This window comes from Bidens hawaiensis, unplaced genomic scaffold, assembly GCF_021521415.1.
Source record: "Bidens hawaiensis isolate Kalapana, Puna unplaced genomic scaffold, B.hawaiensis_p1.1 tig00008946_1, whole genome shotgun sequence".
Lineage (NCBI taxonomy): Eukaryota > Viridiplantae > Streptophyta > Magnoliopsida > Asterales > Asteraceae > Bidens > Bidens hawaiensis.
The window spans coordinates 626543-770721 of NW_027491650.1; the positions used below are offsets into that span (position 1 = coordinate 626543).

The 144179-nt window shown below is 36.1% G+C and overlaps 6 protein-coding genes, 1 non-coding gene and 1 pseudogene across 7 annotated transcripts; 3 read left to right on the forward strand and 5 right to left on the reverse strand.

Moving 5' to 3' along the window:
* The first annotated feature begins 8333 nt into the window (after window positions 1-8333).
* On the forward strand, window positions 8334-12426 carry LOC143530477 (F-box/kelch-repeat protein At1g67480-like). Its single transcript, XM_077026005.1, has 5 exons — window positions 8334-8533; window positions 8584-8650; window positions 9161-9988; window positions 10895-11152; window positions 11941-12426. Exons 3-5 carry the CDS (start codon window positions 9492-9494, stop codon window positions 12311-12313), a joined length of 1128 nt encoding a protein of 375 aa, XP_076882120.1. The 5' UTR covers window positions 8334-8533; window positions 8584-8650; window positions 9161-9491; the 3' UTR covers window positions 12314-12426.
* A 2459-nt stretch (window positions 12427-14885) lies between these two features.
* LOC143530472 (nuclear pore complex protein NUP54-like) lies at window positions 14886-20307 on the forward strand. The gene is made up of 9 exons (XM_077026000.1): window positions 14886-15275; window positions 15891-15944; window positions 16849-16908; window positions 17034-17144; window positions 18222-18287; window positions 18379-18465; window positions 19230-19331; window positions 19409-19555; window positions 20167-20307. Exons 1-9 carry the CDS (start codon window positions 14943-14945, stop codon window positions 20275-20277), a joined length of 1071 nt encoding a protein of 356 aa, XP_076882115.1. The 5' UTR covers window positions 14886-14942; the 3' UTR covers window positions 20278-20307.
* A 7131-nt stretch (window positions 20308-27438) lies between these two features.
* On the reverse strand, window positions 27439-27921 carry LOC143530473 (putative calcium-binding protein CML23). Its single transcript, XM_077026001.1, has one exon. It carries the CDS (start codon window positions 27883-27885, stop codon window positions 27466-27468), a length of 420 nt encoding a protein of 139 aa, XP_076882116.1. The 5' UTR covers window positions 27886-27921; the 3' UTR covers window positions 27439-27465.
* A 2745-nt stretch (window positions 27922-30666) lies between these two features.
* LOC143530479 (receptor protein kinase-like protein ZAR1) lies at window positions 30667-33056 on the reverse strand. The gene is made up of 2 exons (XM_077026007.1): window positions 31520-33056; window positions 30667-31442 (listed from the first exon to the last, which is right to left on the reverse strand). The coding sequence occupies exons 1-2, from the start codon at window positions 33054-33056 to the stop codon at window positions 30814-30816; spliced, it is 2166 nt and encodes a 721-aa protein (XP_076882122.1). The 3' UTR covers window positions 30667-30813.
* Window positions 33057-46324: 13268 nt separating this feature from the next.
* LOC143530478 (proteasome subunit beta type-5-like) lies at window positions 46325-49841 on the reverse strand. The gene is made up of 7 exons (XM_077026006.1): window positions 49699-49841; window positions 49462-49591; window positions 48226-48332; window positions 47645-47779; window positions 47437-47540; window positions 46759-46859; window positions 46325-46611 (listed from the first exon to the last, which is right to left on the reverse strand). Exons 1-7 carry the CDS (start codon window positions 49813-49815, stop codon window positions 46490-46492), a joined length of 816 nt encoding a protein of 271 aa, XP_076882121.1. The 5' UTR covers window positions 49816-49841; the 3' UTR covers window positions 46325-46489.
* Window positions 49842-52168: 2327 nt separating this feature from the next.
* LOC143530451 (pentatricopeptide repeat-containing protein At4g21300-like) lies at window positions 52169-58745 on the reverse strand (annotated as a pseudogene).
* Window positions 58746-59638: 893 nt separating this feature from the next.
* TRNAL-UAA (transfer RNA leucine (anticodon UAA)) lies at window positions 59639-59721 on the reverse strand. Its single transcript has one exon. It is a non-coding gene; the product is annotated as a tRNA-Leu (tRNA).
* Window positions 59722-89072: 29351 nt separating this feature from the next.
* LOC143530480 (U-box domain-containing protein 45-like) lies at window positions 89073-94066 on the forward strand. The gene is made up of 5 exons (XM_077026008.1): window positions 89073-89174; window positions 89829-90014; window positions 90100-90207; window positions 91138-92297; window positions 93262-94066. The coding sequence occupies exons 1-5, from the start codon at window positions 89124-89126 to the stop codon at window positions 94040-94042; spliced, it is 2286 nt and encodes a 761-aa protein (XP_076882123.1). The 5' UTR covers window positions 89073-89123; the 3' UTR covers window positions 94043-94066.
* The last annotated feature ends 50113 nt before the right edge of the window (window positions 94067-144179 follow it).

Here is a 144179-nt window from a genome sequence, read left to right on the forward strand (position 1 = left end):
ATTTTACCATTTTAAAACCTTAAAGTTATCCTTTAGTACCATTCAATAATTAATATGGGAAAACCCATATGATGTGTACAATGAGATATTCGACGGTTTATGAAAATTTTTTGTATTTAATCTTTTTTCAAATTTATATATAATGTAATGTTTAATTTCATATATAAGAAATTGTTATACAATTCTAAATTATATAACGTATATAAACATCTTTTTTATTGTTATTATATTCTTTATTCAGCCCGTGTATTATAGGGGTCACTAAGCTAGTAATTAGTATAGACAACGTTGGGCTCGTTGATGGATGCCAAAGGTTCTAACCATGGTTAAGTGTCCATGTAATCACCATGTCACTATTCCTATCTCTATGGTATTTTAAAAAAGTTAATAACCAATTGGATATGTCACTATCTACACTAAATTAATATGGTCAAAGAATATTTAAAACTTGTTTACTGAAAATATATAAATCATACTTTTATGTATTACAAAAGTCCCATGTCTAGAGCACCTAAGGATTAAGACGTGTGATTAAAAAACTGAACCTCAATACCACATACTAGTATCAAATATATTAAAATTATTGGGCTTAGCTTTGGTTCTTGTTAGTTGTTAGCGAATTCTGATGGTAAATTTCATGAGACTACAAGAAATTTGCAAGAAAATAAACTAAGTTTTCGGTTCCCGCTAGATAGATTGGATCATAAACAAATTAATTCGTCCAATATGCTTGATAAACAAGTTGTGTTTTTGACTACGATGTAAATAATTAGGTCTATATAAAAATTTATAGTTTTAAGACTAGATGTGATACATTTAAAATGCACCAGAGACATTTTTTTGTTATGTATATATGGTTTATTGTACCACCTTTTATTATAACTGCGAGTTATGACTAGTTCTATAGATATTGGCTTATTGTTATATACACAATACATTGTGAGGCTTCCATTATTATATAATTTTATATAATATTGTCCGGGTCTTACGAATATTGCATTATTTCCTCTTATCCTTAGTCGCTACTACTCTGCTAGTGGCTACAAGATATTGATGGACACATTCTTTATATATAAAAATTATATATGTTTCATTTGTTTTCCAATTGCCACCTCCGTCCAACGACGATAGCCAAACCCTCATCGCATGTCTCTTTGTCGATACTATGACTTTAAATCTGATCTTTAAGTTTTAAGTTATGATTTTTTTTAGTTCTTTACCATCAACCTCCTTGTTTTTACTCCGATCTTGGTGCCCAAAATTTTCATGTTCCCACTGCATTATATTGTTATAAATACTATGTAACTAGTATTTTTTTAAACAAACACGATTTGTGGTAATTATCTTTATCGTAGTTAGGACCACCACCACTACTACTAATGTCATATTTGATAAATAATACACGATATCTTAAATAGCTTTTACATTTTGTAGCTCGAGCTTGTTTTTTTTTCGAAGAAAGCAATTAAAGGATTTCTAACATGTCCGAGCCTCAAACTCAATTCAAATTACTCATTATCATACAAAAACACACACACACATATATATATATATATATATATATTAATAATAATGATAATAATAATAATACACATATATTAACTAATTTTATTGGTATTTTTTTTCCTATCATCTCTTGACATGATGCCAAATGGCATAATTTTGGTCATGGGGTACTCAACATCCAACCTAAATCCTTTAAATAGAATTATAAAAGACCAACCCCTAGTTTTATCAATGGTTGGCCAAAATTATCATAGGCCACGAATAGGCTTCTCACCCCAAATCATGATGTCTTGATATTTTAACTTTATGCGCATGTTTTTCTTGAGCTAGCACTTTAAATATCTACCGTTGATTTTAGTATTCTTATGTCAAATAGGTATTTTAATTTATTTTATGTTCTATAGTTCTATATATTGTTCAATAACTATAATCTATGATATAAATAAATATAAATATACAAAGTGAGAATGAATTTAATATGTTATTTTAGGTAAATCTCAAACTAGCCATGAACGCAAAGCAAAAACCATGTTAGGGTCATAAAGATGTTTCACTCATGACATTCTCAAGAATCTTTAAAAAATTTTGGGCTAAAATTGAGAATAAATTTGGGCCTTAAATAAAAAGGTTTTTTTTAACAATTAAATTTTTAAATGGGTTTTGTGATTTGGGCTGTGCATTTTTTTTTTCATAAAAATGGGTTTAAACAAGTTAAGTGATGAGTTCAGACATTAATAATACTTATTCTTTTCAAAAAAATATATATATAAATTAAAAATGAATATACAGGCCCACCGAGGTGATCGGGCTAGAGACGGTCGCCCTTCCCGTCCCCTCAAAGCCAGCTAGGACTCCCCTTCAAACATCGTTAACACGCTTTGAATAATCTCCAGGCCCGGAGGCGTTTATTTGACAACTAAAATAAATTTATAAACTTGTTATGAGTAAAACATACTGATTAAAATGTTAAACTGATATATACACTTTCACATCATTACAACCAATAAATGAAAGAACGATATTGTAAGATTAATACATTTGTAGATATTCGTAATATATTTATTAAATGGCTACGAAATAAAGTTGAGAAAGTCTTGCAAATGAGGTTGAACCATGGAAACAACAAGTGGATGTTATTTCATCTTTTTGTTTATGATAAGAGATGCAACTTATTATTTTACGCTTTTATATTTTAACAATTTATTATTATTACTATTCATATAAAACTATCTGCATATCAAATAAGTAAAAAATATAAAGAGTTCATTTTACTTTTAAAGCTAAAACAACGTGAATATGTAATATTATATATAGTTTTAAAAGTTGGAATTATTTATGAAATACATAATTTTATAATTTTAGATTGGTTAAATGATTCATGTTCAGGTCATACGATTACGATTTTAAATGTTTACGAGTTAGAGTTCATATTTTAGACATAAAACTATATTTATATATGTGCCATGTTTGGGGTTGAACAACTCAGTCCAATCTAATAATCCACCAACCCGACTTGATTGACACCGTTAGGCATAAGTAAAAGCCAAAATCCCCGATTTGATTAACACCGTTAGGCATAAGTAAAGCCATAAAAACGGATGAAAGCTAGTGGGAAAATATTGATACTTGATTCCCTAAACTACAATATGTTGGTTTTTGAAACAAACTTTGCGAACTTGACTGGTTAAACATCCGAGACAACCTTTTTCTAAATGACAACTAACATACTCCTAAATATTGTTAAAAAATCAATTATAGTTACCCTTGTTGTCACACCCCGACCAAAGGCGGAGGAACATGCCGAGGTGTAACGATTGTCCATAAGCACATGACACTAATTAAAGTGATAGTATTTAATAAACTCATTTCATTTCACAACATCGAAAATGTCACATAACAATTATCCATAAAATAACAATAAACAAGATATCACAAAATATGGCAAATTTGATACTGTTTATTTTTACTAATATCCTAAGGTCTTTGATGTCGTTTTCTTCACAATCATAAATTAACCAAGATGCAAACCTGCAACATTTCATAAAATAAAGTTTGTCAACACAAAGGTTGGTGAGCAATTCATAAGTTTAATCATATTAGTATATAATAAAGATAGCCACAAAACTTGCATACGAAACGATAAATAAAAGTGGTAATTTGGATAAATAGATATCGCTAAACACATTAGCGACACCTAGCTATAAGGGGATGTCAAATAGTCTAGGATTTTATAGTTATCGTTAATTGCATTACGTTAATGACACCTTGCTATAAGGGGATGCCAAATAGTCTAGGATTTTATAGTTCCACCAACCAAAAGCGATAAACACATAGGCATATAAGCATAGAACACCAAATCGAGCAATTATTTAGGTAAAGTATACAACTACGTTTGTGGTTTAAGATTCAAATATAAAGCATTTTGTTGAATAAGTATGAAATGTCACCCCCAAAATAAAAGATGGAAAATGGGGTATGAAGTACTCACCTTCAAGTAGTAAACTTGAAAGATGATAATTTGGAGATTTGTCCGAACGACGAGTTTAACGCACAATGCCTAAAAAGAATTCTTGAATTTAGAAAGGTTGTCTTGAAGGTCTTTAAACAAAATAAATGTTGAGAAATGTAAATAATTAAAGTTCAAGGTTTAAAATGTAACTATTTAAGAATTTATAATAATAACCCTTTAAAAATGTAAGTTTGCTCGAAACCGGGTTAAAGTATCTAACCTTAATATTTACTCAGCCTATGTTAAGTAATAAGGTGGGTAAAATGCAAGAATGCAAATCCCTTTGGAATAAAGATACTAAAACGGTTTTTTTTATCGAGTGTTCGGGTTGTCGGTTCGGGTCTTGACAATTGGTCAAACCCAAAGTCAATTTTCCAAAATATTGAATGTTATGAGATAACTCAATAAAATTTAATAAGACTTAACCAAGTATGTAGTTCCATTGTTTTAGAACTAACAACGCACGTTAAGCGAGTGTTCGGTTTTGTCGGTCCAAACTTTGTTATGAGATCAAGTTGGATCCAACATTTCCAAGTACTTAAGAAAATATTTAAAAATTAATTTGTATTTAAAGAAATATACAAGTCTTGATGGCTAAAAAAAACACACTTGTGTGTCTTAAGCGAGTAAGAATCGGTTTGGTTTCCACATGTCCAAACACTAAAGAACTTGTATAATAATGTACAAATAAAAAAAAATACTTTAAGTTTTACAACCAAAAGTTAACAATAAAGTCTTTAAACAAAAGTTCAATTTTCGGTTCGGATCGTGTTTCGGGTTAAGACCGAGGTAAGATTCTATAAACCCATAACCATAGAATTTGTAAAAATGATTTTAGAAACTTAAATCTAACAATAAGTATGTTTAAACAATTATTTAACAAAACTAGTAACAAAGTTCGGTTTACGGTTTGGAGCTATTTACAGTTAAACCGAAGCATAGACTCTTAAAAACCCATAACCATGGAACTTGTAAATATGACCAACAAACTAAAATAAGCAAGATTAATATGTATGAACAAGTTATATAGATGTATATATATCAAAGACACGAAGTCCTCCATGAAGCCTTGCCTTATGAGGTCTGAAATCTCACCGACCGGAATCGGAGAAGTAACTACCAAAGGTAAACAGGGGTGTATATTATATATATGTTGCACAACCATAAACAAGTATTAATAAGGCTACGTAAACTAATTAAGATGAAAGACTAAAAACCTTCAAGAACACTTAAGAAGATAACCTTGAATCTTTGATGTTTGAGAGAGTTTTTTTTTTTTTTTTGGGAGTTGTAGCAAGGGAAAATGAAGAGGAAATGTGGTGTATATATAGGGTAATGTTGGTGGTCAAATATGGGTGTGAGACACAAGAGTTTTCATGCAAAATGGATCAAGACAAAAACACAAAACAACAAAAAAATAAATAAATAAATAAATAAAAATAAAAATAAAAATAGGATGTTTTCAAGACCCAACAAGTGTGAAATAATACTGTAACATAAATCCATTATTTTTATTATAACATAAGCTTCGTTTTACAAATCGGGTCGGTTTACATAATAAACAAATACAAAAAACGAATACAAACAAGACCCGAAATTGACGAATGTCACACTTGTGGTATTTGAACACGCAACCAAGGGTGTGCATGGTTGGTTTGGGTCGTGTTTAGCCCAAAACCATAATCATAACCATAATAGACCCACTATTGTCGGTTTTCAAAACATCATTTAATTGACCAATCGGTTTTTTGGTAGGTTTCGGTTATATCGGCTTGGTTTCATCATTTGATTTAGTTATGGGTTGGCTAATTTGGTTTTTTACACCCCTACGCTTAGGGTTGTTCTTCGGGTTTTGAGTTTTTCAGGTCGGGTTCTTCGGGTTTCAAAGTTTTAAATCTTGACCTGAACCCCAACCCCACAGGTTTTAAAGGTTCAGGTAATTCGGGTTTGGGTTTTTTTCGGGTTGGGTTAATCGGGTTTTGAGTATCATAGAAAACAAAACAAGAAAAAAAAATTAAAAACTACAATGCTAAAATTAAAACAACATATTCTTCTTTCCTCGTAATGCAAATAATTAAATAATAAACCAACATAACTGGATAAAACAATTCAAAAAAAGAGTAAAACTAACTCGAACCATAATCTCTTCAATCGGGTGTGATTTGGTTGTTCGATTATGGTTGTTATTAGTAAATAGTAATAAACGCAAAACATAAATTAACGATAAACAATCGATAAATCAGTTGGAATGACAACAGTCGATTATGGTCAGATTCTGATAACTCTAGTGGGTAAGATTTAGCCTATTATACATAAAAATAAATTTAATTTCAAAGCTAAAAGTTTATTCGGGTCGACCCGAAACTTATAAATCAAACCCGAGAACCAACCTGAATTACTTCGGTTCGGGTTTGGGTTTTTCGGGTCTGGTTTTCTCGAGTTGGGTTTGGGGTAAAGTGACATCCCTACCTACGCTTAACTCACCGATTCAACTATCCACCCTATTTTTAAAACCCGAATTATTTAGTTCTTTTTTATTTAAAAATAAGAAAAAACGTGTCCATTGATATGGATAATAATTGAGCACCACAAAGCTCCCACTTTTATTGGTCACACATACTGATTAAAAAATGCAGCAAAATATTCTGGTCACTGTCATTATTCTTACCCGATAATAATAATAACCTCATCCTGACTGACTCCGGTCTGATTCTGTCAAAACTCTTATCCTTTTAACCTTGATTTTAGCTCTTTAAATCAGTCCCTTATTATATCCATTTCCATTTCTTCTTACACTCCAAGCATCATCCAATTCACTATATTTTATACATATAAATCTCTTCATTTCAGGTAATTATTAATTATTTCATAACCTAACTTCTTACTGTTTGTTTAAATCAATCCGAAGGTTATTATTATTATTATTACGTCTTCAATTGAGGTAATTATAATTACGTGTTTCTGTTCATCATATGTTCAATTGAGGTTATTTACTGTTTATTATGCTGATTTATTTTATGTCATTGTAAGATTTGTTTGATGTTTTGATATTATTATTATTATTATTAGATTTAACCTAATTTACTTTGTATGCTTCTGGTTATTTACTGTTTGTACTGATTTGTTCATGTCATTGTAAGATCTGCTTGATGTATTATTATTATTATTATTATTATTATTATCATATCCATTTCACTATAAATCTCTTCAATTCATGTAATTAATTCATCATAGTTTCATGATTTGAGTATCTGACCTAATTTCTGTTGCATGCTTCGGTTATTTACTGCTTGTACTGATTTGTTCATGTCATTGTAAGATCTGTTTGATGAATTATTATTATTATTATTATTATTGTTATTATTATTATTATTGAAATGTTAATCAAGTAACTCGATCTGTGTGTATTGTGTTTCAATTTGTGTTGTTGATATCATAGTGTAAGATCTAAATCTAAACTGTGTGAATGTTTTTTTTTCTGTTATTTAATTTGAATTTGTTCATTGTTACTAGATCTGATCGGTTATTGGTCGATAATAATCCATACATACACTTTGGCCAATGATAATCCGAACTTTCACTTTTGTTGGCAACAGCAATCCCGCTGACATAATCATCAAAGATTTATACTTGATTTTTACTCGATTTCTCTCACGAAATGGAGAAACGTACTGGCGAAATCGAGGGTAAAATCTATGGTGAATAATTGATTATGCTATCGGGATTGCTGTTGACAACAAAAGTCAAGTTAGGAGGATTAGCATTGGTCAAAGCGTAAATAAGGATTATTAAAATCCAGTTTTCATTTTTTTATATTTTTGTAAAAGATGTTTTATTTTATTTTATTTTATTTTTTTAAGATCTGTATCAGTTTTGTTTCTGAATTTGATTTGAAGTCCGGTGAGGATAATCTGATCTAGTTCTGTTTATTGAATTTCCATTATCATTAATATCCCTAATTGTGTGGATTAGCTTCTGGTTTTGGTCTTCTGTATGCAGTAAACAATTATTTTGTAGAAATAAATCAACTTTTGTTGTCAAATGTGTCATTTTCTGAAGAATAAATCCTTGATAATGACCCAATTCTTAGTCAAACTCATTATCTTTTTCTTTAATGTTGATAAAATTTTCCAGTAGGCGATATATATGTTTGACATAAAACAAAGATCTTTAATGATGCTGGACTCTCATATTACCACTTTTCACCTTTTGTTTTCCCTTTTTGACTGCATTCATTATTGAGTGTTTGGTGTGGTAGGTGTGACTGTGGTGGTAGGTATGTATAGATCTACCCTTTAAGAATGCTTTATATATAAGTTTAGTGTTGTTAGTTACAGACTTGCAGAATGCGTAGCAAATAAGAAGTACGTGTCGATTTATGTTCTTTGTTAGGTGTTAATAAGTTGACTTTCTGACTAATTGCTAATATCATAAATTAATCGTGCCACCTGTTTATTATCAAGCACCGACACGAAGCAACACTGATTGTGCATATGATAACTGTTGAACCTGCAAATAGTACTTAGATTCGATTATGTTTAATTAACTATCATTTTCTTTCGTTGCAGGTGATTGTGCAAATATAGATCAAATGGAATATATAGGGGGTTAAACCAAACTCTATGGCCTTGGCTGGTAAGATCTGCTTCTATTTGTTTCATTCCATGTTTAAAATACACGCAAACAAGTCTTCTAATTGTGGTCAAACACAATAAGTATCGTTTTCAACTCTGATATGCATTTTCTCAAGAAACCATTGATAACAACCCTGTTAACAAGTTTAAACAACGGGTGCTTTTGAATATGTATCAAGATTAATATTGGTCTTGAGTTTGAGAAATAATGGTTTTACCTAATAGTTAATTATCTTGTAACGAAACGGGTCACGTCTATAGAATGTGTCAGAAGTCGCAAAAAGAATATTTTTAATATAATTTCTTATACATATCTGGCACATTAGTTATTATACAAAATAAAATATAGCTGGACAAAAAGTGTTTTGGGTCAACCCAACCCGTTTTGACTTGTCACCCAACCTGGTTGACCCGTTCATCTCTAGTTTTACCTTAATGTCAATGTGCATATCTTTCTTAAGTCTTAAAACTTTTTAAAATTCGATTCATGGTTACTATTTACTATATGCAGATTACTCACCGTGTACGGTTGGAAGCAATTCTGGAACTTTAGGATTTAAGGTTATTCAAGTAGAAAGAAAGACAGAAAATTACAACAGAAATAGGACACCTGGCATGGAATTTGAACCAGATTGGACAAGTTACAAAAAATATTCTGCTTGTAGAACTCAAGTGATTAGTACCGCAACTTCGTGGGCCCGTAAGATACCTATAAGTGAAGGGTATCATGAGTTTCTGTAGTCAACATCTTACAATTTCAATTCCTTTCTTATTATTCTTTTCTTCTAATCAAGAAGAACAATTTGATCAACCCTGAAAAGTTTAGCCTTTTGCACTTTAACATGCTTGAATCTGTTTGTGGAGATATTGGTGACACAAATCCAAATATGTGCATCTCCAAATCGGTCCGTAAGACTGAGGTCAATGAGGATGACCTTGACTGCCGCCCGGTCTTGCCCGGGCTGCCTGATGATATAGCAAAGTACTGTCTTGCCCTTGTCCCAAGGTCATATTTTCCGAAAATGGGAGGTGTGTCAAGGAGATGGAGGTCATTTATTAAAAGCAAGGAGTTTATTATTGTTAGAAAACTTGCTGGTTTAGTTGAAGAATGGCTTTATGTTTTGACTACTGATGCTGAAGGAGATGGGACCCACTGGGAGGTCTTGGATTGCCTTGGGAATAAGTTATTGGTCCTGCCTCAGATGCCAGGACCCATGAAAGCGGGCTTTGGGGTTGTGGTTCTTATCGGGAAGCTTATTGTCATGGCTGGTTATTCAATGAGTGATGGTGTTAGCTCGGTTTCTTCTGATGTGTATCAATATGATTCTTGCCTTAACAGGTTTGTTACTTCATTTATTATTTTCACAATTTTGACACGTTTACTTATGAATGAGTCCGTTTAGGTTGAGTTATTATCTCAAACGGACCAAATAAAATATTGGTAAAAGTCGTTAAAACTTCGTTTAGGCCCGTTTACTTATGAGTGGGTCGATTTAGGTTGTGTTTTTATCTCAAACGGGTTAAATCAAATATTGGTAAAAGTAAAAGTCACTTAAACTTTGTTTTGGCCCATTTATTCATGAATGGGTCGATTTAGGTTGTGTTTTTATCTAAAACGGGTTAAATCAAATATAGGTCAAAGTCAAACTTTTTTTTGACTGTTTACTTATAAATTGGCTGATTTGGGTTGTGATTTTATTCTAAATGGGTCAAATATAATATAGGTAAAGGTCGCTAGAACTCTGTTTTCAAGGCATATGATCTCCGTTATATTGTTTTAGTAACTCTAGTTATAACATTATTTTAAAAAAATGGGCAAAAAGTGTTTGCTGGTCAGCCCAACCGGCCGTACTAAAAGCGCAATAGTCAAATATCAGTTTCAATCTGATAGTAAGTTTAATCTGGAAACAAATATATTAATCCAAAAATAAAAAACACAATAGTCAAATATCAGTTTAATTTGGATACAACTAGTCTTCCAAGTGTAAAAAGACTAAAATGACCCATCTAACAGAAAATTTAATTGAAACAGCAATGAAACCACAAATCCAAATTAGAACTTTTGGACTAAAAGGGTTATTTTGGCCAAACCACAAGGATTAAATCTGTAGTTTGCTAAAAAATTATTGTTACAGCTTAAACTCGAAATAATCAAAAGTATCAAACAATCAGTTTCAAAACACAAATCTAAAACAGTTTTTGGTTTTATACGTTTAATGTAACCATTATAAGTCTGTGATTGCAGTTGGAGCAAGATTGCAAACATGAACATGCCTAGATATGATTTTGCATGCGCGGAAGTAAACGGTGTTATTTATGCAGTTGGAGGTTATGGGGTGGATGGAGATTCTCTCTCATGTGCTGAGGTGTACAACCCAGAAATTGGAATGTGGACCGTTATCGAGTCCCTTCGTCGCCCTCGGTGGGGTTGTTTTGCATGCGGGTTCGAGGGTAAATTATATGTCATGGGCGGTCGGTCAAGTTTCACTATTGGCAATTCAAGGTTTGTTCATCTCAACACACATTTATATTTCATAAGAAACAATCTTGACATAAACAGTTCTTCAACTATTAAATTTCTTAATAGGTTTCATAATAGCCCTTTAGATAAAATGACTGAAATGCCCCTTTATATAACAGAAAAGTTTAAGAGTGTTAAGTATCCTGGACTGAAATGGCAAGAAACTGAAACCATGGTGCAGAAAAATCCAAATAAAAATAAAAATTAATGGACTATATTGTTGTTTTGGCCAAACCACAGCCCATGGGGACGAAAACCGTAATTTACTTTAAATAATATTAATCCTTTTATAGAATATAGTGATTTTATCATTTAAAGGTTTCTAGACATTTTAGATTGGTTTAGAATGGTCGTTTTAGCTAGTGAAGTATTTATTAATTAATATATATTATAATCATTTTCATATATTTTAATTATATTTTTATATATAACATAATATATTTTTTTTATTTATTGTTGTCACAGTTTTATACATATTAATTATTGTATGATTAGATATGTAAAATGAAAATTCTATAATAATAATAGTAGGCTCGTTTAGGCTCGCGAGCCAGCTCGAGTTCCGTAAATGAAGCTCGGGAACGTTTAAACAAGTTTGTTTAGGCTGAGCACGTTTAAGCTCCGCTTGATTCGAGCTTTTAGCGAGACGATCTCGAGTAGCTAATGAGCAGCTTGGATGATTGACACCCCTATGCTTATTATTAAAAATTATATAAAGAACGACCAATGCAATATAGCAAGTAATTATTTTTTGAATATGGTACACCTAGGTTCGTTGACGTGTACAACCCCAAAGAGCACTCATGGTGCGAGATGAAAAACGGGTGTGTAATGGTAACCGCTCACGCCGTGGTAGGAAAAAAGCTATTTTGTATGGAATGGAAAAACCAACGAAAACTCGCCATTTTCAACCCGGAAGATAATTCATGGAAAATGGTCGCGGTCCCGGTTATTGGAAGCTCAAGTGTCGGGTTTCGGTTCGGTATAATCGAAGATAAACTGTTGCTTTTTTCACTTGAAGAAGAACAAGGAGGATTCAACACGCTTTTGTATGACCCGACTGCAACTCCCGGGTCCAAATGGCAAATGTCAAAGATTAAGCCATCTGGTTTGTGTTTGTGTTGTGTCACAATTAGGGCATGATTTATGATTTGACTGTTAGGTTTTTCTTTTTTGTTTTTGAAACTATTGATTTGAATGTGTTGTTTTGTTGTGTTTTGTAAGAATAAGGGATTTTGATCATGTTGTAGAACTTGTAAGGATTTTGATGCTAATGTGGTGGTTCCTAGATTTGTTTTAGCGGTCCTGTTTACGTTCATTTGGTGTATTAAATCCGTTCATCCAACGTTAATTTTAGACTATGTGTACTGGTTTAGTTGACAAGTGAAAATGTTACCGTCATGTAGGCATGAAAACTTTTAATAACCTTTTCATAGAACCCGTGTAATGGTTTTACTAATAATACAATTTTTTTTTATTTTAAAATGAGTTGTTGAGTTTGATTGGCTTTATTAAATTGTGACATATGACACGATTTAACTGGGTAGCTAGCGCCCAAAGGGGCCTTGGCTCTTGGCGCCGTTCTCGCTTTGGTTTCGCAATTAAAAAATGGTGAAGGGGCTTAGGGCATCACCACACCACACCTAGTCATAATATGTGGTTTACTAACCAGTCAAGCGAGTGAGCTTTTAGCGTCAATCGATCCATGTTTGATCGAAAAAAAAATTTATGTCCAATTTTAGTTTATTAAATAAATAGTTAAAATATTTATTACAATTAGGTGAGCTATATTATATAATGTTTTACTTAACTAAGACAAATTAAAAAGGTTACATACTCTAATTTGGTTGAAATCAAGGCTTTTAGTTATGATTCCTTTGTGTGTAAATCATTATTTGTACTCCAAAGTGGGTCACTTCTTGCATACTTGTTTTGCTTGTAACAACATATTATATGCCATTTTTTTAAAAAGTTTTAAGGAATAAGATACCCGGATTAGAATCAAGAGAGTTAGAAAGGGACTTGTGATGCTTAAAAACACGAATAAAAAAGAAACGTTTAGAATCTAACAATGCTTTTGTTTGGTAACTCTTAAGGATATAGAGCATCCACAATTGAAAACGCCATCACGTCACTCTTATCCGGAATTTGTCTTTCTCACAACAAAAATGGCTAAAAAATGTATCATCTCCACTTCACGTTATTCATATCTCCTCTACATGAGCCCCCAAAAAAAGGCGCATTATGTTGTTCAACAACTTTTGAGAAGTAGAGTCAAGAAGCGTGAGAATTTTCAACGATTAATTGAAAACATGACACATAAAAAATTGTAAATTTGATCTAGGGTCTCACTAGTTACTAATAAAATTGAAAACTTTCTATATCTAACAATAAAATATCTATAACTTACCATTTAAACGTTTTCTTATTTGTTCGGTATTGTATTGATTGTTTACTCGTTAAATTTTAATACAATCTTTTTAAAAGGTTCTAAGAATGTTTATTCGAGAAATTTAATTATTTGTAATTACAAGAGATAACTTTTAACAAACAGATTATTCATTTGTTTGTGTCCCAAACAAGTTAATTTTTTAATTGCGGTGAGCATAAAACGAGTCTTACCTGTCAAACCTGATCATAACTGCTTAAAATATAGGATTGGTTCCGGGTTTAACATATACCCAAAAAATGGGTCTGAGTATTCAATAACGGTTTATAAACTGCACAACCCAATTCCAATACTAATAAACAATTCTAGAACCCGAAAGACCTGCCTCAGACCCAAATCGAGTATTAACAATGGGGTCGGTTGTCGTCGGCCGTTTGGTCTACTGGCACCAGCTGGGGTGGATAAAAGTCTTTATGACCCTTGTGGTCAAGGTCAAATCCCACTTTCAGCACAAAATTTTGCTGTCATTAATAGGGATGCCAATGAGCTCTCATGCATAGACAATTCAGGGGATTTTACGAGTTTTTGGTTCCTCCTATAACGGGTTGGTGCCATAATCGAGCATCAAACTAACGTTGGACGGTTGAAATCCCGTAAGAGGTATGGACACACTTGGGGTATGAAGAAACGTGCCATTAAGCTCCAATTGCCATCGACATTTGAAAAAAACAAAAAACAATAAGGTTGGCTCTGAACATGATTTTAGCATGTAAGACCCGATGACCTCTACTTTTAACGAGATGTGCACAAAAAACCCGAACTCAAAACCGTACTTGGAACAAAAACCCAAAATCAGGTTTTTTTATACCCGGTTTTTACTACCCGAACTACCCATAGGTACGAATAGGGTATGCATTTCAGTACCAAAACCCGTAACCGGAATCTGACCCGATTTGTACCCGGTAATATCTGAAAACGGATCAGGTTCCATAAAACTACCCCACAAAAACACAACCCCTTACACTACCCAATTTATACCCGACAAATACCAAAAACAAAACCTGAAAATCGGGTTTTCAATATCCGAAAACAGGTATTAAAATATTCGGTTTTAGATTACACAGTTCTATACTTAACCCAAATCCAATACACAATGTATAGTTTTCAGAGACAATACTCAAACCCAAACCCGACACTAACATAACCAATACCCAATCGAACCCAATTTCTATTTAGTCAGCGCTTAACACCCACGCCATCAAACGCCACTAAACTCTACCCAAATCATCTAAAAAAAATTGGCGGCAACGCAACACACACTTATTATTTCTTCTAGGGTTTCAACCACCCACTCTCCGCCGTGCTCCGCCGTTCTCCGCCACAATGTTCGGAGCTCCGGCGTCCTCCTCACCGTCCATCTTCGGCACTCCATCCTCCACACCAGCCTTCGGCACACCGTCATCCACACCAGCTTTCGGCACTCCATCCTCAATACCAGCTTTCGGCACTCCATCCACACCAGCATTCGGCACACCGTCCACGTCATCATTCGCCACAGGCTTCGGTTCATCACTCTTCAATACTCCTTCCACAACGCCGTTTAACACTCAACAACAACAACAACAACAGCAAACGACGCCGTTTAATGCTCAATTAACCACTCAGATGGCGCCTGTTGCTCCGCTTCCGTTCTCTCTAGCTGATCGAGACATTCAGGTAGTCCAAAACCTAACCTTAGGCTTCCAGTTTTTTTTTTTTAATTATTACTGTAATTAGTATGACTTGAATTGAATTGTTTGTTGTGATTAAAATCCAAAAAAATTAATTCGTCAAATTAACATATAAAAAAACAAAATATTGAAAACAATGTTTATTTAGTTAAATCCAAGTGATGTCGGCCCCGGGGATTGAGGCGGTAGCTCAACACGAATTAGGTCGGTTTTGGGTTTCGATTAAGTTTGTTACGATACTGGAGCTAAAGAGTAAAAAAAAAATTGAGGTTAACCAATGGACAATTGGGGTGGGTGGTCGTTTGGTAAACTTGCGCGTTGGTAAAACCCGGCGAGTGTACGCGAATTCGGTTGGATTCCGTCAGCTTCGTTATGGTACTGGAACTAGAATAAAAAAATTGACGTTTGGTCGGTTTTCATTATGTTCGTGATGGTAATTGATCTAAATAAAACCAAACAAAACAAAAAACAAAATTTGCGGATGAGCACAGTGCCGCCAAGTGGTCAAATAGGACACTTGCGGCACCAAAGTTCTTATTGATATATAGTAATAATAATAATAGTAATTGTGAATTGATTTGTTTGTTGTGTGTATTATCAGGCTATACTTGATGCTTACAAGGATGAGATTGCAAACCCTAAGTATGCTTTCAAGGTTGGACTCATTTTTTATTTCATTTTATTTTTTTTTAACTTTTGTGTGATCATGTTTATTACATAAAACAGCACACATTATTGCTCTATCTTAGTTTTAGTGCTTTTCAGCTAGGGGTAAAACGAGCTGAGTAGAGCCTGGGTTTGTCTAGGTTCGAGATTGGCTCGTTTCGAGCTCTACTTTTAGAGCTCGAGGTCAGCTTGTGAGTCGTTTTTCAAGCTCGAGCTAGGCCCGGGCTCGACTTGCTTATTATTTATTTCTTATTTTACTTGTATTCACACTTATTTATCGACAACTGTAGCTCGGGCTTGGGATTGTTTATTAAACAAGCTTATTTTTAGTTTTGGTGTCTTGATATTATATATTTTCAAAAATTTAGTTTTAGTGTTTTTCAGCTAGGGGTAAAACGAGCTAAGCTGAGCCTGAGCTTGTCTAGGTTCGAGATTGGCTTGTTTCGAGCTCTATTTGAAGAGCACGAGGTCGGCTCGTGAGTGGGTTTTCAAGCTCGAGCTCGGCTTGGGCTTGACTCTTATTATTTATAAATTATTTTATTTATATTTATTCAACAAGTGAAGCTCGGGCTTGTTTTTTTTACAAACAAGCTTATTTTTAGGCTCGAGCTTGTTTAAACCCAGCTCAATTTGGGCTCAATTTGAGCTTTTAACGAGCCGATCTTGAGTAGTTCATGAGCGGGTTGGCTGGTTTGCGTCTTATCTTCAGCTTGTTGTTTAAGCATTAGGCACTAGGCAACTAGGCAGTAAATTTAATTTTTCTGATCTTGGAAGTGAAAGTAGAAAATTGTAATTTTTATAACATTTAATAGTAGAAATTATAATATATTGTTTTAAGGTCTGTTTTGGATTGTTTTTGAATATAAAAGCTTACAACATTTTTTATTCTGCAGCATTTGTTGTTCAGTGTGACTGAACCGCAATTTAGGGCAAAGCCTGCTGGTGTATCAGATGTAAGTTTATTGGTGTCATTCCTTGTTGGTTTCACATTTTGAATCTGGATTTTGAATATCTTTTGGTTTTTTTGTTCTATAATTTTCGGTTTTGCTAAGACTGGCAGATAGTTTATGTTTGGCAGATAATGTGGGCGGAGGCAATGGGTAAGCTAGAAGGTATGGAAGCTTCTAACCGTGAACGTCTTTGGCCCCAACTTGTTAAGGGTTTTAAAGATCTTTCTGAACGCCTTAAGGTATCTGATATTAATACGAGTATGCTGCTATTCTGAATGCGAGTAGCTACATATTTACTTATTATGTTTTGCTAGAACTGTTATGTTTGCTGTTAAATAGCATATCCATATTAATACGAGTATACTATTATTCTGGTAACTTGGAAGTTTGATAATGCTAGGTTGGACAGTAGATATTATCTTTCTTAAGAAGAATTGAGTGACCAAATTTTTAGGGATAGGAAGTATACTTTGTTACTCATTTATGAATATGCAAATTTAAGATGGCCTTAGCTTATTTGTACACACACACATATTACACAGTAAATAGTTGGTCTGTTTTTTTATTTGTATGGCTAATAGCAGTTAGCAGATGGCATGTTATGGCAATGACAGTACACAGTTACCTACAATATAATGGCTAATACGCGGCTAGCCCACTTGGTAGAGGCACACGCCTCTTAGAGGGGAGGTCGAGGTCCCATGTTCAAACCTGGGCAAGGGAGTAGTTTAGAGTTATTGGTGTAAATTAGAGTAGGAGTAACATTTTCCGTTCGAACAAAAACGACAGTATAATTATGAGTTATACAAATACAAATGGTAAATGCAAGTTATTTAGGATGAGGTAATTTATGTGAAGGTTAAATTGTATTGACAGTTGGGCTTTTAAAAGTATTTGCACGTAGATTGGGTCATGAAGCATTGCAGGAGACCTTATTTTAAAATGCTAGACATAAATCTATGACATATAAGTGAAATATCTGAAGTTTGTTAATTTCCATATACACATACACGCCCTTGAAACTTTAAAGCTGCTACTAGTGTTAGTTTAATATGTCATATGTGTATATTAAGTAAAGCATACTAATTTGTAGGCTTTATAATTGAACTAAACCTACTCAAATATTCAGGCTTTATAATGGACATCAATTCTAACTTATAGAATGCGGATATTTTATCTATTGGTTTCAAATTTTGTTGGTATTCATATTATTCGGCCCTCATGTGCAGCAGCGAGTTCTTCCAATTTTCAAACTGGTTACAGTTACACGCTTGTATCTTATTAAATTCTGATTTAGATATTGAATACTTATGCAGCTTCAAGATGAAGTCATAGTTTCAGATGCTGAGAGATTGCAAATGACTCAAACCAATGTGAAAGTGGTACAATCGGCTATTCTTTGTCTTTCACACACGGGTTTTTACTGTTTACTAAAAACACCCTTTAGCAGCACATTGACACTTCATTTTACAGCTTCAAAGGCATTTTCAAGCTGATACTTTTCCTAGGATAGAGAGATTGAGACAATCCGAAAAGGCTTTGCAAAGGCGCCTCTTAAGGGTAATTGTTTGCATGTTATTTTTATGGTGTAGAAGATGGACGGGCTGGTAATGGGTTAAAATTGGGTACTGGCTGAAACAGGGCACTTTTGGTACGAATTGAAACAAGCAACCCGAGAAACACTTTTTAACTCTAAATTTATAGAGGCCATTCTATAAGTTTGAAGTTTCATATATATTTCTCTAAACTTCATCTTGTTATGCTGAGACGATTCACAATAACATTTTGCCATTTTATAGTAAATAAAATAAATTAGTTACTAGTAACATTATATGTTGAGATGGTTCACAATAATAAATTTGTTTTCTTACTTGGACCATTACGAGTAGCTGATTTTGTTCTTTTTATAATGAAATGATGTGCTTGCTATGATATTATATAATTAGAAGGGTAAATGTGATATTATGGAATTTAGGACATATATAAAGTTTTGAACCTTTAAAAGGATATATATGACATTAACATTCTTTGATAAAATTTTATTTTGTTTGTTATAATTAGAAAACCGATATTATTACAATAATAATCAAATCTCACAAAAATTTGTTATAATTAGAAAACCTTGGTTCAACTTGATTTCTTTTTATTTATTTTCTTTGTATTTTTGTTTAATTGTTCATTTTTTTTATTTGCAAAAGTTGATGAGAATACAGGAAGCATTAGAGTTGTTATAATTAGAAAACCATGGTTCAACTTGATTTCTTTTTATTTATTTATTTATTTTTGTATTTTTATTTAATTGCACATTTTTTTATTTGCAAAAGTTGATGAGAATACTGGAAGCATTAGAGGCCAAAGGCTTTCGGTTGCCTTTGACCAAAGGAGAAGTTGAACTCGCTGAGAAGTTGGTTACAATAATCAGACAGGTTGGTATTCACTTTCATAGTTTCATCTGCATCCTTCTTAATGATGTTTGCTTAAATTTACTAAAATACCATTGCAGTTAAAAGGATCCGGAGCTGAACTTTCTAGAAGGGTACAGAATCTGCTGACTGTAGCTCGAGTTCAAACAAATGGTCATGGTGGTGCTTCTGTGTATATACCAGGATCAACTAAAATAGATGAACAGAGTCTTGCTGATATGCACGAGGTACTTGTTTGCTGCAACCATTTAATATATTAATTATAAATAATTAATACTTTGATGCCGATCATAAAAAATATGCCATTCGTTTTTGGTACATGGGAGTTGAGTAATGGTCAAAACATGCTCGGGCTAAAAATTTGAAATTGGCTAATCTTTCATATAGGTCAGGATGGTTAGGGTTGACCTGTCAAAACAGTTTTTTAGTACAATTAAAATGATAATTGATAATTAAGCGTTTGAATAACATTTTGGGCAATTTTGACCCCATTTTACTGATTTGACCCGTTGGAATAAATTATATATGACCCCTATTTTATCGATTTGATCCGTTATTCCATTTGAACATCTAATGACTTTTGTACACATTATCATATAGGCCACAAAAGTATGCATCTCGTGTCATTCATATAACGATTTTATCAAACATGCAAACGATGAACACATGCTTTTAAGTTTTGTTTGAAAAAGACACGGACCAACCGACCCATTTTGACACATTATCTATTTCTTATTTTGTTCTAATGGAAGACTACATTAGATATTCGAGAAATTTAATTAAAGGCTATGCTTAAATATAACTTTGAAATGAAATGATTTATAAAATGTTACTTTAGGTTTTACAAAAGCAAACAGAAGCTGTTGCTCGGCTGGGAAACGTGTTGAAACGCGACATAAGAGATATGGAGATCATAATGGCCGAGGACACTCAAATGGCAGATGTGTAAAATCATAATATGTTGTATTTTGATCTTTTCTGAAGCTTATTGTAGTTTTATTTTGCTGGTGAAATAAACTTTTTTTGAATTTTGTTTTATTTAAACATAATTGTTGCTAACATTTAAAAAATCTAAGTTTCTAAGACTATACATTACATGAGACTTGTGGTTATTTGTCTTAAAAAAGCATTTGAGCTACACAGATTCTTCTTTTTATAAGCCGATTACAGTATGAGAAATTTTTTAGGGTGTAACCGAGCTGAGCTACAGCTCGGCTTGTTAACTTACAAGAGGTTGACTTTGACTTGTTTTTGATTTTATGATCTTATTTGTTGTGAATGTTCTTTTCTTATTACCTATGCAGTTATTAACTTGCATTATGTACATGTGTTTACTTATTTTTTTATGTACATGAGTAATATAGTTGTTTTGATCTGAATGGTAAGTTTGATGGTAAATACCTTTCGATGGATGCTTAAGATAATTTAAGTTTGTTATTGGCGGTCTGCTTTGTTCAAGTACCTCTGGTCCGCACTAGTGTTTGGACCGATACACTGTTTTTCAATCTAAAGCTGTGTTGCACCCGGGTAGGTCGATACCCCTTCAAGCCCTCAATCTAACCGTGTTTTGGTTTGGGTTGGACCAGGAACGCACCAATCTGCTTGTGTTGCTCCCAAGTCCCAACACACCTTGCCCACGTGCTGGGCCGTATCTGAAAATGCGTGGGCCTTCAGGGCTCTGTGCAAATAAAGAAAAGAGGCCTCCAATGTAAAAGAGGCCTCTAACGTAAACTTTTATAAATAATCAAGAATAGGACGATAAATGTGATTGTTTAATTGGGTTTCATGTATAAATCTTCAAGCTATTGGGCTTTTGATAAATCGTTTAATGAATAAACATTTGGGCTTTTGATAAATCAGGTTTTGGTATTGAAATGCATACCATATCCGTACCCTACGGGCAGGCTCGAGTACGAGTTCAAGTATTACCATGTACAAATCGGGTGCGGCTGCCCACTACGCACATGGGTACGGCCATCCCTGCACGGGTATTTTGCATGGGTGCATACATTATGGCGAAAATGCTTGCATCAGAGTCGAGTGCGGAAAATTATGACCCGGTAAAAGAACTTCTGCATCCATCGCTGGTTACAGGCGCAAGTGGTCAGCCATGCGACCTTTGTAACAATATTAATGAAATATCGTTGAATTATATAATTACATAACCAACAATTTTATTTTGAACAGCTTAAACATTATTTACATGCGGGGATTGAACACGCAACCTTCAATTTGTTACTAAACCACTGTACAAGTGAATTTCATAAATTTCCTTTGATTAATGTCTTAAAACAAAAAAATTATTTAGCATTTTAGGTGATTAAAACCGCTCGTCAATGAGCTAGTGGTGGACTGATAAGAGAGAGACTTGGTGTTCCATATGACACAGGTTCGATTCCTGCCCCCCCCCCCCCCCCCCCCAACATTTAGTTTTAGATCACTGGGTGATGATAGGAGACTAGGCGAGTAGGTGGCTTTCACTAATTGGATCCTTGAACTGAACGAGTTTTATTTTAGTGCACTGCCGTGCCTTCGGGTGAGTGTCCACCGGCCTTGGCCTTAGGTGAGGTTTTTCCCGAATCAAAAGATGAGTGTATCCCTATATGATAAATTTAGTCAGTAGCCTATTTGAAAGATTCGTTGGTCGTTAAAAAAAAATCCGCACATTTAAACACCTTTTTTATACTTTTTATACATCTTGACAAGTGAAAAAGTTAGAAATAATATTTGTATAAAATAAAAATAATTAAATAGCATCGGTAGCGTTACGAAAGAAGTAAAAGCTTTTTGACGCATGCCCACGTCAAAAAGAAAACATCGTTTTCAAGGTGACTGCCCAACAAGAAAATCATATTTTTTTTAACTAATAAATTATCCCAAAATACCGAAAGTTGATAAATAATTTATATTTGCAGTATTTTTCTAAGTGTATTAATTAATATATTTTAATAAATTATAACCATATTTTAGGACCTAATATTCTCATAATTCAAATAGTACCTAACTTCAACTCTGGAAATATTGGGACTTTATTATTGTGTTAGTTTGATACTTATGTAAAATCATATTGTTAACTTATCAATTGTGATTTTAGTAATAATAATAATAGTAAGTTAACTTATTCAAGCTATGAGTGGGGGTATGAATGAGCCGGCCGAGCCCAAGTTTTTGTCAAAACTTGAGCACGTTTAGAGTTGTATTTCTATAGCTCGAACTCGGCTTGAGAGTTGTATGCCCGTTTATTAACTAGTAATTACTTAATTATTTAATTATATTTATAATTATTATATATATTTATAATTATAAATTGACATACAGTATAATTATACATTATTTAATTATTTTTATCATATCTTTATATATAAGAATAATAATTATATAAATACATTAAATAAAAATTTCGTTTAAGCCCGTGAGCCGGCTCAAGCTCGGCTTAATTCTAGTTTTCAACGACCCAATCTCGAGTAGCTTACGGGTGGCTCGGCTCGGCTCATCTACGCCCCTAATAATAAGTTAGGCATCTCGGCTCATATTATGAGCTCGAGTTTCGTTTGATGTCTAGACTCAGTCACTCAACTAATTGGTTACAGTATAAGTTTAAAATTTTAATATCTATATACATACAAGGCATATAAAAGAAATAAAATTGTAATAATAATAATTTTCCTAGTACACAAAAATAAAAGGTATACATAAATGTCGATATATTCCAATAAAGACAAGTGAGACACAACTATTAAAAGGGTATAATCCCACAGTTGAAAGCATATCACACTTCACACACCACAAATATAAAGACTTTCATATTAAGCATGGAGGGAGTAGAACATGGCCTAAGAACAAGAAGCTTTAGGAATGAAGATTACTCCAATAGAAGGGTGTTCTTGAGAAGTTATCCTCTATATTTCGATAACGAAGAAGATCATCAAGAAACACACGGTGATCATGGCACCGTTGGTCACGGACTAGAAGTTGCGATTTAGGGGTGTCTGGTTATTTTTCGGGTTTTTGACTGGAAAACAATTTACCTGATAACCGACCCATTAGTAGTTCGGGTTGGGTTGTTCGGTTTTTGGTTTTAGATGCAAAATAAAGAAAAATGTTTTTTTTTTCTTTTTCTTCTTTTTTTTTTAACAAAATTCATCATGTTACTAAAAAATGTCACCAAAATTCAAACATCATTTGATAATATGATACAATGAAGTTCAAAAGTTCAAAACTTAATATTCCAAATACGAAAGACCCGAAACCAGAATGACTCTATAAAAAAGTCAACAAATGTTCCGTTTTTTTTAGGGTTTTACGGGTGGAGTTGTTCAGGTTATTAGCTAGAAAAAAGTGACATGTTAACCAACCCATTTAAGGTTCGGGTTGGTCGGGTTTGGACAAATTCGGGTTGGGTTTCGGTTAAAAACGACCGCCCTAAATCAATTTTGTCCTTCAACTTTTTATGATTTCTTGACACGTTTAATAGTTTATTTGTCGATTTTAAACGTCTCATTATGACTATTGTGTGTAGATACATTTGAGTTTGGTCATGATGATGAAAAGAAAAAAGAGAAGAAGAAGATGAATATGAAGATGAAGAAAGAATCAATAAAGAAGATAATTGTGACAATAGTTGAATGGGGAGATGGAAGAGTTGTGGTTTTAAAGAGGTTTAAACATAAGGTTTCATTTTATGTTGTTGCTTGTTTTCAAACCTCCCAAAGCCTTAATTTCGGAGCGTTGATCTTGAATCCCTTTTACGTCTAAATCTGTTTTCTTAAAACATATTTATAATAGATGCATATACGCATCCTTCAATCACCTGTATATAAATATACGAGTGTTTGGATTTGTAGATATGTACATGTATGAATGAATACTTGTCTATAACCGGTCAACCCATTACACTTTTACTTCGGTGATATATATATAAAGAGGGCTTACCCGTAAAAAAATGGTTTATATCAAAATCAAGTAACTTTTTTTTTACTACAATGATGTTGCGATGTCGAACATATCATGTTTATGGGTCAAAAGGTTGGTGATTTGAACCGCCGTGAACAAAAATCGTGCTAGATGTAGGCGCAAGACCCAAACTCGACTCGAGTATTCACGTGTTGACACTAACACACCTGGAAATTACGTCAACATTTCTAATTTCTTAAACTACAAAAAAATGGTACAAAAAAATAGTCTATAAAATAGTTGAGCTTAAATTATAAAACTCCATATGTATTTTCCTTTTAACATTTAAATTAAAATATAAAATACTCGACTAACCTATGATTTAACAACCCTTTGAAAAAAAAATAATATTTAACGTGTCAACTTGTGATAAGTTGACCCAATGCCAAGTCATCCAGTTAAATTTGTTCGCGATTTAACCTGAACTTGTTCATATTTTAAATTCGTGTAAACTCATAAACTCGCATTCGTGTTGTTTCTTTTATACTAAACTCTTGATCACATTCGTTTGCATATTAAATTCGTGTGGTAGCCATTAATTCAACTAATTAATCAACGTCAAATATGCATCAATTTGCAACAATAATTTCAAGAAAGTTTGTTTGACAAAAGATTTAATGCATGCTTTCATACGAAAGGCTTACGGTTGATATCTAGTCACTCAAACACGAGGAATCAAATTCATTCAATATTTTCCTTTTTATGGACAACTTTTCACATTGTATTGAAAACTTTACTGTATGATATAGAATGGAGTATTATGTTATATTGTTTTTTATTAGTGGAATATCGTACTTTTTTTAGGTATCGCCTCATGATGAATCCGATAATCTCAATTGCTTAGATAAGCCATGTTTGTCCGAAGGCTTGTTTGGTCTCATTTGAGGAGCACGCTGTACATTATAGAGAGCTTTCGGGGTTTAAGTACATGCACGACTTGGTTATAGGCGTTCTATTTAAAATATTAGACGTGGTGGGATATTTGTTAAAAAAGAAGCACCTGCAAATTTATTGACCAGCCCGTCCGAAAGAAGATCAATATTCAGATCTGCTGGCATTTTGGTCTTGGGATACATGGATGGGAAGGAAACACGCATATGTGGACTTAACAGGGGTTTCCGCTCCTGTGGGCTTGAAAGGTAGTGGTTTCACTGCCCGTTAGGCTGCTCTAAAAGCCGTTTTATGCAAGGTGACTAAACACAACAAGACGTGTTTTGACAACTAACATATGTTTGTACCTTTTGCATTTGATACTTTTAATTTCTTCACGTCTGACATGATAGACTAGTGATAACAGACTATTAATCTCAAACAGTATACTATAGTTACATGATAGAGACAATAACACGTTAGAAAACAAAACACAAGTATAAGGTGAAATCAATTCTTTGATGTTTGCAAGATTTGATGGGCTTACTATATATTATTAAATAAAATTATTTGAAGTGTTTGATTATTGTGGTTAACTTAGAGGTCAAAAGACAATAATCAAAAGTTATAATTAGTTGTTTGAATAACGTTGTTGCTGACATCTTATCAAAGTAAAAATAAGGATTTTCTTTGATAAGATTAAGAACGAAATGACGAATATACCCTTGTGCCTTATACGTGCCATTGTAGTGTTCAATAGATTCCACAACATCAGCTAAATCCAATTATGTTCCTAGTATGAACTGCCATGTATTTATCAAAAGTCATGTGAGATATAAACATTAAGTTAAGCTTCAAGGTTATATAGTATGATCACTCCTTTAGAAATGCTTGAAATAAAAAAAATAATAATAATATTAAATAATATATTATGTTCTTCATTTGATTCCTACGTGTTTCAAAATATTTAGCTTTATTATTTGGCTCCAGAAAGTAATTATTGTCATTAAGATTTAGCGTATATAGTTGGTCCTCAGAGCATGCGTTGTATTACAATGAGTTTCAAAATAATTAGCTTTATTATTTGGCTCCAGAAAGTAATTAGTGTCATTATAATTAGCGTATATATTTGATCCTCAGAGCATGCGTTGTATTACTATGAGTTTCAAAACAATTAACTTTATTATTAGGCTCCAGAAAGTAATTACTGTCATTATGATTTAACGTATATATTTGATCCTCAGAGCATGCATTGTACTACCTCCATGCAGGGTCGGCCATGGCCTATGGTAGAGTGGTCGACGGCCATAAGCCCAACTACCCGTTAGGCCTGAATTTTTTTTTAACTTATATGTATTTTTATGAAAAACTATATGTATACTTAATGTTTAAACTCAATTACAAAACAACTAACTTGGTCTAGTGGTAAAGAGGCATGACTCCAAACTAAAAGGTTGTGTTTTCTAGTCTCATTTGAGACATTTTAAGCCTATTTTTATTCATTAGTTTTTTACACAATCCAAATCATAACCAAGGAAGCCACTTTAAAAATTAAACTTTTTAAACCTAACAAAATACTCTTTTTAATTAAGGCCCAAAATATTTTTCGCCTTCGGCTCAAATTTTTTTTTCAATTTTCGGAGCCGGCCCTGCTTCCGTGTGAACATATCACACTGATTCACATCACAACACATCATGTTCTGTGGCCTTGAGCGAGGCGTGAGCAAGAGAAGCATAACTCGTTGAGTGTGGCGGCGGGTGTGAAAAAGAGGAGTTGTTGGTTCTAACTCATGAATATAAATATGCTAGCTATGAGTTTTTATGGGTTGACATGAAGTCCACGTGCTTTAATTCAATATTTTAGTTAATTCACTTATTTTTTAAATAGTAATACTCAAGATTACAAATTAAGAAAAAAAGAAGGAAGAAACGTATATAATGTGGTTACGTTTAAACTTATAAAACTTAATGTACATTTAATGTTTTTCTTCTACACTAAACGCTTATTATAATAGACTTTGTATACTAAACGGGCCAATGTGCATACTTGTTAGCCCAACCCTAACACAACCCGTTTAGCTAGTCGTGCATGTAGTTTGGAACCCAGAGCCGACTCCCACTCATTTTAACTAAAGTAAAATCTACAAATTTTCTATTTTCGTCTCGTGTTTGATTATTTATGTGTTAGTATTTCAACTGGATGACTTATAATTTTAGTACAAAGAAACATCATTACTCAAACTAAACCAAAATGAATAACATAAAATCAATAATTAATTAAAAAAATAATATCACATTAATCTTTTTTGCATATTCAAAGCATCATAGCTTTGAATTCATCAAAGTTAAGCACACCATCCCCATTAAGATCAAACCTACTAATCATCCCAACACACTCATCCACACTTGTCGACTCACCGAGTCGACTCAGCATCCGATTCAAACTCGTTGGAGTGATACAATCACTCCCATCCATTTCATACATTCTAAAAGCTTTCCTCAAATCCTCTAACTTCTCATCTTCCTTCTCACTTTCCATCAAATTCAAGAACTCATCAAACCCTAACTCCCCGTTGCTATGCAACGATTCTATCACAATCTCCACCTCTTCGATTAATATTTCGTCGTGGCAAATCATTCCAACATGACGGTGTAACTCCAATGGAGAGATCATGCCATTTCCGTCCTCGTCAAAGTGGTCGAATACACGTTTGTAATCGCTTGAAATGTTCATGATTCAATAAGTCGATGATTAATATCAAAAGCTTGGAAAACCAAATAGTTCAAAGAAACCTAAAATGACGTTTATAATAATTAAAACTAAAAACTAAATAACCTTCAATGTAACTTTTATTTACTAATAAAAAATAAATAAAAACTCTTTATAATATTTTTTTAATATAAATTAAAATTAAAACTGAAAACTAAATAACTTTCGTGGTAACTCTTACCAAGGGTTACCAATAATAAAATAGATCGGAAAAAAAAAACTCTTTGATAATTAGTTAAAACTCGAAAAATTGAAAACTAAACAACCTTCAACCGTAGTAACAATAATAAGAGATTAAAAACACGAATAAATTAATAAGATGATATTGGAGAATATATATATATATATATATATAGTTATCGATCTACGCGTGGTTGCCACTAGTTTTGAATTAAATCCAAACGAAATGGAATGAAATTGCGTGTGAAATTATGAAGCAAATTCTCCACGGAATATATGGCGGATGACGAAACTGCTAGGAATCTGGTGACGTCACTTTCATTGCCAAATTTTGATCATGACATTTATGGCTATAATATATGGAAAAGTTATGTTTGGTCTTGATGAAAATTTGGGCCTTTCCCATTTTCCTTTAGCCCACAATTAGTCCTAACCTTATTATCTTAGATTGAGGTGAACAAATCGGGTTTTTCTAATACTCGGTTTCGGTTATGGAACATGGTTCGGGTATAACCGGGTATTAGAAAATCGGGTATTGGCCATAACCAGGTCGGGTTCAGGTCCGAGTATTGTGTCTGAAAATCATACTCTATGCACCGGGTTCGGGTCGGATATAGAACCGAGTATTTGAATACCGTATTTCAGAGTATTGAAAAAACCTTGTTTTCGGGTATAGATTGCACTTTTTGGGGTATTTTTCATGTATTTTTTTTTGGGTAATTTCGGGTATTTTTCATGTATTGAAAAACCCAGTTCCGGTTATGGAACTGGTTCGGGTTTTGGGTATTACCGAATACAAATCGGGCACGGTTCCGGGAATGTGTTTTGGTTGAAATGCATACCCTATCTCGGGTACGGATAGTAAAAACCCGAGTATAAAAGTCTCGGTTCGGGGTTTTTTTTCAGGTCCGGTTTCGGGTTCGGGTTTTTTGTGTACCTCAAATCCCAGATCCTAATTATCAATAACGAATTGATATAACTCATAAAAACGTAAACACACACGATAAAAATTGGATTGAACAACTCTCAGTCTATAACCAAAATAATATATAACTCGGCACAATCAGAGATGGACTTAGAACTTTTAGTTATATAATAAATAAAGCTCTAATGTTTATCTAACAATCTAAGTAGCTATGATAAGTTAAATACAACTCATTTAATTTATCACTGATAGATTTAGTTAATTAACTCAGTTTCTATAACTCGAAGATTACATCCAACAAATTCACCCAAATCCACAGGCAGTGGGGCCTTCATTTAAGTTTGTCTCGATATTGTTGGAGCTTATAACCGAGCTCCCCGTAGAAAGTACATCTAACCATATAGTAAGCATGTACACATGTGAAACGAAGCATCTCAAGCAATCCACTTCAACTTTTGTATGAAATCACACTCTTTCTCAAACGGGAACATGTCCGAAAGATTCTTGAAGGACGGTTCGTATGCAAGTGCGTATAGAGATAGTGGAAAAGGCGCATTCCCGTGCATTGGTCTAGTGGCAGAGTGTTTCGATCCTACAAGCAGTTGTTTAACATCGTAAACCAAGAGCCATTCATCGTTATTCAACCCACATGCAAGGGTCAAAGTTGGAACAAACCCATAAGGGAAGAACCGTGATCGTCCGCTTAATATCGTCGCAGACCAACCAATTGAGTGTAGCCACCCATGCCCGTTTTGGCCAAGAGCATGTTGGGTTTCAATGGTGATCAGCCAAAACTTTTATTATCAAAAACTGGTTTGACAATATGGCAAATAATAATTAATCAAATTAATTAATATACACAGCGGAGATAAACGATTGGCCAACACGAAAATTAAACCCGATATGATCTAGTTACATACAATACAAGCACAGTATAGATCTAATCTATATAATATACTGATGAGATAGACAAATATTAAGGTTAATAAATAACAATGATTTCTATCTTATAACCTTTTCAAACCCTAAGGGGCTCCAAGTCAATTTGAATCATATCTCTCATTTAAAAGCCCGATGCCCAAATTTGTTTATCTAATAAATAAACTTATGTGTAATTAGTTTCTCGTCAATGTTTGTCGTTACCGGTTAACCGAGTTAAACGGATTTAATGTCCGTTTCCCAAAGTGTAACTCTGGATGTTTATGATATAACATGCGTAACTTATATGCGTATATTCCACTATCAATGTATTAATTAACATGTCTAATGTACTGAAGTTTTTATTCATTGGTTTGGACGGTTTGGTTCTTGGTGTTATTAACTCAAATTTTTTTTTTATTTAATGTTAGAATGGCTTAATAAAATAAGATAAGTTTAGATTACATCGAAACAGAAGGCAAGCATGCAACAAGCTGCGTCGCTACCCCTTTTTGAATCGCAACAAACTCAAATTCATCGTCGATAGAGATGTTCATGGTTTAAATTTGACCTAAAAATCGTACAAACCATACGTAAATAATTTTTTCAATAACTTTAAAAAAGGAATAATGACCAAGATATATAATCCAAAATATTTGATATAGTATATTCTTCAAATCATAGAACCAACAGAAGAATGTTAACTAGACACAGTACTCCCACAAAATGTACTTTTCTTACCTTAGAAAATAAGAGAATTTGTGAACCACCATTGTGTGACTTTCCATCACCAAAAATATAACTTTCTGTTACATTACAACCAAAAATAATAATAATATGCCAACATTAACAAAAAAAATAAAATAAAATTATGATCTAATCTTTTCAAGACTCTCGGATACCATTTTCATTCGGGGTCGAATATCAGGGTCTCGCTCAGTACACGCGAAGGCTAAGTGAAACACCGATAGCACTTCCTTTTTTGCGTGCACTTCTTGAAGCAACATGGGGTCCACCATATCAGAAAGTGGGGTTTCCTCCTCAAACCCCTTTCGGACGCACTTCACTAGATCCGGGATTTCAATCGACGTTGAGGACGTCGGAGATGAAAATTCGGGTGACTTCCCTGTTAGCAATTCAAGCAAAACTACGCCAAAAGAGTAGACATCCCATTTTTGTGTATGTCGGTTGGATGACATTCGGGCTTCGGGTGCTTGGTAGTTGTTGACTTTTTCGGCTTGGGTGAAGTAGGGGAGCGCCCCGCCCATGAAACCGCCCGATGATGATGGGTTGTTTCCCGTGATGTTAATTAGACGGTTCAAACCAAAATCAGATATGTATGGTTGATGCTCGTTGTCAAGGAGAATGTTTGAGGGTTTGATGTCTCCATGCACAAATTTTCTCGGGCTACATTCGTGTAGATACGCTAAACCTCTCGCAGTCCCTTTCGCTATCTTTAGCCTCGTTGACCATGTAAGAATCGTGGATGTTTGACCTGTTATTAATAAGTTTAAGGTTAACAAGGTTTCTAAATCGGGAAAAAATAAATCTTAAATTAAAAGGGGAGAATTTCATATGTACCGCGTAGAGCCGAAACCAAATTGCCATTAGAAATGAAATCGCTAATAAGCAGTTTCTCATCAGGAGCCCAATAATAAGCTCTCAATTTCACCACATTCGGATGCTTCACCCTCCCGATCGCCTTAACCTCCGCCACAAACTCCTTATATCGTTGCTCACCACCCTCCCCCAACCGCCTCACCGCCACCGGAATCCCATTCCCGAGCACCACTTTATACACAATCCCCAACCCGCTCTTCCCCAACACATAAGCCGAAGCTCTCAACAACTCGTCCAACTCAAAACTAAACCCTTTATCAATCGCCACAAGCTGCCCACCTCCACCATCACCACCGCCAATAAAGCCGCCACCGCTAGCGGCATCCCCCTTCTCCGACTCCACCTCGGAATCCGTGTTCGGAAACCCACCGACACACGGAAACCCACACAACCTTGACTTTTTATTCCCTCCAAATCTTCCTTTTCCCGTACAACTACAACCATTCGAATCTTTTTTCCTCCAATATAAATAAACAATTAACAATCCTATCAACGCAACCCCAAAAGCATCCGCCACCGAAATTAAAATAATCAAACCCGGTTTCAACCCCTTCTTTGCCATGTCATCGTTGACCGGCCGCCCGACACTTTGACTTCCCGGAACACCTGCCGGAGCATTACTCCGGCACGATTTCTGCAACGGAAACCCGCAAAGCAACGGATTATTCAAAAACGCCGTCGGCCCTTGATTCGCAAACGAACCCGACTGCGGAATCTCGCCGGAAAAATTATTCCCCCGGAGGTCAAAACTTACGGTCAACGGCAACTCGCCCAAAGTCTCCGGCAACTTCCCGGTGAAATGATTAAACGACAAATTCAACGTCCCGGTCAACGACTTAAGTTGACCGATATCGTACGGCAACGACCCATTAAACCCATTATCCGATAAATCCAATTGAATCAAATTCGCCAACGCCGGGAACACACCTGCCGGAATCTCCCCAGAAAATTGATTTCGCGCCAAAATCAACCGTTGAAGCTGCCGGCAGTTAGCCATGAACTTCTTAACACCACCCACGATATTATTATTCGACAAATCGATGTTTTGAATACGAATTGGATTACAAATTGACGCCGGAAGTTCGCCGGAGAGATTGTTTCCGTACAGATACAAGCTATGGAGTGACGTGGCATTGAATATCGGGTCCGGAATAGACCCGTGGAAGTTATTATCGTGTAAATTGATTCGCCGGAGATACTTTAAGTTACCCAATTCCGACGGAATATACCCCCGGAGATTCCTTCCGGCGAGTGCGATTCCGACGACACGTGACTCACTTACTCCGGTGATGTTAGCGCACGTGACACCACTCCAATTACACGGAGTGACGTCGTTTTCGCTCCAGTCGGAAAACACCGTGTCGCCGCCGTCAACGGCGGACTTAATTGAGAGTAAAGAGAGGCCGTCGGAGGTGAGGCAGGAAACATGGTTAGTAATAATAATAATAATATGTAAAATGACGAAAGTGCCTTTAATGTGAAGTTTCAACATAATTAAGGGTGTTTGTGACATTGTGGCATTTTGGGTATTTGGGTATTTGAATGTATTATGAGATTTTGTGGGTGGTGGTATTTAAGAGAGAGATAATTTGAAGGAGATTGGTATGTGGGTCCCACTAGTATTGGTTTGCTTCCTAGAAGTAGAAGGAAAGCAAAGGAGGCTTTAAATGTGTTTGTTTGCAAGTTGTAAAAGTATAATTGTGGTTTAATGCTAATGAAGTGAATATATATTTTATGATTGATGTTGTTTTATAATTTATAAAATAGTATATGTAATTAATTTTTTACTTTTAATGTTTTTTTAAAGGTAAATTTCTTTGCTGGTAGTGAGAGTTTAACCCAAGACCATGGTGTCAAGAGACTTTGTCTCTACAATTGGGCCACCATCCCAATAACTACTTTTGATGTTGCATTTAGAATTTATACTCATTTATTTTTAATATTTTTCTAATAATGTGAGTTTTATTGTATTTGTTTGCATTTAATGTTGTTCTCAAAATGGGGTGTCAAGTAGTCTCATTAGTAATTCACCTTGTATATGCATTATGAAAAAAAAACTGCAAGTTTTCAAATAATCATACATTCATTAATTTGTTAAAAAAAAATCAACGAATGACTTTGGATTGCCATAGATTTTGCGTGAGGCCTCAAAACAATGAACTATGTGAATCTTATATGAAAGAATCTGTTCCCGGATGACGAAGGTCTGCACACTAGTCTTGCTAGGCCCGAGATTTTGATTAACCTGATTTATCTTTCACATGAAGCAATTTAGTATGAGTCGGTTGAATTTGTCATAATTCAATCCTTGAAATTAAAACTGTTTATTAATTTATATTTTGTGTTACTTGTCCAAAATAAAACATGCTAAAAACCCAAATTAGAACTTTATGAACTTAAGACTATTAAAATCATGAAATGTAACACACACACATATATATATATAAGTAGTTTAGTTTAGTTATTTGTTAATATATATATATATATATATTACGTTATTAGTTCTATAAGACATGTTAAAAACCCAATGAGAAAATCATGAATTTCATGAAATGTAAGAAAAAAAATCCATTTTTGTTGAAAGCTTTATGTTACTTGTATAGTTGTATATAGTTTTTCCTTTCCTATAATGTGTCAAGTAAGTTTTGTATAATACAAATATATTAATTTGGGGTGTGTTGTCACAAATAGTTGGTTGAGTGTTATCAATTCGTAATTTTGACTACACCTTGAGTGGTGGCTACATTGATTTAATTTGTTATGTTTCATGATGTCACATCCTATTTTTATGAGGTGTGACCTACAATTTTGAATTTATACATTTATTTACTTGAAACAAATATATTATTGATTGAATAAATAGTATTTGTTATATATTTCTATATCAAATATTTCAAATTCAAAAAGAAAAGAAGAGAAAAGAAAAACTCGAGTTATAGGTTTTAGATTATAATATTAATGTTAATTTGTACTAAAATAAAAAATGTCTAGAAATGTCACGTTTTATCATAATATACATCACTAAATAATGCATTAAAATTTAGAGAATAAAACGAACGCAGCCAAACAAAGACAACGGACAATTTCATTTCAAATATTTTTGTATAAGATAAATATATATTGATTTTATTATATTCTAGGGGAATAGGTCCATGTTTTATGTTGTCTAAAAAACAAGTGATTTAACCACTTGGTAATGCATACAGATAATAACTATAACAATTTATTCTTTTAACATTTAATTTTTAGAACGACGGCTTCTTTTTGTGTTTAGGTCAATACACTTCCTAAATTGAAGAGTATCGTTACCTCACTCTTTTAATATTTAATGAAAATAATAACTAAATTATTCTCGTTGTATTATTCTCGATAAGTATATAATAAGTTTAGCATTAAATTCTTTTCTAAACATAACTTTCGAATTCATCATTACATCAAATGAAAGTGATATAGTTTAGAATCTTACGAAGGGGTGTCTTTCATGATTCAAATTGATGTCACGTTACTATAAAAGAGCTAATTTTCTTACGAAAAATTTGGATAAATTTTCAATAAATTCTCAAAAAAAAAAACACATGATTTTTTCGACATATTTACTACAACTTAACAACAGGGAAATATGTGTAGGAAGCTTCCAACATAATTTCGACACGAAAGATGTTATAAGTCAGAAATTAAAAAAGAAAAAAAACATGATATAAATATTTAATAAAATTCCATCCTTAACGTTGTTTAAAAATCTCGTAGAGTAATTACGATTTATAAACTTGCTTACTTAACTTTTATTTTCTTTTTTAAACATATAAAAGATTTAAAAATATTTAATTTTTCTTTGTATAGCCGGTACATGATAAGTTTGACATTTTTTTGGCTTTGTTATGTGTTTTATTATAGTAAATTAATTTCCATTTTGAATCACATTAATTAATTATATTCCCTCGCTTGTTATTTTATATATAGATATTACTAGGTTAGCTACCGGTGTAGCACACGGGTTAGAATAAATAAATTTATTTAAATAATAACATAATGTGAAATACAAAAAATATGTTTAACAAATATAAAGATATATTATATGGTTTAATAAATTATACATTACACAATATAGAAATAAAAAGTTGTTAGAAAATTCATAAATCTCTAAATATTTTTTTGCAGACAATATTTGTAGTTTTATTTGTAACTTTACTTTCTATACCAAAACTTAATAGTTTCACATTGTTTCTGTTTTTAACTATAGATAATGCAACATATAACTAACCATGAACTAACATAAATTGTCTAAAAACAAACCAACCATCTATATTGATTGGCCTTGGCTTTTATTAATATTTATTGCGAAACAAAAATAAAGTGAATTTCACTATTTGAAATTAATTATTTTATCTAAAGGAGTAGGATTTTTTTTTAGAATAAAAGTGTAAGTTCCAATATTACTTCTGGATATGATTTCAGCTTCTATAACACAATTATCAAATTGTATTTTCATATGCAGTTTAGCTTCATTGCATAGACCAATTTTCTAGTTAATGTTTTAAGCAACATCACTTCATTATCGCCTTTTATGATTAATCTATGACTTGACAACCTTAGATTTTAAGGCATTTAAAACATCTGGAAACTAATACTTTCTTGTAACGCATCATTTTATGTCTGATAGATCCCATATGAAATAATAGTAATATTTTTTATCTCATGGAAACATGGATAACATACTTTTGTTAATTTCTTGAACGAACTTATTTTTTTATGCAAGGATAACTCATTCACTAACAAATATATACTTTTGAAATCTTCAATAATAAAAGGATACAAAGTCAATTTGTCATCTAATTAACATCATGCTAATGTCTAACATTTGTATTCCAAAACATGTAGTCTAGTATTTATATTTTTTTTGTAGATTTTTAAGATGATATAATATTAGGTTTTATAAGTAAATTTTCACATTGATTGTGAATAATGATTGTAAAAATTAAGGTTTTTTAAATATTAGGTTTTATAAGTAAATTTTCACATTGATTGTGAATATGATTGTAAAAATTAAGGTTTTTTTTTTAAAAAACCTTAATTTTTACAATCATTATTCACAATCAATGTGAAAATTTACTTATAAAACCTAATATTAATAACTAATACAATATATTTAGATAAACAAAATAACATATTTATGTTGGTATTTAATTTTTTAAGTCAGGAAAGAATTATTAAAAAGAGAAAACAAAAGATTAAAAAGAAAAAAAAATGAAATGTAAAACTATTAATAAGAAAGAATGCATTAAATATGAGAGAGGAGAGAAAATTTTGTAAGAAACACTTTGGTGATGTCATGTGGCATTTAGAAAGCTTTATTTATTATATATAATATAGATTCATACTTAATGAATAGTGTTCACTAACTTGAAATCATAAAAATATTATAATTATTTTTATATATACTTATTATATAGCTTATTATGTAGTTACTTTTATATATTTCTACACATGTTTTGGCTTGTATTAGTCTAAACAAACTCGCCGTATAAAGTTAATTCATCCATGTTTATCGAACAAACTTCAACTTACGCTCAAGCTCACACTCATGCTAGTTTACGTTTGTCTTAGTTTAAATTTTTAGCGAGACGATCCCAAAAATATCACAAACGGCTCCGCTTGTTTACACCCCTAGTTTTGTCTTACCTATATGAACATGTATTTTGAGCCATGTTTAGATACATGGTAAACATGGATATGTATTAAAATAAATATTAATTATGCTTTTGTAAAGCAATGGATTCCATAACTTTTTTTAGTAAAACATGCTGAAAATGGGTAGAGTAAAACACACATGAGGTCCAAATAACTAAATATAATTGTAGCAAAATTTAAAAAATGTAAGACTCTAGTAATAAATTAAACAAACCTATAAAATGTTATTTACAAAAACATCTTATTTATAGGCCTACTGAAAAGTTATTTTAAAAATAAACATACATTTTTGTTACTTTCTTTATGTTGTTTTCAACATTTAATGATTTTGGTTTGATGGATATGATAAGAATTTATATTGTATGACTTCAAGATAGGACGGACAGAGTGCTTGTGGGAGGGAGGCCGGAGGCGGTACCAGTGGGAACATCGTCCCACCTTCTATATAATAACCCAAACTTTTGTATTAGATAACAAACGAATAACCATAATTTTAATATAAATATTATTTTAAACTGTAAATGGTATAATTAATAATAATAATAATAACATCAACGGATGAGTGTTTTGAATAAAATATGAAATTTAAGAATTTGAGTTTGAGCAAGTTTACAACTTGTAACATTCCAGCGAAAACTTGAGCAACAAACAACTAACTTATTTAGGAATTTGATTGTGTTTATAACTTGTTTAATATATATAAACGATAAAGTTCCAATGATATCGATTCATCAAACTTTAAATCTTAATCTCTCTCTGTACAACACCACAACCCCGCCGGTTGCCGTCATCACCTCCGCCACCGTAGCAGTCGCCTTTGGTTGACGCCAACACCGCATTTCCTGCTCTTCCGAGTTTCGCCATCACCACTGCCACTACTTGGTTCGTCAGGAAACGCGACACCTTTGCCGGAAACTTTCTGACGGAAACCACCGCGACCGCTAACGATCGTTTTCGGAGACAACCGTCACAGCCTCGGACGCCTTAGTGGTTTCAAGAATCACCGGAACCTCCGCTCTTTGCTCCTCCGAGATAAGCCGCCACCGGAACCCTGATTAAGTATAGTTGCTGTTCACATATTGCGGTAATGACTTGATTTTCTGCTAGTTAAAATACAATCCATTATTATGCTTAAAAGTGTTTAGATATGGCCATTACCCTGATGAATTTGGTTCCTGTTACTTTAAAACATGGTTTCCTTTAAAAATATGGACATCCCTCAAGATTATAAAAGTGAGTATATGTTAGTTTTGTGATCGAAAGTGTCATAAACTTATTTTTCACCAAGTCATTGGAAAATTATTTTAATTTGCAAAAGAAAGGGATGGGTAGTTTTAGTTAGAGGTTAACTCAGTAACTAAAATCAAATTCTTGTTCATTAGTTGAATACATAATAAATCTAACGTTGGGTTCATATTACACATCAGTAGATAATTCATGTTATAATATGAATAAAAGAAAAGGAATTCAACCAAATCATATAATGAATCCCTGGAATCTAATATAAAATTATAATTAAAGTGTAGGTTCTAACATTACTTGAGGGTAACTCGACCCCGTCTGCTTTGCTTATAATCATATAAGGTACGGATTCTGGTTTCTGTCACTCATAGTATAAATTATATTCGGTTACTTCGTAGTACGGTTTCCTGTTTTTGCTATTTTTAGTATTAATTATAGTCCGTTAGTTTGTAGTACGGATTCTGTTTCTTGTTACTTCGTAGTACGGTTTCTGTTTTTGTTTCCTCTTAGTACTATTTATATTCCGTTACTTTGTAGTACGGATTCTGTTATTCTTCACTCATAGTATTGGTTCTAGTCCATTTTATATTCGATGTCCGTCACTTCGTAGTGCGGATTTTTGTTATCTGTCAGTTACAGATCTAGTTCGGTTTATTCGTATGAGATGTTTATATTAATTTTATAGCATGCAATAGGTTATATATATTTTGAATTCATTATTGCATGTTCCTGTTTGAATATTTTTAGTTATACGATTTTAGTTTTTGTACTCTGTTACCCGAGCAATTTCTGACTTGTCGTTGGGGCGTCAACGACATGGCACTTATCGTGACAGTGCGTAATTAAAGTTCACGGCGTCTCTAACTAGTACTTTTGAAGTATTAGGGCCACTTAGGGGCGTATAGATCGATCTTAGCTCCGACTCCTGACTCCTGACTCCTGACATGGCACTTATCGTGACAGTGCGTAATCAAAGTTCACGGCGTCTCTGAAAGTACTCATGTAGTACCTCGGCCACTTAGAGGCGTATAGATCGATCTTAGCTCTGACTCCTGACTCCTGACTTCTGTTTGAGATGGAACAATGTGTGCACGTCACCCACACCGTCTCTTTGGTGCATGGACTAGCTAGCTGTGTACCCCTCTGTTTAGGCTCTGGGTGCTTCCGTATTACACGACCTATTTATTTTAACATCATCGTCGTGTATTTTAGTAATTATATTTTGTTTCGCTATATTTCTGGTCCGTTTTGATATGTGTATACGCATTTGGTTAAATTTGAGTATATTCAGATTACGTCCCGATCGTGTATCGGATTATGTTTCGCATTTAATTATAGTTCAGTTAAATGTTACACGTTATATGTTACACGTCACACATTATATGTTACAAGTTATATGTTTCTGGCTCTGGGTGTTTTTGTTATAGTTCTGATATATTTCCGCATGCGTTTGACCATGTTCTGGCCAAGTGTCGGATCATACATCCGAATTTTATTAAGTATATGTTTAGGTATAAAGGGTTGGTTTCGAGTTTGAATTGAAGTTCGTATATTTATTCTCTTACGTCTGTCCTTACCTATACTATTGTTCTTTCCGTTACTGGGCAATTTTTGGCTCAGCCGTGTTTTCTTGTTTTGTTTTTCTTATTTTGTTTTCAGGTAATCCGGGATTCTGGGAATTTAGTGATGAGAGATAAAAAAAAATGAAGTTCAAGCTTCTAAAAGTTAATTCATTTTGTTTAATAATATGACGTAGGTTGCATTAATTTTTGTTGTATTTTGGATTGTGGCGTTGATTTGATATCTGTAATAGTAACACGTTAGCCTGTTCCGGGTTGGGGTGTTACATTCTATGTCACCGAAGAAGATAAAAACACCCCGAAGCGGGGTGGCTGTCCCATTAAATATGATGATCAAAGAATAGGCGGGGTGGAATTTCAGGGTGAAGGAAGAATTTTGAGACGGGAGGAATGAAACACCTTTCGTGAGACTCGGTGCCAAAAAGAGATGATCGATGGTAAACCCACTCCCACCACCCTCATGTCATAATTTATAAAAATGACACATTCAAAGCTCCATTTTTGTAAAAAGTGATGGTCATTTTCAAACAAATTAATTAGGTCATTTACCATAAAGATATAAACTTAATATTCTTATAAAACAACATTAAAAAAAGCATAACCCAACTCAAATTTACACATAATGTTTAAAATAATCGTATCACATGAAGTTTTAAAGACAAAACACATGGTGCTTAATGTTATATTAAATACCTTTTCAAATTATTTATTTGATAAAAATAAAATCACAAGTTCTTTTTACATACATTATGAAACAAAATTAATAAAGTACTCTTGAAATTATTAAAAGATTTACCATTTCTTTTCTTTATATATATTAAAACTTAAACGTACGTGGTTCAACAAAATTTATCTTGAACCGCACAAAATGTTGTAAAGTTCTTGAAAAGTTGAGATAAAACATAAATTTACAAAACAAGCTGGCGTTTGATTTGTAAAAAGTAAAAACCTTTTTGTACACAATGGTTATTATAAACGCAAATTTGAAAAACAAAAGTAGATCACGAGATTACACACTATTAATACTAGCAAACAAAGCTACAAAACATTAGTTGTGCAATAATTAGACAAACATAAAATAGGTGAGGTTTTAATTGTGTACCCCCAAAAAGCAAGTTGTGTACTATGCATGTCTTTCATATTGTTTTTATATGTTAGGCTTACTTGGGTTGGATATTTGTATCCCCATCACTTTCATTCAACTAACACCACCCATGGCCATACTCACTTCCATTATGAATGGATTTCCAAATAATATGAAAATCATATCTTATTTCCAAATAATTTTGTAGTGATGAATATTTAATAAAAGGAGTAGGAAGTTTTGTGAAACTCAGATGAAAATTTTTGGTGTGGTCATTGTTAGTAATTAACTTGATCTTCTTACAGCTTGCATGCTCGCTAATGCGATTTGGAGTGCGGTTAGTGCATGGTGTCAAATCCCAATCGATTTTTGTCTTTACCGTCTAGGATTTACAAAACATTCATGATCAGGTCAACTTTGCTTGATAACAAACAAAAAGAAAAAGAGTGCTTCAAGATGTGATTATGACGGTGTGCTGATGTATCTGGAAGACGATGAATGAATCTATTCTTTTCAGGAAAGTTCCTTCGGTAATTAAAGGATACGTACATTTGGATTAAAAATAAGTCCACTTTTAAATCCTTGAAGTATTTGAAACCGAATGTTTTTTTATGTTGTAATAGTTAACTCTTTGATAATAATAATAATAATAATAATAATAATAATAATAATAATAGCCAACAAATCTGAGTGGGGAAGTGAATGATAATTGTATCAATGATGAAAACATGCTTAGAAGCTAAACGTACTCAATGTCCTAATAATGACTTTATAATAATAATAATAATAATAATAATAATAATAATAATATAACACTATCATTATTACTATTATATCTCATCGTGCATGTGAGTATATCAATCTTTGTATTCAATTCTCACTAATGTTTAAAATTTTATTTTCGTATTTTTTTATTTTTGGATCTACAGATTCCAATTATTAGATATATTTATTTCCCCTCATTAATCTGGTTTGGGAGAAATCTAATCATATATATGTTTAATGGTGCATTCATGTAAAAAAATAACTAAATAATCAAAAGCTTTTGGATTCATCTTAGCCTCTTAGGTCAACTCCAATAATTTGCACAAACCTTATAAATCATTTTAATGTATAATTGGCTTGTTGAATTTACTAGTGTTTAATAGGTCATGTTTACAAGTTGATTAATCTAAACTTGAAAATTATGTAAGGCATATCAATCCGAACATGACATGAGTTTACATGGAGTGAAAAGAACATGATGTGTTTAATTTGAATTTGTTTTAGTCTGGATGACAAACTTAAAACATAGAAATAACGGACTTATATAAAATAATAAATTTTTAATAAAACAAGATGCTTGTCTATATTTTGTCTTTTACATTTTAAGTTAGAACAAAAACCAAATTTTAAAAAATATTATGGGTTAACCCACGGATCCGCTAGGTCAAGTAACTTGTTTAACTAAACGTGTTCACGAATTTGACGAAAGATTAACTAAATTGACAAGAACCAGTTTAGATTAAATCCGAAACCATGAAACAATAAGCTTGATAAACATATATCATAAGATGAACAATTATGGCCTCTAATTCAAGTATCAGATAAAGTTAAATTTTTAAACTTTCATGAATGGTAATTCACTTCAAGTATTTAATAATATTAAAAATATCTTGTTAAGTCTCTTTTAAGAATGTTCAATCCAAATAAGGTGATTAACAAGTAATTTTTTTAATTACATTTTAGACTTTTATAGTTAATAAATATATGAACTCGTTTACAGATTTTAAAATTATCCCAACTATTTTCATCATATAAAATACAAGAAAAAACTAGTGAATGTGGCAAACAATATGGATCACATGGATTGGTTAAGGATGATCAGTTAACCTTAAAACAAAGCCAGTAAAAGATTGTGTTTTTTTACTTTTTAAGCAACGGGTGTCCCAATCTCTGACATGTAGTTGTAAGACTTTTTATGCACCGGGCACCTCATTGACATAAGCAAATAACAACAAAAAGAAGAATAGAAAGTATATAATAAAGCTGCAGCTTTTATTATTATTATTATTATTATTATTATTATTATTATTATTATTATTATTTGCGTTCTTGTGATTATAACACGATACACGGACGCAAAATATGCTCTTAAATGCGAACATTTTGCACTTAAGTCCCTGCGGTTTAAAAGCGCGTCGGTTTGAGTCTCTCGTAAACTAACGATGTTAGCTTGAGGGGCAAGATTGGCTTTTCACCCCTAACTTGAAAGAATTTCCACTTTAGTCCTTGTGGTTTTATGGGCTTTAAGTTTGGCTCGGCTCATTTACTATTTATTAATAATTATTTTTTATATATTTGTTGAAATAAAATTTCATATTTAGCATAATATATTATTTATAATATATATTATTTAGTTATTATTTCAAAACATTATGTATATAAATTAATAATTATATATATATAATATATAAATTATATAGATGACCGGCTCGTTTAAGCTCGCGGGCTGGCTCAAGCTTGATAACTCAAAGTTGGGTTCGGGCTTGTTTATTAAACGAACTTATTTGAAGCATGGGTTGAATCAATTGAAGTGTTTATAAAAATAACATTGTAAGAATATTAAGAGAAAATAGTTAAGCCTGTTGTGAAAATATAATAAAAATGTTAAAGGCTATGTATATATATATATGGGTTATTTTTATTAACTGCAAAAAAAAATAATAAAAAATAAATTAGTCTTGGAGAAAATGAAAGATATGTCTTGACAATGAACGATTTGTTTGCATTTGTAAGATAATTTTTTTACGCTTTAGTCCATATTTATATTTATGTCTTGGGAGAAAATGAAAGATATGTCTTGACAATGACTTAAAAAGATATTTGAGTATAAACATCCTATCATTTTAGATTTTTTTGGTCCACTTTTATAATTTGAAGCTATAAGATGTCAACCCAGCGAAGGTATAAAAGAACTTAAGGTATGGAAAACTGCTCGTGAATGGTTTAACGGGAAATTCGTTTATATTTGTTTTGTTTAGTAAATGAACAAATATGAATAAGGAATTTCGTCCGATTAACAGAATAAACGAACACGAACAAAGGCCATGCTCTTTCAATTGTGTTCGTGAACGTTTGATAAGGTGTTCGTTTACATCCGTTTATGTTTGTTAAAACACGGACAAGAAATTATGTCCAGGTAGTGTTTCTTGAACCGTTCACTTGTTCGATAAAAGCTTAACAGATGAGACTCGAACTCACGACCTCTCATAAAAAAGTCGTATGGTTCCGCTAGACCAATTGATCTTTTGCAATATAATTGTTTTTTTTTTAACAGCCAAATTTATTATTTACAAACCATCCTATTGGGATTGAACCTCTGACCATCATTTTGAAAGTAAACCACCTTTACCATGATTGTTAATTACGAATTTAGCATAAAAGAAAAGAAATAAATAAAGAGAATTTGAATAATAATAACAATATGGAAGCTTTTCTTGCATGGTTATAAAATATGAAAATAACTTGTATTTTTTATTTTTATTTTTTTTGAACTGTATACAATATATCAATAATCAATGGTACAATTTTTTTTCACTTATGGTCCCCTTAAGATAAAAAAAGTTATAATAATATGTATTCTGTTTGACTATAAAAGTATAAAATCCAGAATTCACTGTCCTTTTGGTTTGTCCAATTCCCAAAGCGGATTTTGTGTACACATGGCTTTCTTTAAGGAAAATTATAAATGGTTGCCGTTAAAATTATTAAATTTAATCAAGATTTAATAATTTTAATTTCTTTCAAGGTTAAATTTCAAAGAGCTACCACCAGTCCACTATATAGTCCCTTCATAATCTGTCCCTAATATTTCTAATAGCAATAAATATTAATTTCATAATAGTGTTAAAGGGCTTGTAGCACAACATTATCAAGATTGTACTTTTTAAGCGGTAAAAAGTTACGGTTTAATATTAGACAAAATTATAGATTTAGAAGAAAAATTACATTGTGTGAATGAACCGTTCTCATAATATATACTACATAAAAATGCATATGCAAATGATGAAAATTAAAATACACGGTTCAATTTACGCGCTGAGTTTCAAGTTCAAAACCGGACCGAGCCATCAAACTACCAAACCACCAACCAAACCAAACCGAATCATTAGTCTTAACCGGCCAAACCAACAAACGTGTTTTAGTCGACAGTTTGATCGGTTTGGTCGCTTTTATCACCCTAGTTCCAAATCCCATTAAATTTAATGACACAACTTTAACCAACATCAGGTCCCAACCTGTCTCCATCAAAACAAGTAAATAAAAACTGTGAATTGTTATTTGTTAGCAACCAACAATCCAGCAACTTATGGGTTGTTCTAACATGTGAACAATCTCAAAATGTTAGATTGGTGATGGTCTGTAAGAAAAACGCTTTGGACCCGTCAAACTCGTTTATAACGCAACCCACCACAAAAAATAATCCAATATGGACCCGACCCAACCAACTCCGCCAGTTTGTAAGCTTGCTCAGAAACTGGTTTTGGACCCAACCCGAGTTGAAAAGCAAGCCAAAAAACTGGTTTTTTTCGTCCCAAACCAGCTTGAAACGATTTGATATGTTCATTCATTTATCAAATCAGGGGTTACCGGAGGCAACATCTCTATTACTACGGAGTAAAGGTAAGGCTGTTTATATCATACCCTCCTCAGACCCTACCATAGCTTTGCTTAGAGGTGCACAAAATACCCGGTTCCGGACCCGACCCGGTACAGGATTTCCCCAGAACCGGAACCGACGCGGACCCACCAAAACAGGAAATACTCGTCTAAACCCGACCCTACCCGAAACCCGGTCAAACACCCGACTATGCCCAGAACAGGTTCCTACCCAGGTCCAGTTCCTAAAAATTCCCGATTTGTGCACCTCTAGCTTTGCTATTGGTGACTATGCCCGGAACAGGTTCCTACCCAGGTCCGGTTCCTAAAAATACCCGATTTGTGCACCTCTAGCTTTGCTATTGGTGAGGTTTACCAAGTACGATGACGACACATTTTCCTCCTAAATCAATTTATAAACTGATTTTTTACTTTTTGTTGACCAACCCGGTTCGGTCTATATAAACCTACACAACTAATAAACCAATCTAACCATGCAACTATTTTACGACATTAGCCTAGTACTAATAAAAGCGTCCGAATTTTTCAGATGAAGGAACAACGAGAATGTCAAACTCTAGTAATAAACTAGAAGAAACAAGATAATGTAATTTGAAAACGTTAAATCATAACAGAAGTACATTACACTCGGAACGTTTTTAACAAGCTACAGACAGACACCCATGCGACTCAGGTTGAGTCAGTCATTTCCTGTTCAACAACGGCTGGTTCAACAGGGTAGTACGAATAGTGAAGCTCACCAACATCATCACCCGATAGCTTTGTCCATCCGTTCGGGCCCACATGATAAACTAAAATAAAAACACCAAAAGGTTATTATATCATAGATGTAATAACATTGTAATTTCAACCCTTGTACACTTATAAACGGGTAAGTTATATTTGATGCTTATTATATATCAAAAAAATTAACAAATTTGGGTGGAAAGGGGATGTACCGCTAGCAACACCGCCACTAGCTCCATCACGGAACGTTGCATGATAGATGGCTCTTCTAGCCAACTCAGCCGCTTCGTCAATTGTCAAATCATATTTGTACCTACCAAATTGAAATAATCAAGACAAGATGAAACCATACGTAAATAAATCACACTTCAACAATGTTATGATGGTATTTTATAAGCCTGTAACAAACCGAGCATCCGGTGAACTGTTCGCCGGGAAGTTCGTTTATATAATTAAACGAACGAACATGAACACATGTTTTGTTCGTTCACTTATGTTCGTGAGCGTTCTTTTATTTATATTCGTTTATGTTTGTTTGTGTTCATTTACATTTGTTCATATATGTTCATTTATGCTTATTGTTTATATATATGTTCATTTATGCTTATTGTTTATCTTTGTTCAGTTACGTTCATTTATGTTCGTGAACTGTTCGTTTAGAACTTAAAACAAACAAACATACACGAACACGCTCATTTAAAAAATACGAAAACAAACACAAAATATGTGTTCGATTAAGTGTTCATGTTCGTGTTCGTTTAAGTTAAATGAGCAAACACGAACATGCCCTTGTTCGTTCGGTTCGTTCAATACATTTTGAAGCTATTAACATTTCATATTAAAAGCAGATTTTTTAAAGCATGTGTAACTGTTCCAGGTATGGGGCTCACCCGTTATCTAGCACACCATAGGCGTATGGTGAACCGGACCCAACTGAAAACTTTGTTCCCTTCAAGCGGCCTCCTTCACTGTCTACATAATACAGACCTGGGCCCTACAAATGTAAAATATGTAAAACTTTAGAACGACCTTAAACATGCCAAACATGAAACTAAAGTATATAAAACAGCACTTGGATGTATGATTGTGTGTGTATACCTTTTCATCCCATCCTGCAATCATTGTCCCGACAGACAAGCCCATTCCACGGTAAGAATATAATATATTTGCAAGCATTTTTGAAGCACCGGTCACTGAAATCCTTCTCTTGTTTGCCAATTCATGCAAACGGCACTGAAATATAAATTAGTTTAGCCAGAGTGTAAAAAAGAGCAAAAACATAAATAAAAAGGTGGCCAATTTTGGCCCAAAGTCATTTTGAGTAACCAAATTCATAAAAATAAAAAATAAATAAACAAATAAGCCGTTTTTAACTTTCAGGAATTTCGATTTTACGGTAGTTTTCAACGTTGCCAGCCGGAAACAAGTTTCCAGGACACATCATCATTATGGCCAGAAAAAGGTCTATATGGTCAAAGTTACCAAAAAGGCATCTATGTCATCATTCTGTCCTTGTTACATCTACGGATTACCTTGAGTCCTTAAGTCAAGTTTTTTTTAAAGTAAAGGGTTTTTAGTTTTATAAAAAAAATTCAGAAGTTTGTGTTTTTTTCTCAGGGCAAAAGAAATCTGAAAACCAGCAACTATAGCGAAACTGATGTATGCAACACAAAAGGTACCTTAATGCCTAGATTTCTGTGCCAGAACTGGCAATCTGCAGCTCCTCCAGCCATTGTACCCAGCATATAAGGATTAATTTCAATGATTTTCTTCACAGATTGAGATGCTGTAATAATAATCAGAATGATGTATTAGACCCTTTAATGCTTTATAACTGTAATAATATTCAGATGTTCATCCTATTCACTTTTACAACTCTTGATAGACCACATGAAAAACAATAGCTGAAAGCGAAATACGAAAGACTTTTAATCCGAATAACTATTTGGCAAACTAATCATCATCATCATCGTACTCAGTAAATCCCACCAATAGCAAAGCTATGGTAGGGTCTAAGGAGGGTAAGATGTAGACAACCTTACCTCTACCCCGTAGGAATAGAGAGGCTGCTTCCGGTGAGACCCCCGGCTCGATAGTAGTTTTGCATCAAGCCTTGGACATAAGGCACATAGCACTCAACCACCAGGACACCGGTCGATTGATGCGTGTACCCTTGTCTTTTGGCTATCAACGCCACCACATGATGCCTGATTAACCTTCCGCCACTTTTAACGTTATTTTCACGATATTAGTAAAATAACGCCAAAATTAGTGCAATTTTGGCGAACTAACTATTTATAAAAACAGATAAAATAGAAAAAGAGGATGTTTATGGGACAACCCAACCTAAACTATGTCAACTTATACCAAAAACAGCCCATTTCAACCTGCATACTTTTTGAATATTACCCAGCCCACCTGACTATCCAATTTTCCCACCTCTAGCCATTAGCCAAGAGTATAGATAGTAGCAAAACAAATAGTTAAAGAGAGACTGGACATCAGTCTCAAGAGCCAAGACAATGTTTGTGTCTAGGTTACCACTACAGGCCTAGAAATATGGCATCTACACACACTGTATCAATATAGCTATCCTATGTATCTTAAAACTTGGGCACCAGAGGGTAGATATACACACAATGAGCTAAATATCATTTTTCTAGTGAGCATATTCAATCTATTTTAACACAATAAGCAAATGTTCAAACGCCTTTTGCAAAACAATAAGCTATGTTTTATGTGATAAGACGCAAAGGTTACTGAGTTACTCAAGCACATCAAACAAAAAGATATGTTAAATCAATTTATAATTAGTTATAGAAAGTTAAAGTTAAAAAATGAATGCATATGCTGCAATTGCACAGTATATGATAAAGGACAAAATAACTTTCTTGTTAAAAGAAATAAGTACATACAGATATAGCCTCCCATGCTAGCTCGGGAATCAGCAGCGACCATCACACCCTCCTTAAAGATAAAAGCCAAGGTTGTTGTCCCCTTTGCGGGCTTTACCATTTGGATCGAATTCTTCTGGAATCCATCAAACTGAAGCAAGGAATTTGAGATAGTTTTTAGCATAATGATGCATTCATCAATTTGTAAATAAAAAGACGGGACATTTGGTGTAGCATAATGAAGTACAAAAAACTCACATCAGATGTGACTGGAAGATCAAATGAAGGGGAATCTGAGAGCCCATCAGAGAATAACTCATTATTTCCCCCATAGAGTGGTGCACTTGATTCTAGTCCGCTAAAGTCAAGCTTCATGATTGCCACCTAGAAACAACAATTCATCAATAATTTGATTAATTTCTTAACTCTCAGTCCCTATTAAAGCTACATTTTTTTAAAATTGTACACAAAATAACTTCATCAACAATTAAAGTGAAAATCTTGATAATAGTTGCTCCAATTTAAAAGAACAAGAGCAGATACCCTCTTGAGACATGACTTACGCAATCAAACACGTATACAGTCCAAAATTCGATATGCACAAGAACTATAAAATGGTAGAAGAAAAGATAGATAACTAGATCAAGCATCATAGCATATGCTAAGTAAAGAGTTCATAATTGTTGAATGCTGGTGAAGAGGTAACAAGCCTATATGTGAGAACATTTGTAACCAATTTAACGATATTACTTAATAAAAAATAAAAAATAAAAAAATAAAACTGTATTTGCAAAAGATGGGAAAATGTTGATTTTACAGATATAGTTTGTTAATACCATTGCAACGACAATGGTCATACGTTGCTAAAAACACCACTACAATGGCTACCTACTCTCTGACAAATACACTATACATGTTGAAATATATATCCCTGAATGTTTATAATCTATGACCATTGTACCAGGCTTTATCAAAAACACATTCAGTCTCAAAACCCCAAATTTACCAAACGTTTTTTTGTCGTTTTCGCATCAAATTTTGTCAGAGAGACATGCAGACCTCTTTTGTAAAACAATCACGGAAAGCGCAGCGTATGAAAACAAAACTTAGATAATCTGTTAAATACTTAAACTAACTCAGTGATCACAACTATGAGTCACCTAATTGCACCTAAACTACTTGATTTCAACTTTTAAGGCCTCTAATTAATTTAAATCTATTAAAAATCAAAATTATTCTGCACCAAAACCTATAATACCGATTAAACCGTTTTTGAAATACCAGTTACTTACCGCAACCGGTTTCCGATCAAAAAATAATTATAATAATATACAAAATAATTAATAAATAATAAACAAGCCAAACTCGAGCTTGAAAAATTTTCTCACAAGCTTTAGAAGTAGCGCTTAAAACGAGCTGGTTTTCTGTAAGTTAAACGAGCACTCGAGCAGAGCTCGAGACTAGGTGAGCTCGGCTTGTTTACGCCCATACCTAAGTCCTAAACTGCTTGATTTTTAACTTTTAAGGCCTCTATTTAATTTAAATCTATTGCAAATCAAAATTATTCGGCACCAAAACCTATAATACCGGTTAAACCGGTTTTTGAAATACCAGTTACTTCCCGTAACCGGTTTTTGATCAAAAAACAATTATAATAATATAAAAATAATAAATAAGTAATAAACAAGCCAAACTCGAGCTTGAAAAGCTACTCACAAGCCTAGCTCAAGCTTTAGAAGTAGCGCTTGAAACGAGCCAACTTTCTTTTTTATGTTAAACGAGCAGAGCTCGAGACTAGGTGAGCTCGGCTTGTTTACGCGCCTACCTAAACTACTTGATTTTCACTTTTAAGGCCTCTATTTAAATCTGTAACAAATCTATATATATTCTACGCCAAAACCTATAATTCATGTATATAAATACAACGAAACCCTAAGTATTAATTAAGGCATGGATCAGATCAAACTCAAATTCAAAATAATGCATATAACTAAGCGATTAGAACTTAATAATAATATTAATCGATTGATTGATTGATTGGAGACGATACCTTTGAATCGAGAGAGTATAGAACAGATCGTTAATGCGTTGATTCAGAAGAGAGTATTAATATTTGAAGAGTGGTTTGGTTACTTGAACAACAATATAACATTAGATCCGATACTTGACCCGACCCGGTTGGTATGGATCCGGTAAGCCCGGGTCGGTTATCAGTTGGGCCAGTTGTATAACTTTGGGCTGGGCTATAATCGTTTAGGAAGTGATTTTTAATTGGGAAAATTACGAAAATAGGTATTATAAACTAGTTGTGACGATTAGTTTGTAGAAACCAATTAGAACTTGCCATGTGTTCTTAAACTAACCGTAACGAGCACATTTACTAATTATTTACTCGTCACGACTAAATAAGTTTCATGCCTCGTAATCAACGCCAACGAGTAATTCATAAGTCCTTTAGTCGCGACGAATAGATGATTAGTGAAAAAAGGACAAAACTGCCCCTTACGTGAAGGACACACTGATGGATTCAACGACCAGACTTAACGAGATTAGTGAATTCAGGTTTAATTGCAAGTGAAATGAAACCACAGGGACGAAAATCACAAATTTGAAACTATTTGACTAAAACCGCATATTTGGACAAACCACATGGACGAAAACCGCAGTTCACTCTTCATAACTACAACTGCATCATTGCATCCTTATAATTTCAAAACAATGTAAGCATCTATTTCATATGTAACCATACAAAACAATTTCGAATAATGTAGCATCTATAATATTCTTTCACCAATACAAAACGATCATGTCGGTAAAACCGCATAAGGTTATGGCGTTTCTCAACTGTCCTGTATCCTTCATCCCTAACCACCAAACCAAAACTCTTTAACAAACTATAAATCTCGCCAGACCTCGGGTTACACTTGTCAGCAGCTCAGAAAACATGGGTCTCATTATTCACCTCAATCCAACTATAACCAGGCACTTTTTCAACGCCTCTAACTTTCATCATATTTCTTGTCTTATTAACACCTTCCCATTTCCCAGCATCGGCTTGAACGTTAGAAAGCAAAACATAATACCCCGAATTCGTGGGGTCCATCTCAAAAAGATGACTACACGCTGTTTCCGCCAGCTCAACATTCCCGTAAACCCTGACTGCCCCTAACAACGTGCCCCAAACACCCGCGTCCGGATCAAAAGGCATTGACTTTATAATCTCACACACTTCGGTTAACCGTCATCAACCAACCCAGTATGATCACATGCGGATATTATTGCAAGAAACGTGACGTGGTCGGGTTGTGTGACACTTGAACCAAAACCAGGTACACTCTAATATGCAGTTATCGATTTAACAATTAAACGCTTATTACGTAACGATCGAACGATTAACAAACGGGTCTGGTTATGACCCAGATATCTTGGGGGGGCATCTATAAATGATATACGTTTAATATAAGCTAATATATTAGTAATATGGCCTTAGTTCGATAGCAAACAAGTTAAACGAAAACATGCTCGTTTAACAACCCGCTATAGATTTAAACGCAAAAGATAGTTACAAACCAAGCATTGTATCATCCGTTAAGCCGAAAAAGATTTACCAAAAACTTTATTTGAAATGTTTTAAGTGATCCGTGAAAATATTTTTGAGTTTTACAAACGTATAATATGTTTTTATAAATTTACACAAAACTAGCCGAAAAACATTCGTTTTAGCACTGTTTGACGCACCCGATATATTTTTCACGCCAAAACCGAACACGAAAAAAATTTGGACTTTTTTTATATTGGGCCTGTGGATCCAGGAACTTGGGCCCAAAATGGGCCAAATATTGAGTCCGGCCGTAAATGGGGTCTTTCCCCCCTTATTAAGTTATCTTTAATATTAAACAATGGTAAGATATTTTCTTTGGCATCCAAATCAGATTAAACTTCTGGAGAACGGCTCAATTTCATCAAACCCTCTAAAACCTAGGTAAAGCATTAATTTAATCATGTTTTCATCTTATTAAACAAGTTTAATACCATATAAACATAGTTGGATTACCAAAAATCATTCATAACCATGTAAAAACCTTAAAAATGGTCCAAAAATATGTTTTGATCATAAACATGGTTAGAAATCAGAATCATACTCTTTTTTGGCCATAAACACGGATTATAGGGTTTAAACGGCGTTTTTACGGTTCAAAAGTTCGGTTTAACACCCTAGCCGAAACCCTAAGTTAATAGGTTGTTATGTTGATGAAAGTTCCTTGGTTTGTGATATAGGACCTGTATCTAGCTTGCATAAAAGCACAAGAACCAAACTTGATTAGAAAGGCGAAAATGAACCAAAACCGCTAAGATAATACCGAAACACCGATTACGAGCTGTTTAGGATTCGATTGTGATGTGCATATTATTAGGTCATGAAAAATTACAGAGACATCAGGGACCATATCATTGAGTCCCTGTTCAAATTTGGTAATTTCTCAACCATCCGATAATATTTGGCGAATTTATTACCGAATTGGGATGTTTATTTGGGAAAAACAGTTAAAATGCTTGAAAAATTATGAAATTTTTTGGGAAACTCAGATTTGGTATATTTTGATCACACATGAAATTTTGGAGCATTTGGAAAAGCCTAAGTAGGCTTTATGCATTTGCGTTTGTATGAGTTTCTATAGTCATTTTTGGCCCGAAAATAATATTGAAAAAGGTTGTTACATTTTGGAATTGATACAGATGGTTTTGGGATATAATTTGAACATCCAAGAATTTTTGTTGAATTTTCGGAAATCATTTGGTATAAACGGATGATTTTCGGGCTAAATATAGCAGGTAAAATGAATTTTTATAAATTAATAAACCAATAAATAATTCCATAAATATTTTTATAAAAATATACATATTTTATTTGATAAGTTTCTATATTTTCAAAATTTAATGATTAACGGTTATTAATTATGCTAATTTGAAAATTAAACAAATTCAATTATGATAAAAACCGGCAAGTTCGTGATTAACGAACCTGCGGGAATATCAGAACACCAAGAGTGATCAAAAATCATATTTTTGGATTAATTATGTAAAAACGAACCTTTTTATGAGAAACCTGGACAATCTGGGTAGATTGTGCACGTTTCTCCTCAAATCAAACTGAATAAACGGAAACGGGCCCCGTAGTGAATCATGAACCCCAATGTGTGATCTTTCTTTATAAGTTAATTATTTTATCGACCAACACATTTACCCAAGCTTACTTTCCCATAACTGTTTTCTGAACGCATAAACAACAACTTGGCCCAGCTGTGAAAACGGGAAAACTAAGCCAAGTTCGGTTTTAAGTATTAGACATTGAACAACATCACAATCAAAGCCTACTGACACTTTCTGGATGTAACAGCTATATCCAGACTAGCTATACAGCCCGATTTAGTATTGAGATTATAATAATATTAAAATATTAATATTATTATAATATTAATTATAGGGGCTAAGTGATAGCAAGGGAAACGAACCCCAAGGTGACCTCGCACTGAGTGCCTACAAAACAGTGAGTTTCATGACCCCACTTTTAAACTGTTTTTACGAACTTTTGGGGTGAAAAACATGTTGATACATATATATATATATTCTGAACTGTTTGATGATGTGAATTATCTAAGTGCTAACACACGAAAGTCCTCACAAACACAGTGATTAACTTCGAGCCGGTGGCTTGTGAATAGTACTATTGGTTTGACAAACCCAAACGGAATCGGCCTGGTTGCCGTGTCACATAGCGCCGTTTGCACATGACCATACTTATACAAACAGGCTATGTAGTGTTAGACATATCTACCAGGGCATGTTGTGGGCTGAAGGGGAGCCACAGTGGTTGATTGGGCGTGGGAAATTGATGCACGCAGCACAGACAGTCAAGGCTTCACTGTAGCTTAGTATAATTACATCATAAACATACAAACAAACGTACTTGTGAAAGTACATACATACATACATACTTGCGTATTTAGAAACTATGATTGTTGTACGCATAACTGATTTCTTGAAACTTGTGAAACTCACCAACTGTTTGTAGCTGACCCTTTTTAACATGTTTTTCAGGTACTGGATTTGATTAGAAAGGCAATGTGCTACGTGCTTGACTTGCGATCAATGCCGGGTGAATTGATGCAAGTGTGCTAACAAGAAGTAAAGCCGCTTAACGGGCTGGATTTAGTTTGTATCACCTAGTTATAAACAAAGTTAGATCGATGTAAAATATTGTAAACTAGTTTGTATTGTTCTTTATAAACCATGTGGTTGATACCAGAGGTGTCTGTTACATTTCCGTTTTACGCTTCCGCAAATTGTTTAACGGGGTGTGACAGGTTGGAACCCGAATTCTTTCATTTGGTGGAATAATATAGGACATTCTTGAAGACGACCATGGTTTCCATACGCGGATATGATACTATTCCAAGATACTTCATTTTTAACCCGCATTGTGTTGAAAACACTTCTTGCACATTCCAAGTTTCCACATTTAGCATACATGTCTATTAACGCGCTCTCTGCATATAGGTTGGTTTTCAATGCGCCTCGTGTCATGAACACGTGTATTGCTTTTCCAAACCCGAGCAATGGTATATTTGCACACACGGAAAGCACTAACGATATACTTACCGAGTCGTACACGGCTCATTCGGATCCCATTTCATGAAAAAGCTAGTAATCATGGAGTTCCAGCAAACTGAATCTCTTTCAGGCATTTTCGAAAACACTCGGTGTGCAAGATCAAGCCTTCCACATTTCGCATACATGTCTATCACTGCGGTCCCCACGTGACACAGTCTTTCTAGCCCGTTTTTCAAAATTTGACCATGTAACTCTTTGCCTAATTTTATATCAGCCAAACCTGCACACACAGGTAACGAGCTTGAAAGTGTGACAGCATTCGGTTTCAATTTCTTGTCAAGCAAAAACCTAAAGATCTCTAAAGCGTTAAAGTTCATCCCGTTAAGGACATAACCGGATATCATAGTAGTGCATATGACGATGTCTACGTCAGTATCAAAAGTGAAAACATTTTGTGCCATTTTGACCTCCCGACACTTAAAGTACATATCAATAAGTGCATTCTTTAAAAACACATCCAAATGTACATTTTGTCTTAGAATGTAACAATGTATCTCTTTCCCTCGGTTTATAGAAGCAGACTCGGATAAAGACGGAAGGAAGCTTGCTAATGTGACAGTATCCGGTTTGGTTCCAAATAATATCATTTCACGAAGTAAATCTAAAGCTTCATTCATACGTCCATTTTGCACATGCCCGCCAATTATAACATTCCAAGTAACCGAATCTGGTTCTTGTACGCAGCTAAATAACTCCTTCGCATCAACCAACCATTTGCACTTCGCATACACTGCAATTAGCGTGTTGAGTACCTTCGAATCCGCCACCTGCCCACATTTGATAACAAGTCCGTGTATTTGAGCACCAAGTTCGATATTCGCGTCAGAGGCACACGCAGACAAAACACACGCGTAGGTCACCGAACCCAGTCGGGTCTTCAAACTTCTCATTTGGTTAAACAGTAATAAAACATGTTTCGAATCCCCGCAGTGATGAAGCTTGGTGCTCAAAATGTATACAAAATTTGCACAAACTAAGGAGGCCGTGCTCAAATTTCGGCCAAAAATGGCTAAATTTACATTACGTATAAAAAATTTCGGCAGAAATAGCTAAATTTTAAACTACGTATAAAAAAATTCGGCCAAAAGAGGCTAAATTTTACACTACGTATACAAAATTTCGACCGAAAACAGCTAAATTTACACTACGTATAAAAAATTTCGGATAAAAACGGATAATTTACACTATTACGTAAAAAACCTGGGGGGGGGGGGGCAGGGCCACCCCGGGCCCTAAGGAACCTTCGCCATTGAATCCCCGTGTCTTAAATAACCATTAAGAATAACATTCCACAGTACATCATCTCTTTGAGGCATTTTATCAAACACCCAGCGTGCATCATCTACGCAACTATTCTCGGCATAAAACTTGATCAACGAGCTACTGACATAAACATCCATCTCAAAGCCCATCATCCGTATCGTACGATGAACCGATTTACCCAACCCCGACTGCTCTTAACCGACCACACGCCTTGATCACATACGGAAACGTGTACTTATCCGGACAAGTTCCATATCCCAACATCTTAAAGTAAACCGAAACCGCAGAGTCAAAACATCCCATCATAGTGAACCCTCTAATCATCCAATTCCATGGGGATGCATACAACAAATCAAGCCTATGAAACATACTCCTGGCGTCATTAAACTTCCCACAAAGTATGTACATTCCAAGTAACTAGGCCGGTAAACGAACCGAACGTTCGGTGAACTATTCGTGAACCATTCGGCGGGAAGTTTGTTTATGTTCGTTTATTTAATAAACGAACGAACATGAACACATGTTTAGTTCGTTCATTTATGTTCATGAACGTTCATTTATGTTCGTTTATTTAAGTTCGTTTATGTCTGTTTATTTATGTTCATTTATGTATTAATAGAAAATAATTAAATATTATCTAGATAGGTAATCTGCTTAAATGTTTTATATTTGTTAATTTGTTTTCATTTAAGTATTTTCATTTAAGTTCGTTTATGTTTGTTTGTGTTCATTTACATTTGTTCATGTATGTTCGTTTACCTTTGTTCAGTTATGTTCGCTTAGATTATAAACAAACGAACACAAATGTCCCTTTTTAAATAAACAAGCATGAACATAAATATTTGTTCGATTAAATGTCCGTGTTCTTTTAAAGTTAAATGAACGTGTTCATTCGATTCGTTTATAGGCTTTCATTATTTACATTGATGAATACATCGGTTTCAATATCTAGGTTCTGCCCGATTTTATTTGTGTCCGTTTGTGTTCGTGAACCGTTCGTGAACACATTCATTTCCTTAATGAACGAACACGAACACAAAATCTCGTTCGGTAAGTGTTCGTGAATCGTTCGTGAACACATTATTTTCTTTACGAACGAACATAAACAAGGCCTTGTTCGTGTTCGTTCGGTTCGTTTACAGCCCTGCAAGTAACCTCGAACCCAATAGACCCGCGTGGTCGATTCCATTAATAATGAACTGACAATGTACTTGCTGCCCTTGTTTAACTACTTGGTGTGAACAAGATTGCAAGACTAATGCAAGTTTGGATATTAACTCCTCCTTGGTGAATCGGACCGACATGTTCGTGCTTAACGACGATGAGGTTTGCGAAAATCGCGGGTTGAATGAAATGTTCCTTGGGTACATTTTAACTCAATTCATCAGTATTAATCAGTTAATCTCCAAACACATTCAAAGCATCATTAGTGTTACACAATTGGTTTGCTGCAAGGTGTATAATATATACACAGGTGTGTGTATATATATATATATGTTTGCATATATATGAGTAATGAGTTTGCTAGATATTAACAGCCTTGGTTGGTATATGTTAGGAATTAAATAGTAGAGGGATTAAAGTGTAAAAGTCCAATAGTTTAGGGTTATAATTGTAATTTGCTAATGCGTTAAGATATAAAAGAAAATACTGATGCTATGGGTGTTCTTTGGGTTTCGGGTTTCAAAGTTTTAAGTCTTGACCCGAAACCCAACCCAAATCTCTCACGGGTTTTCGGGTTCGGGTTTTCCGGGTTAGGTTAATCGGGTTCCGGGTATCCTAGCAAAAAAAGTTTAAAAAACTACAATATTAAAGTTAAAAGTTAAAACAATGTATTCTTCTTCGCTCGTAACGTAAATAACCAAATAATAAATCAACATAGCATATAACATAGTAAAACAATTCAAAAGAAGCACCCATACGATAAAACAAACTTGGCCTTGATTTAGATTTTCGTGTTTCCGATGTCGCTTTTCAAATACAACTCAATAGTATTATATCAATTTACTTCAGGTATTCGGTTACTCGTATAAGCAAACGTACAACAATGATGTGAGACGACACAACCGGTCTTTTCGCTGTTTCGCAACATTGTCACAAAAAGAAATCATAATATTTTAAAAAGTACATGGGCCTGATACATAACTGCAAGTCTACAAGTATCACTTTAAAATATAGTAAAGTAACATGGGCCAAAAGTAGGTTAGTTAATAGTTAGCCAATAAGTTAAAAACCAAAAATAAAGAATAATAATAAAAACAATTGCTGGCTATGGGGTTCGAACCCATGCGCACTTATGTGCAGAAGATCTTAAGTCTTCCCCCTTAACCTCTCGGGCAAACCAGCTTTTTGGTTTGGTTTGAAACTTTTAAATACAAGAGTTTTGTTATAATTTGTGATTATTTATAAATATAGTGTTTATATAATAATAAAAATAATAATAATATATCATATATGAGCATGTTTGTTCAAGCATTGATATTATAGAACCGTGATATCCGCGACTCCGCGTCATATAAAAGATTAAGAGTGCACAAAAATAGAATCATAAATGAAAACTGAAATTAACTATGACGAACAAAACTGATGGTTATGGTTAAGTGAAAATGATTAACCGGCCGTTGTTTATGGCTAAAAACAATGTTCTCTGTTAATCAAATTTAACCGTAACCAAACCGAGCGTTGTATTTTTATGTTTTTTTTTTCATAATTCTATTTCCATCTTTTATGCAACTATTTCCATATTTGAGCATTTAAATTTATTGAGCAGTTGTATATAACATAGCTTGGAACCGATTACTTCGAAACCCCATAATTGAGCTTGGGCACCGTGACTTGACCATTTTGACTAGAACAAAGGGGGAAAAGGCATAAAAATATACATTAGACAATTAACCGAACTTAACCAAAACCAACGCATGATTGACAAAGTTAACCGACCATTCAGTTATGGTTATGATTAAGTTGATGATCATACCCTACCAACATTTATGATATAGTAATATATATGGTTGCAGAAAATTATATCATCAAAATAATAGATACATAATACATTATATATTTCTCAATATACTATTGGTTTTGCAATGAATGTATTTATACAAATTGTATTGTGTGGTGTATATTGGCTAAAATCCACCACCACCTTCAATTTTTTGTTGTGTATTTTGACCAAAAACCCTTTGAAAGTTGGAAATAAACCTCATGAAAATAATGTGGATGGTGTTCCAATCATACTTTTATGTGGGATCACATTAACTTGATGATCATACCCTACCAACATTTATGATATAGCTACTCTAAGTTCGTTTTCTCATAATATTAAATACATATACACACAACTAGAGTATAAATATTTGGTACTTTGTTGAATAACATATTATTGTAAGATTTGCTCATAAATTTGTGTTAGAATATATATGATATAGCTTTTATTTTCCTCTTTTTTATATGATAAAGCTTTTATTTTCTTCTTTTTTATATGATAAAGCTTTTATTACCTATCGCCATTTTATTCTTTACATAATTACTAGCGTGCTAATTAAAATTAAGAGAGAAAGGAAAATTAGTAAATTATAAGACACATAATAATAGTAATCATATTTATTATATAAAAATAAAAGGTGGTTGCTTATTTACTTTATATGAATGATAGGTTTGTTTATATTCATAATTCGCAAAAGTAATAAACTTCAGTATATAAAACTCATTTTCAAGCTCTTTTTTGAAAATAAGCTTCAGTTTAGGCTCAAAGCCATTTAAGCTTAACTTCTCTCGAGCATTAAACAAGCTGATCTTGGCTAATTTACGATCGGTTCTATCTGTATACACTACTAGGTATGCCTATAATCTTGGTTAAAATACAAAGAAAAATAAAAATAAAAATAATAATAATAACAAAATTGGTTGTAAAATAAAAGGTGGCGAGAGCCACACATTGATTTTTAAACTATCGACATTATTATTGGGGTAAAAGTGTAAAACTCATGGGTCGTTTTCACGTGTCATTCATGTTTTATAATAGGCAATGTAATTTTTACATGTTTATTAAAAATAAGTACGTATTTATTTAAGGGTTGTTATATTTAAACACCGTCCCCGTAGTGTCTTTATAGTTCTATACGATTCGTATAGGGCTATAAGAGTCTTATAGGCATCACATGACTGATAAATGTACGGAAGGAACATGATGATGCAGTCTATACAGGTCGTATAGCACCTATGCGAGTTGTATGGTTTCCAGGCTCGTATAGCCCCTATATGGCTCGTATAGATGGATTTTTTTTTTATTTTTTTTACTTAAAAAAAATTCAAAACATAAAAAATAACGAAAGGCATGGTTATATGATAAAAACTTTTAACTTAAAATTACATTTTGCTTTATACTAATTAAGCAACTTACAAGCAACAGAAGTGTTTCGGGGTACCGGTATTTCAAGAGACATGTATCAAGATAAAGTCGGTATCCCGAAACGCTCATGCTGTTCATAGGTTGTTTAATTAGTATGGAGCAAGATATAACTTTTGAATTATGTGTTTTTATTTTATAACCAACTCGGCTGTTATTTACTATATTTTGTATGGCTAAAGTAATTAAAAAACAGCCTATACGAGTCAAATAGGTGCTATACGAGTCATATAGCCCTATACGGCTCGTATAGGGGCTATATGATACAAGGAAACATCACCTGGCACACTCCGACACAAAATGGCAAAATTTTGCGCCTATACGACTCGTATAACCCCTATACGAGTCGTATAGGTTCTCTTTGTGTTTGAATAACCGACCTGGTGTGTGTATAACCCAAGCCTTATTTAAATTTACTTCTATGCATTATTAGTTGCCAAAAAAAGTTGTAAGCTCGCTTGGAGTCACTATTGTTACATGTGATCATTGTTTTGCTATTGCATATATTAATTGTCATTGCCATATCCGTAGACAAAATCACATAATATGAAATAAGGGTATTATATGTTTATTATAAATTTATAAATTTTATTCAACATATTCAAAATGTGATACATGGCCCTTAAAAGGCCAACAAGCTAGCATGGTGTCCTAAGGGACCTAATCATACAAAAATCTGATGTACGCCATCATTGGACGGCCCCAGCAACTGGTCCCATAGTCAAAATAAGAGAGGTAAATCATGTATCTCATAGCAGATCAGATGTTACCGGGGTTTGATTCCCAAGCCTCCACAAATACACAATGAATTATCACATCCTTATCGCCGAGGTACTATCGTATATTCTCACCTTCTAATCATACAAAAATATTAATTATACGTTATAATAAGTGCTTGTTATATGATCAAAGAAAGGTGTTAAACATACATTATTTGTATTATTTTGTATGTATTAATTTAAATGTAATACATAATGCGAGGGGTGTACAAGTATTATTGTATATCTCGTAGTTTTCTATTTACAATTGATTTTTTATCGAACACTCCTAGTGATCAAATCCAACTTATATAACACATGAGATATCAACAAATCTAGTAACATGACAAATAATTTAATGTATACAACTAACCTACTTTCATGAACATAAACCTCAAACCTAACACCATGTCTTCTCATAAACCCACCCTAAAAACCTTCCAAGTTTTATAAAAAAATAACATTCATCCCATCTTACAAAATAACTTAGAAAAACAATGGGTAAATCACTTTTAATTAATATAATTAAGATTTTCCGATCAATTGTAAACTCTCAACTCAATGTTTTACCGAAATTTCCAAGTTCATAAGCTTTCAACTCTAGTTTTATCGGGCTTTTAAAATCTTTTTTTACATTTCTAACCTTATGATTAAAAAAAAATTTAGTTGGTTAGTTCGTAACTTTGTGCCTTTCTCATAAAGTTAAAACTACATAATGTTTCATGGTTAAAACTACATTATGAAGACACACTAAGCTATTATAATTTAGCATAGGTTTCTCAACCATCATATGTAACACAGTTAGAAACTAATAACATAACTATTGATACAGCCACAAATAAAAAAATTGTCACGTTCATGGTTATTAAATTTTAACTATATATTTTTTTATTTATCGCCAAATGATTCATTTAATTTAAAGTTCAAAATCGAACCAGATTGGTTTTGATTTTGAATGATTAGCATGGTACTAATTTTACTTTTAAGTTTTAAATATCTTGGGTATTTTATTTTGAATTAAAAGTAAAAGTAGTAGGAATATAAGCTTTTGGGTAAGTGGGGCCAAAAACCTAATTATTTTGTACTAAAATTTGTAGGTGTGTTAAGATGGTAGGTGTTCAATAAGGCTGAGGGGTGTGGAGCGTGAGAAAGGGCGCAAGAGGACAGGCGATCGCGCCCCGGGGCGCGAGCACCACACCACCGAGGCGCGAGAGGGGCGCGAGAGGGGCGCGAGCGCAGAAAAAGAGGCAGGCGCCAGGTGGTTCGCGGGACATGTGTGGCGTTTGGGGCATGGGGAATGGTGAAAAGAGCCGTTGAAAGCTTAATATTAGCCGTTGGCTCTTAATTTAAAAAAAAAAAAAAAAATTCTACTCCTATATATTACCCATTTTATACAACACTTTAACACAACTTCAAAAAACACCAAACTTACCCATTTCTTTATACAACACTTCCTATATATTACCCATTTCTTTCAAACTTTTTTAAAAAAACCTTTACAAAATCCTATATAATACCCCTAAATCAACCCATTTTTACCATATCAAACACAACTTCACTCTCCAAACAACCCATCGTCCCATTTTTTTTTAAAAAAATAATGTCGTCGTACTCGTCTGATTCCGACTCCTCCGAAGAGGATGATTTGCTTCTTCATGTATGTAACACCCCGACCAAAGGCGGATTATACATCGGGGCGCCACATATTGTTTCATTACTCGTGACACTATTGGGTGTCAATATTTAATAAATACATTCATTCGCGCACGCGCAAAGTAAACACAAGATAACATAAATCAATATATTATAAGGCAAAATGTTAGAACAAATAACTTGTCTTGATACATTTTAATCTAGGTCCAAAATAAAGAAAACTTCCTATGTGTCCACAAGCTCCAAAACAGCTACTGCAAACCTGAACATGTGTTAAAATAAACGTCAAACACTTGCGTGTTGGTGAGAAATCAAGTTTAATACAATACATAGATAACAATAAATCTGCGCGCAACACGTGTATGTCTGGTGTTTAACAAGGGTGCAATCAGATTGTGATCAAGCCTAAATAGATCATAGCTCATAGTTCATAGTTCAATCCGTGCTCCCAATTGAGCACAAAAACGAGAAAACATCTGTGCAAGTGTAAACAAAGAAAATCGTAAACGATAGGTCTCCCGTGTTCATCTAATGGATCCATGAAAACTTCGGAATAGGCCGAACAAAGCGGTTAATGATACACACATACAAATAAACAGCCAAGTAAACGTCCTCAACACATGGGATACTGCGCGACTAAAGTTCATAAACAAGTTTAAGACTCTAAGTTTGTACGAACACATGAACATCCCAAAACATTAAAAGCAAAAAGGGATTAGGTACGAGATTACTCACATGATAAACGATGCGGTGTAAGATAAAGCAAGAACCAACTTTAAACAAGCACAAGTTAACCTATAAATAAGATTATTGTTTTAATGATTTGTTTTAAGTCTTGATATAAGTTAGCATAATTAATAAGTAAATTATTATATATAATATATATATTACCGGAAAAGCAGGACAGAACAGGGAGGAAGACGGAGGCAGAGAGGGAGGCGGCAGAGAGAGCAAGGAGAACAGGAGAGATTAAGTGTTTTGTGTGTGTAGTGTTAGGAAAAATAATACTATTATTTATAGGGAAACCCTAGGAGACACAATCCCTAGAAAAGGGGAAAAGATCTCAAAAAGCAAAAGATATCAAAAGATATGGCAGCAGGGAAAAAGAGAAAAAGCTGACAGGTTAACAGTAAAAAGGCATGGGCGGTTCAGAAAAAGGTACTGGTCAAGCATGGAAAAAGCAGATCTCAAAAGATAATGTCAGTCACTTTTTCTGCCAACCAATGGGGTTGGTGCGCATGCTGCGCCAAAAGTGGCTTTTCAGACATAAAGCAGATTAGGTCAACAGCACAAAAGATAAGACAACACAAAAGCAACGGCTAGATTAAACAGAAGAAAACTCAAAGGGTTTAGCGCGAGAAGGCTCGAGCGCGAAGGCAGACACAGAAGGTCAAGAGAGCGCGAGCGCGAAGGCAGACAGAACCAACCTTAACGCGTCGCGGAAAGAACTACATTTCTAAGCGCGCCGCGGGAAGAATCACATTTCTTAGCGCGCCGCGGGAGGAACTAAAATTCCTAGCGCGCCGCGGGAAGAACTATAATTCTTCGCGCGTCGAGGGATGAACTACGATTCTTAGCGCGCTGCGAGAAGAACTACAAATCCTTAGCGCGTCGCGGGAAGAACTACCGTTCTTAGCGCGCTGCGAGAAGAATTACAATTCTTAGCGCGCTGCGAGAAGAGTTCGTCTCGCGTATCGCTGAAACAGGTGGTCTTCACGCAGGATTCCTTGTAAGGGGTCTGGCGCGTGGAGCTGCGCAGACAACCTTAGGCGGGAAGGAACAAAGGACAAGCAAAGAGTTAGAAGAAAAAGAGGGAAACAAGGCGTAAGGGCGGGACGGCGACAAGAGGGAAAAGAAGGCGGAAAGAGAGAAGGAGAGGGACGGGACGGCGGAAAGAAAGAGAGAGAAAGAGGCGGGAAGGAAAATATATATTATTATTAAAAGTAAAATATAAGTATAAATAAATATTAAATCATAAAAGAAAGAGATCGGGTCAGAGAAACGGGTACCTGGGTCGGGTCGGATCGGGGCAGATGTCACAGTCTCCCCTACTTTAAGAAATTTCGTCCCGAAATTTATCTCGAAGTAGGTTGCGCAGAGAACAGGTGCGGGTACTTGATCTTCATTTGATCTTCCCTTTCCCATGTAAACTCGGCTCCGCGCTTGGACTCCCAGCGAACTTTCACGATAGGGATACGACTGCGCTTGGTTTGCTTAACCTCGCGATCCATAATCTCAACAGGCTTCTCAACGAAATGCATAGATTCATCAACTTGAACTTCATCAAGTGGAATGTGAAGGTTCTCGTCAGCTAAACACTTCTTGAGATTGGATACATGGAACGTTGGATGCACATTACTGAGCGCGGGCGGCAGGTCAAGTCTGTAGGCAACTTTTCCTACACGCGCGAGAATCTTGAATGGACCAACATAACGAGGAGCAAGCTTACCTTTCTTCCCAAAGCGGACAACACCCTTCCAGGGCGACACTTTGAAGAGAACAAGATCACCAACTTGAAATTCGAGAGGCTTCCGCCTACGATCTGCGTAACTCTTCTGTCGGCTTCTGGCAGTCAGCAGATGATCACGGATCTTGGCGATTTTATCGGTTGTCTCTTGAACAAGTTCGGGTCCTGTGATTTGAGCTTCTCCCACTTCGCTCCAACAAATCGGGGAGCGGCACTTACGACCGTAAAGTGCTTCAAATGGGGCCATACCAATACTGGAATGATAGCTGTTATTATAAGAGAACTCGGTCAAAGGCAGGTGCGAATCCCAATTACCTCCAAAATCAAGAACACAAGATCGGAGCATATCCTCAAGAGTTTGAATAGTTCGCTCAGACTGTCCGTCAGTCTGAGGATGATATGCCGTACTCATGTCCAAGCGAGTTCCTAGCGCAGATTGGAGAGATTTCCAAAAGCGAGATATAAAACGGCCATCGCGATCGGATATGATGCTCAAAGGAGTACCATGGCGGCAGACAATCTCCTTGACATAAAGCTGCGCGAGTTGCTCAACACGGTAGTTTTCACGAATGGGCAGGAAGTGAGCAGACTTAGTCAAACGATCCACTATTACCCAAATGCTATCATGTTTGCTTGCTGTCAAAGGTAACTTGGTAATAAAGTCCATCGCTACACATTCCCATTTCCACGTAGGAATTTCTGGTTGTTCGAGCAAACCAGATGGGCGTTGGTGTTCAGCTTTCACTTTAGAACAAGTCAGACATTTAGCTACGAACACAGCAATATCCTTTTTCATACCGGGCCACCAATAAGTAATGCGCAAATCCTTGTACATCTTATCAGCGCCAGGATGAATAGAATACCGAGATTTGTGCGCTTCACTCAGGATATCAGCGCGAAGATTCTCATCAAAGGGAATCCAGATGCGATTAAGATAGCAGAGAATTCCACTCAGATTAGGGACAAAGTGCGCTTCCGCGCCACACGCTAACTCGGCGCGAAGGTTACCATTACTGATGGATGCGCGCTGCGCGTCACGAATACGCGATTCAAGGTTGCTTTGAATCGGCGCAAAGTGAAGCTGGGTGCGCGGCAAGATACAGTTAAGTTGGCAGGGTTTTCGGCTGAGCGCATCGGCTACCACATTAGCCTTACCAGGATGATACCGGATCTCACAATCGTAATCGCTAATGAGTTCGTTCCATCGGCGTTGCCTCATGTTGAGTTCCTTTTGATCAAAGATATGCTGAAGGCTTTTATGGTCAGTGTAAAGGATACACTTAGTACCATAAAGGTAGTGTCTCCAGATCTTCAAGGCAAAAACAACTGCACCAAGTTCGAGGTCGTGAGTTGTATAATTCTTTTCGTGAACCTTAAGTTGCCTTGATGCGTAAGCGATAACCTTGCCTCGTTGCATAAGAACACAACCGAGACCTTGGTTGGAGGCATCGCAGTACACGACAAAATCATCATTACCCTCAGGTAGCGCAAGGACAGGAGCTTCACACAACAATCGCTTGAGCGATAGAAAGGCTTCTTCTTGCTTCGAGCCCCAAATATATGGTTTACCTTTGTGCGTTAGAGCTGTTAAAGGCAAAGCGATCTTCGAGAAGTTCGAAATGAAGCGCCGGTAATAACCAGCTAAGCCCAGAAAGGAACGGATCTCAGAAGGAGAGGATGGCGTAATCTAGTTCTTGATTGCTTCAATTTTGGATGGGTCGACATGAATACCCATCTTGTTCACAACATGGCCAAGAAACTGTACTTCATCAGACCAGAATTCACACTTGGAAAGCTTAGCATAGAGCTGCTCGGTTCGAAGCTTTTGCAACACCAACCGAAGATGTTGCTCATGCTCGGCCTTGGTCTTAGAATACACCAGAACGTCATCGATAAACACAATCACGAATTTATCCAAGAAAGGCCTACACACCCGATTCATTAGATCCATGAAAACGGCGGGTGCGTTGGTTAAACCGAAGGACATGACCAAGAATTCAAAATGGCCATAACGAGTTCGAAAAGCAGTCTTTGGAACATCTTCATCGCGGATGCGCAACTGGTGATAGCCAGAGCGGAGATCAATCTTAGAAAAACAAGAGGCACCTTGGAGTTGATCAAAGAGGTCGTCAATACGCGGTAAGGGATACCGGTTCTTAATGGTGAGTTTGTTCAACTCGCGGTAATCAATACACATGCGAAACGATCCATCTTTCTTTTTAACGAACAACACCGGAGCACCCCAGGGCGAAGAGCTAGGGCGAATGAATCCTTTAGCAGTCAACTCTTGAAGTTGGCTTGCCAATTCTTGCATCTCAGCGGGTGCAAGACGATAAGGAGATTTAGCTACGGGGGAAGCACCAGGGACAAGATCAATACGGAACTCGACTTCACGAGCGGGAGGGATACCAGGAAGATCATCAGGAAAAACTTCAGGAAAATCACGCACAACAGGGATATCGCGAAGCTTCTTTTCTTCAGCAGGTTTAACCACATGGGCTAAGAATGCAATACACTTCTTCCGCATGAGTCTTTGGGCTTCGGCGCAAGACATAAGTTTAAGACCGCGGGAGGGTTTCTCGCCGTAGATATGAAGATCACCATTTTCTCGAGGTATGCGAATCATCTTCTTGGCGCAAATAACTTCGGCGCGATTATGCGTAAGCCAGTCCATACCAATAATAACATCAAAGCTTCCAAGAGGCATGGGGATGAGGTCGATCAGAAAATCGTTTTCGTTAAGGTTAAGCGTACAATCCTTAATCACTGAGTTAATTAAAACAGTTTCACCGTTAGCCAATTCAACTGAAAAATCTTCTTTTAAGTTATCGCGCGGTCGCGCAAGCTTCTGCTCGAAGGCGCGAGAGATAAAACTTCGATCGGCGCCAGTATCAAAAAGTATAGAAGCATAAAATCCGTTAAGCAAAAATGTACCATTAACTACGTCATTATTCGCTTGCGCTTGGTGCGCGGTTATGTTAAAAGCTCGTCCACGCGTCACTTGGTTTGAAATCTGGTTCACCGGATTCGCTTGCGTAATCTGAACTTGTAGCCTTGGGCACGCGTTCCGGAAATGACTGGGATCACCGCAGTTATAGCACGACCTGGGTCGTGGGTTTTGGTAGGTTGGTTGTGGGTTCTGCGGGTAAACTGGTGGTGCTGGCGCAATTGGATTGGCGGGAGGGACTCTACAGTATTCGGCAGAGTGACCAACGCGGCCACATCGGTTGCATTGTCGACACGGGGTTTGGGTTGGGTGGTGAAGTCTACAGGTTGGGCAAAAGGGTTGATTTCCTGTGTAAGGTTTCTTAGGTGGCGGGGCAGGGAGTGCGGGATTGGTTAAGGCATAGTTATGGACTACAGGAGGTGTTGGGTAGGCTGTCAGTGGGTTAGGCGCGTAAACTGGAGGTTGGTAGATGGGTTGCTGGACAATGGGCGGGTTGGTAAGCGCATAGGCCTTGCGCCTGCGCTTGAGGTTGTTACGGTTTGAGGGTTCAGGTTTGGTTTCTGTTGGTTCAGGGGCAGTCTTGGTGAGTTTGGTCTTTTCTGTTCCCCGCAGGAACAGGGTTCCTGCTCTGACATGGTTGTCGCTGAGCACAGCGGCCAACTCGATGGCGTCAGAGAGGGTTACTGGGTTTCTGGCCCATACAGAATCTTGAATTTCCATGGGGAGACCCCCAAGGAATTTCTCTATGGCTCGGCGGGAAGGGGTAACAAGGTGAGGGACCAGCAAACTTAGTTCATGGAAACGCGTCGCGTACTCGCGCGCTTCGCCACTGTATTGCTTAAGATTCCAAAATTCTTCCTCCAAGCGCTTAACTTCGTTGGGAGGGCAGAATTCTCGCGTCAGAATTTCCTTAAATTCCTCCCAGAGCATGTTGGAAGCAGTTTCTGCGCCACTCGCATGAGCTACTCCATTCCACCATGTAAGCACTCTAGATTCTAGGACACTGGAAGCATATAGGGTTCGTCTGTCTGAGGGGCATTGGGTGTGGAGGAAAGTGTTTTCTATTTTCTCAAGCCACTGGAGCATCACGGTGGCTCCTTCAAGACCTGTGAACTTTGGAGGGTTACCCGCGTTAAAGGATTTAATGTTGTAACCAGAGGTGTTGGTATTGTTTTGGCTCAAAGCTTGGGCTATTGCGGCGGCTATTTCCTGGGAACGTTGCTGCGAGCGTCTGCGCGCGGCTTCTTTCTTCTTGAGATGGCGACGAGATAGCGGAGGCATTCTATAAAAATTTTAATTTTAGTTAATATCTTGGTTATAGCGCAAAGTATAACCTCGAAAAGCTTGGTTTCGCGGAGTTAGTTACTGTCAAAAGTTAAAGTAAAATAAATGACCCTAAATGCAGACTTAATAAAGGTAACAAATTCGAATCAAGAATCGACAATTCATGTATCACCATGACTTTCCGAATTCCCAATTTAAAATATACGGGCAAACGAGTATTGGAGATTGACGATTCATGTATCACCATGACTTTTCAATCTTCAATATAAAATATACAAGAAAATGAGTATTGGAGGTTGACAATTCATGTATCACCATGACTTTTCAAGTCTCCAACCTCAGAACATAATCGTAAATGGAAATTGAAAATCAACTATTCATGTATCACCATGACTTTTCGGATTTTCAAATCCAACAAACGAATATGTAAGAAAAATCAATAAAAATCAAAATTCAACAAAAATCTAAATATCGCGAAATAAAACATAAAATCATATACTGCGCAAGCGCGAGCATATTCATAAATAACGAGTAATTAACAATAAGCGTGCAAACATGAGATTTCTCTCATGCGCGAGAAGGGACTCTTAGGTATTCTAGGCCGTTACGTCTAACCACCTATCCTAAAGTCAACGAGCTCTGATACCAATCTGTAACACCCCGACCAAAGGCGGATTATACATCGGGGCGCCACATATTGTTTCATTACTCGTGACACTATTGGGTGTCAATATTTAATAAATACATTCATTCGCGCACGCGCAAAGTAAACACAAGATAACATAAATCAATATATTATAAGGCAAAATGTTAGAACAAATAACTTGTCTTGATACATTTTAATCTAGGTCCAAAATAAAGAAAACTTCCTATATGTCCACAAGCTCCAAAACAGCTACTGCAAACCTGAACATGTGTTAAAATAAACGTCAAACACTTGCGTGTTGGTGAGAAATCAAGTTTAATACAATACATAGATAACAATAAATCTGCGCGCAACACGTGTATGTCTGGTGTTTAACAAGGGTGCAATCAGATTGTGATAAAGCCTAAATAGATCATAGCTCATAGTTCAATCCGTGCTCCCAATTGAGCACAAAAACGAGAAAACATCTGTGCAAGTGTAAACAAAGAAAACCGTAAACGATAGGTCTCCCGTGTTCATCTAATGGATCCATGAAAACTTCGGAATAGGCCGAACAAAGCGGTTAATGATACACACATACAAATAAACAGCCAAGTAAACGTCCTCAACACATGGGATACTGCGCGACTAAAGTTCATAAACAAGTTTAAGACTCTAAGTTTGTACGAACACATGAACATCCCAAAACATTAAAAGCAAAAAGGGATTAGGTACGGGATTACTCACATGATAAACGATGCGGTGTAAGATAAAGCAAGAACCAACTTTAAACAAGCACAAGTTAACCTATAAATAAGATTATTGTTTTAATGATTTGTTTTAAGTCTTGATATAAGTTAGCATAATTAATAAGTAAATTATTATATATAATATATATATTACCGGAAAAGCAGGACAGAACAGGGAGGAAGACGGAGGCAGAGAGGGAGGCGGCAGAGAGAGCAAGGAGAACAGGAGAGATTAAGTGTTTTGTGTGTGTAGTGTTAGGAAAAATAATACTATTATTTATAGGGAAACCCTAGGAGACACAATCCCTAGAAAAGGGGAAAAGATCTCAAAAAGCAAAAGATATCAAAAGATATGGCAGCAGGGAAAAAGAGAAAAAGCTGACAGGTTAACAGTAAAAAGGCATGGGCGGTTCAGAAAAAGGTACTGGTCAAGCATGGAAAAAGCAGATCTCAAAAGATAATGTCAGTCACTTTTTCTGCCAACCAATGGGGTTGGTGCGCATGCTGCGCCAAAAGTGGCTTTTCAGACATAAAGCAGATTAGGTCAACAGCACAAAAGATAAGACAACACAAAAGCAACGGCTAGATTAAACAGAAGAAAACTCAAAGGGTTTAGCGCGAGAAGGCTCGAGCGCGAAGGCAGACACAGAAGGTCAAGAGAGCGCGAGCGCGAAGGCAGACATAACCAACCTTAACGCGTCGCGGAAAGAACTACATTTCTAAGCGCGCCGCGGGAAGAATCACATTTCTTAGCGCGCCGCGGGAAGAATCACATTTCTTAGCGCGCCGCGGGAGGAACTAAAATTCCTAGCGCGCCGCGGGAAGAACTATAATTCTTCGCGCGTCGAGGGATGAACTACGATTCTTAGCGCGCTGCGAGAAGAACTACAAATCCTTAGCGCGTCGCGGGAAGAACTACCGTTCTTAGCGCGCTGCGAGAAGAATTACAATTCTTAGCGCGCTGCGAGAAGAGTTCGTCTCGCGTATCGCTGAAACAGGTGGTCTTCACGCAGGTTTCCTTGTAAGGGGTCTGGCGCGTGGAGCTGCGCAGACAACCTTAGGCGGGAAGGAACAAAGGACAAGCAAAGAGTTAGAAGAAAAAGAGGGAAACAAGGCGTAAGGGCGGGACGGCGACAAGAGGGAAAAGAAGGCGGAAAGAGAGAAGGAGAGGGACGGGACGGCGGAAAGAAAGAGAGAGAAAGAGGAGGGAAGGAAAATATATATTATTATTAAAAGTAAAATATAAGTATAAATAAATATTAAATCATAAAAGAAAGAGATCGGGTCAGAGAAACGGGTACCTGGGTCGGGTCGGATCGGGGCAGATGTCACAATGTAGGGGGAGTTTTGACCGCAGCCGTGGTAAATCTCTTGCAAAATCAAGCCCATCAACCCCGACTCCCGAGGGTTAGAGCACCACCTCGTGATCGTGATCGATCGGGTGCTAACGATACTTTGATGAGGCATTATTTTAGCCCTCAACCGGTATACGCGGAGTCGGATTTTCGAACTCGTTTTCGAATGAGCAGGCAATTGTTCACGCGTATAGCGAGTGATTTAGAGGCACGGTATCCCTTTTTCCAACAAAGGGAGGATGCTAGGGGTCTTCCCGGTTTTACCCCTATTCAAAAATGCACGGCTGCTATCCGTCAACTAGCATACGGCATCTCGTCGGACGCTTTGGATGAGTATTTACAGATGTCGAAAAGGGTTGCACGTGAATCCCTTCATTTTTTCTGCCAAGGTAAAAAACATTAATTTTACTTTGTATTAAATATTTATTACATTTTTAATATATATTGTACGTAGGAGTCATATCGACTTACGCTCGGAGATATCTGCGTAAACCTACAACGTATGACATCCAACGCATATATGAGGTGCACGCAGAAAAACATGGTTTTCCTGGGATGCTAGGTAGCATCGATTGTACGCATGTTGGATGGGCTATGTGTCCAAAGGCCTGGCGAGGTCAGTTCCACCGTGGTGATCATGAAGGGCCGACCCTCATACTTGAGGCGGCGGTGTCACAGGATCTTTGGTTTTGGCATGCTTTTTTTGGTGTTGCTGAGTCAAATAACGACCTTAATGTTATCGATCAGTCACATTTGATCAACGACCTTATCGACGGGGTTGAACCACCTCAATCTTTTGTTGCAAATGAAGAACTCTTCAAGTACGGGTACTATCTGGTCGATGGTATTTACAACGAATGGGCTGTGTTAGTTCAAGCTTTTACAGAGCCTGTCGCCGACAAACGGAAGTATTTTACGAAGAAGCAAGAGTCTGCTAGAAAAGATATTGAAAGAGCTTTTGGAGCTATAAAAAAACAATATTATGTTCTGGCGAACCCGATACGTTATTGGACTCGGGAGAGGATAATGGAAGTCGTCTACACGTGTCTTATCCTACACAACATGACGTTAGAAGACGAGGGCAAAGCTATATGCCAAAACTACCAAGGTGACATTCCGCCACAACCGTCCACAATCAGTGATCAACAAAAACTTCATAACATAGCAAATATCAAGAGCCGTGAGATACACGGGGATCTTCGACATGAGTTGGTTGAACATTTGTGGGCGAGGCGACCAGAGGATCTTGTATTAGATTAGTTTTATTATTAAATATTATTGTTTGTTTAATTTTTAGTATGTTTTTTTTATTATATGAATTTTCAAAAATAATGTGTGTTTTTTTAAATAATTTTTGCGTTTTTTTAATAATACGTTTTTTTACTACATTTAAAAAATAATAAAAAAAAAAACCGCTCGCGCCCCCTCTCGCGCCCCTCCACACCATGTCCCGGGGCGCGAGCACCACTACCAACACCCATCTTATCAACTTTCTCTCTCTACCACACGTCACAATATTATTGGCTGGCGCCCCCACTCGCGCCCCCTCTCGCGCCCCCCACACCCCTCAGCCTAATATATTTTGTTCCATTTTCATTGGCATAATTAATGCAACAAAGGTTGACCATAAGAAAGCTATTTTTTTTCTTTTTATTTTAATTGACAAAAAGCTAACTTTACGTGGCTATAAACATTTGTACTAGAAGTATCAGATTTAAATCACTGATATTTTTTTTTCTTATTTGAAATTTTATTCTAAAATACTATTTTGTCTCTTTTATTTTTCTTAAATGCACTATTGTTTTTAGCTCAAGTGGTATCAGATGGAAATGAAAATTTGGGCTTGAAATCGTAAGGCTTCAGATTCAAATCCGATCTCAATTGCGTTTTATTACAGTGAGTCTTAAGACAACAGGTTTTTCCTGAGACATGAGATCATGAGCTAGAGCTTTATTCGTTGGTCGCTATTTGTTGTTGAGGGACCCATATAATCGGTCTTTATTCGTTGGTCATTCAAAATAAAAAGTATAAGATTGTATTATAGAGCATGTACTATGTCTTTTTAGGCGTGTTAAGCGAGTCATGTTTGCGGGTTGACTGATCCAACCTAATACGAAAACAAAAATTCTATATGAACTCGAAAACTATGTCAGGCACATGAACCCGAACATGACCTACATATTCGTGGATTTATCCGAGCATGATCATTTTGACCCGAAAGTTTTTATATATTAATACTTTATATTTACACTTTTCACAAAAAAATACACACTTATATAAAACAATTACATTTTAATGATAAAATATTTTGTTAGTCTCCTTTTTTTAATTTTAATTATTGGTATAAGATACCTAACCAATTTGATTTATTACATAAACAATGTAAAAAATATATATATAAACTAGTTAAATGCGTCAACCATCAAATCTTTAGCTAAACGTGTTCACGGGTTGATTTGAAACTGACCCCAATTTATTTATACCAAACATAAATCTGCAAATTTTGTGTTATGTTATTATAATTTATAAACATCAACTGATATGGTAAAACGACAAGTCAAAAGTAAACTCTTTGAGCACATTGCTTTATTTTTAACATGCTGCCAAAATATTATTATAACGTCTTCATTATGAAATTGCTTTCTGTTTATCAAGATCTAAAACAATAAAACATGTTTATGATGACAAAATATGTGAAATTTAACCATATAGAGTAACCTAATAGTTAGTCAAACGTTTAAAGGATATTACATGATTAATCCACTATTTGTCAACGAGTTTAGATGATAGATATCATCATATTGAGTAAAGTTGATTTTTGGTTTTGCAAATTAATAATATTAATATATGTTTCTTTTGGTATTTGATTTATCATTTGTATGAAACTAGCTTTTATCCATCGTATTACGGATTGTTTTACAGTATTCGTTTATAACATTTATATTTTTTTTGGATTTTAATTTTATTTATTGTAAAAAATATACTTAAGATTTGATTATGAGAGAGTTTCACAAATAAATGAGATGTTATAACCAGGTTTAAAAGATATCTGGGTTTGGGGAGACCCATGACCCGCTTATTTCTTATTATAAAATTGTTTCTTAATTATAAATAATATATTTTTTTAAAAAATCGGATATTAATTTTTAGTATATTCCTATTTTATAGGATTTTCATATCAAATATTTAGTGAGATTAATTTTTAATTTAATGATATGATATAACCCATATAAGGCTATCTGGGTTTGGTAAGACTCATACACGTGAATTCGGGTCAAATACATAAGAAACATCCATTTACAAATAAAGCGATTTGATGACTTGAAAGAATGTAAGAAGTAACCATAGAGATTTTAAAAGTTGCGTTTATTTAAGATACAAGTCTAAAGAAATTAAAACAACAAATGTGCTATGAAACAATTATGTTTAATTTGCTTGTTAGGTAAGAGATTGTGTATTCAAAGTCGGAAAACACGACTTATTTGAATAACCCGGTGACCTACCAATTGTAGAAGTTGGATTTTTGGCAAGCAATAAGCGCTTAAATAATACAATTCAAGTGTACCATCTTCTTTCTCATTTCGAGGAAAAGGTGCGGAAGGAAAAGGAAACAACGGAGGGATCCGAATCGGACCTAAATGGGAATGACATGAAAAGTCTTTTTCAAAACCTAGCATTAAGGGCGTTACGACGATATATGAGAGGAATGGAGAAAAACTCGTGATTGGTGTGGAGGGGAAGGTCTGTTTATAATATAGTTCAAGAAAGAGTCGTCTCATTTCCTTACTTCTTCGTTCTTTCTAATTCATTCACTTCAAGATTGGTTCTGAACGCCGCGTAACATCATCTTCAACCAACCTCCATCGTACCGGTGCGACCACTAAAGAATAACTTTTTTTTATAAGACATGCGTTATTATTTTTATCTTAAATACATGAAGAAACAGATGATACATGCACTAGTTCAATTCTTGCATGTGTGAGTTTGTTGGCTAAATGTATGATTGCTAATGTTGCTTGATTGAAAACTTTATACAAAATTATTGTAGCCAGGGGCGGACCTAACACAATGGCAGGGGTAGCACCCGCTACCCCTCAACTTTTCCGATGAAGTGGAAATTTTTGCATTCATTTTACGTTTTATATTACGTTACCCCTGAAATTATATTATGCTACCCCTCAAACATCGACGGAACCAAGGAAATAGTTTAGATGAAAAGAACTTTGAGAAATCGGAATTTTTTTATTGACAGAATGAAAATGGAGCACCGATGGATTTCTCACGCAATGAAGAAGACGGTTTATTGGTTTATTGCCCCCACTCAATATATTATACATATTTATTTTGTCTTTTTTCTGAAAATGCAAAGCATTAGTCACATAAATATTTAATAATAATAATATTATTATAGTTTTATAATTTTCTTTGTCCATTTATTTAATATAACATAAAAAAGATTATATGTCTTTTAATTGTTTCGATTAACTTTTTTTTATTTGATTTGTTTAATTTGATTATAATTTATTTACATTTTAATAAATTTTACACATGAGTTATGCTAATATATTTTTGTGTGGTTTCAATTTTATCGGATGTCAAACGAGTACTAAAAGCAAAAAAATCATTCTTGCATTATACTATATCGATTGTTAAAAAACTATTTAAATGCGAATGTAAAATCAAAATTCTATTGGACCCTCAATAAAAAAAACCTAAGTTCTGTTACTGCCCTCAAATGTTTTTAAAAGCCCAACACCACACTCTCAAAGTTTTATTAAGAAGCACAAGTTAGATAAAAAGCCACAACTAGTTGATAATTAAAAACCCGCTATTTAATTAAAACATAGTAACCCGATTTAGATAAAAAAAAAAGCCCAATATCATGAGGGTTTTGAAAACTAAACCAGGAAAAACAAAAGGACATAACACAACAACCAAATAAATCAACGCTCGACCAATGACCATCTGATCTGACAATTTACTTCTTGTTGGACCACCTTTTGCCACCGTGTCAATGTTGGTTTTGTCGGTTGCAAATGCAACCATTGGTCTATCGGTAATTAAGCTAACATTGGTTTACTAGTTGCAACGACAACCGTTGAAAGATGTTTCTCTAAATTGAAGCTTATCAAGAAGGATTTACGTAATCGAATAGGTGAAGAGTATTATGTTTTTTTTAATGTATTGTTAAAAAAATTGTGCTACCCCTAGAATTATTGGCTAGATCCGCCACTGAATTTGTAGCGTGTGTCGATTGGATTCATTCAATTAAAACATGATTTGTAGCATGTATTGTTGGAATCGAAACATGATACAAAGAAAACAAAGTCTATAACTACAACACAATAGACCTAGTTCTTATTTTATATAAGGTATCGAGATAAGTAGTTACTTTTTATGATTTTCAAGCCTTGTTTTTATATAAAAAAAATTTTTGTATTTGATAAGGCTAGTTGTTCTCATTTACCATAAAAATAGAAAAAAGATTCTGATATTATTATTAGGGTATGCTTGGTTGGAGGTAATGGAATGAAGAGAGAATGGAATGGGAGAAGGAATGGAATGAACAAATGAATGAAATAGATCATTATCATTCCTTTGTTTTGTTTGGTTAACCTATATGAATGAAATGAATTATTACCTTATTTTGTTTGGTATCCAAAAAAATTGTAGGAATGAAATAGAAATAATAAAAACACTCTTATCTTAAAATAATGTCTTTTTACCAAAATAAATATATATATATATACACAATGGCGACGGTGGTATCAGGCGACATAGCCAATGGTTGTGGTGGTGGCGGTGGCAATGGTCAAGTGATGGTAGCATTGATATTGATGGCGTCAACGGTGGTGGCGATCAAGTGGTGGTGGTCAGGCAGCGACAGTGGTCGTGGTGGCAATAATGGCTAGACGGAGACGGTAACAATGGTTGTGGTGGTTACAGCAATGATAGTGGTGGCAGCGCTGGCGAAGGTGGCGGTGGTAGCGGTGGTGCTGATGGTAAGGTGGTGGTGGTGACGGCGGCCGTGTTGGTGGTGGAGATGGTAGTGGTGGTGGTGGTTGTTATGTGGTGGTGTTGTTAAGAAAGTAGGGTGAAGGAGGAATGGAATGAAAAAAAGGGGGGGTGGGAAGTAATGGTTTTGATGGAATAGGATGTGACATTCGTTAATTTCGGGTCTTGTTTGTATTCGTTTTTGTATTTGTTTATTATGTAAACCTACCCAATTTGTAAACCGAAGCTTATGTTAATATCAAAATGATGGATTTATGTTACAATATTGTTTCACACTTGTTGGGTCTTGAAAACATCCTGTTTTTATTTTTATTTTTATTTATTTATTATATTTTTGTTTTTGTTGTTTTTGTGTTTTTGTCTTGATCCATTTTGCATGAAAACTCTTGTGTCTCACACCCGTATTTAACCACCAACATTACCCTATATATACACCACCTTTCCTCTTCATTTTCCCTCGCTACAACTCCAAAAATAAAATAAAAACTCTCTCAAACATCAAAGATTCAAGGTTATCTTCTTAAGTGTTCTTTAATGTTTTTAGTCTTTCATCTTAATTGGTTTATGTAGCCTTATTAATACTTGTTTATGGTGTGCAACATATATGTAATATACACCCCTTGTTTACCTTTGGTAGTTACTTCTTCAATTCCGGTCGGTGAGGTTTCGGACCTCATAAGGCAAGGCTTCATGGAGGACTTCGTGTCCTTGATATATATACATCTATATAACTTGTTCATACATATTAATCTTGCTTATTTTAGTTTGTTGGTCATGTTTACAAGTTCCATGGTTATGGGTTTTTAAGAGTCTATTTTTCGGTTTAACCGTAAATAGCTCTAATCCGTAAACCGAACTTTGTTACTAGTTTTGTTAAATAATTGTTTAAACATACTTATTGTTAGATCTAAGTTTCTAAAATCATTTTTACAAATTCTATGGTTATGGGTTTGTAGAATCTTACCTCGGTCTTAACCCAAAACACGATCCGAACCGAAAATCGAACTTTTGTTTAAAGACTTTATTGTTAACTTTTGGTATTTTTTATTTGTACATTATTATACAAGTTCTTTAGTGTTTGGACATGTGGAAACCATCTATGAACTTGTTGTGAGATGGAAACCGAACCAAACCGATTCTTACTCGCTTAAGACACACAAGTGTGTTTTTTTAGCCATCAAGACTTGTATATTTCTTTAAAAATTGTTACAAATTGATTTTTAAATATTTTCTTAAGTGCTTGGAAATGTTGGATCCAACTTGATCTCATAACAAAGTTTTGACCGACAAAACCGAACACTCGCTTAACGTGCGTTGTTAGTTCTAAAACAATGGAACTACATACTTGGTTAAGTCTTATTAAATTTTATTGAGTTATCTCATAACATTCAATATTTTGGAAAGTTGACTTTGGGTTTGACCAATTATCAAGACCCGAACCAACAACCCGAACACTCGATAAAAAAATTCGTTTTAGTATATTTATTCCAAAGGGATTTGCATTCTTGCATTTTACTCACATTATTACTTAACATAGGCTGAGTAAATATTAAGGTTAGATGCTTTAACCCGGTTTCGAGCAAACTTACATTTTTAAAGAGTTATTATTATAAATTATTAAATAGTTACATTTTAAACCTTGAACTTTAATTATTTACATTGCTCAACATTTATTTTGTTTAAAGACCTTCAAGACAACCTTTCTAAATTCAAGACTTCTTTTTAGACATTGTGCGTTAAACTCGTCGTTCTGACAAATCTCCAAATTATCATCTTTCAAGTTTACTACTTGAAGGTGAGTACTTCATACCCCATTTTCCATCTTTTATTTTGGGGGTGACATTTCATACTTATTCAACAAAATGATTTATTTTTGAATCTTAAACCACAGACGTAGTTGTATACTTTACCTAAATAATTGCTCGATTTGGTGTTCTATGCTTATATGCCTATGTGTTTATCGCTTTTGGTTGGTGGAACTATAAAATCCTATACTATTTGGCATCCTCTTATAGCAAGGTGTCGTTAACGTAATGTAATTAACGATAACTATAAAATCCTAAACTATTTGGCATCCCCTTATAGCTAGGTGTCGCTAATGTGTTTAGCGATATCTATTTATCCAAATTACCACTTTTATTTATCGTTTCGTATGCAAGTTTTGTGGCTATCTTTATTATATACTAATATGATTAAACTTATGAATTGTTCACCAACCTTTGTGTTGACAAACTTTATTTTATGAAATGTTGCAGGTTTGCATCTTGGTTGATTTATGATTGTGAAGAAAACGACATCAAAGACCTTAGGATATTAGTAAAAATGAACAATATCAAATTTGCCATATTTTGTGATATCTTGTTTATGGTTATTTTATGGATAATTGTTATGTGACATTTTCGATGTTGTGAAATGAAATGAGTTTATTAAATACTGTCACTTTAATTAGTGTCATGTGCTTATGGACAATCGTTACACCTCGGCATGTTCCGCCGCCTTTGGTCGGGGTGTGACATAGGATTCCATGTGTAATGGATGATTTCATTCCATTGAGCAACCAAACACCACTTTTTTCACTCCCACGTAATGAATCATTCCATTCCTCATGTTATTACTGCATAACAAACGCTACCTTATTGTATCATTTTTTTTTTGTTATAACCTCTTAGGCATTGTTAATGAGCTTTGGTTCGATTGATATTAAAGAGGAAGTGAAGATTTAGGCTGAAGAACATAAGGTCTCATGTTTAAATTCAATATCCATCGATTTTATTGCAGTAAGTCTTTGAGCTATGAATTTTTTTTAAAAACAGAAAACAGAAGATAATTTAACTTAAATTACCCAACGCAATCCGTGATCACGAACGTATGAATCCCCGATAGTCATTGGGCTCGTTGGTAGTTAAAGAAAAAATAATAAGCTCCAAGGCATTTATATTTTTTAATTGTTGACACACGTGGCTATTGGTGCATGTAACCAAACATGTGCTTGCCATGTGATTAGACCGTGATTGCGTTTGCTTCTAAACGCGTTTCAAAATTAGTTACATGATATTATTATTACATGACAATATAGTCTATAACTAGATATTATGTGATGTGTTTTATTAGAAATTTAGAATAGTCTACAACTAGATATTATGTAATGTGTTTTTATTAAAACCGATTTTAGAATAATAACATGTTATATTTAACAAAAAGAAAAACGAAATAAAACTAAAATAGATTCACGCTTTGAGCACTTCAATAAGGAACACGTTTTAAATAAGAAAATATAAGAGCACGATGAAATAAATGTACAGACTTACAAAGACAAGCACGTTAAAATTTACAAAAACTAATAGTTAGTTAGTCTGGTTATGAAATTAACCTACAAAATATATTATCAATCTATCTTAGAGCTAGAACACATACATTACATAACTCGTTTTAATTAGAATATTATAATGTTTGTCAGACTATGTTGTTTTAACTGGGCCCACGTTGGCTTTAGAGTTTGGCTTGAGCATTCTTCCGGGAAACCATATTGCCAGCTGCCACTTGATAGTCGTGGTGTTGCCACAGGAGCATAACTCTCTGGCGTAACACACGATGAGACGAAAACCCAGGTGGACTCGGGATTCGAACTGACAACATTGCACAAGGCCTAGCTTAGAGGTGTACAAGCTAACCGACTAACCGATTTCTAACCGGAAACCTAACCGATTAGTAATCGGTCCACTGCTAACTGGTTTATACCTGGTTCTAACCGCTGGTTAGTAACCGATTTATATTATTGATCTCAAAAACTAGTTATTTAGTTTTTCTCCGGTTATTTACTAGCTCGGTTATAACCGAAACCGGTTAAACATGGTAGGGGTTTCTCGTCTCAAAACCGGTTAGTGCCCAACTCGATTAACCGTCTAACCGATTATTTGACTGCTGACCAATAACCGATTTTGAAAATAACCGGTTTTCAACTAACTGATTAACCAGTTTGTGCGCCATTAGCCTAGCTCAAATCCTTCATTGTCATAATTAACTAAAAGTGACCACAGGTATGATTGGACGTGGGTTTCCTTTAGAAAACGCAAGACTCTTATCACTAGGTCACAAGTGATTGATCATACAATTATGTATTTCAGAGCATTCTCGTCCTTTTCCACTATCTCCATGTCTAAAATTATAATAAAACACACTACTGTTTCTCTCTCATTCTTAATTAAATAATATTTTTATACTTTTATCATTACATTGTCCATCTCATTCACTCATAATCACGTTCAAATTATATTAAAAAAATATATAGGGTGCTACATTAAACTTTTCAAATATACAGAAAAATCACCGTGTTTTATATCTCCTCTACTCATAGCACATTAAATTTGATAGACTGGATTGTGAATGCTCTGATGTCTTCTAATTAAATATTCGTTATTCTTGTATAAATAATAGTTGGGAAATAAGTTCTTAAAAAACAACCGGTGATTACGGATCTTGGAGGCTTCGGCAAGTGTATTCTTGGCTTTGAAATTTGGAAATAGAGTGACGACGACCATAACCACGTGTACTTCTCGTGTATGTTATTATTTATTTATTTAAATCATCCATGAAATTTGAACCACCCCATCATTCTAAAATAAATATAAAATAATACATTAAAATAAGTTGTAGAAATTATTAACTCCAAGAATATGCCATTTTAAATTCGGCCACAGTATCTGGATCTATAATAAACACTTTCACTAAATGCTACCACCAACTGAAGTATTTAAACCTTAACGGTTCGTTTGAAATGGGGTTCAAGTGTTCAATAACATAATCAATAAATTATTATAATAAATTATTATGAGCCCGGATGTTAAAGACTTTTACCTTTTAGGTCATCCGTTATGGTTTAATTAGCTAAACTAGTTATAAAAGTAATATGAATGATAAGTAGACATAAGCCATTAACAAACCAAGCGTTTTCGTGTGGAATAACTAGTAATTAAATGAAAGAAAAAAGAAAGAAAAAAGTTGATTGGTGCTTTGAGATGGACCCCACTTTTCAAAGAACGTTTAGGGCGCTAACATGTTAACGGAGGAGGACATTCACTTGGCCTGTGTGACATGCAAACACTAAAATTGTTGATGTGGCATAATCACGCCATGGGCGTTTGTGCATAACAAGCAGTCTTATTATTCTCTTTATGTAGTTTGTGAGTAGGAAGTAGATGGATGTGTGGCACTACAACACTTGTCCAATACCGGTAGTGTAGGAACATCTCTGATAGTTTGTTTCTTGTTTGTATCCTATGTGGCTCTTAGGTAGAAGAGACAGATAACCAATAAAAAGTTTGTAGAGATGAGAGATGTGGAAGTGTTTGTGGAGATATTCTAAGAGTGTCGAAAGATACTTAACTTACCACTAAAACCACCTTGATGTTATTCGGTCGTACCCTTACTCATTAAAAAAAAGTGAATCGTTAGTTGTGACACCATATATACTTTAGTTTCAGTATAGCTTCGTTTTCAACATAAATTTATCCGACTATTGAAAAAACTAGTTTTACATAAATACGCATTTAGATAAATTTTATAATGTACACAAACACGATTTTTTAAAGAAAAACATATTAGAAAAAAACAAACGAGTTAATGGCGTACATTTTTACTAGTACAAATGGTTGAACTTGATACTTTAAAAAAACAAAAGGAAGTTTTGTAGCATGAGACGGCATTATTTGATAAGGCTATGTATTATACGATCAGTATAACGTGAGATGTGAAAGGAACAAAGGTGACACATGGTGCTAAGGTGACAAATTTAACTTTCATACTTCACAATAAAATGTGTTAGCCCTTGAACCGATTAGGTTAACCTTAACACACCCATCTAGTTAAGCATGTCTGCTTAGTCGGTCTGAAACCAATCAGAATTCTTTTAAACTAGAAGCAAACCCAAAATCTATTTTAGATGTTAATGTCACAAAATCAAACCATTAAACATATCAAAACTATTTTTTTAGCGACAACTTTCTTTTTGTATTTAGGCCAACAAAATTTCCAATTTGGAGAGCACTATCGCTTTTCTATGGCTAGACTATATTGTTTTAATCGGGTCTACACTGGCTTCAGAATTTGCCTTGGGCGTTCCATCGGAAAACCATACCTCCTGCAGCCACTTGATAGTCGTTGTGCCGCCACAAGAGCAGAACTCTCTAGCGTAACACAAGGTGGGACAAAAAACCGGGTGGACGCGGAATTCGAATTGACAACCTTGCATAAGACCCAAATTAAACTCTTAGTCTTCGTTGTCATAATCTACAAAAAAGTGACACAAGTAATAATCAAACTAATTGAAACTCAACCTGCTACCACTAGACCACAAGTGGTGGATATATATCATATATATCAAAACTAATTGAAACTATATATATATGTGATATTTTAGGTAAACAAAAAAATATAAAAATCTAATTCCAAAATTTCAAAATGTAATTATACAATTGACTAGGGGCAATTGGGTCACTTTGAACCGTAGTTATGAAGACAGATCTGTTAACCGACAACCTTGGGAGGTCGGCAACTGTCGGCCTGTGAACGAGGAAAAATAAAGCGGGAAAATTCTCTTCACTTTTTATTTGTTTATTATTATTAATTTTTAATTAATTAATTACAGCACCCTGTTTTTAATAAAAAAATATTTTTGTATTTTGAGTTATTTAAAGAAAAACAATATGTTAAGTGTTAACCTTTTGAAAAGGTTTGATTCATACTATTATGTTGTTCAGTTTGGATGTTGTAAGACAAGGATCAATAATAGAGGTAATAAAATCTAATAAAGTAAGCAATACAAGTATTAGATCGAGTGAAAATGATATAAATAAATTCAAAAGATTAATGATAATGATTGAGATTGTGACACCTACTATTATTAAATACAATCTTATGCATACTAAGAAAATATATTACGAGTATAATTTATGTATATATCAAACAAATATACGTGTTGGAGGGATTAGAATCGATAATTCGACTTCTTATGATAAAATAGTAATAATCAATTCCATAAGGCCGGACTGAACAAGTTAATAATCGTCACAAGTTAAGTAGAATATCTTTTAGCAATGTACAAATAACCATTAACTTTAAAGTAAAAAAGAAAAGACTAGTATAATTTTAAAGTTGATTTGAGCTTTCATTAATTAAGTTTTGAGATGAAATGAGTTACGCTGACTGCTAACTATATTTTATAAATTTATTAAATGAAGCTTATATTTTAACTCATTATTATAAAAAAAACCATGTATACTTATATTTAAATACATTGCTCTAACCGTCTCAACTTAATATAATGCCCGTCGAATGTTTAAAACTATAAAATACTTTACATAACGTAACGCATCAAAGTCAACATTCAAACACAACATAATATAACAATTATTTATTATCATTATTATTATTATTATTTATTTATTTTATTATTAATATTATTATTTTTGTTTTTTAAGGGCCAACAAATTATCCAAATGTGCTACTGGCGAAATTCACATCGCGCGGATACACTCGTCTTTCCCTAAGGCCTATGTCGGAACCCATAAAACTCGTCCAGTTTAACAATCCAACTAGTAAAAGTCATCTATTATTATTATTATTAATTATTATTATTATTATTGAACGGCTTCAAATTGGCCACTGGCTGACGCTAGTCTTTCGATCTGGGAAAAATCTTCACCTAAGGCCCGTGCCGTGAACACTTCCCCGAAGGCAAGACAATACGATCAGATAAAATCCGTTCAGTTTAGGATCCGACTGGTGAAAGCCATCTATTCGCCTAAGACTAGGCGATTAAGTAGCTTTCACTAATCGAATCCTTAAACTGAACATATTTTATCTCACCGTACACGAGCCTTTGGGTAAAGATTTTTCAAAGTCAGCCAGTAGCCAATTTGAAACCGTTAAATAATACTAATACTAATACTAATAATAATAATAATAATATTTATTAATTCGATCTCAATTTCTTCATTTCAAAATATCCCCTTTAATTTAACCTCCTCACCTAAAGCCACCTTCTATCTTCTTCTTCACTCATTATCATCTACACCCTAATTCTATCTGTTCTTCAACTTCTGCATCAATCACTTATTATTAATATACAAATCGTGTAACCCAATTGCATCAATTGAACTGATACGACTGCACATTCGAATACCCAATTGATTTTAGCTTAATGCTCGTTTGATGAAGCTTGTATGCTCGTTCTGGTAAGATATTAGGCATTAAATTGTTGTTATTGAACTGTGTTTTGACCCAATTTGGTTATATTGAATGGTTTTATAATTTGTATTTGTTGGTTATTGAGATTTATGAGAATGTGTTCATGTGGGTTATTTACTTATTTGATGTGTTTGTGTAGATTTGTTGATGTGAAATTTAATTTTTCGGTTTTCGGTTCGGGTATTAATTTAATGGTATTTGAATTTGGATCGGTTTTGGATTTCGGAAGTTTAATTTATTTGTTTAGTTTACTGATCGGAAGTTTGCAGATGTGCTGATGTGATATTCATTTTTTTCGGTTTTCGGTTCGGTTTACGGTTCGGTTAATAATGGATAATGGTATTTGAATTCGGGTTGGTTTGGATTTCGGGTACGAATAAAAAAAATTCAAACCCGAACAAAATCCGAACAGATGAAACACATTTTTTTTTTTTGGTTTTTGGTTTTTGGTTTAGTTAATAATGGTATTTGAATTTGGGTCGGTTCAGATTTCGGGTATGGATAAAAAAATATTTAAATCCGAACAAACCGAATATCCGAACGAATGAAACACAATTTTTTTTTTGGTTTTTGGTTCGGTTAATAATGGTATTTGAATTCGGGTCGGTTCAAATTTTGGGTATGGATAAAAAAAATATTTAAATCCGAACAAACCGAATATCCGAAGAGATGAAGCAAATTTCTTTGGTTTTCGGTTCGGTTAATAACTGCATCCGAATTGAGTTTACGGTTCGGTTAATAATGGTATTTGAAATTTGGATCGGTTCGGATTTCGGGTATGGATAAATTTTTTTTTTAATCCGAACAAACCGAATATCTGATATCTGAACCGACGAACACCTTTTGGTATTAACTGATTGAATTTATGAAATTTATGAAATTCTATTGATGTTAGATTCTGCTTTTGCTTTCTGCAATTTACTGCTAATGTTACCACAAATAGATTTATATTAATTTACTTTTCTTTTTCTTTTGGCCTATGTATTTTGGTGGTCAAGTCTTAAAGTGATTGCTACTTATTTAAAAAAAAAATAAAAAAATAATAATAATCTATTAATATGTGAGATTTTAAAATTTTTTTAAACCAGATTTAATGATACTTATGATGTTGAATGATTTGATGAGCTTATGATCAACCAAATAATGAAAAAAAGTAGAAATGCAAATGATTTTGTATGCTAATTACAGATCATTTCAGGTTATTTAAAGTCGAAGAACAATCATCTTTCGGTGGATGTAAATCATGGAAAATTCCGAGATCGAGGAGAATTTGTTTGCTTTCGGTGAGCCAAAGGTAAATTTATGTTTCCTTTTAACGTGACTTGTTCATTTAATTCATAATGATACGTCGATAATAATAAATGATGTTTGTTTGTAGTTTGTACTTTGAACATGAAAATGTTTGTGAACCATATTTTGGAATAAATCATTAATTGATCAAGGATCTAATAAGAGGTGTTTAGAATTTAGGTTTGCTTATTGAAACAATAGTTTTAAATCATTTCATCGTAAGGGTAAATTCGTAATTTTAACTCCTTTTAGAATAATCGGTTTGAAACACGCAGTATCTGTTATTGAAAAAAAAAATAATCAGACAAGCATAAATTGCATAATCACCTTTTCTTTTTTAATCCGAACACTAAAGTATGCTTATCTACTAATAAAAACACAATAAGCAGAATAACCTTTTGTATTAGCAATCATAAACACCACCAACATAATATATGTGTTGGAATCTTTAACTATGAGTGGATGGTGGACCTAAATCGGGACAACGGGAACCTTGATTTTTCTTTTTGTAGTTTTAAAAAACAACTTTTTTTTTTTTTTTGCATCTATTCTTATTAGGAATGTTTCGGATTTTGCTTATTTGAACAACTTATTTAACTTTTAAGTGCCTGCAACGAAGGTTTATATGCAAGACTAACAAACAACGGTTTAACTGTAGTTACATGGAGAGATGTGCAAAACCCTGTCTTTGATTTATGTCAAAGTATTAAGTGTTTTCCCCGAACTGGAAGCTGCGCGTCCCCGAAGCACTTCCGGGATACAAGCATTATGTTCTTTGCACATAGCATTAGAGAAAACAAAAATGATCCTTCAGCATTGTGCAGAATGTAGCAAAATTTACTTGGTAAAGGTTTTATTTTGGGATGACTGCGCAAATGTTTTTATTTTTTATTGTTTTTATTTTTTACTCATACTTTAATGTTTTGCAGGCAATAACAGGAGACTCGGTTGTTTTAAAGTTTGAAAGGGCAGGATTAGCTCTTGAAGATGGTCTTAGAAGGGTTGAAGATATAGTTCCGCAAACTATAGCTTCTCAGGTATTATATAAAATGCAAATATTTTGTCAAACCTTTTTATATTCGCTTTTAACCGTATATAGTAGATATATTTAGTGGTTCTCATTTTAGTCCGTTACTATATATATATATATATAGGGGAGATTTCAAATGAGAACCACTTTGAGTTTTAAGAACTCGAAAGAACTCAACGTAACAATTTTTTTTTGAATTTTTTTTACACATACGTAATATATGTAGGTTACATATACGTAAAAAAATTACAGAATTTTTTACGCACCGAGTCGACTTATTACATATATGTAACGGACGTTTAAATTTGTGTAATCAGTGTACATCTTTATTCTCTCTCCTAATTTAATTTTTTAATCATATTTAATCTCAATCACATAACCTAATCTATTTAATTAAATGTGTGGTCAAGAATGAAGTTCTTAAGTTCTTAAAACACAACATTATCTTTGGAAAACGACCAATAATTCATTAATTAAAACCTGAGTAAGCAGTCTTTTGGTTCTACCTTGTTAAAGTTGCTCCTTTACCAGAAGTCAACGGGTCAGAGTCAATGTGGCAAAATTGGTCCGTTGGGTGTGTAACATGCCAAAATGGGTTCGGGTCAAAACATATAAATTTTGTGATGTTTTGGGTTGACTTAAAACACTTTTGGTCCAGTTTAGTTTTTTTTTCTTTGTTATATATAAGTTCTGCTTTAAATATGTTTATGATAACTCATTTTCACAATAATAATGTGTAAAACTATATATATTAGTTTTATGCATTAAAAATTTAAAATACATTTTGGGTGACTTTCGATCTGCGAACTTTTTTTTACCACTTTACCTTTTAGCTAAGCCATGATGCATGATGGTAATTTTTTTTTTATTTTTTTTTTAAATTTAAGTTAAGCATTTTGGTCCAGTCTGAGTCTAACGATGAATTCCCATGTGCCAGATTTCTGACATTTTAGGCGAGCTCGAAGGAATAGAGTTTTCACTCGATCCATTAGAGAAACAAATAGGCGATGAAATAATCGGATTACTTCAACAAGGTAAAAACTTCAGCAATAACAGTGACAACAATGAACTAGAAATATTTCACCAAGCTGCATCTAAGCTCGGGATCACATCTTCACGGGCCGCCCTTCGTGAACGACGGGCCCTCAAGAAACTCGTGGAAAAAGCACGAGTCGAAGAAGATAAACGAAAAGAATCAATCGTTGCGTATCTTCTACACCTCATGAGAAAATACTCAAAATTATTTAGAAGCGACTTCTCAGACGATAACGATTCACAAGGCTCGACCCCGTGTTCGCCTACAATACACGGCTCTTTCGAGGGGTATAGTGGGTCCGGGACCCACGCGTTTGAGCGACAACTGTCTAAATTAAACTCGTTTAATTTCAAACCAAATTTTCGGCGGTCCGGGCAGGTACCGATCCCGCCCGAAGAGCTAAGGTGCCCGATTTCGTTACAACTTATGTATGACCCGGTTATAATTGCGTCCGGGCAGACGTACGAGAGAATTTGCATTGAGAAATGGTTTAGTGACGGGCACAACACCTGCCCGAAAACTCAACAACAATTGGGTCATCTCGGTTTAACCCCTAATTATTGTGTCAAGGGTTTAGTGACCAGCTGGTGTGAACATAATGGGGTTATAGTTCCCGACGGACCACCCGAGTCACTTGACTTAAACTACTGGCGCCTCTCGCTGTCGGAAAGCGAATCGGTAAACTCGAAACCGGTGGAAAGTGGCGGGTTGTGTAAATATATGGGTATGAAAGTGGCACCTTTGCCTTTTGAGGAAAGTGGTGTAATTCAAGAGGTTGAAGGTGGCGGTGATGATGACGTGGCGGTGGCGGACGTGTTTGAGACGTATACTGAGTTCTTGACGGTTTTGAATACCGAGGGGAATTTAAGGAAAAAGTGTCGGGTTGTTGAGAAAATAAGACGGTTGTTGAAAGATGACGAAGAGGCCCGGATCTATATGGGTGCGAATGGTTTTGTTGAAGCATTGTTGCGGTTTTTGGAATTGGGTTTGCATGAAGAAAACGAGTTCGCTCAAGAAAGTGGAGCAATGGCTCTATTTAACCTTGCGGTCGATAATAATAGGTATGTTTTTGGGTCGATAATAATACACGAGGCTGTATGCATTAAATAAACTTTGGGCATCTTTCAACGCGTTTGACCTATGGATGTGCACGGGTCGAGTTTTGGCTCAAACCTAACCCAAGACTGAAAATTCGGTTTTTGGGCTTTTGAAAACCGTTTGGTTTTGGTATTTGGTTTTCACAATGGGTTCGGTTTTACCTAGGGGTGGCAAATGTGACCCATGGGTTGAATGGGTTGTAATAAAATGTATATGATGGGTCAGAATTGGTCAAACTAAAAAAGGATTGAAACAGGTTAAAATGGGACATTTCTTGAGTTTTTTTTTTTAAATTTTTTTAATGGAATGAGAAAAACATAGGAAACATTTTAGTTTTTTTTTACTTTTTTAGTTTTTGATTAATATTTCGAGTTATGATTTTTTAATTATTTTTTTGAATTTTTTAACGAGAGGTTTCTGAAATCTCAACCTATTTTGACCCATTTCAAAAACCACATTCTGTTAATAATTAAATGATTATTACACTTTACCGTTTATTAATTTCTTATGAATTACTTAAAATCGTTTTTTGTTCTTCGATTTGGTTCCAATTGGTTCGGTGTTGATAAAAAACACCGAACCGAAAAATCAGTTTAAAAAAAAACATAAAATCAAACAGTCGGTTTTTTATCGGGTTATCAACACCGAACCGAAAAATCAGTTTAAAAAAAAACATAAAATCAAACAGTCGGTTTTTTATCGGGTTTAGTATTTTCAGTTCGGTTACGTCAGTTATTCCGGTTACGGTTCTTGATTATTTCGGTTTTGAGCGCACCTCTAGTTTGACTCGGTCATTGTATGGAAATAATTTGACACATTTAACATTTTGACCGTTTGAGATTAAGCGCGACCGGGCCCACTTCGGACTGAAAGTTACAGTTTTGACCCGTTACCTTTCCCGTAACGAGTCTTTTGTTTTTCTTTCAGGAACAAAGAAATGATGTTAGCAGCAGGCATACTTTCTATACTGCTACAAATGATCCAAGAGTCAAAATCAGTCAACGCAGCCATAGCCGTGTACCTAAACCTCTCGTGTTTAGATCAAGCCAAACCCATCGTCGGGTCCAGCGAGGCGGTCCCGTTCCTAATCAATTCCCTCGAAGGCCCGTTCGATTCCCAATGCAAATCCGACTCACTGCACACTCTTTACCACCTCTCGTCATACCATTCCAACATCCCGAGACTCATCGCATGCGGAATCATACCCGCTTTACTCCCGTTTCTAACCGAACCGGGCCCCAACTCATGGACCGAGAAAGCCATCGCCGTGTTAATAAACCTGGCCGTGACTAACTCGGGCCGGGACGAGATCATAACCAGCCCGGGCCTGGTTAGCGGGCTATCGATGCTGCTTGACATGGGCGAGCCCGAGGTCCAGGAACAGGCTGCGGCGTGTTTGTTGATATTATGCACCGCGAGTGATAAGTGTTGTGAAATGGTGCTTCAAGAAGGGGTAATACCGTCTTTGGTGGCGTTATCGGTTAACGGGACAATGAGAGGGAAACAAAAGGCGCAAAAGTTGTTGATGGTTTTCCGGGAGCAAAGGCAGAGAGACCCGCCTCTAGATAATTCCAGTCAGGGCGATGGAGGGTGGTGCGACGGGGGTGATGAGCGGAAAGTGTTGAGTAAGTCGACGTCGAGGAAGAAGATGGGGCGGGCGTGGAGTTTTTGGAGGCGGAACAAGAGTTTTTCGGTTTACCAATGTTAAAAGCAATGTTGTAAAAATCCTGACTAGGCGTCGATTAATCCCTGATTAATCACCAGTCAATACCCCCACCGACTTGTCACAGATTAATCTCCATTTGTCCAAAATCAGTCAAAACTGAAACTTTACATAAAATTTGGAAAATATGTGTATATTTGAAAATTTACATATAAATTCCAATCTGATTAATCCCGATCCATCGCCAGTTCCTCCCCACCGCCCGACTAGCGCCTAACGATTTCTACAATACTGTTAAAAGGTGTAAAAATTAAAAAAATTTAGTTACTTTTTTTTAATGTTTATGTAGTTTTTTGTTTTGTATTTTTACTTCAAAACTAGATGTACAGTTTTTGCATTTGTAGCTTCATAGAGACCATTGTTGTAGATTCTAAAAAGGTGAAAATATTAAATCAGTAATATCAAAAACATGTTACACACTTACATGTAGGGCTGTTTATGAGTCGAGCTAGAGTGGGTTCGCGCTCGAAATTAAACGAGGCAGCTTGGCCTTAGCTAGGCTTGGGCTCGATTTTGAAGCTGAACGAGCCAAAGATCGAGCCAAGCTGGGGTCGAGTGTGGCTCGGTTTCAATTATGAGCCAACTCAGCTTAGGTTGTTTCAAATCAAGTTTTTTTAGATAGTTTTATTCGAGCTTTTATAGAGCGAGCCACTTGCCGCAATCTATTTGAACAACCCTCTGCTTGCTTACCTGGGAATATATCAACCATGTTATTTAGGGTGAGTATGATGTTCACGGTCCAGTTTTATGGTTTTTAGGTGAAACCGTCGGTCAAACAGTTAGTAACTGTTTTTAATTATCGTTGAACAACAAAACCGAATTGTTACTAAGTGTTTGGTTTGGTTTTGACGGTTTTTAGGTGAAACCGTGAGTCAAATGGTTAGTAACGCCTTTTAATTATCAAATACCGAAACTGAACCGTTTAACTTTAAAATTGAATTGCTACTAATTGTTTGGTTTCATAGTTTTGATATGGTACTACCGATTAAATTAGAGCGCTTCTTAGTTGGTTACTAACATATGCATTTTTTATTCGTCGAGTTACTCACTAAAACTAGCATTCTTCTTATTGATATTTTTAATCATTTATGCCTATGGTATTACCGTAAACCTAACCGTATAGGTACACCATAATCCAAATATGTGAACCATCATAACCGAACCAATTGAGCCACCGATGGTTAGTGTATAATATTTTGGATACTTATTTATTGTTCGATTATGATTATATGTGTATAAATACCCCCATTAAAAAAATGTGTTTAAGTGATCTAATTAACCGAACTAACTACTAAAATCAATTTTTATGTTTTTTTTGCTTTTATAGATAACATTTTATGCGTGGAAAGTTATATTGTAGGTTTATAAGAGAGAATTGCAGTGTTTGTCATTAAGATTTGGCAAAATCTACGGTTTTAGTCAAATAGTTTTATTGCGTTTTTAATCCAATGGTTTTGTTTTTACTTGCAATTAAACCCGACCTAACTAACCGCGCTAACTCTGGTCGTTAAACCCATCAGTGTGCCCCTCACGTGAGGGGTTATTTTGTCATTAACTGGTTCTATAATCGTTTGGCCCGTTTATCTACCAAATATGTCATGATCGAAGCCCCCATATATGAATCTTAATCCTCGTTTGTTTGTGTAGGGTTTGTGGAAGACGAAGGAAAGAACAACGAAAATGTAAATGGGGTTTGGGTTTATTTGGGGAGAAAAGGAGAAAATTGTCTCTCACGTGAGGGGCACGCTGATGGGTTTAACGACCAAAGTTAACGCAGTTAGTTAGGTCATGTTTAATTGTAACTTTGTAAGTGAAAACAAAACTATTTGACGAAAACTACATATTTGGTCGAACCACAAAGACAAAAATCGCCGTTATCTTTTTATAACTAACACTCCTTTAAAAAAACACTTGTGTGAATAAAAGATACGAGACATCTTACGAAACAACAGTTATGATAATAAATAACTAATATAAATATATTATTTCATCATTTGATAAATTAGCTTGTGACAACTAATATTTGTTTAAACGAAAAACTCATACATACACACCCTACCTACACGTTACGTTAGTATGAAACGTGTTAAAAGAAATTATTTACCTAAATGATAATAATAATGAAAAAAAATCATTTATCTAAATTTAAAAAAGTGATTATTGTGAGTTTAGGTCACAATAATAAATAGAGATCTAGTCCAAAACTAAGATTACAAACGACTACATGATGCGATAAGGGGATTTTAAGCCAGCAGACACGTTTGAGAGGCGTCGTGGAGACATGTGCCAACCCGCTTCAAATAGGTCGATGATGGGATCCTCTTGATCCCGATCCCGGTCCTGATCTTGCTTCTCGGAGTGAAGGATTTCATCAGTACTGCTGGTTGTTCGTGCACTATAAAGAAACTCTCCAGTGGCGTCTTCCATGACTTCATTTTCTGCGTTCATGTCGTCGATAACATCCTTGAAGTCACTTAAGTTACTTATCGTGTTTGAAATACCCAACAAGTCACTTTCACCAGATTTCTCGTCAAGAAGTTCTGGTTTCGTCACTTTTTCATATTCAAAGGACGTTTTAGGTTCTACCTTGTACCCGTGGCACGTGATATCAACCACAATCTCCTTCTCGTCCTTTTTAAACACACGATCAAGAAAAGGTACCCGTTGTAAGAAACACGGTACATCATGATCAAAGAAATCATCAAATTTTAAAGGCAAAGATTCCGAGGCTTTAACCATATTATCAATTCTGTCAAACACACGCGCTGACAATGGGAAAACAGACTCAATAAGATACTCAATCACCATAATATGATCATCAAAAAACGAGAGGATCGCTAGCCCATGATGCCCGACCCCACACAAAATTTTCACCTTTTTCCCTGTCGGGTTTAACGAAACATGCATTCTTTTAACGATCTTTTGGAATATGGACAAGATTATTGTTGCAAAAGTGCATAGCACGCGACTCCTACGAGGAGTCATTGTGGTGTTAGGAATGGGTTTCGGGGCGTTGGATGAAAAACCGTTAAATGCTAAGAAATGCGTTTGTATAGAGATTGAAACGAGACCCATAAAATTATTTGGTGAAATGAAACCTTTGATTAAGGTAACGTTTTGTTGTGGATATAGACACCGAGGAAGACATGGTTTGTTGGAAAAGTCTTAGGTACGATGAAGATGTCGGAAAATTATGTGCCAATGGATTCGGAAAATGTTAGAAGACCGAAAATCATGAAAGGGTGTCTCTCTATATTTATATATACTATAAATCATTATTTAATTTTATTTTCTTCACTTTATATCATAATAACATTGAACTATTTATTTTCAATTGCCTTGATGTTTTATACCAATATACCATGCTAACCTAATGTTGTATGTTGTATAGAGTCGAGTCGGGTACAAGTTCGGATCGTCCCACGGATTGGGTTGGGTTATATATGTGGATTTGAATTTGACTCGACTAATTTAAACTCGGTTCGCTTGTAGTTTTATAAATTTGGACTTTAATGTAGTTTTATAAGCTGACATGACATGAAAAGACATTTAGCCCAATGGTATCTGGTGATGTAATAGATTATTTTAAAAAATATATAAAAGTAAGCTATCATGATATTACATATATCTTGATATGACCATGGTATTAATGAAGTGAGTCGAGCCTAAGCATTGTGTGTGTTGTAGCTTGGCTCGTTTATTAATCGTTAGTTATTTTATTTAACTATATTTATAATTATTCAATATTTGTTATAATTACAGATTATATTTAATACAATACATATGATCTAATTATTTTTATTATATTTTACATATAATAACAACTGTTATGCAATAAGTAGTATATTAGATAAAATATATATAAATAATAAACTTATTTAGACTTCTAGTAGCGTAGAGCATCTATTTTGTATTACAAGCTATATGAGTACTCCGTGCCTTATTAATTTATTTTGTGAAGTTACTGTCAGTATGAAACTAACAGATATCAACCGAATTCTTGTTGCTGTGATCATAAGTTGTATGTGCGTCAATACTGTTTTGCCCACACACACACATATAGGTTTTAGTGTCGGTGTCGTTACGAACTTAATTGTTATTGGCCGAATTCGTGCTTGGTACCGTTGCCGCAATGCGACAAATTTTGTTACCAAGCTATATATTAAAAAACATTATTGGTGGCAACGCTAATCTACCAATAGGCAACGCGCATGGTGTAACGCCCTGGAATTTGACTGGTAGACAAAAATCAAGGAATCATCGGAAACTATACACTTTGGGGTTCTGGACGATAAGTTCGGAACCCATATCATTGGAGAAATCTGCTTTTATCATTTGAAATGTTTATTTTATAAAACGACATTTACGCCTGGAAAATATTAATTTTTATGCTTTTGAAAAATAAAATGTTCTTATTTAAAAAAAAAAAAAAAAAAAAAAAAAAAAAAAGATTTTAAATAATTATTCGGAAAATGGTTTATAAAAGTTTTGCTGAAAAAGTTTTAGTTTGTTTAAAAACTTATGAACTCGACTAGTCTTGACCCGTCGGTAGCCTAAACCCGAACCCGAGTCACCCGAGTATTTAAGCGGAAAATCAAGTATTCTTACACCATCTCTTTCATTTCCACCAACACTTCCCACCCAAACACTCCCACTTCTAGAGAGAGAGTAGTGAGAGAAAGTCATCCAATCTAAGATTCGAGTCCACCAATCTGTTTATCGTTGTTGTCGGTAAGATCTTCTTGAAAATCATACGTTTTTACAACCAAAACCCGCCCCGAATCGAGCAAAAACTCCGACTTTTGTGTCAAGTGTGTTCTTGGTCAAAAACCGTCATTTTTGGTGTCAAAATGCAAGCTTTTGTGTTTAAAAGTACTAGGAATCGATACCCCTTTCAATCCCGAGCATTTCCATGTCAAAAACTTCGATTTTGGGTCAAAAATCTGGAAAATCTGGAAAACCCGTGGGTATCTCCGTCGCCCAGCTTGAAGGAGTCGAATCAGACTCATTCGATCGAACCAGTCGATCGAATCAGTCCAGTCGATCGAACCAGTCGATCGAATCAGTTCATTCGATCGAATGTGTCGATCGAACCAGTCCAGTCGACCGAATAGGAAAGCAACCGAATGGTCTCCAACTCATTCGACCGAATGAGCTTCGTATTCGATCGAACGTCTGTCTATTCGATCGAATGAGTGTCTATTCGATCGAATGTGTTTCTATTCGATCGAATGTGTGTCTATTCGATCGAATGTGTGTCTATTCGATCGAATGTGTTTCGATTCGATCGAATGTGTTCCTATTCGATCGAATCAGGTCAGAACCAAGCTGTTTCGTCTTTAAAACCTAGTTTTTGCTCGAGATCGTGTAAGGCTTACACTCTTAGACTTAAACTGCGTTGTTAACTTATTATGTCCTTGTCTAGACTTAGAGGATCGACGTTTGACAGCACCCGACCGCCCTAGCAACCACACCTAGTCAACAAGGTGAGTTCATAGCCCCCATTTTTCTTTTAAAGCCTTTCAAATCATTGGGGGTGAAAACATGGTAAATGTACACGTTTTGACAAAACACATTTATTCAAACATTACTTATCATAAACACTTGACAAATCTTTTGCAAACAATGAACATTGGGAAAACAAGTAATCATGGCAGGTTACGCGTACCTTAACTTTCTCGGAAGTTGTGTATGCATAATCAAATATTCAGGAGTAAATATGGGAATCACTCAGCGTTTAGGGAACATTGGACGTTTGGAAATCAAAGTCATGTACCCGTTATACTTTATCATGAAAACACATTATTCATTGGTCAGTCTTGTGATCGTGTGAACAGTGGCAATATAGGTCACAATAGTGCATAGGTTTGATCTCCAAGTGGTCGATTGGTAGACAGGCCGTCACTAGATGTGGGATTCTAAAGTGATCGATTTAGAATACACGTGACCTATGGGGTTCTTAAGTGTTCGATTAAGAATCCGAAGGATCTCTTAAGTGTTCGATTAAGGATCCGAAGGATCTCCTAAGTGATCGATTAGGAAATCCAAGAGATACTAAAGTACGCTTTAGAATTCTCTCATGGTACCCAAAGTGATCGATTTGGGTTACCATCAAGGAAATCAAGTAGCATAGCGTGGTCTTGTGTGGGGTCGATGTCAGGTCTTGTGTGATCATTATGCATCATTATCATTTTTCATCATGGCATGGTTACATATGATTCTTGGGTATCTTATACATATATCCTTGATACCGTTCCTCCTGCATGCATGGAAACAATAATTGGAATCTTTATACGAAACTCTTGCAGATTCAGTTGAGATGATAAGCATACCAAGCATAGTAGGATAAGTTGTAGGAGTGGTGGGTTAGCCGATGGTACACCCTATATATAAACCCCTACAACTTAGCCTAGTATGCTTGTGTAGGGCTTATCACTACAGTATTAGTTAACCTATGAATTCACTCATCTACTTTTTGTAGTTGACGTTTTATTACATGTTTTCAGGAAATGAAGCAGGAAGTAGCTAATAGCTGATAGAGGCCTTAGAGAGATGAAGGCTAGGCTAGGAGTTGTTTGGAAACTTGATATTTTGTATTAAAACAATTTGTTTCATGTTACCTGGATGATGTAATATTTGACAGTTTGGTTATGTTTATGCATTTAGACTTTTATACTATTGTGCTCAATCAATCACGACCTAGTCGCCACGCCTCGGTTTTCCGCCATTACGACCGGGGTGTGACAGATTGGTATCAGAGCCAATGGTTATGGGAATTAGGAAACCGACCTAGACTATAACCTAGGACCCTTAACTCTAGATAATTCATGCATCACTATCACACGCCCACACTTATGTGCTTGCTATGTGCTTATGTGCTGCATCTTTAATTGTGTCTATCGTAGCGATGTATTCTTTGGCTATTCCTTATCCTGTTATTCTTATTCCCGGTATCATTCTTGCGCGTTCTTTTTCTTTTTCAGAATGCCTCCTCGTCGCTCGTCCGTTAATGCTGACCCTGCTGACCTCGCTGCCATCATAGCGCAGCAAATTGCAGCAGTTCTTCCGGGTCTGGTTAACAACCTAAGGCAAGAAGGAACCTCGGGTGCGCCACAAGCCCCAGAACCGAATCCTACTCTTCAGGCCGACAGGCTCTATAAGGCTTTTACTAACACTGGGCCTACGAGCTTTAATGGATCCGAGGGAGCTGCTGGTCTTCTCCAGTGGTTCGAGAAAGTCGAAGCTTCATTCAACATGTGCTCTTGCCCGGATGAACTCAGGGTCAAATTCGCGGCGAGTATGTTCCACAAACGGGCTCTCACGTGGTGGAATATCGAGATTAGAACCAGGGGGCGAGACGCGGTCTTAGCCTTGCCCTGGGCCGAGTTTGTTGAGCTAGTCACGCAGGAGTTCGTTCCGAGAACCGAACTCCAGAAATTGGAGGCTGAGTTTAGGGCGCACACGATGAAGGGCGCCGATCACATGAAGTACACGGAGAGATTTCATGAACTCTCCCTATTGGTGCCCCACATGGTTACCCCAGCTTCACGCGCTGTCGAGCAATACATCAGCGGTCTTCCGGACTCTATGAGGGGCATTGCGGTTGCAGTTGACCCCACTACACTTAAGGCAGTGATCGATCTCACTGCCCGTTTGACCAGGGAACAGCTCAGGTCCGGTGTTTTGCATCAGGATAAGGGCAAATCTTCCGATGGGAAAGCGAAAAAGGGGAACAATAGGAAGCGGAAAGCGACCTACTTAACTGCGATCACTGGTGCTACGCCTATCAACTCCATGGCCCCCGTTTCAGCCGCAACAGTTCAGGGAAGACCGAGAAAGGAATATACTGGGCCGCATCCCAAGTGCAACTTATGTTCTTATCATCACCCAACAAGTGAGTTGTGCCGCAAGTGCACAAATTGTGGACGATTCGGACACCTGGTGGAGCGCTGCAGGAGTCCTGGCAACCAATTGGCTGTGGGGAATGCTAACCCTCAGCCTAACCCTGCTCGAGGCTGCTTCGAGTGTGGCGCGATGGACCATTACAGAAATCGATGCCCTCGCGTCACCAACGTTCCTCCGGCTCGCGGGAGGGCCTTCACCATTGGAGCTGCCGAAGCACGCCAAAACCCCGATGTTATTACTGGTACGTTTACTCTTAACAACAATTGGGTGTCTGTCCTATTTGATACAGGAGCTGATAGGAGTTTTGTCTCTTGCGAATTGGTTCCTTTGCTGAAATTAAAAATTTCCGAGTTGGAACCTGCCTTGGTTGTTGAACTTGCTAGTGGAGAGTCCACGCAAGTGAGGTCTGTCATTCGATATTGCACCCTTACTCTTGTCACCACATCGTTCAGTATTGACCTTATACCTTTTCGTCTTGGAAGCTTCGATCTAGTTGTGGGAATGGACTGGCTGTCTAGCAATCGCGCGGAAGTAATCTGCGCCGAGAAACTTATTCGTATCCCTCTGTCTTCTGGTGAAATTCTAACCATTCAAGGGGATAGGTCGGGTGGATGCCTAAGAATCGTTTCTTGCTTAAAAGCCAGTCGGTACCTTCAAAAGAAGTATCCCGCATTTCTAGCCCGTGTTACTCTCAAGGAATCCAAAGTCAAGAGACTGCAGGACTTCCCTGTCGTGCGTGAATTTTCTGATGTTTTTCCCGATGAGCTGCCTGGACTTCCTCCTAGCAGGCAGGTGGAATTTCGTATCGATCTTATTCCTGGTGCTCTCCCTGTTGCTAAGTCTCCTTATCGTCTAGCTCCGCTGGAACTTCAAGAATTATCGAATCAGCTTCAAGAACTTCTTGGCAAGGGATTCATTCGCCCTAGCTCGTCTCCATGGGGAGCCCCAGTACTCTTCGTCAAAAAGAAGGATGGGACTTTCCGTATGTGCATTGACTATCGGGAGCTTAATAAACTGACCATCAAAAACCGGTACCCGTTACCGAGAATTGATGATCTCTTTGATCAGCTTCAGGGTGCTACGTTTTTCTCTAAGATCGATCTGCGTTCTGGTTACCATCAATTGCGTGTTCTGGAAGAGGATATCCCGAAAACTGCGTTCCGAACTCGTTACGGTCATTACGAGTTCATGGTTATGCCTTTTGGAATGACCAATGCCCCCGCCATTTTCATGGATCTGATGAATCGCGTTTGCCGTCCATATCTCGACCAGTTTGTCATTGTTTTCATAGACGATATTCTCATTTATTCTCGTTCGAGGACCGATCATGAGCTTCATCTCAGGCTTATTTTGGAGCTTCTCAGGAAGGAACAACTATATGCCAAGCTCTCCAAGTGCGAATTTTGGCTAAAGGAAGTTCAATTCTTGGGACATGTTATCAATGTCGACGGCATACACGTCGACCCTGCCAAGGTAGAAGCCATCAGAAATTGGGTAGCGCCTAAAACACCTACCGAAATCCGTTCATTTCTTGGATTGGCTGGTTACTACCGCCGATTTATCTCAAACTTCTCCAGGATTGCCTTGCCTTTGACCACTCTGACTCAGAAGGGAGAACCCTTCGTGTGGGGACGAGATCAAGAGGAAGCCTTCCAAACTCTGAAGAATAAACTTTGCCGTGCACCGATTCTATCGCTTCCGGAAGGTGACGATGACTTTACCGTTTATTGCGATGCTTCAAATCAAGGCCTCGGTTGCGTTTTAATGCAACGAGGGAAGGTCATCGCTTACGCTTCTCGACAACTCAAGGTGCACGAAAAGAACTACGCCACGCATGACCTCGAGTTGGGTGCTGTGGTGTTTGCCTTAAAAATCTGGAGACACTACCTGTACGGCACGAAGTGTGTCATCTATACCGACCACAAGAGCTTACAGCACATCCTCCATCAGAAAGAGTTGAACATGAGGCAGCGACGCTGGGTCGAACTTCTCAGCGATTACGATTGTGAAATCCGCTACCACCCGGGAAAGGCTAATGTGGTGGCTGACGCATTGAGTCGTAAAGAAAGGACCCAGCTGCACTCTATTCGAATTCAATCCAATCTTCCCTCCTTAATTCGCGAAGCTCAGAATCAGGCGCTTGTGAATGGAGATCTCAAGGGCGTTTTGTCGTGTGGAGCCGAACAGAAATTCGAAACCAAGTTGGACGGCATCCTCTATTTTCTTGATCGAGCATGGATCCCAAACTCTGAGCCTCTTCGAACGCTTATTCTAAGTGAAGCCCACAAGTCCAGATACTCGATTCATCCCGGTAGCAGCAAAATGTATCAAGATCTTAAACCTCATTATTGGTGGCCCGGGATGAAGAAAGACATCGCTTTATACGTGATGAGATGTTTGACTTGTTCGCGAGTCAAGACAGAGCATCGAAGGCCGTCTGGGCTGCTTCAGCAACCTATTATTCCTCAGTGGAAGTGGGAAGAGTTAGCTATGGATTTCATCACCAAGCTACCGCGGACGCCTAGCGGTCATGACTCAATTTGGGTTATTGTGGACATTCTAACTAAATCCGCTCACTTTATCCCGGTTCGTGAGGACTACACTACGGAAAAGTTGGCGCGGATATACATTCGTGAGATCGTTTCCCGTCATGGTGTGCCTAAGGGCATTACGTCTGATCGCGACAGCAGTTTTTCTTCCAGGTTCTGGAAATCTTTGCAAAAGGCCTTTGGGACAAGTGTGAAGCTTAGCTCTTCCTATCATCCAGAAACTGATGGGCAGAGCGAGAGGACCATACAAACCCTAGAGGACATGTTGAGAGCTTGTATCCTTGAATTCGGTAATAGTTGGGAAGCTCATCTGCCGCTGGCAGAATTTTCTTACAACAATAGTTACCACTCTTCTATTAAATGCGCGCCGTTTGAAGCTCTTTACGGTCGCAAGTGTCGCTCACCCTTGTGTTGGTCCGAGACCGGGGATTCACAGATCATCGGCCCGGAACTAATACAGGAAACAACCGATCAAATCGCTATCATTCAACAGCGACTCAAAGACGCCCGTTGTCGGCATAAGTACTACGCAGACAAACGACGCAAGCCACTCGAGTTTCAAGTTGGTGACCGTGTTCTGCTGAAAGTTTCCCCCTGGAAGGGCGTAGTCCGTTTCGGGAAGAAGGGAAAGTTCGCTCCTAGGTATGTTGGACCATTCAAAATCCTTGAAAGGATCGGACCAGTTGCCTATCGTCTTGAGCTGCCGCCGGAACTCGGTAGAGTTCACAATGTTTTTCATGTTTCGCAGTTAAAGAAGTGTCTTGTTGACGAGGCCCTTCTCATTCCCGTCGACGAGGTTCGAATTAACGACAATCTGCTTTTTGTTGAAGAACCCGTCGAAATCTTGGATCGCGAGGTCAAGAAGACCAAGCGTAGCCGCATACCGCTTGTGAATGTTCGATGGAATAACAAACGCGGACCCGAGTTTACATGGGAACGCGAAGATCAAATGAAGGAGAAATACCCTCATCTGTTCTCTTAGTCTCTATTCTTGTAATCTATTGTCTAGAAGTCAATATAACATTTGCAGCATGTATCAAATAATTGTGTTATTCAATGAATATCGTGTTGCCTTATTATGCTTATAAGTATTCTTTTATTTGCATCCACAAATTTGGCTACTCAGGGCTCATGCTGGGAGCACAAGTCATATCTACTCAATCATATGAATTTTGGGGAAATTTATACATTATTTAAGCCAAAAATTTGTCATTCATTCTTGCATTCATGGAGCATGGTTGTGTGTATGTGTGTGGTGTCGTGTCAAATTTTCTAGCCGCACACAATAGAGCTTATACATTGATACAAGGTGAGCTCGTAATTATAGTCCGGAATATAATTACATCAAGGTCACAGGTGTATACGTGTATAAGCAATATGCTATTGTGTAACTAGAAGTCGTGAACTCAAGGTTCGTGTAGAGAAATATTCGACAAAGGTTGAAGAAGTGGTGGGTTAGCCGCTGGTACACCCTATATATAAACCTCTTCGGCACGAGTTGAATATGTCTGAAGCGAAACCTGGAATTAGGGACTTATAGTTAGCGTGGCAGCTGTGAGACATTGAATTCAAGAATTACCGAGGGTAATATTCGCGGAAGATTGAAGGAGTGGTGGGTTAGCCGCTGGTACACCCTATATATAAACCCCTTCAATCCGAAATGAATATGTCTGATGTAAAGCTTGAGGATGATGCCTTGTAGTGGAAAATAGTGTGTCGTCCTGTGTGTCATTGATCTAATAGGAGTCGAAGGAAACACCCAAGTAGGGTTGAAGGAGTGGTGGGTTAGCCGCTGGTACACCCTATATATAAGCCCCTTCGGCTTGATTTGGGTGGTGCCTGAGACGAATATTAGAAGTGGTGGCGCATAGTGGTCATCATGGGATCATGTAATCTTAATCATCGATGCATCAAGTATACTAAAAAGCTAAATTTCGGGACGAAATTCCCCTAAGTTGGGGAGGATGTAACGCCCTGGAATTTGACTGGTAGACAAAAATCAAGGAATCATCGGAAACTATACACTTTGGGGTTCTGGACGATAAGTTCGGAACCCATATCATTGGAGAAATCTGCTTTTATCATTTGAAATGTTTATTTTATAAAACGACATTTACGCCTGGAAAATATTAATTTTTATGCTTTTGAAAAATAAAATGTTCTTATATAAAAAAAAAAAAAAAAAAAAAAAAAAAAAAAAAGATTTTAAATAATTATTCGGAAAATGGTTTATAAAAGTTTTGCTGAAAAAGTTTTAGTTTGTTTAAAAACTTATGAACTCGACTAGTCTTGACCCGTCGGTAGCCTAAACCCGAACCCGAGTCACCCGAGTATTTAAGCGGAAAATCAAGTATTCTTACACCATCTCTTTCATTTCCACCAACACTTCCCACCCAAACACTCCCACTTCTAGAGAGAGAGTAGTGAGAGAAAGTCATCCAATCTAAGATTCGAGTCCACCAATCTGTTTATCGTTGTTGTCGGTAAGATCTTCTTGAAAATCATACGTTTTTACAACCAAAACCCGCCCCGAATCGAGCAAAAACTCCGACTTTTGTGTCAAGTGTGTTCTTGGTCAAAAACCGTCATTTTTGGTGTCAAAATGCAAGCTTTTGTGTTTAAAAGTACTAGGAATCGATACCCCTTTCAATCCCGAGCATTTCCATGTCAAAAACTTCGATTTTGGGTCAAAAATCTGGAAAATCTGGAAAACCCGTGGGTATCTCCGTCGCCCAGCTTGAAGGAGTCGAATCAGACTCATTCGATCGAACCAGTCGATCGAATCAGTCCAGTCGATCGAACCAGTCGATCGAATCAGTTCATTCGATCGAATGTGTCGATCGAACCAGTCCAGTCGACCGAATAGGAAAGCAACCGAATGGTCTCCAACTCATTCGACCGAATGAGCTTCGTATTCGATCGAACGTCTGTCTATTCGATCGAATGAGTGTCTATTCGATCGAATGTGTTTCTATTCGATCGAATGTGTGTCTATTCGATCGAATGTGTGTCTATTCGATCGAATGTGTTTCGATTCGATCGAATGTGTTCCTATTCGATCGAATCAGGTCAGAACCAAGCTGTTTCGTCTTTAAAACCTAGTTTTTGCTCGAGATCGTGTAAGGCTTACACTCTTAGACTTAAACTGCGTTGTTAACTTATTATGTCCTTGTCTAGACTTAGAGGATCGACGTTTGACAGCACCCGACCGCCCTAGCAACCACACCTAGTCAACAAGGTGAGTTCATAGCCCCCATTTTTCTTTTAAAGCCTTTCAAATCATTGGGGGTGAAAACATGGTAAATGTACACGTTTTGACAAAACACATTTATTCAAACATTACTTATCATAAACACTTGACAAATCTTTTGCAAACAATGAACATTGGGAAAACAAGTAATCATGGCAGGTTACGCGTACCTTAACTTTCTCGGAAGTTGTGTATGCATAATCAAATATTCAGGAGTAAATATGGGAATCACTCAGCGTTTCGGGAACATTGGACGTTTGGAAATCAAAGTCATGTACCCGTTATACTTTATCATGAAAACACATTATTCATTGGTCAGTCTTGTGATCGTGTGAACAGTGGCAATATAGGTCACAATAGTGCATAGGTTTGATCTCCAAGTGGTCGATTGGTAGACAGGCCGTCACTAGATGTGGGATTCTAAAGTGATCGATTTAGAATACACGTGACCTATGGGGTTCTTAAGTGTTCGATTAAGAATCCGAAGGATCTCTTAAGTGTTCGATTAAGGATCCGAAGGATCTCCTAAGTGATCGATTAGGAAATCCAAGAGATACTAAAGTACGCTTTAGAATTCTCTCATGGTACCCAAAGTGATCGATTTGGGTTACCATCAAGGAAATCAAGTAGCATAGCGTGGTCTTGTGTGGGGTCGATGTCAGGTCTTGTGTGATCATTATGCATCATTATCATTTTTCATCATGGCATGGTTACATATGATTCTTGGGTATCTTATACATATATCCTTGATACCGTTCCTCCTGCATGCATGGAAACAATAATTGGAATCTTTATACGAAACTCTTGCAGATTCAGTTGAGATGATAAGCATACCAAGCATAGTAGGATAAGTTGTAGGAGTGGTGGGTTAGCCGATGGTACACCCTATATATAAACCCCTACAACTTAGCCTAGTATGCTTGTGTAGGGCTTATCACTACAGTATTAGTTAACCTATGAATTCACTCATCTACTTTTTGTAGTTGACGTTTTATTACATGTTTTCAGGAAATGAAGCAGGAAGTAGCTAATAGCTGATAGAGGCCTTAGAGAGATGAAGGCTAGGCTAGGAGTTGTTTGGAAACTTGATATTTTGTATTAAAACAATTTGTTTCATGTTACCTGGATGATGTATTATTTGACAGTTTGGTTATGTTTATGCATTTAGACTTTTATACTATTGTGCTCAATCAATCACGACCTAGTCGCCACGCCTCGGTTTTCCGCCATTACGACCGGGGTGTGACAAATAGGCTGATCAATTTCCTCAAGTTGCTCCCCCTGATCAGGTGCAACAATGTCCATAGCTACCCCAGCTCCTCCATCATCTCCATTCACATCATCATCTTCATCATCAGAGTCTCCATCATCACTCTCATCATCATCAACTCCTTCCTCCTCTAAGCTTAACTCAGGCACTGGCATTATCTCCAAGTCATGGTTTAACAACCATGGCAGAATCTCAAAAGGAACTCCTGAGTCCAATCTATTGGCTACACCTGGATTTCCGATCCTTTTGTAAGTGTCAGGGTTCTGGAGTAGGTGGGTTATGTCAATAGTGGGTAGATCTTGCAATTCTTGATTAAAAATTATCTGTAGAAACCTTGGATACTGCAAATATCATCTTTGAAAAGTTAAAAGGCAGATCATATACAATACCAATAGTGGCATTAGCTAGATCACGACTCATTAGAGTCCATGACCCCTTCCGTGGAGCAAACCCTTGTATCACATGGTGTATCAAAAATCTGTACAACATAGGTATCATTCCCTTTTGAAATTTCCCCTCATGTACTATCCCCTGATATCCCATCGTCTGTTCAAAAATTTTCATCAGGTGATCAATATTAAAGTTTATATGGTTATGATCATCATCAACTAGTCTAGCAGATCTCCAAAAATCCAATGAATGATTTCTGTAGATAACAGGATTTTCAGTGAAAGCAAAGCTGACATTTGATCGAGCCATCCTGGTTATCATTGGTGCCACTGGCTCGTTGTCAGGTGTGACTTGTAAAAGTGCACACATATTATGTTTCTTCTCAAAAGCATACTTAGGTTGAACTTCTTCTTCTTCTGCCATATCTGAACAATACAATAAAACATTTTCAAAATGAAATTAGTCATAAATTTCAATGTATAAAAATGAAAAAGAAAGTGAGAAATTTCATCAAGAACCTGTTCTTCGACAAATTTATAACCTAAACACAAAAACAGAGTATTAGTAATCGAATATATAATCAAAGCCCATAATAGTCTAATTGTGGTCGGAAAATACATTAATGCTGCTTACCGAGTCGGAATTAGAGGGCTGATACAAGTTAGGGATTGGATTGAAGCAAAATGCGATAAGTCGGTTAGGTTTCTTTGCGAGAAAGCAGTTTGCAGTGGAAGGAGAGAGAGGGAAAAGTAATTTTGAAAATTTTGCCTAACTCCCTCTTATATACCTTTTGAAAGTGGGTTTTAAATGCTCTTAGTCTTTTTCTGAATTATTAGCTTTCATACAGCAACATTATCCACTTGATATATTAAAAACAATATTTATCTGTTGAGGTAGTAAAACCTTACTCGGAATTATTCTTTTCAAATTCTACTCTATATACATCCACTTACAAAGCTTACTCGGTCAAACATTGCTTGGAAAATTTTCATTTTTGAATATACAAAGTTTGCCTAAATACTTCTATTTATAAACCTTTCTCGATCAAACTAATTAATTTAAAGTTAAGACAAAATGAAGAAAGCTTACCCGAAATACTACATTTCTTGAGAACTTAATCACAAGATAAATAATCAAGTATAAACATCAAATAAACATCCTTACTAGGAATCAATCAAGACACCCATATAGATTTCTCAATTTCAAATTAAAACTTATCTAGCATAAACCCTAATAAGAATCATAATCAATTTTAACATACTAAATAACATATTCAATCAAGCATACTTAAAAACATAGTGTGCCCGAGCAACCATTCAAGAGAATAGTGTGCCTGAACACCATTCTAATGCAAAGTATACCCGAATAACCTTCATATAGTACAAAGTGTGCCCGGAAAAGGATTTCTAGCAGACAGTGTACTCGGAAAGTTAAGTTTTGAAATTACCAAGTATATTGAGGGAACAAAAGTGTACCCAAAATATAAAGTGTGCCCGGAAAACAAAGTTTGCCTGAAAACACTTGTAATTTCAAAGAAATCATAAACGCACATATCACAGAGCATGCTCGGAATGAAATTAAAACACATAAACATTTAAGTGTGCTATAGTCTAAAATCTCAAAGAGCTTGCCTGAATATTCTATGTTAGCACTAAGCTTGCTATGATAAACACATTTAATCATCAGGTATCCCTTACTCGAGGGAATTTCAACATGTCAAACCATACCCAAAAATGACAAACTTAAATAATAATATCTAAGTGTGCCTGGAAAGAATAACAAACCTTTCCTAACAGCATATTCACATAATTCACAAAGCTTACTCGATGTACTAACTTAAGTTCACAAAGTTTGCTTGAACTCACAATCAACATATAAAATGCAAAGCTTGCCCGAAACAATAATTTCTTGTTAAAAACTAGCTATACCACATAATCCTCTCAAGACTTCAAGCTTGCTCGGGAAATGAGTACAACAGTGTACTCTACCCGGAAAGTGTAAACACTTCAAAGCATGCCCGAAAGTCATAAACATAGTTAAAGATGACTAAGCTTGCCCGGAAAGGTCATAAATCATTAAACCTTACCTGAAGTAAAATATTCATCTATTTTGTGCCCGGAAAAGTTATAAAACATCAAAACTTACCCGAACTTACATATACAGCCAATTAAAGGCAAAATGCAACACTTTTCGACTTAAACCACTTGTCAAAATATATTTTTCATTAAAGATCATAGTTTAAGAGCAAATGGTGCATTTAGAGATCAAATTTCAGTTATATTTCTCTTCAAAACAGTTTCTTCCATTTTCTGAAAAGATCTCAAGAATGGGATCATATTGTCTAAGTAGCTTTCTCAATACTTCATTCTCAGCATTATTAAGACAACATAGATTGGTTAACGACAGGTATAAACTTAGCATGAATTTCATTTCTTTGGTGATATTATTAAGGTTCAATTTAAGCATAATGCATTAATGGTCAACACTATGCTATGATGCCTCATATCTCTTCTCAAAGCTTATTTGGCTTTCCCCAGATCACCCCAATTTGACTCCAACCTCCTGTATTTGATCAAAAATTGTTTTTGTATGACATAACTTATTGGATCTTTTTGTATTTTTTTTTCTTTTGAGATTCAAACATATATAGAGGTTGAACGTTGGACTTACTGTTAATAACATGCCTTTCATTCAAGATGAGACTGATTTTGTCAACATCTTTGTAGTTCTTAGTTGTAACCCTCTTGTTTGATAAAATATTAAAAACACTTATCAACTTTTGGTTGATTTATTCAAACATCCCCTTGTTTTTGATATTTTCTCAAATTTTCTTAAACTTTGTTCTTTGTCATATTTAAAGATGCTTCATTTTTGGTTGACCAAATAACAACAGGCTCGTGTAAGACTGGGTAATCACTTTTCTGCCTATCATTCGGAGAGATTTATCTTGAGACATGCAAAGACAACTATGTATCTCCACATAAATATTAGCATATTCATTATGTTTATATCACCTTAGATTTTACATCATCATGGGAAAGCAACCATACATGTTAATGAGTATACTATGGTCAGTTTAGCCTATTAAATCCATATGATTGGTTAAGCAGTCAATGTACTATCATTTCCCATACAAAAACAGTTTAATATTCAATCACCCCAATATCTCTTTATTGTCAGGTTAATGGCTATCCTGTTTGACCAACAGTGGTCAACAGGACCAGACATACATGTGATTATATGTCCTTTCAAAGTCAGAGCTATTGACATAGTTTTAAGTGAGGAATAAGAAACAAGTCATAATTGCCCCAAATGCATTCAGTTTTAAGGTCAATGGCTATCCTTTGAATCTGTAAAGATTTAAGGACCAAACATACACAAGTGCATGTCCTTCCAACTGGGCAAATGACATAATTTTCAGCAAAAACAACTTCTTGAGACTTCTCTTTAAAAATCCATTTTTTAAGCTTCTTTTAAAGATTGAACTGAATAATCTTATCATATCTCTTCACCATTAACAACATGCTCATGTTTTGATCAAATTAGAGTATTTATGTAAAATTCATTGGAAAATATTCATTTCATCATTTAATTTTGATATAAAACACGTTTTGACACAAACAGTTGTAACATATTCAAATCTTAATCAAACATGAAATCATCAAGACAAGTAGACAGTACTAACAATCAAATTCCAACTTATGTTAATAACATCAGAAGATCAGATAATGCACATATTCAAGCAATTAAGCAATGATATCAGATAAGCTTACATCAGCAAGTAATTCATAACAAGAACACTTATCCTGAAATCACAAATGCACATTAACTGATAAACATGCAAACATATAAATCCATTCAATCATGTCAAATTTTTCACACATAATTAGTCAAAGCACATAACAGTTAACATATTTAGTAGCATACTCAAGTAACATAAATAAGAAACATAATCAAGCATATTCACTAAACATTCAATATGTGTAATCTCTAACAACATAATCAGTTAACACACAGAGACACACAGCTAGGCACACATCCTTAATCAGATTTCATCAGAGTTGATCATTCCCAGGGCTTTCATAAGAAAGTTAAACCTGGTTCAATCAAGTGGTTTGGTGATTAGGTTAGCCAAATTGTCACTTGTATCAACTCTTTGCATTTCAATCAAACCTTTTTCACTGCAATCCTTGATGAAGTGATGTCTGATTTCAAAGTGCTTAGTTTTAGAATGTTGAACTGGATTCTTAACAGTAAAATATGCAACAGTATTGTCAATAAGAATAGCGGTGTTCAGAAAATTCAAACCATAGTCCAGCAACTGATTTTGAATCCATAGAACTTATGCATAGCAGGCAGATGCAGTAACATATTCCGCTTCAGCAGTGGAGATTGAGACTGTTGTCTACTTTTTGCATTGCCATGACACTAGCCTTTCACCCAAAAATTGACATCATCCTGAGGTTAACTTTCTGCTCATGTTGCAGCCATCATAGTCACTGTCAGTGTAGGCAATTAAATCAAAAGATTGGTTCTTTGGATACCAAATCCCTAAGTCTGGTCTTCCTTTTAAATATCTGAATATTCTTTTAACAGCATTCATGTGGGAGACTTTTGGACTTGATTGGAATCTTGCACACACACATACCGCAAACATGATATCTGTCTTGTTGCAGTCAGATACATCAGCGATCCAATTTTGGCTATATATTCATGTTCATCTATAGGCTCCCCCTTTTCATCTGCAATCATCTTTTCTTTGGTATCCATTGGAGTTGAAGCAGTCTTGTACTCATGACAGTTGAACTTATTCAAGATGTCCTACACATATTTTTTTTTGGTGAATGAAGATCCATTCAGCTTTCTGTTGAACATGCAATCCAAGAAAGAAGTTCATTTCTCCCATAGAACTCATGCTGTATTTGGACTTCATTACCCCTTCAAACTCCATGCACATTTGTTCATTTGTAGATCCAAAGATGATGTCATCCACATACAGTTGTAACAGAAGCAAATATGGTCCCTTTCTTTTGAGGAAGAGTATCTTGTCAATGGCTCCTCTTTTGAAACCATTTTCAAGAAGATGATTTGACAGCTCATCATACCATGCTCTAGGGGCCTGATGCAATCCATAAAGGGCTTTGTTTAGCTTATACACCCTGTTTGGATACACTGGATCCTCAAAACCTGGAGGTTGAGCTACATACACCTCTTCATCAATCTTTCCATTAAGAAATGCAGACTTAACATCAAGCTAGAACACTCTAATGTTCTTTGAGGCAACATATGCAAGAAAAATCCTGATAGCTTCAATTCTTGCAACAGGAGCAAAGATTTCCTCAAAGTCTATTCCTTCTTCTTGAAGACATCCCAGTGCTACAAGTCTAGCTTTGTTCTTAATCACCAAACCCCTTTCATCCCTATTGTTTATAAAAACCCATTTGGTTCCTATTGCATATCTGTCTATTGGCCTATTAACAAGATCCCACACATGTAGGTCTCTGAACTGTGCCAGTTCCTCTTGCATTGATTCTACCCAACTATTGTCTTTTAGTGCTTGAGCAATGTTCTTTGGCTCTATTTGGGATAGAAAGCAGGAGTAAAGACAGATGTTCGCAATTTCAGAATGACTTCTTGTAATTCTTTCATACAAATCACCAATGATGTTTTAAGAAGGATGATTCTTTTCCACATAAGGAGTTTGTATAATCATATTTGTAGACAAATTTGTGTTAAAATTTGTTTCATTGATCTCTGGTTCTTCAATGATCAAATCAGCTTCTGCATCATGAAATTCTGGTGCTTCATCATTATGTTGTCCTGAAGTAGATGCACCATTATTTTCTAAGTTTAATCTTTGAAATAGATCTTGAAATCTTGCTGTAGATGCAGCTTCTTCTCCACTTACTTGGTTTCTTGTGTCACCCTCATTCTGAATTTGATCATTTTGTGCATCTTGATTGTCTTGATTGTTCTCAGTATGATCATGTTCAACATTGTGATTGTTTTCTTGACCAGGTTCACCAATATCACATGAGGAATTCTTCACAAAAGTATACTCCTTTCCTTTTCTAACAACCTTTTTCCAAAATTCTTCCAAGTCCAATGATTTCTTGTTTTTCTCTTCAATTTCACTGGTCTTGTAGAAAGATTCATCAAAGTCTTCAGGATAAATCTTGTAAGACCTTATTAACTTTTCATGATCAAACAGCCATGATGCACCATCAACTGTATTGAATTGATTCTCATTAAAGATAATATCAGATGATTCTATAACACTCAAGTGGTCTTTCACAAAGACTCTGTAAGCCTTTTTAGTGTGTAAAATATCCAACAAAGAAACAATCCAAGGACTTTGTTTGAAACTTGTTCAAATAGTGTCTTGTGTTCAGTAGAAAACATTTGCATCCAAAGGGCTTGAAAAACTTAATGTAAGGCTTTCTGTTGTGAAATATTTCATATGGAGTTTGGTTATGCCTTTTGTCGACAAGTACCCTGTTCTAAACATAGCAAGCTGTATTTATGTCTTCAGCCCAAAAAGTGACAGGCAAATTTGCATCAGCTAACACGGTTCTTGTAGCTTCAATCAAGGTTCTATTTCTTCTTTCTGCTACACCATTTTGTTCAGGAGTTCTAGGAGCTGAGAATTGTTGTAGTATACCCTTTTCTGCACAGAATTCTTGCATAACTCCATTCATGAACTCAGTGCCATTGTCACTTCTCATCATCTTGACTTTCTTATTCAACTTGTTCTCAATCATTGTTACACAACCTTTAATCAACTCTGCAGTCTCATCCTTGGTACTTAGGAAATAAACCCAAGTGTATCTTGAATAGTCATCAATGATCACAAGACAATATCTTTTCTTCCCTATACTTGGTACACTTACAGGACTAAAAAGATCCATGTGAAGTAATTCAATTACTTGATCAATTGAGTTGATGAGCTTTGGCTTATGAGTAGATTTGTGTTGTTTTCCTTTTTGTCATGAACTACAGTGATCTTCCAATTTGAATTCTCTTGTGGGTAAGACTATGACATGATCACCTTTAACAAGTCTGTTCATATTCTTCAAGTTCACATGACACAGTTTCCTATGCCACAATTTTGACTCGTTTTCAGTGGCTTTGGAAACAAAACATGCACCTCCTCTTGACATCGCTTCTTTCATATTCAATTCATACAAGTTACCATTTAATGGTGCCATCATCATAATCATTTCAGGTGGAATCACAAACTCAGGTTTTAGAATGAAACAGTGTGAACCATCAAAACTGACTTTGTATCCCTTATCACACATTTGTGATATACTCAGTAGATTGTAATAAGACCTTCAACACAAAATACATTATTAACTAAGACTTTCCCATTTGTTAAGATTCCTTTTCCAACAATCTTTCCACCATTCTCATCACTCCCAAAAGCTACTGGACCTTCATACTTTTCTTCATAATTGACAAGAGATCTCTTGTCACATGTCATGTGCCTAGAAAATCCACTATCCATGTACCATATGTCATTCAGAGGAGTTGACTGTTCTGCACATACAAAGAAAGTTTGATTAGTTAAGTGATGAAGTGCAAGCCTTATCAACTTGCAGCTTATCAGATTCAGTTTCAGACAAAGCTTGGGAAGTGAGTGTAGTTGGTTTCGGATCTTCATGAGTGATTTCTAGATTGTCTGAATTGTATGTTTCATAGCCACACTCTCTTGGAGTTTTAACTAGTGATGTTGAGTTCTGGTACTCAGCTGAGTCAGTGTCACACTCTTTTATCACATAGTCCTTTTTTTCAGAGTAGTTTCTTACATCAGCAACTATCTCAACCTTAATCTCAAACTTAGGTTTCCAAAGAAAACCTTGTGGTTCATATCCATACTTTAACAGAAACTTATCATCGCCAGTGAGTTATGTTGGTTTCCTTTTAGATACCACATGTCTTTTTGTATTCTCACTGCTTGATGATCTTTGAGAACTATCAGATTTGACAGACTGATTATCCCTTTTTGGGATTGTTCTCAATGGATGAGAGTCCTTCTTAACAGTTTTCACATGCTTCACTGGAGATTAACCTTGTTAATAGGTTTAATCACATGTTTCTTGACTTTTAGCGAATACCTTCGGCTCTTTTTTCCAGAACTTCCTCAGCACAATCCTTTCCCATACCCAAATATTTTTCATACTTCATTTTATAGGCCACAAAGTCTTGTCCATATTTTATTTCATCTGGGACATGAAAAGGCTTGAATTTAAGTCTTTCATTACAGGAGTCTGTATGATGACCATATTCATCACACTTCTTGCACCAAACCTTTCCTTTGAATACTTCATGTTCTTTTGGTTTCTTGAACCTTTCACTTGGTCTTGATGAATCAACTACAATTGTCTTTTTAGATTTTAAACAGTTAAAATCAATTGAGAAGGGAACAAATTCAGCTATCCTTATGTCACTTCTTTCCACTTTCCCTTTAACAAAAACAATTTCTCTTATACTTAAGGGTTCTTCGTCTATGCTTTCCCTTTGTCTTGATTTCCCCTTTTCATATTCCTCCATTGTTTCTACTTCTCCAATGTCAAAGTCATCAACACTTGAGAAAATAGGGTAAAAAGGAATAAAATTTTCACATGCAACTGTTTCAACTTCTTTCAATTTTTTATTCTGTTTAATTCTTTCCAATAGAGCTTTGCTTGGAGGTCTCATTGCATTATAACTTGGTTTTGATCCTTCACAGATATCAAACGACACATGTCCTCTCTTGGTTATTTCATTTTGTTTCTTCATTCTTGATGTGACAGGTGGATATTTGGAAGTTTGTCAATGGATTCTGGTTTATTGAATCTTTTTCCTCATTCAGCAGCTTTAATTTCCTCCTCAGTAATTTGATCACCTAAATCACTCAAGTCATCTTGATTCAAGTCAATTGACTCAAGGTCATCTTTAGAGACTTGAACTCCAATTGAATTTTCTTCTTTCAGTTCTTTCTTCACAACAAACTCTCCATCTTCACTCACCTCAACATTCTTATACAAATCCACAAGTTCTTCTTTATCTTGATAGACATCTTTTAATTATTTTAGATATGCATTTCTTTTCTCTTTCTCAACTTTTGGCATAAAGTTGTTGTTTAATGGTGGTGGTACTGCTTTGTATTTGTCTTCTTTTTAGACATGATTCAGAATTCCATACATGTTTCCAGTAGATACCAAGTTCTTCAAGAATTTATTTTCAATTTGCAGTTTTATGTTCAATACCTTTTCTTCTATAATCATTTTCTTCAACCCATCAATCTCAGTTGTAAATCTTTTCTGAGCACTGTAACTGTTCATGCAGACATCTTTCAAACTTTTCATCCTTTCTTCACTTATCAGTTCACTAGCTTCATATGCATTGATGATACTTTGTTTCTTAAAACACTCACTTTCCAGCTTGCCTACCTTCATTTTCAAATCATTGATAAGTTCATTTAAATCAATAGTAGGAGCAGAGTGTACATGAGAAGTTGATCCAGTTTCTTTCTCTATTATGGCCATGAATGCTACATTTGCCCTCTTGATATCATCTGCAATGTCTTCTTCATGATTGCTCCAATCAAAGTTACCTTCAGGTTGTGTAGTCACTGTCATATTTCCTTGATTTCTTGGTTGATTTTGGTTGACTGGAACAGTGTTGTTTGGAACCTTTTGAACTGCTTGAAGGTTTGATTGTTGTTCATTTGGAAACCTTGATTCTATTGCATACTTTGATTAAGATTATTCATTTGAGGCTGAAAGTTGTTGAAGTTGGGATTGTAGTTGTTGTTGGGATTGAAGTTGTTGTTGATGTTTTGGTTGTTATTTCTTTCCTGATTTTGCTGGTATTACTGCTGACCTCTTGGTTGTTGATTCTGGAATTGATTCATCTGATAGTTCCTTGGCAGGTTGCATTCTCTTGCAAAATGTCCTGGCTGTTGACAATTGTAGCAGACTGCCTTTGACTTGTCAAATCCAATCCTTTTATTAGGACCAGAAACCAGAGATCTGCAAGTTCTATTATACAACCTCTTACTTCTCAATGCTAACATGGCAGCTTGCCATTTCAAATCCATGTCTTCTGAATTTTCAGCATCTATCTGCTCAAGATCATCTTGCACTACACTTGTGTGGATTAAATTTTGCAACAAATGCATTATATGACTCAGTGAACATTGAAAGCAAAGCCTGTGTATCACTGCTTTGACCATGTCCACCACCAGTGTGAGGAACATTCCCACTTGCCATAGAGGCAAAATCAGTGTTATCAATCAGCTGCACATTGAATATTTGCTGATTTCCTTGATTACTTGTGCTAACACCAACAAATGATTTTGGAGTATCAGAATTGAGTTCAACAAGTTCTTCAATAATAGGAATCTGCTGTTGATTCTTGGTAGTCAAATTACCCATAGGTGCAATCAATGCATTTGAAACATTGAAGCAGGGTCTTTCCTCCTTAATCATTTCATTTTCTAGCATCTCTATTTCTGCAGCTTGAAGAAAACACACTACATCATGTACTTTTGGCTCATTGGAGTTGTGCTTTGTAAGAATGAACTTGCAGGCAGTATTAAAGATGATGTGATGTGCTGAGTGGTATCAGCAGTCTCCTCCATCATCTCCATTCACATCATCATCTTCATCATCAGAGTCTCCATCATCACTCTCATCATCATCAACTCCTTCCTCCTCTGAGCTTAACTCAGGCATTGGCATTATCTCCAAGTCATGGTTTAACAACCATGGCAGAATCTCAAAAGGAACTCCTGAGTCAAATCTATTGGCTACACCTGGATTTCTGATCCTTTTGAAAGTGTCGGGGTTCTGGAGTAGGTGGGTTATGCCAATAGTGGGTAGATCTTGCAATTCTTGATTAAAAATCATCTGTAGAAACCTTGGATACTGCAAAAATCTATCTACCTCAGCCTTCTTTAAATTTCCCACCATGCCTTCAAATATCATCTTTGAAAAGTTAAAAGGCAGATCATATACAATACCAATAGTGGCATAAGCTAGATCACGACTCATTAGATTCCATGACCCCTTCCGTGGAGAAAACCCTTTTATCACATGGTGTATCAAATATTCCCTTTTGAAATAGCCCCTCATGTACTGTCCACTGATATCCCATCGTATGTTCAAAAATTATCATCAGGTGATCAGTATTAAAGTTTGTATGGTTATGATCATCATCGTGCAATTGCAAGCAACGTCTAATCATTCTTTCAGTGACTTGTATCTCTTGTCTTGCAACTGTTGCTTCAATTCTCCGACCATTAACATCATCAACTAGTCTTGCAGATCTCCAGAAATCCAATGAATGATTTCTGTAGATAACAGGACTTTCAGTGAAAGTAAACCTGACATTTGATCGAGCCATCCAGGTTATCATTGGTGCCACTGGCTCGTTGTCAGGTGTGACTTGAAAAAGTGCACACATATTGTGTTTCTTCTCAAAAGCATACTTAGGTTGAACTTCTTCTTCTTTTGCCATATCTGAACAATCCAATCTAACATATTCAAAATGAAATTATTCATAAAGTTCAGTACTTTAGATAATTTCAATGTATAAAAATGAAAAAGAAAATGAGAAATTTCATCAAGAACCTGTTTTTCGACAAATTTATAACCTAAACACATAAATAGAGTATTGGTAATCGAATATATAATCAAAGCCCATAATCGTCTAATCGTGGTCGGAAAACACATTAATGTTGCTTACCGAGTCGGGATTAGAGGGCTGATACAAGTTAGGGTTTGGATTGAAGCAAAATGAGATCAGTCGGTTAGGTTTCTATGCGAGTAAGCAGTTTGCAGTGGAAGGAGAGAGAGGGAAAAGTAATGTTGAAAATTTTGCCTAACTCCCTCTTATATACCTTTTGAAAGTGGGTTTTAAATGCCCTTTGTCTTTTTGTGAATTATTAGCTGTCATACAGTAACATTATCCACTTGATATAATAAAAATAATATTTATCTTTTGAGGTAGTAAAACCTTACTCGGAATTATTATTTTCAAAGTCTACTCGGTATACATCCACTTACAAAGCTTACCCGGTCAATCTTTGCTTGGAAAATTTTCATTTTTGAATATACAAAGTTTGCCCGAATCCTTCTATTTATAAACCTTGCTCGATCAAGCTAATTAATTTAAAGTTAAGACAAAATGAAGAAAGCTTACCCGAAATACTAGATTTCTTGAGAACTTAATCACAAGATAAATAATCAAGTATAAACATCAAATAAACAACCTTACTAGGAATCAATCAAGACACCCATATATATTTCTCATTTTCAAATTAAAACTTATCTAGCATAAACCCTAATAAGAATCATAATCAATTTTATCATACAAAATAACATATTCAATCAAGCATACTTGAAAACATAGTGTGCCCGAGCAACCATTCAAGAGAATAGTGTGCCCGAACACCTTTCTAATGCAAATTATACCCGAATAAACTTCATATAGTACAAAGTGTGCCCGGAAAAGAATTTCTAGCAAACAGTGTACTCGGAAAGTTAAGTTTTGAAATTACAAAGAATATTGATGGAACAAAAGTGTACCCGAAATATAAAGTGTGCCCAGAAAACAAAGTTTGCCCGAAAACACTTGTAATTTCAAAGAAATCATAAACACACATATCACAGAGCATGCTGGGAATGAAATTAAAACACATAAACATTTAAGTGTGCTATAGTCTAAAATTTCAGAGAGCATGCCCGAAAATCCTATGTTAGCACTAAGCTTGCTAGGATAAACACATTCATTCATCAGGTATTCCCTTACTCGAGGGAATTTCAACATGTCAAACCATACCCGAAAATGACAAACTTAAATAATAATATCTAAGTGTGCCAGGAAAGATTAACAAACCTTTTCTAACAACATATTCACATAAATCACAAAGCTTACTCAGTGTACTAACTTAAGTTCACAAAGTTTGCTTGAACTCACAATCAGCATATAAAATGCAAAGCTTGCCCAAAACAAGAATATCTTGTTAAAAACTAGCTATACCACATAATCATCTCAAGACTTCAAGCTTGCTCGGGAAATGAGTACAACAGTGTACTCTACCCGGAAAGTGTAAACACTTCAAAGCATGCCCGAAAATCATAAACTTAGTCAAAAATGACTAAGCTTGCCCGGAAAGATCATAAATCATCAAACCTTACCCGAATTAACATATTCAAACATATTAATCTGTTTTGTGTCCGGAAAGGTTATAAAACATCAAACCTTACCCGAACTTACATATTCAGCCAATTAAAGGCAAAATGCAACACTTTTTGACTTAAACCACTTGTCAAAATATATTTTTCATTAAAGATCATAGTTTAAGAGCAAATGGTGCATTTAGAGATCAAATTTCAGTTATATTTCTCTTCAAAATAGTTTCTTCCATTTTCTGAAAAGATCTCAAGAATGGGATCATATTGACTAAGTAGCTTTCATAATACTTCATTCTAAGCATTATTATGACAACATAGATAGGTTAACAGCAGGTATAAACTTAGCATGAATTTCATTTCTTTGGTGATATTATTAAGGTTCAATTTTAGAATAATGCATTCATGGTCAACACTGTGCTATGATGCCTCATATCTCTTCTCGAAGCTCTGTGTGAGTTATGGCATGATTAAGTAAGATCCAGCTGAAATCGAGGGACCTGACAACTGGTATAAGAGCTGATTACTGCTATTTTAGAAAGATTGTTGCTGATTGAAGATTTGAAGAAGAATGACGTAAGCAGACCACTGTTCCATTGATTTGTGACGTCAGCAGCTATGTTCTTAATTTTTCTTCCAGATCTACAATCATTTGGTATTTTCTCTTCCTTGTTTTATTTAAAGTTTTAATCTTTATATTTATATCTTGTTCTTATCGAATCAGACACCTCAGATCTGAACAATCGATTCTCAGATTTGAATATTTTTGAAATTCTATTTTTATTAAGAAATTACTTTTATTTTCACAAAAAATGTCTGGTTACGAGGAATAAAAGGTGTCTACTAACAAGATTCCTAGATTGTATGGACAGGAAAATTTCACAAAATGGAAGGTTTTGTTTGAAGCAGCCGTTTGCTACAATGATGTTGATATGTGGAACTCCATCAAGAATGGTCCACAAGGAGAAGTTGCAGAAGGTGCAAATGCAGCTGCAACTGCTGCTGTAAGAGAGAGAATGAGAAAGGTTGATGACAAGGCTTTAGCTATGTTGAAGCTAGGTCTGTCTTGGGAAATACTCACCAAGGTTGCAAATCATCCCAATGCCAAGGCAATGTATGATGCAATACTTTAAATGTTTGAGGGAAATGTTGAACTCAAGAACATCAAGAAGCAGAGATTGAAGTAGCAGTTAGAAAGATTCAAGTATATAGAAGGAGAAAGGTTGAAATCAATTCTAGAGAGGTTTCTGGGAATTGTGAATGAGCTCAGAAGCACAGACTATGTCATGACTGATTTTGATCTCAACACCAAGCTGCTGAACTTTATGCCAAAGGAATGGTGTACTGCCTGCAAGTTCATTCTTACAAAGCACAACTTCAATGAGCTAAAAGTAGATGATGTAGTGTGTTTTCTTCAAGCTGTAGAAATAGAGATGATAGAAAATGAAATGATTAAGGAGGAAAGAACTTGCTTCAATCTTTCAAATGCATTGATTGCACCTATGGGTAATTTGACTACCAAGAATCAACAGCAGATTCCTATCATTAAAGAACCTGTTGAACACAATTATGATACTCCAAAATCATTTGTTGGTGTTAGCACAAGTAATCAAGGAAATCAGCAAAGATTCAATGTGCAGCTGATTGATGACCCTGATTCTGCCTCTATGGCAAGTGGGAATGTTCCTCACACTGGTGGTGGACATGTCAAAGAAGTGATACACAGGCTTTGCTTTCAATGTTCACTGAGTCATATAATGCATTTGTTGCAAAGAATTTAATCCACACAAGTTTAGTGCAAGATGATCTTGAGCAGATAGATGCTAATGATTTGGAAGACATGGATTTGAAGTGGCAAGCTGCCATGTTAGCATTGAGAAGTAAGAGGTTGTATAATAGAACTCGTAGATCTCTGGTTTCTGGTCCTAATGAAAGGATTGGATTTGACAAGTCAAAGGCAATCTGCTACAATTGCCAATAGCCAGGACATTTTTCAAGAGAATGCAACCTGCCAAGGAACTATCAGAAAAATCAATTCCAGAATCAACAACCAAAGGTCAGCAGCAATACTAGCAAAATAAGCAAAAAAATAACATCCAAAACTTCAACAACAACTTCAATCCCAACAACAACTACAATCCCAACTTCAACAACTTTCAGCCTCAAATGAATAAACTTAATCAAAGTATGCAACAGAATCAAGGTTTTAAAATAAAAATCAAAACCCTCAAGCAGTTCAAAATGTTCCAAACAACACCGTTCCAGTCAACCAAAATCAACCAAGAAATCAAGGAAATGTGGCAGTGACTACACAACATGAAGGTAACTTTGATTGGAGCAATCATGAAGAAGACATTGTAGATGACATCAAGACGGAAAATGTAGCATTCATGGCCATAATAGAGAAAGAAACTGGATCAACTTCTCAGGTACACTCTGCTCCTACTATTGATTTAAATTAACTTATCAATGATTTGAAAACGAAGGTAGGCAAGCTGGAAAGTGAGTCTTTTAAGAAACAAAATATCATCAATGCATATGAAGCTAGTGAACTGATAAGTGAAGAAAGGATGAAAAGTTTGGAAGATGACTGCATGAACAGTTACAGAGCTCAGAAAAGATTTACAACTGAGATTGATGGGTTGAAGAAAATGATTATAGAAGAAAAGGTACTGAACACAAAACTGAAAACTGAAAATGAATTCTTGAAGAACTTGGTATCCATTGGAAACATCTGGGGAATTCTGAATCAAGTCAAGAAAGAAGGAAAATACAAAGCAGTACCACCACCATTCAACGACAACTTTATGCCGAAAGTTGATAAAGAGAAAAGAAATGCATATGTACAACAATTCAAAGATGTCTTTCAAGATAAAGAAGAACTTGTGGATTTGTATCAGAATTTTGAGGTGAGTTATGAAGGAGAGTTTGTTGTGAAGAAAGAACTGAAAAAAGAAAAGTCAATTGGAGTTCAAGTCTCTGAATATGACCTTGAGTCAATTGACTTGAATCAAGATGACTTGAGTGATTTAAGTGATCAAATTACTAAGGAGGAAATTAAAGCTGCTGAAAGAGGAAGAAGATTCAAAAAACCAGAATCTATTGACAAACATCCAAAGTATCCACCTGTCACATCAAGAATGAAGAAACAAAATGAAATAACCAAGAGAGGACATGTGTCGTTTGATATCTGTGAATGATCAAAACCAAGTTATAATGCAGTGAGACCTCCAAGCAAAGCTCTGTTGGAAAGCATTAAACAGAATAAAAAATTGAAAGAAGTTGAAACAGTTGCATGTGAAAATTTTATTATTTGTTTACCCTATTTTCTCAAGTGTTGAAGACTTTGACATTGTAGAAGTAGAAACAATGGAGGAATATGAAAAGAGGAAATCAAGACAAAGGGAAAGCATAGAGGAAGAACCCTTAAGTATAAGAGAAATTGTTTTTGTTAAAGGGAAAGTGGAAAGAAGTGACATAAGGATAGCTGAATTTGTTCCCTTCTCAATTGATTTTGACTGTTTAAAATCTAAAAAGACAATTGGCGTTGATTCACCAAGACCAAGTGAAAGGTTTAAGAAACCAAAAGAACATGAAGTATTCAATGGAAAGGTTTGGTGCAAGAAGTGTGATGAATATGGTCATCATACAGACTCCTGTAATGAAAGACTTAAATTCAAGCCTTTTCATGTCCCATATGAAACAAAATATTGACAAGACTTTGTGGCCGATAAAATGAAGTATGAAAAATATTTGGGTATGGGAAAGGATTGTGCAGAGGAAGTTCTGGAAAAAGATAGCCAATGGAATTCACTAAAAGTCAAGAAACATGTGATCAAACCTTTTAACAAGGTTAAATCTCTAGTGAAGCATGTGAAAACTGTTAAGAACGACTCTCATCCATAGAGAACAATCCCAAAAAGGGATAATCAGTCTGTCAAATCCGATAGTTCTCAAAGATCATCAAGCAGTGAGAATACAAAAAGACATGTGGTATCTAAAAGGAAACCAACAGAACTCACTAGTGATGAGAAGTTTCTGTTAAAGTATGGATATGAACCACAAGGTTTTCTTTGGAAACCTAAGCCTGAGATTAAGGTTGAGATAGTTGCTGATGTAAGAGACTACTCTGAAAAGAAGGACTATGAGATAAAAGAGTGTGACACTGACTCAGCTGAGTACCAGAACTCAACATCACTAGTTAAAACTCCAAGAGAGTGTGGTTATGAAACAGACAATTCAGACAATCTAGAAATCACTCATGAAGATCCGGAACCAACTACACTCACTTCCCAAGCTGTGTCTGAAACTGAATCTGATGAGCTGCAAGTTGATAAGGCTTTCACTTCATCACTCAACTAATCAAACTTTCTTTGTATGTGCAAGAACAGTCCACTCCTCTGAATGACATATGGTACATGGATAGTGGATGTTCTAGGCACATGACATGTGACAAGAGATTTCTTGTCAATTATGAAGAAAAGTATGAAGTTCCAGTAGCTTTTTGGAGTGATGAGAATGGTGGAAAGATTGTTGGAAAAGGAACTTAACAAATGGGAAAGTCTCCTTTGATAATGTATTTCATGTTGAAGGTCTTCAGTACAATCTGCTGAGTATATCACAAATGTGTGATAAGGGATACAAAGTCAGTTTTAATGATTCACACTGTTTCATTCTAAAACCTGAGTTTGTGTTCCACCTGAAATGATTATGATGATGGCACCAAGAAATGGTAACTTGTATTAAATGAATATGAAAGAAGCGATTTCAAGAGGAGGTGCATGTTTTGTTTCCAAAGCCACTGAAAATGAGTCAAAATTGTGGCATAGGAAACTGTGTCATATGAACTTGAAGAACATGAACACACTTGTTAAAGGTGAGCATGTCATAGGCTTACCCACAAGGGAATTATAATTGGAAGATCACTGTAGTTCATGCCAAAAAGGAAAACAACACAAATCTACTCATAAGCCAAAGCTCATCAACTCAATTGATCAAGTACTTGAATTAATTCACATGGATCTTGTTGGTCCTGTAAGTGTACCAAGTATAGGGAAGAAAAGATATTGTCTTATGATCATTGATGACTATTCAAGATACACTTGGGTTTATTTCCTAAGTACCAAGGATGAGACTGCAGAGTTGATTAAAGGTTGTGTAACAATGATTGAGAAAAAGTTGAATAAGAAAGTCAAGATGATGAGAAGTGAAAATGGCACTGAGTTCAAGAATGGAGTTACGCAAGAATTCTATGCAGAAAAGGGTATACTACAACGATTCTCAACTCCTAGAACTCCTAAACAAAATGGTGTAGCAGAAAGAAGAAATATAACTTTGATTGAAGCTGCAAGAACCATGTTAGCTGATGCAAAATTGCCTGTCACTTTTTGGGCTGAACCCATAAATACAGCCTGCTATGTTTAGAACAGTGTACTTGTCAACAAAAGGCATAACAAAACTCCATATGAAATATTTCACAAAAGAAAGCCTTACATTAAGTTTTTCAAGCCCTTTGGATGCAAATGTTTTCTACTGAACACAAGAGACTATTTGAACAAGTTTCAAACAAAGTCCCTGGATTGTTTCTTTGTTGTATATTCTACACATTCAAAGGCTTAAAGAGTTTATATGAAAGACCACTTGAGTGTTATAGAATCATCTGATATTATCTTTAATGAGAATCAATTCAATACAGTTGATGGTGCATCATGGCTGTTTGATCATGAAAAGTTAATAAGGTCTTTCAAGATTTATCCTAAAGACTTTGATGAATCTTTCTACAAGACCAGTGAAATTGAAGAGAAAAAGAAGAAATCATTGGACTTGGAAGAATTATGGAGGAAGGTTGCTAGAAAAGAAAAGGAGTATACTTTTTTGAAGAATTCCTCATGTGATATTGGTGAATCTGATCAAGAAAACAATCACAATGTTGAACATGATCATACTGAGAACAATCAAGACAATCAAGATGCACAAAATGATCAAGTTCAGAATGAGGGTGACACAAGCAACCAAGCAAGTGGAGAAGAAGCTGCATCTACATCAAGATTTCAAGATTTATTTCAAAGATTGAACTTAGAAAACAATGGTGCATCTACTTCAGGACAACATAATGATGAAGCACCAGAATTTCATGATGCGGAAGCAGATTTGATCATTGAAGAACCAGAGCTCAATGAAAAAAATCTTGACACAAATTTGTCTACAAATATTATTATGCAAACTCCTTATGTGGAAAAGAATCATCCTTCTGAAAAACATCATTGGTGATTTGTATGAAAGAGTTACAAGAAGTCATTCTGAAATTGCAAACATCTGTCTATACTCATGATTTCTATCCCAAATAGAGCCAAAGAACATTGCTCAAGGACTAAAAGACAATATTTGGGTAGAAGCAGTGCTAGAGGAACTGGCACAGTTCAGAAACCTACATGTGTGGGATCTTGTTGATAGGCCAGTAGACAAATATGCAATAGGAACCAAATGGGCTTTTAGAAACAAAAGGGATGAAAGGGGTTTGGTGATTAAGAACAAAGCTAGACTTGTAGCACTGGGATGTTTTCAAGAAGAAGGAATAGACTTTGAGGAAGTCTTTGCTCCAGTTGCAAGACTAGAAGCTATAAGGATTTTTCTTGCATATGCTGCCTCAAAGAACATTAGAGTGTTCCAGCTTGATGTTAAGTCTACATTTCTTAATGGAAAGATTGATGAAGAGGTGTATGTAGATCAACCTCCAGGTTTTGAGGATCCAATGTATCCAAACAGGATGTATAAGCTAAACAAAGCCCTTTATGGATTGCATCAGGCCCCTAGAGCATGGTATGATGAGCTATCAAATCATCTTCTTGAAAATGGTTTCAAAAGAGGAGCCATTGACAAGACACTCTTCTACAAAAGAAAGGGATCAGACTTGCTTCTGTTACAAGTGTATTTGGATGACATCATCTTTGGATCTACAAATGAACAAATGTGCATGGAGTTTGAAGGGGTAATGAAGTCCAAATACAGCATGATTTCTATGGGAGAAATGAACTTCTTTCTTGGATTGCAAGTTCAACAGAAACTGAAGGGATCTTCATTCACCAAAACAAATATGTGCAGGACATCTTGAACAAGTTCAACTGTCATGAGTACAAGACTGCTTCAACTACAATGGACACCAAAGAAAAGATGATTGCAGATGAAAAGGGGGAGCCTGTAGATGAACATGAATATAGAGTAAAAATTGGATCTCTGATGTATCTGACTGCAACAAGATCAAATATCATGTTTGCTGTATGTGTGTGTGCAAGATTCCAATCAAGTCTAAAAGTCTCCCACATGAATGCTGTTAAAAGAATACTCAGATATTTGAAAGGAAGACCAGACTTAGGGATTTGGTATCCAAAGAATCAATCTTTTGATCTAATTGCCTACACTGACAGTGACTATGATGGCTGCAACATGAGCAGAAAGTCAACCTCAGGAGGATGTTAATTTTTGGGTGAAAGGCTAGTGTCATGGCAATGCAAAAAGCAGACTACAGTCTCAATCTCTACTGCTAAAGCTGAATATGTTGCTGCATCAGCCTGCTGTGCACAAGTTCTATGGATTCAAAATCAGTTGCTGGACTATGGTTTGAATTTTCTGAACACCACTATTCTTATTGACAATACTGCTACATATTTTACTGTTAAGAATCCAGTTCAACATTCTAAAACTAAGCACATTGAAATCAGACATCACTTCATCAGAGGTTGCAGTGAAAAAAGTTTGATTAAAATGCAAAGAGCTGATACAATTGACAATTTGGCTGTCCTATTCACCAAACCACTTGATAGAACCAGGTTTACACACATTGAATGATTAGTGAATATGCTTGATTATGTTGCTTAATTATGTTACTTGAGTATGCTACTAAATATGTTAACTGTTATGTGCTTTGACTGATTATGTGTGAAAAATTTGACATGATTGAATGGATTTGTATGTTTGCATGTTTATCAGTTAATGTGCATTTGTGATGTCAGGATAAGTGTACTTGTTATGAATTACTTGCTGATGTAAGGTTATCTGATATCATTGCTTAATTGCTTGAATATGTGCTTTATCTGATCTTCTGATGTTATTAAGATAAGTTGGAATTTGATTGTTAGTATTGTCTACTTGTCTTGATCATTTCATGTTTGATTAAGATTTGAATTTTTTACAACTGTTTGTATCAAAACGTGTTTTATGTCAAAATTAAATGATGAAATGAGGATTTTCTAGTGAATTTTACATAAATACTCTATTTTGATCAAAACATGGGCATGTTGTTAATGGTGAAGAGATATGATTAGATTATTTAGTTCAAGCTTTATAAGAACTTAAAAGAAGGATTTTTAAAGAGAAGTCTCAAGAAGTTGGAAGGACATGCACTTGTGTATGTTTGGTCCTTAAATCTCTACAGATTCAAATGATAGTCATTGACCTGAAAACTGAATGCATTTGGGGCAATTATGACTTGTTTCTTATTCCTTAACTTAAAACTATGTCAATAGCTCTGACTTTGAAAGAACATATATTCACATGTATGTTTGGTCCCGTTGACCACTTTTGGTAAAACAGGATATCCATTAACATGACAATAAAGAGATATTGGGGTGATTGAATATTAAACTGTTTTTATATGGGAAATGATAGTACATTGACTGTGTCACACCCGGCCCTGAGCGGCGGAAACAGCCGGGCGCGCGCTAGTGGGGATTGATAATTAAGCACGGGCCATTGCAAACATTCAAAGTAAGATTTTCATTGCGCATGAAATGTTTAATACAAATACATTACATTGTTTAAAAATTACATAAAAACATCCAAGTATAAAAACTGTTGAAGATTTCCACGCCATATTGTAACGCCCTGAAATTCGATTGGTAAACTAGGATCGTGAAATCATCGGAAACTATAGACTTTGGGATTCTGGACGATAAGTTCGGAACCCATATCATTGGAAAAATCTGCTTTTATCATTTAAAATGTTTATTTTATAAAACGACATTTACGCCTGAAAAATATTAATTTTTATGCTTTCAAAAAATTAAATGTTCTTATTTAAAAAGATTTCAAATAATTATTCGGAAACTGGTTTTATAAAAGTTTTGCTGAAAAAGTTTTAGTTTGTTTAAAAACTTATGAACTCGACTAGTCTTGACCCGTCGGTAGCCTAAACCCGAACCCGAGTCACCCGAGTATTTAAGCGGAAAATCAAGTATTCTTACACCATCTCTTTCATTTCCACCAACACTTCCCACCCAAACACTCTCATTCTAGAGAGAGAAACTAGAGAGAGAAAGTCTTCAAACTTCAAATCCGAGTCCACAAATCTGTTTGTTGTTATTCTTGGTAAGATCTTCTTGAAAATCATCCATTTTCATAACCATTTTCGGCCTCAAATCGAGCAAAAACACCCATTTTCGTTTCTAGAGTTTTCGGGTCAAAAACCGTCTTGTTTTGGTGTCAAAATGCAGGCTTTTGTGTTTAAAATCACTAGGAATCGATAGCCCTTTCAATCCCGAGCATTTCCATGTCAAAAACTTCGATTTTGGGTCAAAAATCTGGAAAATCTGAAAAACCCGTAGGTTTCTCCGTCGCCCAGCTTGAAGGAGTCGAATCAGACTCATTCGATCGAACCAGTCGATCGAATCAGTCCAGTCGATCGAATCAGTCCAGTCGATCGAATAGGAAAGCAACCGACTGGTCTCCAACTCATTCGACCGAATGAGTTTCGTATTCGATCGAACGAGTGTCTATTCGATCGAACAAGTTCCATGTTCGACCGAACGAGTTTTTCCAACTGGTTCGACCAAATGTGTTTCTAGTTCGATCGAGCGTGCCACAGATTCGATCGAATGTGTGTCTATTCGATCGAACGTGTTCCTATTCGATCGAATCAAGCCAGAACCAAGCTGTTTCGTCGTTAAAACCCAGTTTTTGCTCGAGGCCGCGTAAGCTCGTTTTCTTAGACTTATAGCACGTTGTTAACCTTATATATATGTTCAACTCTAGGCTAAGGAGATCTATTGTAGCACCATCCTAACCCGAGATCAAGGTGAGTTCATAGCCCCTATTTAAGCTTTTCAAAACTATGGGGTGGAAACATGGTAACTTTACACGCTTGGATAAAATCATTTATGCATTTATGCAAACACTCTTTAAACTATAAACTTTTGGATTTCTACACACGTGCGGAAATCCACAAGCTCTTTAAGAATCTATAAACTTTGGAAATCTATGAACATGGGAAAACCCATCAACTTATGGAGATCTAAGAACATTGGAAATCAATGAGTATGGGAAATTCTATGAACATTGACATCATGGGAATGGGAATCATATTCATATCATCATAGTCATTGTGTCAGCATGGAAATCTAGAGATCAAAGCATCATGAGTTGAATTGGACGCGAGAGTCTATTCTACTCTCGGTAGAACTCGCGACCATGAGTGGCATTCTATTCTCGGTGGCACTCGTAACTCATGGGATTTCATACTAGTCTCGGTGAAATCCATAACTCTTGAGGACCTATACTAGTCTCGGTAGGGACCAAGGGAACCCAGGATTCTTTGGGGAGTCTATCCTACTCTCGGTGGAACCTAGCTGAGTCCTGGATGACAAGAACGAGGTAGTCTTGGTTTAAGTCTTGCGTGGGGTCAATCAAGTCTTGTGTGATCATTGAGTTCCATCATCATTCATCATCATCATCATTTATTCACCATCATCTTGGATACTAGTAAACAGTGGGATCTTGGTGTTGGTTTATCTAGTAAACTTAGCATGCTCAAATCTATATGTCCTTATTTATGCTTAACTGCTATGTGCTACATGTACCGTTGGGAGACCACAAATCTTTGAGTAATCTTATCACAAACGACTCTAATGGGAGAATAATAAGCCCGCTGAGAGTCCAGGAGAACATTTCATGTTTTACTTACTACAAAAACCTCTTTGGGAAAACCAAGAGACCTTTTCTTACAAACCATCTTAAAACCGGGTATTATATCCAAACATAGTAGTATAAGTTGTAGGAGTGGTGGGTTAGCCGCAGGTACACCCTATATATAAACCCCTACAACCTATACTAGTATGTTTGTGTATAAACTCTTTTTCTTTAAACCTATGAATTCACTCATCTACTTTAAGTAGTTGACAGTTTGTTACATGTTTTCAGGAAATAATGCAGCAAGAAATCCCTAGCAAGTTTAGAGGCCTTAGAGAGATGAAGGCTAGTCTAGGAGTTATTTGGAAACTTGATATTTTGTATTAAAACAATTTGTTTCATGTTACCTGGATGGTGTAATATTTGACATTTTGGTTATGTTTATGCATTTAGACTTTTAAACTATTGTGCTCAACAATCACGACTTAGTCGCCGCGCCTCGATTATTCCGCCATCACGATCGGGGTGTGACAGATTGGTATCAGAGCCAGTGGTTATAGGGAATTAGGAAACCGACCTAGACTATAACCTAGGATCCTTGACTCTAGATAGCTCATGCATCACAATCACATGTCTACACTTATATACGTGCTGCGTGCTTATGTGTTGCATATTAACTGTTAATCTCTTGAGCCATGTCATTCTGTGTTCTTGGTATAATCTATGTTCTCTATTCTTAATCTTTGGCGTGTCATTGATTCTATTTAACACTCGTTTTTTTTTTTCGTTTTCGTTTTGTCAAGAATGCCTCCCAGACGTGCACCCGCCCCCTTGGACTCCGCTGATCTAGCCAACCTTATAGCCCAGCAGATCGCGGCTGTGTTACCAGGCATGGTAACAGCCATCAGCCAGGGGCTGAGGCAAGAAGGAACCTCTGGGGCCAACCAAATTCCAGCTCAGAACGCAAACGAACCAGCAAATAAGCCATACAAGGACTTCATGGCTACCAAACCCACCAGCTTCAGCGGTTCAGAAGGCGCCGTTGGTCTCCTCCAGTGGATCGAAAAGATGGAGGCTGCCTTTGTTATTAGCTCGTGCCCTGAGACACTGAAAGTCACGCACGCGGCAAGCATGTTGTCTAAACGCGCGCTGACCTGGTGGAACAACGAGATAAGAACCCGCGGGCGTGAGGCTGCCTTGGCCATGACCTGGTCGGAATTTGTAGCTTTGGTTACCCGCGAGTTCGTACCTCGCAGTGAGGTGCAGAAACTTGAAGCTGAGTTTTGGGTGCACAGAATGAAGGGCGCTGATCACCAAGGGTACACGGAGCGTTTTCACGAGCTCTCCCTTCTCGTACCACACCTGGTCACCCCTCCCTCCCGGGCTATTGAGCTTTACATCAATGGCCTACCTGACACTGTCCGTGGAATCGTTATCGGGGCTGACCCATCAACCCTACAAGCGGCCATTGAACTAGCTGCCCGACTGACCCAGGATCAGGTTAAGACTGGGGTCCTAGCCAAGGACACGGGCAAGGCCGCTGAGGGCTCATCCAAAAAGATCAACCGCATCAAAAAGCGTAAGGCTAGCAGTTACGCGATGGTTACTCCCGCAACCCCAATCAGCTCTGTCGCTCCTGCTCCCACCCCTTCTGGAAGGCCAAAGAGGGAGTACACTGGGGTTCACCCCAAGTGCGGCACTTGCGAATTTCATCACCCTGCCGGAACCCCGTGCTGGAAATGCACGAACTGTGGACGTTTGGGGCACCTAGCGGAACGCTGCAGATTTCAAGGTAATCAACTGGCAATACAGAGCAGCAGTTCCCAACCCAACAACACTCGAGGCTGTTTCGAGTGTGGAGCCACGGACCACTTCAAGAGCAGGTGTCCTCGTCTTGCAAATCTTCCTCCGGCCCGAGGCCGAGCCTTTACTATTGGCGCTGCTGAAGCTCGCCAAAATCCTGACGTCATTACTGGTACGTTCATTCTCAACAATCTCTGGGTTTCTATTCTATTTGACACGGGTGCAGATAGGAGTTTTATTTCTAGCGAGTTGGTCCCATTGCTTAATCTAGGAACCTCTGTCTTAGACCCCGCTTTCTCTGTCGAAATGGCAAACGGAGAGTCTACCCAAGTGAACAAAATCGTTCGCAATTGCACGCTTACGTTTGATCAGACGTCTCTTAACATTGACCTCATCCCTATGCAATTGGGAAGTTTCGATGTAATTGTTGGGATGGATTGGTTGTCCATCAACCACGCGGAAGTGGTGTGTGCTGAGAAGCTCATTCGCGTTCCTTGTTCTTCTGGCGAGTCCATAATTATTCAAGGAGAAAGATCAGGCAGATGTCTGAAATTAATCTCCTGCTTTAAAGCTCGGCGATGCCTTCGAAAGAAGTGTCTCGCCTTCCTAGCTCATGTCTCCATCAAGAAATCTTTGGGGAAGAAGCTCTCTGATGTCCCCGTTGTGCGTGAATTTCCAGACGTTTTTCCTAAAGACTTACCCGGACTACCTCCTAGCCGACAAGTCGAATTTCACATCGAATTAGTTCCCGGTGCAACCCCCGTGGCAAAATCTCCGTATCGTTTGGCTCCGTCAGAAATGCAGAAATTATCGAGCCAGCTACAGGAACTACTAGACAAGGGTTTTATTCGCCCTAGTTCATCTCCATGGGGAGCTCCAGTCCTCTTCGTCAAGAAGAAGGACGGATCTTTCCGGATGTGCATAGACTATCGTGAGCTTAACAAACTCACGGTCAAGAATCGGTATCCATTACCAAGGATTGACGATCTTTTCGACCAGCTGCAAGGAGCCATTTACTTTTCCAAGATCGACCTACGCTCAGGTTATCACCAAGTACGCGTCATGGAGGACGACATCGCGAAAACCGCTTTCAGAACTCGTTATGGACACTACGAGTTCCTAGTCATGCCTTTTGGTTTGACGAATGCCCCTGCGGTGTTCATGGATCTCATGAATCGCGTTTGTCGTCCATACCTGGACCAGTTTGTTATCGTCTTCATTGACGATATTCTCGTTTATTCCCGCTCTAAAGCCGACCATGAGCTTCATCTCAGGCTTACCTTGGATCTGCTGAGGAAAGAGCAACTCTACGCCAAATTCTCCAAATGCGAATTCTGGCTAAGGGAAGTTCAATTCTTAGGTCACATCATTAACAAGGAAGGCATTCATGTCGACCCTGCCAAGATTGAAGCCATCAAAAATTGGGGAGCGCCTACAACGCCAACCGAAATTCGTTCATTTCTTGGTTTAGCTGGGTACTACCGTCGATTCATCTCGAACTTTTCAAAGATCGTATTGCCTCTCACAATGTTAACTCAAAAAGGGGAACCATTCATTTGGAACCAAGAGCAAGAAGAGGCTTTCCAAACATTGAAACATAAACTCTGTCATGCACCAATCCTGTCACTTCCTGAGGGTAACGATGATTTTGTTGTTTATTGCGACGCCTCGAACCAAGGTCTAGGCTGCGTCTTAATGCAACGCGGTAAGGTCATCGCTTACGCCTCGCGTCAACTCAAGAGTCATGAGAGGAATTATGTCACTCATGACTTGGAATTGGGTGCTGTGGTCTTTGCCTTAAAAATATGGAGACACTACCTATACGGTACGAAATGTGTCATCTTCACCGACCACAAGAGCCTACAACACATCCTCAACCAAAGGGAGCTAAACATGCGACAACGTCGATGGGTTGAACTCCTAAGTGACTACGACTGCGAAATCCGCTACCACCCTGGAAAGGCTAACGTAGTGGCTGACGCGTTAAGTCGCAAGGAAAGGACCCAGTTGCATGCGATCCGTATTCAGTCCAATCTTCCCTCCTTGGTTCTCGAAGCTCAAAAGCAAGCGATTGCTGGTGGTGATCTCAAAAATATGCTATCTTGCGGTGCCGAACGGAAGTTTGAAACCAAGTTTGATGGTATACTTTACTACTTAAATCGCATGTGGATTCCAAACTCTGAACCACTTCGAGAACTTATCCTGAACGAAGCGCACAAATCCAGATACTCTATTCACCCGGGCAGTGATAAAATGTATCAGAATCTCAAGTCTCACTTCTGGTGGCCGGGTATGAAGAAAGACATAGCTTTATACGTCGGTAGATGTCTAACATGCTCGCGGATCAAGACTGAACATCAGAGACCATCTGGCCTGCTACAGCAACCGATCATACCGCAGTGGAAGTGGGACGAAGTCGCTATGGACTTCATCACCAAACTCCCGCGGACACCCAGCGGTTATGACACGATTTGGGTTATCGTGGATTACTTGACCAAGTCTGCCCACTTTCTCCCTGTCCGCGAGGACTACACTACGGAGAAGCTGGCGCAGATTTACATTCGTGAGATCGTAACCCGTCACGGTGTGCCTAAGGGCATCACGTCTGACCGTGACCCCTCTTTTGCGTCAAGGTTCTGGAAGTCATTTCAGAAAGCCTTTGGGACAAGTGTGAAACTTAGCTCTGCCTATCATCCTGAAACGGACGGACAGAGCGAAAGGACCATACAAACCCTGGAGGATATGCTCAGAGCCTGTATCCTTGAATTCGGTAGTAGCTGGGAGACTCACCTTCCTCTTGCAGAGTTCTCATATAATAACAGCTATCATGCTACCATCAAATGCGCACCATTCGAGGCACTCTATGGCAGGAAATGTCGTTCTCCACTGTGTTGGTCCGAGACCGGAGATTCTCAAATCCTCGGCCCGGAACTGATACAGGAAACCACTGACAGTATCGCCATCATCCAGCAAAGACTTAAGGACGCCCGCTGTCGACACAAGTATTACGCTGACAAACGCCGCAAACCTCTGGAGTTCCAAATAGGCGATCACGTAATGCTCAAAGTTTCCCCCTGGAAGGGCATTGTTCGCTTCGGGAAAAAGGGAAAGCTTGCTCCAAGGTACGTAGGAACTTTCAAGATCATCGAAAAGGTCGGACCCGTAGCCTATCGCTTGGAATTGCCTCCAGAACTCAGCCGTGTTCACAACGTTTTTCATGTGTCGCAACTCAAAAAGTGCCTCGTTGACGAGACCGCTCAAATCCCGATCGTCACGGTTCGCATCGACGACAAACTACACTTTGTTGAGGAACCTGTCGAGATCCTAGATCGAGAAGTCAAAAGGACTAAGCGAAGCCGGATACCCATAGTCAAGGTACGTTGGAACAACCATCGTGGACCCGAGTTCACATAGGAACGAGAGGATAAGATGAGGGAGGAATACCCTCATCTGTTCGCATAGTCATCATCTTTGTAATTCTAGAAATCTTGGAGTCTATGTAATAGTAATCATGTAATCAGGGACCAATATCAATCAATGAAGTATCATGTTGTTCCTATTTGCTTATAAATATTCTCTTATTTGCATAACACCAAGTTTGGCTACCCATGACTCGTGCTGGAAAACACAAGTTGTGCATACTTAATCATGTAAACATTGGGGTAAACTATGTATCATTGAGCCAAAATTTGTCATCATTCTAGCATTCATGAAGCATGGTTGTGTGTGTGTGTGTGGTGTCGTGTCGATTTTTCTAGCCGCACACAATGGAGTTTATACATTGATACAAGGTGAACTCGTAATTATAGTCCGGAATATAATTACATCAAGTTCACAGGTGTATACGTGTATAAACAATATGCTATTGTGTAACTATGAGTCATGAACTCAAGCTTCGTGTAGGGAATTAATCAATGAATGTTGAAGGAGTGGTGGGTTAGCCGCTGGTACACCCTATACATAAACCCCTTCGGCACAAGTTGATTATGTCTGAAGCGAGACTTGGAATTAGGGACTCATAGTTAGCGTGGCAGCTGTGAGGCGTTAAATTCAAGAGTTATTGAGGGAATTATTCATTGGGGATTGAAGGAGTGGTGGGTTAGCCGCTGGTACACCCTATATATAAACCCCTTCAATCCGAAATGAATATGTCTGATGTAAAGCTTGAAGGTGATGCCTTGTAGTGGAAAATAGTGTGTCGTCCTGTGTGTCATTGAACTAATAGGAGTCGAAAGAAACACCCAAGTGGAGTTGAGGGAGTGGTGGGTTAGCCGCTGGTACACCCTATATATAAACCCCTTCAACTTGATTTGGGTGGTATCCAAGACGAAAATTAGGGGTAGTGGCGCATAGTGGTCATCATGGGATCATTTGATCTAAAACATCATTGCATCAACTATACTAAGTTCTAAATTTCGGGACGAAATTCCTCTAAATTGGGGAGAATGTAACGCCCTGAAATTCGATTGGTAAACTAGGATCGTGAAATCATCGGAAACTATAGACTTTGGGATTCTGGACGATAAGTTCGGAACCCATATCATTGGAAAAATCTGCTTTTATCATTTAAAATGTTTATTTTATAAAACGACATTTACGCCTGAAAAATATTAATTTTTATGCTTTCAAAAAATTAAATGTTCTTATTTAAAAAGATTTCAAATAATTATTCGGAAACTGGTTTTATAAAAGTTTTGCTGAAAAAGTTTTAGTTTGTTTAAAAACTTATGAACTCGACTAGTCTTGACCCGTCGGTAGCCTAAACCCGAACCCGAGTCACCCGAGTATTTAAGCGGAAAATCAAGTATTCTTACACCATCTCTTTCATTTCCACCAACACTTCCCACCCAAACACTCTCATTCTAGAGAGAGAAACTAGAGAGAGAAAGTCTTCAAACTTCAAATCCGAGTCCACAAATCTGTTTGTTGTTATTCTTGGTAAGATCTTCTTGAAAATCATCCATTTTCATAACCATTTTCGGCCTCAAATCGAGCAAAAACACCCATTTTCGTTTCTAGAGTTTTCGGGTCAAAAACCGTCTTGTTTTGGTGTCAAAATGCAGGCTTTTGTGTTTAAAATCACTAGGAATCGATAGCCCTTTCAATCCCGAGCATTTCCATGTCAAAAACTTCGATTTTGGGTCAAAAATCTGGAAAATCTGAAAAACCCGTAGGTTTCTCCGTCGCCCAGCTTGAAGGAGTCGAATCAGACTCATTCGATCGAACCAGTCGATCGAATCAGTCCAGTCGATCGAATCAGTCCAGTCGATCGAATAGGAAAGCAACCGACTGGTCTCCAACTCATTCGACCGAATGAGTTTCGTATTCGATCGAACGAGTGTCTATTCGATCGAACAAGTTCCATGTTCGACCGAACGAGTTTTTCCAACTGGTTCGACCAAATGTGTTTCTAGTTCGATCGAGCGTGCCACAGATTCGATCGAATGTGTGTCTATTCGATCGAACGTGTTCCTATTCGATCGAATCAAGCCAGAACCAAGCTGTTTCGTCGTTAAAACCCAGTTTTTGCTCGAGGCCGCGTAAGCTCGTTTTCTTAGACTTATAGCACGTTGTTAACCTTATATATATGTTCAACTCTAGGCTAAGGAGATCTATTGTAGCACCATCCTAACCCGAGATCAAGGTGAGTTCATAGCCCCTATTTAAGCTTTTCAAAACTATGGGGTGGAAACATGGTAACTTTACACGCTTGGATAAAATCATTTATGCATTTATGCAAACACTCTTTAAACTATAAACTTTTGGATTTCTACACACGTGCGGAAATCCACAAGCTCTTTAAGAATCTATAAACTTTGGAAATCTATGAACATGGGAAAACCCATCAACTTATGGAGATCTAAGAACATTGGAAATCAATGAGTATGGGAAATTCTATGAACATTGACATCATGGGAATGGGAATCATATTCATATCATCATAGTCATTGTGTCAGCATGGAAATCTAGAGATCAAAGCATCATGAGTTGAATTGGACGCGAGAGTCTATTCTACTCTCGGTAGAACTCGCGACCATGAGTGGCATTCTATTCTCGGTGGCACTCGTAACTCATGGGATTTCATACTAGTCTCGGTGAAATCCATAACTCTTGAGGACCTATACTAGTCTCGGTAGGGACCAAGGGAACCCAGGATTCTTTGGGGAGTCTATCCTACTCTCGGTGGAACCTAGCTGAGTCCTGGATGACAAGAACGAGGTAGTCTTGGTTTAAGTCTTGCGTGGGGTCAATCAAGTCTTGTGTGATCATTGAGTTCCATCATCATTCATCATCATCATCATTTATTCACCATCATCTTGGATACTAGTAAACAGTGGGATCTTGGTGTTGGTTTATCTAGTAAACTTAGCATGCTCAAATCTATATGTCCTTATTTATGCTTAACTGCTATGTGCTACATGTACCGTTGGGAGACCACAAATCTTTGAGTAATCTTATCACAAACGACTCTAATGGGAGAATAATAAGCCCGCTGAGAGTCCAGGAGAACATTTCATGTTTTACTTACTACAAAAACCTCTTTGGGAAAACCAAGAGACCTTTTCTTACAAACCATCTTAAAACCGGGTATTATATCCAAACATAGTAGTATAAGTTGTAGGAGTGGTGGGTTAGCCGCAGGTACACCCTATATATAAACCCCTACAACCTATACTAGTATGTTTGTGTATAAACTCTTTTTCTTTAAACCTATGAATTCACTCATCTACTTTAAGTAGTTGACAGTTTGTTACATGTTTTCAGGAAATAATGCAGCAAGAAATCCCTAGCAAGTTTAGAGGCCTTAGAGAGATGAAGGCTAGTCTAGGAGTTATTTGGAAACTTGATATTTTGTATTAAAACAATTTGTTTCATGTTACCTGGATGGTGTAATATTTGACATTTTGGTTATGTTTATGCATTTAGACTTTTAAACTATTGTGCTCAACAATCACGACTTAGTCGCCGCGCCTCGATTATTCCGCCATCACGATCGGGGTGTGACAGATTGGTATCAGAGCCAGTGGTTATAGGGAATTAGGAAACCGACCTAGACTATAACCTAGGATCCTTGACTCTAGATAGCTCATGCATCACAATCACATGTCTACACTTATATACGTGCTGCGTGCTTATGTGTTGCATATTAACTGTTAATCTCTTGAGCCATGTCATTCTGTGTTCTTGGTATAATCTATGTTCTCTATTCTTAATCTTTGGCGTGTCATTGATTCTATTTAACACTCGTTTTTTTTTTTCGTTTTCGTTTTGTCAAGAATGCCTCCCAGACGTGCACCCGCCCCCTTGGACTCCGCTGATCACGATCGGGGTGTGACACATATCCCCTTGCGCGGCGGGAACAACCACGCGCATCGAAGGGATAGAACTAAAATCTTCCAAAAAGCTAGTTTTAGATGTTCAGCGTGAGGTGCTCTAAGTGTGACTCCATGCGCTACCTAGTTATCTCCTGAAAGACACGTAAAACATTTGAATCAGTATAAACTGAGTGAGTTCACAAGTTTTAGTAACTTGATAAATCGCATTGCATCATAGTCTTGATAAAAATCATATTGAAACACATTTCTGATTTCATGTCTAAACATATGCTTGATAATCCGTATGAAAACATAGATCTGACAACATATTTCTGATAGGTCCGTTCCGCGGGTTACGCGCGAACGTTTCTGGAAAACGTGCTCGTCCATGCAAAGTGGCGCTGCCACTACGAGCTAAATAATGTAATGCCGTCCCGCGGGTTGCGCGTAGACATTTCTGAAAAACCGTGCTCGTCTATGCAAAGAGGCGCTGCCCCTACGAGCTAATCAATAATTCCGTCCCGCGAGTTACGCGCGGACGTTGTGCCGGAAAACAAGGCGCTCGTCCATGCAAAGAGGCGCGACCCCTACGAGCGGGCTCAACCTCATAGTACTGCCCCATTCTAGGCACTCGTCCATGCAAAGAGGTGCGACCCCTACGAGTGGGTGGATCAAACCAGCAGTCCCTACCCTTAGAGTTCCAATGGTAAAGTGATCACTTACTCGTATCGCACTCTCATTGAAAACCATAGATAACCGTTTGCATTGCTCGTAAATATACCATAATGAAAACATTATTTAAACACATAATTGCTTGCATTGCTTGTAAGAGTATCATGTTAAAGCATAATTTAAGTACGTGTCCCTCGCCCCGAAAACAGTTTAAAAATAGTGAAAACAGTGAAAATAGGGGCTGTGAGACTCACCTGTGGTTCTTGTTAAGGGATTAATCGAGATTCGGGTTTTCTTGGTGTTGGCCTCGGAATTAAAGGTCTAGAATACGATTAAATAACAAGAAGTATATATATTAAGATCAAGAAATAGGAGAATATAAGGGTTGGAAAGTAGATCTCAAGGTTATAATCTCGGCTTACCTAGCAACAGGATCGGATATGAAAACAACGGATGCTTGGGAGATGATCAGTGCAAGTTTGCAGTTCTTAAGAGAGAAGTTTGAAGTGTGTCTTAGGTGATAATTTAGGTTACATATCTATAGGCAAACTCAAGGGAACACAATCCCTTGCTTTAGGGGATTGTAATCTTTTCATATCTAGGTGTAATGATGATAAAGTATGGAAATTATTATTATTTATTTAAAAGTGGAGGAGTGGGTAAAAGATTTTGATTTGATTTGGACAGGACATGCAGGTCTGTGGTTGGTGAGAGTAGGGTGGCTGACAGTTGACTTTTCATGCTATAGTATGCTTTTTCAGGTGTTTTGTCAGTGTACAGTTAAAAAGTAGAAATCTCTGAAACACGCTACTGTTTCCTTTTGGGCGGGAATAATCTCCTTACTTCTGGAGAATAGACTAAGTGTTCTGCGCGTATAACTTTGTGCG

Bases quoted from the DNA above. Each gene is read 5' to 3' on its own strand.
- LOC143530473 (XM_077026001.1), bottom strand. From the start codon at position 27,885: ATGAACATTTCAAGCGATTACAAACGTGTATTCGACCACTTTGACGAG.
- LOC143530472 (XM_077026000.1), top strand. From the start codon at position 14,943: ATGTTCGGAGCTCCGGCGTCCTCCTCACCGTCCATCTTCGGCACTCCA. The intron at 15,276-15,890 runs GTAGTCCAAAAC...GTGTATTATCAG, and splicing joins TAGCTGATCGAGACATTCAG to GCTATACTTGATGCTTACAA. The intron at 17,145-18,221 runs GTATCTGATATT...ATACTTATGCAG, and splicing joins ATCTTTCTGAACGCCTTAAG to CTTCAAGATGAAGTCATAGT.
- LOC143530480 (XM_077026008.1), top strand. From the start codon at position 89,124: ATGGAAAATTCCGAGATCGAGGAGAATTTGTTTGCTTTCGGTGAGCCA. The intron at 89,175-89,828 runs GTAAATTTATGT...GTTTAACTGTAG, and splicing joins TTGCTTTCGGTGAGCCAAAG to TTACATGGAGAGATGTGCAA. The intron at 90,015-90,099 runs GTAAAGGTTTTA...AATGTTTTGCAG, and splicing joins AATGTAGCAAAATTTACTTG to GCAATAACAGGAGACTCGGT.
- LOC143530478 (XM_077026006.1), bottom strand. From the start codon at position 49,815: ATGAAGCTTGACTTTAGCGGACTAGAATCAAGTGCACCACTCTATGGG. The intron at 49,592-49,698 runs GTGAGTTTTTTG...TCCTTGCTTCAG, and splicing joins ATCTTCCAGTCACATCTGAT to TTTGATGGATTCCAGAAGAA. The intron at 46,612-46,758 runs GTACATCCCCTT...TTTTTATTTTAG, and splicing joins TAGTGGCGGTGTTGCTAGCG to TTTATCATGTGGGCCCGAAC.
- LOC143530479 (XM_077026007.1), bottom strand. From the start codon at position 33,056: ATGTTGAAACTTCACATTAAAGGCACTTTCGTCATTTTACATATTATT. The intron at 31,443-31,519 runs ATGAAATTCTCC...ACTTATTAATAA, and splicing joins TTCGGCTCTACGCGGTACAT to CAGGTCAAACATCCACGATT.
- LOC143530477 (XM_077026005.1), top strand. From the start codon at position 9,492: ATGCTTGAATCTGTTTGTGGAGATATTGGTGACACAAATCCAAATATG. The intron at 9,989-10,894 runs GTTTGTTACTTC...CTGTGATTGCAG, and splicing joins TATGATTCTTGCCTTAACAG to TTGGAGCAAGATTGCAAACA. The intron at 11,153-11,940 runs GTTTGTTCATCT...TGGTACACCTAG, and splicing joins TTCACTATTGGCAATTCAAG to GTTCGTTGACGTGTACAACC.